This window comes from Micromys minutus, assembly GCF_963924665.1.
Source record: "Micromys minutus genome assembly, chromosome: 22".
In the NCBI taxonomy this organism is placed as follows: Eukaryota; Metazoa; Chordata; class Mammalia; order Rodentia; family Muridae; genus Micromys; species Micromys minutus.
The window spans coordinates 1,214,327-1,337,500 of record NC_137957.1 but is presented as its reverse complement, the minus strand read 5'-3'; the positions used below and the strand labels follow the sequence as shown (position 1 = coordinate 1,337,500).

The 123,174-nt window shown below is 54.1% G+C and overlaps 9 protein-coding genes across 35 annotated transcripts; 5 read left to right on the top strand and 4 right to left on the bottom strand.

The window, feature by feature from the left end:
* The first annotated feature begins 5,876 nt into the window (after positions 1 to 5,876).
* On the top strand, positions 5,877 to 44,482 carry DOT1L (DOT1 like histone lysine methyltransferase). 4 transcript variants are annotated; one of them, XM_080935405.1, is made up of 29 exons: positions 5,877 to 6,160; positions 16,109 to 16,152; positions 17,721 to 17,795; positions 19,407 to 19,470; positions 20,951 to 21,179; positions 22,882 to 22,976; positions 23,392 to 23,454; positions 27,073 to 27,128; positions 27,762 to 27,841; positions 30,257 to 30,325; positions 30,806 to 30,912; positions 31,535 to 31,576; positions 32,492 to 32,599; positions 32,710 to 32,941; positions 33,164 to 33,277; positions 33,658 to 33,749; positions 33,843 to 33,944; positions 34,148 to 34,285; positions 34,615 to 34,740; positions 34,897 to 35,381; positions 35,469 to 35,607; positions 36,114 to 36,260; positions 36,859 to 36,988; positions 37,533 to 38,116; positions 38,307 to 38,512; positions 39,189 to 39,253; positions 39,527 to 40,477; positions 41,094 to 41,724; positions 42,465 to 44,482. In XM_080935405.1, the coding sequence occupies exons 1-28, from the start codon at positions 6,080 to 6,082 to the stop codon at positions 41,687 to 41,689; spliced, it is 5,220 nt and encodes a 1,739-aa protein (XP_080791531.1). In that variant the 5' UTR covers positions 5,877 to 6,079; the 3' UTR covers positions 41,690 to 41,724; positions 42,465 to 44,482. The 4 variants fall into 4 exon arrangements, with proteins under 4 accessions (XP_080791531.1, XP_080791533.1, XP_080791530.1 ...); XM_080935407.1 differs by lacking the exon at positions 41,094 to 41,724; XM_080935404.1 differs by having other exon boundaries at positions 41,094 to 44,482.
* Positions 44,483 to 44,589: 107 nt separating this feature from the next.
* Positions 44,590 to 46,913, bottom strand: PLEKHJ1 (pleckstrin homology domain containing J1). 2 transcript variants are annotated; one of them, XM_080935500.1, is made up of 6 exons: positions 46,520 to 46,913; positions 46,350 to 46,417; positions 46,213 to 46,279; positions 45,203 to 45,293; positions 45,062 to 45,125; positions 44,590 to 44,993 (listed from the first exon to the last, which is right to left on the bottom strand). In XM_080935500.1, exons 1-6 carry the CDS (start codon positions 46,611 to 46,613, stop codon positions 44,856 to 44,858), a joined length of 522 nt encoding a protein of 173 aa, XP_080791626.1. In that variant the 5' UTR covers positions 46,614 to 46,913; the 3' UTR covers positions 44,590 to 44,855. The 2 variants fall into 2 exon arrangements, with proteins under 2 accessions (XP_080791626.1, XP_080791627.1); XM_080935501.1 differs by having other exon boundaries at positions 45,062 to 45,089.
* Positions 46,914 to 47,134: 221 nt separating this feature from the next.
* Positions 47,135 to 52,808, top strand: SF3A2 (splicing factor 3a subunit 2). Of its 3 annotated transcripts, XM_080935459.1 has the most exons (7): positions 47,135 to 47,250; positions 49,367 to 49,530; positions 49,666 to 49,737; positions 50,559 to 50,605; positions 50,952 to 51,061; positions 51,564 to 51,823; positions 51,905 to 52,808. In XM_080935459.1, the coding sequence occupies exons 2-7, from the start codon at positions 49,405 to 49,407 to the stop codon at positions 52,697 to 52,699; spliced, it is 1,410 nt and encodes a 469-aa protein (XP_080791585.1). In that variant the 5' UTR covers positions 47,135 to 47,250; positions 49,367 to 49,404; the 3' UTR covers positions 52,700 to 52,808. The 3 variants fall into 3 exon arrangements, with proteins under 3 accessions (XP_080791585.1, XP_080791584.1, XP_080791583.1); XM_080935458.1 differs by lacking the exons at positions 47,135 to 47,250; positions 49,367 to 49,530; positions 49,666 to 49,737; positions 50,559 to 50,605 and having other exon boundaries at positions 50,629 to 51,061; positions 51,917 to 52,808; XM_080935457.1 differs by lacking the exons at positions 47,135 to 47,250; positions 49,367 to 49,530; positions 49,666 to 49,737; positions 50,559 to 50,605 and having other exon boundaries at positions 50,635 to 51,061.
* Positions 52,809 to 53,136: 328 nt separating this feature from the next.
* Positions 53,137 to 55,537, top strand: AMH (anti-Mullerian hormone; the record flags this gene model as incomplete). The annotated part of the gene is made up of 5 exons (XM_080935443.1): positions 53,137 to 53,539; positions 53,904 to 54,046; positions 54,241 to 54,349; positions 54,437 to 54,596; positions 54,688 to 55,537. 5 exons carry the CDS (start codon positions 53,137 to 53,139, stop codon positions 55,535 to 55,537), a joined length of 1,665 nt encoding a protein of 554 aa, XP_080791569.1.
* A 758-nt stretch (positions 55,538 to 56,295) lies between these two features.
* On the bottom strand, positions 56,296 to 60,627 carry JSRP1 (junctional sarcoplasmic reticulum protein 1). Of its 8 annotated transcripts, none has more exons than XM_080935486.1 (7): positions 60,505 to 60,627; positions 59,313 to 59,435; positions 59,032 to 59,069; positions 57,981 to 58,086; positions 57,715 to 57,882; positions 56,927 to 57,021; positions 56,296 to 56,822 (listed from the first exon to the last, which is right to left on the bottom strand). In XM_080935486.1, the coding sequence occupies exons 2-7, from the start codon at positions 59,428 to 59,430 to the stop codon at positions 56,379 to 56,381; spliced, it is 969 nt and encodes a 322-aa protein (XP_080791612.1). In that variant the 5' UTR covers positions 59,431 to 59,435; positions 60,505 to 60,627; the 3' UTR covers positions 56,296 to 56,378. The 8 variants fall into 8 exon arrangements, with proteins under 8 accessions (XP_080791612.1, XP_080791610.1, XP_080791616.1 ...); XM_080935484.1 differs by having other exon boundaries at positions 59,313 to 59,473; positions 60,505 to 60,564; XM_080935490.1 differs by having other exon boundaries at positions 56,296 to 56,819; positions 59,313 to 59,473; positions 60,505 to 60,564.
* A 10,875-nt stretch (positions 60,628 to 71,502) lies between these two features.
* OAZ1 (ornithine decarboxylase antizyme 1) lies at positions 71,503 to 73,834 on the top strand. Its single transcript, XM_080935494.1, is given in 6 exon segments — positions 71,503 to 71,716; positions 72,791 to 72,848; positions 72,850 to 72,936; positions 73,017 to 73,189; positions 73,267 to 73,352; positions 73,424 to 73,834. Coding segments are annotated over 6 exon segments (684 nt in total). The 5' UTR covers positions 71,503 to 71,570; the 3' UTR covers positions 73,558 to 73,834.
* A 4,462-nt stretch (positions 73,835 to 78,296) lies between these two features.
* On the bottom strand, positions 78,297 to 80,083 carry LINGO3 (leucine rich repeat and Ig domain containing 3; the record flags this gene model as incomplete). The annotated part of the gene is made up of 1 exon (XM_080935470.1): positions 78,297 to 80,083. Exon 1 carries the CDS (start codon positions 80,064 to 80,066, stop codon positions 78,297 to 78,299), a length of 1,770 nt encoding a protein of 589 aa, XP_080791596.1. The 5' UTR covers positions 80,067 to 80,083.
* A 14,198-nt stretch (positions 80,084 to 94,281) lies between these two features.
* Positions 94,282 to 96,640, bottom strand: LSM7 (LSM7 homolog, U6 small nuclear RNA and mRNA degradation associated). 3 transcript variants are annotated; one of them, XM_080935509.1, is made up of 4 exons: positions 96,597 to 96,640; positions 95,982 to 96,072; positions 95,132 to 95,203; positions 94,282 to 94,546 (listed from the first exon to the last, which is right to left on the bottom strand). In XM_080935509.1, exons 1-4 carry the CDS (start codon positions 96,600 to 96,602, stop codon positions 94,404 to 94,406), a joined length of 312 nt encoding a protein of 103 aa, XP_080791635.1. In that variant the 5' UTR covers positions 96,603 to 96,640; the 3' UTR covers positions 94,282 to 94,403. The 3 variants fall into 3 exon arrangements, with proteins under 3 accessions (XP_080791635.1, XP_080791633.1, XP_080791634.1); XM_080935507.1 differs by having other exon boundaries at positions 95,982 to 96,090; positions 96,597 to 96,613; XM_080935508.1 differs by having other exon boundaries at positions 95,982 to 96,075; positions 96,597 to 96,610.
* A 49-nt stretch (positions 96,641 to 96,689) lies between these two features.
* On the top strand, positions 96,690 to 109,005 carry SPPL2B (signal peptide peptidase like 2B). Of its 12 annotated transcripts, none has more exons than XM_080935436.1 (15): positions 96,690 to 96,806; positions 102,139 to 102,258; positions 102,915 to 103,097; positions 103,443 to 103,532; positions 103,656 to 103,795; positions 103,880 to 104,019; positions 104,139 to 104,235; positions 104,634 to 104,750; positions 105,665 to 105,746; positions 105,906 to 105,980; positions 106,052 to 106,114; positions 106,205 to 106,304; positions 106,622 to 106,699; positions 106,921 to 107,081; positions 107,734 to 109,005. In XM_080935436.1, exons 1-15 carry the CDS (start codon positions 96,759 to 96,761, stop codon positions 107,992 to 107,994), a joined length of 1,755 nt encoding a protein of 584 aa, XP_080791562.1. In that variant the 5' UTR covers positions 96,690 to 96,758; the 3' UTR covers positions 107,995 to 109,005. The 12 variants fall into 12 exon arrangements, with proteins under 12 accessions (XP_080791562.1, XP_080791564.1, XP_080791563.1 ...); XM_080935438.1 differs by having other exon boundaries at positions 103,877 to 104,019; positions 106,971 to 107,122; positions 107,737 to 109,005; XM_080935437.1 differs by having other exon boundaries at positions 103,877 to 104,019; positions 106,971 to 107,122.
* The last annotated feature ends 14,169 nt before the right edge of the window (positions 109,006 to 123,174 follow it).

Genomic DNA, 123,174 nt, shown 5'->3' with positions numbered 1-123,174 from the left:
CACCAGAGCCATCTCCTTAGCCTTCTGGTATTTTATTTAAAAAATTTTTTTTTTTTAAATCCAGGAATAGTGAGTGTTATATGCCATTAATCCCAGTACTCCGAAGCCAGAGGCAAGCAGATCTCTGAGAGTTCAGGGTCAGCCTGATTTATGTACTGAGTTCAAGGACAACCAGGGCTACACAGATAAACCCAGACTCAAAATAAATACTTTGAAGCCACTGTTTATTACATTTATTTACGGTGTGTGTGTTGTGTGCATATGGAGGTCAGGGGGCGATTTGTAGATGTGGGTTCTCTCCTATCCATTGCTAGGGTCTCAAAGATTGGACTCCGGCTTGGCAGCAGATACTTTTATCTAGAGCATCTTCACAGCCTTGGGTGGTTTTCCCAGTCAAGGCCCTAACAGGATTGGCCTCTGGGCTGTTGTCTTGGTTGAGGACTGACTTGGGCGTCCCTCCACGGCTTTGGCTCCAGGCCTGAGCTCTCTAGGTGATGTGTTACACATGAGACGAGACAAGTCTTGTGCCCTAAGCCGATTGCCCAGTGTTTCAGCATGGATTTTCTACTAGGGTTATTTCAGTTTTCTTTCTTTTTTAAAAGATTTATTGAGATTGGGGGAAAGGGAATAACATCTAAAAGGTAAATATAGAGAATATCAAGTAAAAAAAAGAAAGATTTATTATATACATTGTAGCTGTCTTCAGACACCAGAAGAGGGAGGGCATAGATCCCATTACAGACGGTTGTGAGCCACCATGTAGGGAATTGAATTGAGCACTCAGTGCTCTTAACTGCTGAGCCATCTCTTAAGCCCTGTTTTAGTTTTTTAAATGTTTAAAGATTTATTTATTTAATTTAATTAATTAATTAATTTATTTTTTTTTACCAGACAGGATCTCATTGTGTAGTTTCAGCTGTCCCGGAACTAACTGCATAGATCAGTTTAGCCCAAAACTTATCGAATGATCTGTCTGTGTCTCCACCACCACTTCCAACTAATTATGTTATTATTTTATTATTTGCTTGTTGAGTTTCTGTGTAACCCTGGCTGTCTTAGAACTCGCTCTGTAGACCAGCCTGGCCTTGAACTCACAGAGACCTACCTGCCACTTCCAAGTGCTGGGACTAAAGGTGTGAGTCCCCATGCCCAGCTCTTTTCATATGTTCAAGTTCTTTGGGTGTATGTGAGAGCCTGAGGCCTGCCAAGGCAATTGCCAATGCTGGCCACCAGTGCTCTCCCACACAAGCCAAATACCCTTCTTTCCTAGCTGTCTCTGTCAGGAAGCCATCTCACCAAGGCCTCAAGTGACTGACATATAATCTTGCGCAGATAGACATGGCTGGGGGGATGTGGGGCCTGAGACAGCCACTGAAGTCAGCTGACCCTCAGGCATCTCTCAGCTTCCTGTGATGTTGAGTAAAAACTCAAAAAAAGACTTATCCTCCTTTTGTGTGTTTTGCCTTCATGCATGTCTGTGGACCACATGCATACAAGTCCCTGGAGAGTCCAGAAGGGAGCACGGGGCCCTCTGGAGCTAGAGTCGCAGGTGTTTGTGAGCCTCCATGTGGGCTGGGAACTGGACCCAGTCATTGTAAGAGCAGCCAGTGCCCATAACCACCAAGCCACCACTCTGATGCTCCCTTTTTTTATTTTTTTCTGTTTGTTTTTGTTTTTCAAGACAGAGTCTCTGTGTAGCCCTGGCAATCCTGGAGCATGCTCTGTAGACTAGGCTGGCCTATGAACTCAGAGATCAGCCTGCCTCTGTTTCTAGTATGCTGGGATTAAAGGCGTGCCCAATCACACCTGGCCTGATCTTTAAACAGTTTATGTATTACTCTGTGTTTGTGTGTTCGAGTGTGCCTGCAGGAGAATGTACGGGTGGGTCAGGGCATGGAGGTCAAAGGATAGCCTAGGTGTGAGCCTCAGGGGATAGCCTCAGGTATGATCCTCAGGAATGCTGCCCACTCCTTTTGAGCCGCAGTTTCTCCTAGCCTGGAATTCACCAATTAGACTAGGCTGGTTCCTGTCTCTGCTTTTTCTGGTTCGTGAATTCCAGGTGCTAGCCACCATCCCAGGCCTGGCATTGTGTGTGGGTTCTAGGACTAAAACAGGATTCTTGTCTTTTAAAAAAAGATTTATTTATTATATGCGAGTACACTGTCACTGTCTTCAGACACCAGAGAAGAAAGCATTGGATCCCCATTACAGATGGTTGTGAGCCACCATGTGGTTGCTAGGATTTGAACTCAGGACTTTCGGAAGAGCAGTTGGTGCTCTTGACCACTGAGCCATCTCTCCAGCCCAGGATTCTTGTCTTTGTAAGGCAAACTCTTCACCAACTGAGCCATTCCTCTGGCCATTCTCTTGTCTCGGTGTGTGGAGGTCTTCCTCCATTCATCTCCACATTAGACATGGACATGAGATCCCTTTTTTAAAGATTTAATATATATGTGTGCTCTATCTCCTGCATGACAGAAGAGGGCAGCAGATGCCCTTGTAGATGGTTGGGAGTCACTGTGTGGTTGTTGGGAATTGAACTCAGAACTGGAAGAGCAGCCAGTGCTCTTAACTGATCTTATTAGCCACCTCTCCAGCCCTATCTCCTCCTCTTTTTAAAAAAGCAGGGTCTCATGAAGTCCAGGATGATCACTGCATAACCGAGAGTAACCTTAAACTTCCAGCCGCTCTGCCTCCACCTTCTAGTGCCGAGGTGGGGGTGGGGTGACAGGCTAGCTCGCCTCATCCAGTTTATGATTGTGGATGATGCAATTTAGGATTTCCCACGTTCCTACTTATCCCCATGTCTGGTGTTGGTCTGGACCTTTTACCCCCTGCCCCGGCCTTGAGAGTACGTGGGAGTCCGGGCACAGTGCTGGCTGGGAGGGAGTGGCTGACGGCACAAATCCCCGGCTTCCTCGGCTATTACTCAGGTTTCCAGAAATAGAGCCGAGTGCGCACACATATAGATACGGAGGTTTATTTTAAGAAGTGACTCACAGGATCCTGTGGGCTCTTAGCCCAAAATTAGAACGGGCCAGCAGCCTTGAAATTAAGAAAGTGCAGGAAGCTGCAGAGGAACTTCAAAGACAGGCGGGGAGGGAGGATGAGGGGGGACTTCCCTCTCCCTCTGGACTCACTGTGGAAGAGGGATGACTTGCCGCTCCTTTCTTTTTTCTTGCTTCTTTCAGGTGATGAGCTGAGTTTGGTGACAAAAAGAATATATGGGCATGGGTGGGGCTCCCATGTAGAATCCCCCAGTGAGGGGCTGAGAGTGTGGACAGGGGTGGAACCCTACCTACAATCCTCCAATGAGAGCATGGCTAGGGTTGCGCCCTGCTTCCCCGGAAGCTAGGGGAGTGGTCAGGGGGTGGAGACTTGCCTAGAATCCTTAGAGAGGGTCAGGGGGCGTGGTCAGGGTGGAGCTCCGCCTAGAATCCTCAGTGAAGGACTTGGGGCGTGTTTGGTGATTAAGTACTGGCCCTGGCTTCTAGGAATACACCTTTGGCTCTGGCCATGAAAACACGAGGGGTCTGGGAAATTCTCTCCAGTACTACTGAAGTTGGCTTAGTGATGGGACACTGTCTTGTAGGGACAGATGAGCCAAGCTCTGGCCAACACAAGGAGAGGTAGAAAGTGAAAACCACAGTGCAGGAAGGGCCCTGTGCAGGAATCCCCTAGAGTAATGTCAAGTCAAATACGAACACTGACCAACAGGATAGGATGCCCTCTGAAGGGCCTGAGGAAAGAATGTTCACACCTGGCACTGTCGTCACGGCAGCAGGCTGGGGACCTGCCACTCAAGGGTTGGTCTTAGGCTGTCGCTTAGCAGGAGAGTATGTATCTGCTTGAGTTCATTTCCATAGCTGAATGGGAAATAAAGAGAAGAAAAGGAGTTCAAAGTCATTCTGGTCTAAGGAAGAGTGTCTCAAAAACACCACCACCAGCAGCAACGATAACAAATTAAAGCAGAAGAAACATGGCGGCGGCACGTGCCTTTATCCCAGCACTCAGGAGGCAGAGGTAGGCAGATCTCTGTGGGTTTAAAGCCAGCTTGGGCTACATATCAACTGTCAAGGCTACACAATGAACGCCTCTCAAAAGAAAAAACAAACAAACAGGATAACAAAATGAAACGTGTAAGCCAACTCAAGAGCCCTGTGGAGCATGTGTGTTACCAAGCCTGGCAAGTGCAATTTCTTGATGTGCTCTCCAAGCTACAGAGTCTTTTATCATATCATTTCAACTCTTGGAATGAGGACTCATTGAGCTGCCCAGGTTGACCTGGAATTTAGTTGGTAGCTCAGCATGGCTTCTAGCTATCCACAAGCAGCTGGTAAGCTGTCAGCAACTCCCCTGAAGGGAACTTATTTTCAGATGGTTCTGGGGGGAGGGAACTTTAATATTAGAAAAATCTTAAGAATAGCCTGAGAAGGAAATCAATTTGGCTCCTAGCTCTCTGTAGAGTTCTGGGAAGGTCAGAGAATAACTTTGTTTTGCATCTTAATTGAGAGCCTTTGAGCTACAGGGTCCAAATCGATTGATGATTTGGTAATTTATTTTTTAGCAGGGTCTTCTTATGTAGCCCTTGGTGGCTTGAAACTTGCTCCAAAGCCCAGGCTGGTCTCCAACTCACAGGGATCTCTGCTGACTGGGATCGGTGCTGTGGGCTTCCACACTTGGCTATTTTATGTGTACAAGGCTTTTTAAAAAATTATGAGTGTTTTGCTTGAATGTACGTTTATGCGCCATGTTTGCCTGGTTCATGCTGAGGCCAGAAGGGGGCGCTGGAACTCTGGGAATTCAGTTACAGATGGTTGTGAGCCACAGTGTGAGTGCTGAGGATTGAATTCAGGTTCTCTAAAAGAGCAGCCCTGTAGTCTTAGCTACCGAGCCATCTCTCTAGCCCATTTTATGTTTCCGTTTTTGTTGTTAGGAATGATTTCACTCTGTAGCTCAGGGTGGGCTTCGAGCCGCGATCCCTTGCCTCAGCTTCCCAAGAGTGTGAATTCCAGAACATAGATTTATGGTTTTGTTAGTGTGAAACTGCATAGGAAGTTGGAAAATATTTTCAAAAAGAATGAAAAGGAGTTGGGTACGGTGGTGTGCACCTTTAATCCCAGCAGGAGGAAGGCAGAGGCGGGTGGACTTCGGTGAGTCCACAGACTGAGTTCCAGGACAGCTAAGGTTACTCTGTCTCAAAAAAATACCCCAAATAAGTAAGTAGATAAACAATAAATAAGCAGATAAGATGGAAAAGTGAAATAGAAAAACGAAAAAAAAGGAAAACCCGGAAAAACAGAAAAAGAAAAGGGACGGGAAGGGAAGAGAAAGAAAAGGAAGGTGCTGGAGATGTGGTTAAGAGCACTGACTGCTCTTCCAGGGGTCCTGAGTTCAATTTCCAGCAACCACATGGTGGCTCACAACCATCTGTAATGGGATCTGATGCCCTCTTCTGGTGTGTCTGAAGACAGCTACAGTGTACTCACATATAATAAATAAATATTTTTAAGAAAGAAAAGAAAAAAGCAAAACAAAGCGAGTCTGCGCAATTGGGATTTGAACTTGACTCCCGCCTGGTCTCCCGTTTTTCTCTGCAGGGTTTCCCCGGGTCCCCGCTTCCGGCTGACTGCGGCGTCCGAGGGCAACCGAGGACGTGCGTGCGCCCCTGCGTGCGTACGTGCGTGCGTCGGCGGGAGGCGGGCGAGTCCAAGGGGGCGTGGCGTGCGAGGGGTGGTGCGCGCGGCGCGGCGGGCGGAGGCTCTAGGCGCGCACCGCCTCTTGGCGTCCGGCCTCCCCCCACGCGCGCGCCTAGTGGTTCTGCCCGACCCCCCGGCTCATTGTGCCTTCTCCTCACGCCGGCCCAAGATGGCGGCGGCGCTAGACGCTCCGGCGCTGTGACTCCTACAAAGAGGGGAGCTGGGGCCACACGGGAGCGGCGGCCGAGGCTCAGGCCAGGCCGTCTGTTCTCAGCCGTCCGCCTCGCGTCCGCCCGAGTCCGCCCGCCTGGCTTCCCGCCGGCGGCCCGCCCCTCCCCCAACCGCCCGCCTAGCATGGTGCGGCTGCCGCGCGCGCCGACATGGGCGAGAAGCTGGAGCTGAGACTCAAGTCGCCTGTGGGCGCCGAGCCCGCCGTCTACCCGTGGCCGCTGCCGGTTTATGTGAGTGTACTTGCGGAGAGCCCGGGGGTGGGAGTCTTGGGGCTCCGCGGCTCCGTGGCGGCGGCGGGTCCTTGGCCGTTCCCGGCCCGCGCCCGTGCCTGCCGTTGCCCGGACGCGGCCCGTCGCGCCGTCGCCGCCTCTGGCCGGGAGCCCCTTGTCTCAGGCCTTTGAGGACTTGAGTCTGGGCAGACGTTGTGGGCAGGGGTATAGGGACTGGGAAGTCGGGGACGCTTTGCTTTCGTGGCGACCTCTCATGTTGTCACCTCAAGTTGTCACCTCATGTCCCCTCATACTGTCTACTGTATCTTATCGTGCCTTGCCCTGTTATACCCTAGGCCCTTTTATGTTGTCACCTTCTGGTGTTGATGGACAAGTCCAAAAAGGAGCCCTAGGAAGTCAAGGAGGTTGGCCCTTAATGGCAGTTTAGGTTTGCCCCCCACGTTCGTGGCATGGTAGGAAGGCTCTGAGTAGTTATTCCTTCATGTTAGGGGGCCAGGCTGGAAGGACTTGAGAAGTTAGAGAGGTTGTCATCTCCGTTCGTACCTCATGTGTCGTCTGATGTTGGTGGGTTGGCTTGTAAGGTACCGTGAAAAGGTGGAGCAGTTGTCTCCTAATGGGGGCATGGCTAGAGGGGACTTCGGAAGTCTGGAGGCTGCCCTCTCATGGGCAGGGCTCGGTTCTGGAAAGTTGGGGGCGTTATCTCCTAATTCTAATGACCCTTAAAAAATGACAGGCAGAGAGGAAGTGCTAGAGGCAAATGGGGGTCTGGAGTCCAGGAAGGCCTGGAGGTCAGTGTCCTGGCCCCTGCTGGCCCTTTGTGGCTTTGAGTAGAGAATAAAATGTTAGGGTTCCCTGGGTGCTGCTGAGTTCACATCCTTACTGGGGTCCTGTGGAACATGGTACACTTCCTGGGATGCCCTTGCATCTGTCCTCTGCCTCTTACTATTGGACAGCCCTGTGTGTCACAACTCTCTGAGGTCAGCAAGATGGCTCAGCAGCAGAGCCCCCTATGATTTGAGTTCCATTTGGTAAATGGCAGAAGGGAGAGTACCAACTTCTACAAGTTCTCTGACCTCACTCTGCATAAGCACAACCACTCACAAATGTAATAGGATTTTTTCTTTTTAATCATACTGAATAGAGTTTATTCAGGGCATGGGGAGGGGAGTTAAGAGGGTAGTAGAGGCAGAGAGAGAGAGAGAGAAGAGGAAAAGTAGAGACTGGCCATGAGCACGTGGAGAGAGGGGGGAAGGGAATGAGGAGAGGAGGGGAAAGGGAGGGGCTAGAGGAAGGGCCAGAGACCTAGAGAGTAGGAGGGGGAGAGGCCAAGACCTAACAGTACCTTAAATACCTGTTTGTCTGCTTGCTGGGTGTGGTGGCTCACACTTTTAATCCTGGCAGGAGGCGGATGCAGGAGGATCTCTAGAGTAACAGACGTTGGTAGAGTCTCAAAGGGCCTTGGGAAGTCTGAGAACACACTCTTTACTATTTTTCCTCTTCAGACATGGCCATTCTGACTAGCCACCCTTTGCAGGGTAGTTGTGTGAGTTGTGGGCACTGTCACAGTTGAGGTGCAGCACACCTGAGCCACCCCATCCTCCCCTCCACTGTCCCTGTCATCTGCTTCCCACCTCCTTGGTTGTCACATTGTGTCCTTTGCTAGCAGTTTTCCCCAGAAAGCCCAGTGAATGATCAGCAACTCTGCAGTGTTCACTGGGTAGAATGTGTTTGAGGGCTTGAGACTACCCCTAGTTTTTCCTTTAGCTGGGCAGCATCCTTTGGACAGTGAGCCAAGTTTGGTGATGTTCATTCTGAGAGTCACAGAATGCCTATGCTGGACCAGCGCTTCTTTTTCTATTGTTTTTTTTTTTTTTTTTTTTTTATTGGTCTTGTTATATTGTGGCTGAACTCACTCTTTAGCTCAGGGTGGCCTTGAACTTGCAATGCCCAAGTAGTGAGTGGTTGGGATGATGAGCTTGTAACCCTCTGTGTGTGTGTGTGTGTGTTGAGTGTTGTGTTGTGTGTATTGGGGGGGGGATTAGACTCTTTGAGTTCCAGACGCCTGCATGTGGCCTTGCTCAAGCTGAAGCTGTCCCTGAGAATACCAAAAAATGGGCTGCTTCGTCTGCACTGAGTGGACAGTCACTAGGCCACATCCCCAAAGTTGTCATATATAAGTTTGGAGGGTTAAAAACACCTACCACAATCTTGGTGCCCAGTGGAATGTTGCTGCCTCTGCCCTGTCCCTGGTGATGAAGGCTGAGAGTTCACCCAGTGACTCTGGCCTAGTCACCTTCCCATGTGAATCAAGCCTTCCGTCGAGCCTGGTGGAAACTGGCTCTCCAGTGGTGGCAGGGAATGACCGCCCGGCACCTTCCCTTGCTGGCCCAGATCTCACTTGGCAAGGTTGGTTCTGCTGGCCCAGCCCTGCTCTTGACATCTGCAGGCCCTTTTCCAGCTGTGGCTGTCACACTGTTCTCTCTCCAGGAGCTTAGCGGGTGGGGGTTGGGGGTGGCTCTTACACAGCCTGAGTGGAGACAGCAGCTCCACAGTGCTCTTTTCTAGTACCATGTTCCATGGAAAGTTCTGCTTCCCAGGAAGCCAGGACCTGGCACACACCACACAGTATCAGGTCTGCCATGCTAGCTCCCAGGAAGTGGAGGCAGGAGGATCAGGAAGGAGTTCAAGACCAGCTTTGATTATACTGTGAGCTCCATGCCGGCCTGCTCCATGTACATCCGACTCTCGTTTCAGGTCCCTCCCAAGGTAATCAAGCAGACATAGAGAAATTTCTTGTTGTCCTGGATCCCATTACTGAGGCATTGGGAAAAGGCCAGGCAGGTGCTCCTGCCCCTGAGGACAGGAGCTCAAATCTCACTGTGTGCCCACCCACCTGCAGGCCTTCCCAGTCTGTTCTGTTGGTTTTGAGATGGGGTCTCAGGATAACTCAACTGGCACCTTCATTCTCCTGCTTCCCCTCAGAGTGCTGGGATGCTAAGTGTGTGCCTCTAGGTCTGGCTTTATAATCCTTTGTAAAAAGCACCTGTAAGCTACCTTTGGTGTCCCCAGGGCATAGAGGATAAAGACATTTATCACTGCAAGCTCTGGAACTGAGTGGGCTGGTGGCTTCTTAGAGGAAGTGAGCAGCCTTGCTGTTCACACTCAGAAATACCCAGTATGGGAACCAGGCTTGGACAGGTGGGAGGGGGACGCTATCCTCACAGCAGTTTAGGGCTCTGGGACCTCACAGAGTGACCCCTTTCGTAGAAGTGATACAGAGGTCGTTTTCAGCTGTTTGCTTGGCAGGCAGCTTAGGGGACAAACCTGAGAGGAGGGTTAGGGTGGCCTTCCTGTTGGTGACTCAGGCCATGTGTGGTAGTGTGTCCCTTCTGATGAGTTCAGAAGTCCCGTGGGTGGGTGACTGGGTGAGTCGTGCTGAGGGTAGAATGAGCCACCCCTAGCGTGAATCAGAAGGTATTTTCTCCTGCTGACCTCTCCGATAGGTGTCCAGGCTAATCCATGGTCACATGGCAGGGGGCAGGTTGACCTTTAGCCTGCTTGTGTGGGCCAGTGACCTGTTCCAGAAGGGCAGGGATGATAATGGTGGGCTTCCATGTTTGGCAGTGGAAGAATGCACTTGTCTTTCCAGCCACTTAACTGTGCTCATGATGAGAGTGGGAACTGCCAGGGAACCAGCAGCTGGGCCTCTGCATGGGAGCACTGCCGTTTTTCAAGATAGGCTTTTCTGAGATGGTCTGATTTTATACCCAGGGCCTTTTGGCACTCACCATGTAGTCCAGGCTAGGTTCAGACTTAGAGCAATCCTGTCTTCCTCTCTCAACTGCTGTGAATATGGTTATGAGCAGTCCTGCTGGCTTCAGGTTACATGTGAAGTAGATAAGTTAGTGAGGAAGACCCACCTCTCCACAGCATTCCCCGTGGGGTATGTGATACTCTGGCAGCTGTTATTACTTCTGCCATATTGAAAGGTTAGCCAGCCATTCTCATGGGGTGGGGTATGTCCTTAATTATACTTGGTGATGTCTAGTGACATTTGTGGTTGCCATAACTGGGAAGAGGAGAATCTTGGGCACTGGGCCCCTGCAGAATTGGATTCTGGGTATCAGAGACATAGGTCTGCCACCCCATATCTCAGCTTACATATGTTTGTGGGCAGACCTGTTCTCTTTCCCCAGTGTCCTCGTTATGCAAGCCAGGTTGGTTATCTTTCCAGAATATTGTCTGGCTGTGTTTAGTACAGGTGTCCACCCACCTGTGTGTTGGCCTGTTGCTAGCTTAACCCAAACACAGTTGTCCATTGTGTGTGGGCACCAGCTCTGGACCACCAATGGCTGCTCTGCTGGTGGTGTGGGTATGCCAGGGGGGCAGGCAGGGTAGAGCTGCTCAGGGAGGGAGCGTCATATAGCGCCTGCCTCCTCCACTTCTTCCCTCCCCTCTCTCTGTGTCTCTAGACTCCTGTCTGGGCTTTTACCTCCAGAGTCCTAGGAAGACACTGGCTCAGTTTACATGGTGCTGGGGATGGAGCCCAGGGCTTTGTGTACTCCAGGGAGTACTGGGCCCTCTGAGCTGTATTCCAGCTCAGACCGGGGGCACCTGCCCACTTGTGAGTGGTCCAAGTTTTGTCCAAAACCAGCACCCCAGACAGGTTACCTGACAGGGTCTGCAGAGTAGTCAGAGGTCAGGCAGCTGTTACAGCTCTAGTTCTAGAACAGTCCAGCACCCATGAGTAAAACTCTGTCTCCCGACATCTCCTACTGCAGTACTACACACTATGGTCCTGTCACTAATGTAGGACCCTGTGCCTCTGTCTTTGCCCCTGGCTTGTAGTATTTGAATATGGAGATGTCTAAGTCTTAGGCCTTAGAAGACCAACTTGTTTCACCTCAGTCCTAGGATGGAGTGACAGAATAGATTAGGGTGGCACCAAGATTGACAAGGGCGTTCATATACACCAGGCAACTGTTTTTTTAAAGATTGAATTTTGTTTACCGTGCACAGATACTTACTGCATGTGAGGGTGGAGGACAGAAGAGGATGCTGTGCCCTCTTATGTCACTATCTCTCCTTGAGGCAGGGGCCTTTGCTGGACCTGATGATTTTCCTTCTTAGGTAGATTGGGAGCCATCAGGTCTCCAGTCCCCACACCCCAGCTGGGATTACAGGCTCAGCCACTGCCTGATTTGCTACCTTCCCTTCTGACTACAGGGCAAGTGCTATACTCCTGGTCTCTTTGTGGTCCCTGCGCAGCTACCAGCAGTTGCCTCAGTGCCCTGGCGATATGCTATCTTGCTGCTATCTGGGCAGGGTTGCTTGTCCCTCCCTCAGGGCTTGTCCCAAGTCTTTTTGTTCTTTTTTTAAGATGTATTTATTTTATTTATATGAGTACAGATACAGTAGAAGAGGGCATCGGATCCCATCACAGATGGTTGTGAGTCACCATGTGGTTGCTGGGAATTGAACTCAGGACCTCTGGAAGAGCAGTCAGTGCTCTTAACCACTGAACCATCTCTCCAGCCCCTGTCCCAGCTCTTCTAAGACAAAAGTAACTAAGCCCCTGTCCTTTGTCCTCACACCCTGAGGTAGAAGTGGCCTATAAGGAGGACAGAATGTCCTGATGTTGAACATGCAGTCACTCTTATCTGTTGACTGACCTACATCACTTCATGGACCTGGGTAGGTGGTGTCAGTCTCCTTTGAAAACCCCAGAGACCAGCTTGTCATTGAATATTCAACAGAGAGACCCTGTAGCTACGGGCAGGCAGCTGCTACAGATAGACTGGTTCTGGCCTCATCCCTGACCTTGTAGCTGAGCAAGGACACTTGTCCTTCTGTAGACCTTTGAGTCCTCATCCCATACCCACCTCCTGCCTTCAGGAAGCTTGGTGTCCTCATGTGACCTGTGAATTAGTGCCTTGGAGCTGGGCCAGTCCCTGGGGCTCTCTGTGCACTTTTGAGTTCAGGGTCAAGTCTATAAAAAAGTTCTCTAGGCTAGGTGTGTCTGGCCCTAGCTGCTTGGGAGGCTGGGCAGGGAGATTGCTTAAGGCCAAAAGTTGGAGGCCAGCCTTGGTAGAATCGGGAGGCTCCACTATAATGCTTCCAGAAAGTTATGACTGTGCATTTCTCTTCCCTCCTCCTCCTCCTCCTCCTCCTCCTCCTCCTCCTCTTCCTCCTCCTCCTTGAGTATGTGTGAGCGGGCATGATGTACCCCATGCATTCTTAGGACAGCCCATGAGGTTGGGCCTGTGTATGTGATGTGATCATAGCCCTGTGTGGTCTTTTCTAAGGGTGAGTCCTTTCACAGGTGCAGTGTGCAGGGCCATGTGGAACACCAAAAGTGGTCAGTGCTATATGTCTGGCTGAGCTGCCCATCCAGAGCCAGGGTCCTTAGTCCCCTTTTGGGTGGGACTATGTTTGCTAATGACTGAGGTCCTGGTTTCACTCCTGTCTGAGACTTCTTCAGGTTTCTCTGCCAGATGCATGCCTTGGGGTCACCCACTGGGGAAGAAATCATGCTCTGTCTGCTATGGGTCTTTGGCACTGGGATAGAGATGTGGACTCCTTTGAGCTGATCCTCGATCAAGGATTCTGTGTGAGGCCTCTGCCTCTGCTGCCCATGTGCAGGCAGTGCTCTGTGTGGCTGTTGGTCACCCTGCATGTGATCTGAGCAGTTGATGGGCATTGGTTGGGGCAAGTCCAGGAGGGGTTGAAACAGCCTCCCACACCTTTCTTTGTAACTCTTGTTGAGATGGTATTTGGAAGCCACAGAACAGAGCATTTATTTTGTTTCTTCACACAGGGTCTTTCCATGTTGTCCTGACTCTCATGGAATTCACTTTGCAGACCAGACTGGCCTTGAACTCCTATCTCTGCCTCCTGAGTGCTTGGATTAAAGGGGTGCACCACCATGTCCAACCTGCCTGCTGTTGGCTTGCTTCCTCCTACCCCTTTCCTTAATAGGGTCTCTCTGTGTAGCCTTGGTTGGCCTTGAACTCACAGAGATCCACCTGCCTCTGTCTTTGCTGCTGTGACTAAATGCTAGCACTACTGCCCCTAACCACTGGGTGCTGTTGTGGAAGAAATGAGCTGCTGTGGTTTGGTGACAAGGGCTGGGTGCAGTGGCACATGTCTGTGACCTCAGTAGCCAGGAGGCCATTAAGCATTTCAGGTTAGCCTGGTCTACAGTGATGATCCTGCTCACAAATCCAAAAATGACTGAAGTTGCTCAGCAAGTGTTTGCAAGGTTTACTGCTCCATCCCTAGCACTGGGAAAGAAAAAAAGGCAAAATGTCTTAGGCACTCAGAAGTGGATTCCTGGTGCTGCACCATATGTGGGCTGTCCTTTTACAAAAAGACCAGCATTTTTCATGAACCCTGCTCCCGGGGGTTTTCCCAGCATAGTCCTTCTCTTTCCAGGTGCCTGCGTGCCTATCCCTTTCCTAGGAACCAGTGAACGCCCAGGGCATGGACACAGCTGAAAGAACCTGCTCCTCTTAGTCTGTAAGCTCAGGACTGAGTAGGCCCATACATAGTAGGCCCAACAAAACTCGAGTGTAGCCTGGTTGGTTCTCAGTAAGTTGGGAACCCTGAAAGTCCCAGCACTTGGGAGGTAGAGACAGGAGAGCCTTAGAAAGCCAAGGATTGGGGTTATTGTGTGGTTGTTGGAGGGCTTGCAGAGCATGGGGGAGGCCATGGGTTCTCTCCTGAGTGTACAGGCCCACACCAGCACACGTGTGTTGGTGTTTTTTGCTGACAGCACTAGGGCTGAAACCTCACCTTGTGCATGGCCAACAAGTGTCTGCTGAGTCGTGTACAAACCAGGCCCTCTGTAGAGGCCTCCGGCTGATACCATCCAGGGCTGCTCTAGGCCAAGTGGATTCTTTTGCTCTTCTCCCCTCTTCTCTCTCTTTTCTGTCCCCTGACAAACAAACAAAAACCCAGGGTTTGTCTGTGTAGTCCTGGAACTCACTCATAGACTAGGCTGGCCTTGAACTCACAGAGATCTTCCTGCTTCTGCCTCCTGAGTGCTAGGATTAAAGGTGTCTTTTTTTTTTTTTTTTAAAGATTTATTATATATAAGTACACCGTAGCTGTCTTCAGACACCAGAAGAGGGCATCAGATCTCATTCCAGATGGTTGTGAGCCACCATATGGTTGCTGGAATTTGAACTTAGGACCTCTGAAAGAGCAGTCAGTGCTCTTAACCACTGAGCCATCTCTCCAGACCCTTCTTTTTTCTTTATTAAAAATGTTCTTAATTTTCTGTGTATGGTTGTGTTACCTGCTTGTGTGACTGCACCATGTCTGTGCAATGCCTGTGGAGGCCAAAAGAGGGTATCTTATCCACTGAAGCTGGAGTGGCAGGCTGTTGTGAGCCACTGTGTGTGTGTGTGTGTTTTCTGGGAATTGAACCTGGGTCCTCTGCTAGCACAGCCAGTGCTCTAACCACCTAGCTGCCTCTCCAGCTGCAAAGCATTTCTAAGACCTTTCTGAGTCTAAGCTTGTGGTGACCCAGTGCTGTGCTTACTTGCGCCAGAGCTGTGACAGCCACCTGGGCTGAGCACCAGAGAGTGGCTCAGGCATGGAGTCACATGTCTAGGCCCTGCCTTTCCAGCAGCATTGAGTCAGTTCCTAGTCTCCAAAGCAAGCCAGGCCGCCATCTCACTCCCGGGTGCTCAGGAATGGCTTGGGTGACCTTGGGACGAGGGTGATCCTGAAGAAATGGTATACTAGGTATTCACAGCTGATGGAGCACATGGAAGTGTGTGTGTGGGTGTCTCTGTCTTTCTGCCTGCTTGCCTGTGCATGCATCCATACACAGGTTCTCTGGTGCCTTTGTTGTTACAGTGAGAAAGAAGAGTTGAAGCTTTGGGTGATAACGTGTCTGCCTCGCTGCTGTGTGTCGTCTCTGGGCAGATGTGTACAGTTTATTGCTTTATCCCAGACAGATAGGGCATCAGCCACAGATGACAGAATTGGTCCCATAGACCTTTGAGTTCACTAGGGTTACTTATTGAGTGTGGGTGACTCAAAGGCAGCTTGGGGCGCCCTCTGCTAGCAGCCTGGTTCAGTCTTCTTTCCCTAGCACTTGTGAGTCATGGAAATTTCATGCACCTCCTCAGCCACACAGACTTCATGAGCCTTCCTACCATGAACACCCCTTGACTCCCACCTATCTTAAGTGGGCTCATCTCCAGACAACCACAGCAGGAGATTGTCTAGAAACTTAGGGCTGTGAAGCACACTGGGAGCCCACATCAGCATTCAAGGGCTACTTGTCTGTTCCCTCTCATCTGTGTATAACCTGTGGCTGTGCTGGACACAGCACTGAGTCCACACTGGGCAGCAGAGGTGATGGCCAGGACTCAATAGAGAGGGGACCTGGCCATGGCTCTCATGAGGCAGACCTATAGCCTTTATCATTCTTCAGTTGCCTTCATTACCATGTAGTGCTCTTCTCCCTTGGAGCTGGGGCTGTGCAAAGTCAGTGTGCAGTGGATGTGAAGGGCAGGAAGCTCATAGGGTCACTGGCCAGCCCAGGAAGGTGGAACACTGTGCCTCCTGCTTCCTTGGCCTTCCTCCTCTCTCTGTTGCTTTCTGTATTTGGTATCCTTGTGTTTCATCTTATGGTGACAGATTTGAGAGCTGGTCCTGAGTAGTTGTGTTAGAGCTAGGCTTGATCTCAGGCACAGTACACATGCTGTCCAGCGGATGTGCTGTCGGTTTCTCATTTTGTAGGTGGGAATGCTGGCTCAGTGGGACTCTAGGATCTGCCTACACCCATCAGGTTTGCAGGGAGACAGAGCTCTGAGTCAGGCTCCAGCTCTGAGGAATGAGTTGAGTCAGCATCTCTGTGTGGTCCAGGTGCTGTGGGTGTACATCATAGAACAAGATGAGTTGGGACCAACTGTACAGCCTTTTCTCTTTCAGGACAAGCACCATGATGCTGCTCATGAGATTATCGAGACTATCCGGTGAGTACTGTGTGGGGTGAACACTGGGGTTAGGACCTGCTGCCTGAGGTTCCCAGCACTCCGAGTGTGCTGTCCTCACTGGGACCTCTCAGGAAGTGGCAGGAGCAGCTCTGGTCGAGGCATCAAGTTGCAGGGCAGCTCGCCGCATGTGTGTCTGGGAAAACCTCAGATGTTTGTCCCTTCCATAGTGGGGATGGGCCAGCATTCACATGTGCAGCCTTTGAGCTGCTGCCTCTTGTGAGATGGAACTTGGAAAGTCTCTGTGTCCCCTTTCTTCACTAGTTCCTACCTTTGGATTGTAAGGACCACTAAGGCCTGATGTTACTGAATAGGGCCTCCTTCCTGTGACACCTGCAGAGGCATGGTGGCAGGGCAGCTCCTGTTGGGATGGATCTGCGGCCTTCTCTCTGAGGCTTCTGCCCTCTGCAGCTCTTGTGATACTGGGCATGGGTTCCTGGGGAAGCCCTGGCAGACTGTGGAGACTGGACTTGTAGATTACCATTGAGTGTTGAGGTGGGAGGCCAGTGAATTGTGTATAGCGCTAGTGTGGAGACCTGAGCTTCATCTCTGGAAGCCATGAGTGGAGATGGAAGGAGGAGGGGCCAGCTGCACATGTTCTCTGACCCCTACGTGTTCTGTGATACATGTCACCCCATCTCGTACATGCACAAGTCAACATGTACCTAACCTCCACCCCTGTGTACAAATAGTAACTAAGAAGGCTCACCCACGCCCTTGCCAACCATCTGTCTAAGCTTCCAGGAAGCGCATTTGGTAGAAGAGTGTATCTGACTGGAAGAGCGAAGCTGGCTGGGCTTGTGCACTGGCACCCAGCAGAGAACTTGGGAGGCAGAGGCAGGAGCATCTCTGATTTTGAGGCCAGCCTGGTTTGCAGATTGGTCTCCATAGTTAGGACAGTCAAGGTTGTCTCTAGAGAAACTGTCTGGAGGGTGGGGAGTTGTATCCCAGGCTGGTTTTGGGTGGCCTTGAACTCCTGATCTTCCTGCCAAGGTTTGTCCCTTTCCTCAGAGTTTTTTTTAATAGTACTTGTGTGTGGTTGATTTGTCTATGTTCACACATACCGCACACATTGTGGGGGCAGAGGGTAGCTTTGTGGAATTGCTTCTTCTTGTGTAGGTTCCAGGATTGAACTTGGGTTGTTGGTTTTGTGCCGCAGTTGCTTTTTACCCACTGAGCCATTTTGCTACCCCCCACCCCCACCCCCCCTTTTTTTTTTTTTTTCTTGGAGAAAGGTCCCATTATGTAGCCCAGAATGGCCTCCAATTTGGAACCTTTATGCCTCAGCCCACCCAACAGTACTGGATTGGCTGGCTTGTACCACTGAACCTGGCTAATATTTTACTTTTTACCATAATACATGGATTTATTTCTTTTTCAAGTGCTGCCAACATTGACCTTGCCTCAAAATTTATGTGATTTCTCAATAGCTCCTCATGAAATTGCACAGTAACTCTCTCTCTCTCTCTCTCTCTCTCTCTCTCTCTCTCTCTCTCTCTCTCTCTCTCTCTCTCTGGCTGAGACTAACACACCTTTGTGTTCCTTTTCAGATGGGTCTGTGAAGAAATTCCAGATCTCAAACTGGCCATGGAGAACTATGTTCTGATCGACTACGACACCAAAAGGTGAGCAGGAGGGGTCAAGGTCAAGGGGGCTGCTGACTCCGCCCACATAGCTCACACCCCTGCCAGCAGGCTGTCTATGCTTCCCGGAAGCTCTCTGGGTGAGAGAGTGTATCTGGCAGGAGTATCCCTGGGAACTCCCACACTGTACAGTTGAATTGACATGTGGGAAATTACCAGGGCAGGTGAGGGGCTACTGGCCTTTGGATAGCAGCAGGTCCTGCCAGAATCTGTGTTGATGGCCTCCCCTTGCCTCTTTGGGTGTTGGGTAAGGCCAATTCTTGACCCACCCAGCACCTCTCCCCCTGAACAGAGAGTGGGTGGAGAAGCAAAGGCATCCCTGGAATGCTACCTGGAGCCAGGTTTGTTTTTCTTTGAGAAAGGATAGCCCAGGCTCCACCTCCTGCTCAGAGCCTGCTCATTCTTGACTCTGCCTGAAAAGATTTGGCCTGTAACCTCAGTATTAGAAAGGATTCTTGATGCTAGCCAGCCTTAGTGGCAATGGGACAGTCCACTGGCTGGGTTCCTACCCTGTGACTAGCTAGCATCTGGGTGTAAGTGGATTGGAGTGTACTCTTGCCCCAAGGCAGGAGCCTCTGTCCTTGTTGAGTTGAGATAATCTTAGCCTCCATTTCACTACCTCTGTAAAACTCCTACAGGGGAACCCCAGGCTTTTCTACCTTACCTAGCCTGTCCTCAGACTCCTGGGCTCACTCTCATGACCCAAATTCCAAGTAGCTGGGACTGCAGTTTGGAAAAGCCACGCTCTGTTGTATGGCTGCTGCTGCCCTGGGTTCCTTTTAAGAGAAAGAAAGCTGCAAGACACTGACAGGGCCATTCCAGGTTCATACTGGAACACAGTGCTGGAGCATCAGGTGCCATTCTGTGACTCCCTTGCATGGGGAGGAGGAGGCTGTCTGTGTATCTTAGTGTTCCAGAGCATCCTCTCCTCATCATGAGGCTGGGTTCTTTGGGCATTTAGGACCTCTCTGAACATATGTGGTGTAGAGTGATACCCCCGTCCCTAGAACTGTGCTTCTGCTGCCTGGTGTTGAGAATGCGTAGGGGTCTTCTCAGAGAAGTCAACTAATTGAGGTCCTGCCCCATGTATTCGAGGCTGGCTTGCAGGCTCAGTCCATTATCATTAAGGTGGGAACATGGCAGCGTCCAGGCAGGCATGGTGCAGAGGAGCTGAGAGTTCTACATCTTCATCTGAAGGCTGCTAGTGGAAGACTCATTGCCAGACAGCTAGGATGAGGGTCATAAGCCCACATCCACAGTGACACACCTACTCCAACAAGGCCATACCTCTAAACAGTGCCACTCCCTTGGCCAGGCATAGTCAAACCATGACACTAGGTTATCCACCTCATTTGAGAAGCTCTCATTTTCAGTGCTGCACGCGCCAACCCTGCCCCTTCTGCCTTAGAAGGATGGGGAGCTCAGGACCTCGTTAGGAGCTCATTAGCTTCTGAACCATCTCCCCAGCCCTAGCCCAGGTGTTCGTTATGACTTACTTGCTCTTTAAGTTCTTTATCTAAGTGACACAGTCTGTGGAATTGACATGTAAAGTGGAGCTACCTAATAACACACACTCTCTCCTTCCATTTTCAGTTTTGAAAGCATGCAGAGGCTGTGTGACAAATATAACCGGGCCATCGACAGCATCCACCAGCTGGTAAGTGGCTCCTCACTAGAGAGGTTGCCCACTCTCATTGGGTTTGCCTAGTTAGTGCTGACTCCTGGGCCTCCCAGGGCAGCCAAGTGCTAGGACCTCCTACCGTCTGTGAAAGAGTAGCAGAGAGAGCGGTTGGCATGGTGAGGCAGGGGAGGGGAGTCAAGTGGCAGGACATCAAGACCCGGCTGGCACTGGCTGGCTTCCTCAAGTAGCTTTTTGGGGTCATTGATGCTACACAGACAGATCCTTGACCTGTGCCTATCCCTATTTGCTGCCACGGTGGTGTGCTGCTCACAGCAGGTCTGCGTAAAGCTGTGCTGCCTGCCTCCATTGACAAGCTGAATGCAGGCAGCAGAGCTCGGCCACTGAGCATGCAGGGCAGGAGCTTTTTAGAAGGCACAGGTGTCTCTGCACTGGGGCTTTTAGCAGGCACCTGGCTGTTGTGGGGTTCTGTGGTATCGGGGAACACTTCTGTGAAGAACATAGCTGTCTAGAGAAGCTGGGGCTGGCACAGGGTGGCTTTTTGAGTCCTTGAGCTAAGATGGTGCAGCTCTGCCATCACCACTGCCACCTTACCATAGGACATGCCAGCTGAATCAGCTGCACTACAGTTCCTGCAGCAGGAGGGCTGGGACCTCAAGTGCTGTGGCTGGCAGAGTGTCCATATTCACAAGACCAGGGGTAAGGTGAGCTGTCTCAGGGCTTTACTGCTGTGAACAGACTCCACGATCAAGGCAAATCTTATAAGGACATCATTTAATTGGGGCTGGCTTACAGGTTCAGAGGCTCAGTTCACTATCATCAAGGCAGGAGCATGGCAGCATCCAGGCAGGCGTGGTGCAGGAGGAGCTGAGAGTTCTACATCTTCATCCATAGGCAGTCAGGAGCAGACTCTTTTCCAGGCAGCTAGGAGGAATGTCTTAAGCCCACCCTCACAGTAACACACTTCTAGACAAGGCCACACCTCCTAATAATGCCACCCCCTGGGCCAGATATCTTCACCCCACCACAGGAGCCCTTCTTTGATTTGGTGGCTCAGATCAGATAAGAGCCTGGGTGTGTCTGGGTGCACTTGCAGGGCCAGCCAGACTTGTGTTCAGGAGCCCTCCCTGTTTTCTTTTCCCTGTGACTACAGGGTCTGAGGTATACACTGGGAGAGGACATACCTGCCAGGGAGCCTGGAGTCAGGAGGCGCTTGGACAGGGTAGCCCTGGCTGTCCTGTAACTCAGTCTGTAGAACAGGCTGGCCTCAATTCAGAGATCCACCTGCCTCTGCCTCCTAAGTGCTAAGTTAAAAGCATTTGACTCCAGTTGCCTGGCAATCTTTTGGGTTTTTGTTTGATTCAGGATTTTACCATGTAGTCCGGGCTGGTCTTGAAGTAACAGTGTTCCTCCTGCCTCAGCCTCCTGAGCTTTGGGTGCCAGGCAGGTGCTGTTGGCTGCTGTTGATGTAATGGGTCATGTTCACTCTTGTCTCCAGTGGAAAGGCACCACACAGCCCATGAAGCTGAATACTCGGCCGTCCAATGGGCTCCTGCGGCACATCCTGCAGCAGGTATACAACCACTCTGTCACCGACCCAGAGAAGCTTAACAACTATGAGCCCTTCTCCCCTGAGGTATATGGGGAGACCTCCTTTGACCTGGTGGCCCAGATGATTGATGAGATCAAGATGACTGAAGATGACCTGTTTGTAGACCTGGGCAGTGGTGAGTGTCTCACATGGTCTTTGAGCAGGCCTTGGCTCCCTTAGTGTACCCGAGGCTGCGCATGAGTCCTGAAGGGTCTTTTCACAGAGGACACTGGCTGAGCTGAGGCTCCTGGCAGTGCCGGTGCTTCCTGCTCAGGCTACCCACCCAGAGCCCTCTGCCCTGCTGGCTCCGTTCCCTTGCACCAGCTTGTGGCCTAGTGGCTCTTGGGTCAGACCCTGACATGTGCTCACAGGCAGCAGTGAGGCTGGGCTGCCTGCGTGGTTGTGGTAATGATGATGTTCACTTTGGGGTCATGTCCTAGGGTTTACTGCTGCGATGAAGTGCCATGACCAAAAGCAAGCTGGGGAGGGAAGGGTTTGTTGGCTTACACTTCAGATCAGAGTTTATTACCGAAGGGCGTCAGGACAGGAACATGGAGGCAGGAGCTGGTGTGAGGCCATGGAAGGTGCTGCTTGCTGGCTTGCTCCCCATGGCTTTCTCAGTCAGCTTTCTGTCTTTATTCTTTCTTCCTCCCTCCCTCCATTTCTTGTTTTTTTTGTTTTTTTTTTTTAATATTTTTTCAAGATTGATTTATTTATTATGTACACTGTAGCTGTCTTCAGACACACCAGAAGAGGGCATCAGATCCCATTACAGATGATTGTGAGCCACCATGTGGTTGCTGGGATTGAACTCAGGACCCCTAGAAGAACAGTTAGTGCTCTTAACTACTGAGCCATCTCTTCAGCCCCTTTCTTGTTTTTTTTAAGTGTAGCCTTGGCTGTCATGGAACTCTGTTTGTAGACCAAGCTAGCTTCAGACTCAGATCTACCTGCCTCTGCCTCCGAGGACAGGCACTAAAGGTGTGCAGCATCACTCTCAGCCTGCATCTTTCCTATAGAGCCAGGGCCACCACAGTGGGCTGGGTCCTCCCCTATCAATCACTAATTGAGAAACAACCAGATCTATGGAGGCATTTTTTCAATTGAGAAGGTTCCTTCCTTCCAGGTGTCAAGTTGACATAAAACTGCCGCCGGCCATCTCTCTTGTACCTGATGGAGCAAGATAGAGAGGCTGGCAAAGACACAGTTGCTCTCTCCAGCTCTTTTAGAAGCTGCTAATCCAGCTAAGAGGGTTGAACCTCCTGGATCCCTAACCTTTCAGAGCCCCTCCTGAGGCACTGTGGCTTTGGAGCTCACTCTAATAACACTGTGGCAGGGATGCCTTCCAGTCAGGCCTGCGCTTGTGTGTCATATGTGACTTTTCTACCCTGTGGTTCCTAGCAGCATGCTATTTATTACTGAAAGAAAACACTGGCCAGGACAGTCAGGTGGCCCCTGTGTACTGCTGTGTACCTTCTCTGCTCAGGGCCAGCAGGTGCCAGTCACCAGCTATTGCAGCCGCTGAGGTTTCCCAACCGGAGGTGTTAGGTCAGGGCACCTGCCGACCTCAGTAGTTACAGCTGTGCAGGTGACTCAGGTGAAGAAGGGCCTTTCTGAGGGCCATCTCTATGTGGGAACAGCCAGGCTCTGCCAAACTGCTAAGGATTACAGCTTTACACATGGCATTGTGGGTACTTGAGCGGCCCAGGCATCCTCTGGTGGGAGGTCTGTGCCTTTGAATGGCTCTCTTTCTGACACCAAGGGACATTGTCATGTGGCTGAGGCCACTGGGTCTCTGGAGGTCACACAGACTCTGACGTGTGTCTCTCTGGCTGAAGGTGTGGGGCAGGTTGTCCTTCAGGTTGCTGCGGCCACCAACTGCAAACATCACTATGGAGTGGAGAAAGCGGACATCCCAGCCAAGTACGCGGAGGTGAGCAGTCACATGTGCTTGCCACTTTAGGGCTTCCCTGCAGGCTGCAGGATAAGCACACTGTGTAGTCCTAGTGGGAATGGCCACCTCCTCATGGAGAGAGGATGATCTCCTATGAGTTGTCAGGGCACATTCCTGTGGGTGTGCCCCAACCCCTGTTCCACCCAGGATGGGGTTCAGCCTTGCTAGGACTGAATGATCTAGGAGAGAATGATCTTGGGGCTCTATTGAAGGGTTGGGAACTTTGTGACTCTGCCATGGCCCTTCCTCTGGTTGCTCCCTCCATGTACCCTGCAGCAGAGTCACTGTAGATAGGTACCGTTATATTGTTCAGTATCATCTTGCGGAGCCTTTGGACCTTCCACTGTCTTGACTTCCCTTAGTTTGTAACACACTGTATGCTTTTTCCCCTCAGACCATGGACCGAGAGTTCAGGAAGTGGATGAAATGGTATGGAAAAAAGCATGCAGAATACACAGTGAGTGCCATCGCTCCATGCCCTCGGCCTCTGTCCAGCCCAGCCCCTTTCCCTTCCTGTCCTAACCACAATCAGTTTTGCCTAGTGATCGTATATGGCTCTCTGTGACAGCGAGTGCAGCTGCAGCAGCTGGCTGTAGAGCCTCAGCTGAGTCCTGTTCTTCCCTGCTTCCCTGGCCGGGGCACCTACCCTTAGACAGTACATGCTGACCATGGACCACGGCAGAAGATGCTTAGTTTGGTAGAGCTGAGACCCACCAGACTGGGCAAGCACTTCTCTGCTGAATGTACCCCGGTGTAGCCTGTGGTGTTAAGGGTCTAAGGGTTAGGACCCTTGGGATGCAGAGATCTGGTTAGGCCATCTTGTGGGCCCGCTGGGAGGGGCAACCTGCAGTGATTTTCTGTCATGTCTTTGCAGTGGGTGGCTGACACCCACTCTCTTCTGCTCTCCTTTGTCTGTTACCCTTCCTGGAATGTGACTTAAGAGCTGTGCAGTGAACCCAGCTCATCCACGCTTCTTGGTGAAAGTCAGAGTTCCTGAGACTGTGCTTTCTTCATGTGCCTTAACTGTGATGACATCTTGTACCTCTGGTGGGGGCCTGGCTGGAAGCAGGACTCAAGGAAAGGATGCTTCTTGAGGTCTTGGTGTCTATAAGGCACAGCCTGGCAGCAGGGATAGAGTGACTGTGGCTGGGCCTCTGCTTGTATCCACTCCTGTTCCCATGGAACCTCCAGAAGGCTGCATAGGCCCCTGCCTGCCTGTGCAGGGCTACGGCTTTGGTGTTGTGTCTGCTTGGCAAGCTGTGAGCGTTGCCTTTTGCTACTCAGAAGCAGGCAGGAGAAAAGCCAGGAGAGCCTAAAAATAGCTCAGAACTGCCTCATGCCAGAGATGCTGCCTCCCATCATGCAGTGCCTCATGCTGAGGCCATCTTGTCTGCTCACCTGCTCCCTCTAGTGGCTGAATGGAGCCTGGCTCTTCCCAACCCATACCAGCTTCCAGGCAGGGCTTCTGAGGCTTCCCTCTCTCATCCTCCAAGGGCCCTAATCCAGTTTGGGGCAGACATTGGACCATATTCAACTCTGCTGACTGTGCCTCTTCACATTCTTGGTCTTGATGACGTCAAGTGTTTAGAGTATACCTGACTTTGTGTCACCCTGGCAACCACTGTTGTACAGTATATAAGCAGTTCCTCTCAGAGGTGCTTCTGGACTGGGACTACTGGCCCTGGAGGATAGTGGAAAGTAGCACATGACTCCTGGGATGCTGGCCGCAGCTTGCCCTGTCATGGGAGTTGAGTGTGCCAAGGTGTCCCATAGGGAGTGTGTCTGGGACTGTATCTGGGTCTTAGCACCTCCCTTCATATGTGCTCCCAGCTAAGAGAGTGGGTTCTTGCAGTGGCTGAATCTATGTCTTGCATGGCAACTTTGGTCTCACCCACTGTAACCTTTCCTGGCCTTTTCCAGGCTTTTGTGTTTTCTGTCTTCACCCCCCCTCATTTCATAGATGCTGGCCTGATGTGCGCTCCTCCCCTCCCCTCCCTTCCCCTCCCCTCTTACCTTCTCTGTGCTGGTAGCCATGTGTATGATACTTCCTGGGGAAACATGTTTCCCAGATAGGGAACTAACAATGTCCAACTTGGTGAACTGTTTTATTGGGGTTACTTACAGGAGTATGGGTGAGGGGTTACATAGAGAAACAAATGACAGCTGCATCCCCAAGGCCCTCCAGCTGGGAACCTGGAGCACACCGCACAGCCTGCGGGCAGTGTGACAGGCTGGACAGTGTCCTTTCCAGGCGGCTCAGGTCTGAGTCTCTCCCTGGCAGCTCAGCAGGTTGACCGGTGTGACAGCGTCTTTTAGCGAGCCACCCTTCTTGCTTATATCTGCTTGGAGAGGCAGGGCACAGCACCCATGCTCAGTTTCAAGGATCTCTTGACTGAAGGGGCTTCCCCGCTAAGATTTCCCATTGAGCAGCATTTATTCAGGCCTGAGCTTTCATCCCTGGCCATAGATTAGCTGTCTGCCCAGGCTTCCTTGTCTGCCAGGACAGCACTAGGACCTGCAAGGGAAGAAATGCTGGCTTTACACTTGACATGGCGGCAGGGTGAGGTCTGTTCTGAACAGTGGCCTTCTAAAGCCATAGCAGGCACGCATCAGATTCCTGGAGTAGAATTAGCCTGATGCTATTCCTACAGCTGCAGCACCAGGACCCAGCTGTCAGCCACGGGTGAGGCCCACAGAGGAGCCAGGGAGACCATCAGGGCATGCAATACTCTCCCTGGAAGTCTCAAAACACACTGTAGGGTGTTCTCATCCAGAAACTCAAAAACCCAGCACCCAAGGTGTAAGTGAACATGCAGCTTAGCTCCATCAGCTTAGGCTGCATGCAGTGCAGCGATGGCGCAGGCCCTTGGTTTCTGGCTCTAGTAGTTTAGATTGGAAGCCTCCTCCTGTTGGGGAGTTGGGAGTCCCAGAGGCCAGATCCCCAAGGACCCAGAGATTGCCCTGCATTTTGGGGGCTGGATTTAAGCCTTCTTCCCCAATGCCTGGCTATGTACAACAGAGCAAAGAAGAGTCAGAAGGTCATTGAGGGGCACAGATGCAGGCCTGACCTGGGGATGTGCTCAGGCTGTTCAGCCCATAGGGCTGTGCTGTCCAGGCCTGTTCTGCACGTGGTTCCTCTCTGCTCAGAGGACAGAGGCCTTGCAGGTACTCCTGGGTAGGTTTAGCCTTGTCCTAGCAAGGTGGCTCTGAACCTGCACCTCTATGGGTACCCCATCACTCCACAGAACGTGGGGCCTCCATTGTGGGCTTTGGCCATGACCCCATGCATGGTTAACATGCCTGTCTCCCCTCAGCTCTTGATACTCTTAAGTCCCAAACTGTCCTGTAGTACCTCAGAGCCTCACTCTGATCATTGCCACATGTCCTCCTAGCACATGGACAGGCTATGCTCTATGTCCATCCTTCTGTCTGTCTATCCTTGCAACTCCTGTGACTGGTTTTTCTAGGGCTCATGCCTAGCACCTCAGCAGTGGTCTTCAGAACACAAAATCCGGATTGCTTGGATCCATGACTGTCATGGCTCTGGGCAGTTGGGGTCCCTTCAACACATTTGGGCCTGAAGGAGGTGGAATGACATCATTGCTGACGGACATGGGTGCAGGCAGCAGGCCCACTGCTGGGGACAGTTGTGTGGCAAACCCAAGCTATTCTGAGGCAACCTCATCCTCTACAGGCACAGCCCTGGTGGACAGTGGCAAGGGACAAGGATGGATAGACCAGTGGTTTCTTAGCCACATAGATACGTGTCACATATGTAGGGTCAGCCTGTGTGATGCTGTTCCTCTGGGGACATGGTCCAGGGTGCAGGGAGGGTTGGCTGGCCTCACACAGCACTATGCTTTCTCACCTGGACCCATGCCAGCCTCTTTCTGTCCCTGAGTGGATGCTACTTCCTGCTGGTGTTTAGTCCCTGCTTTCTGTAGAGCTGTCCACTGGCTGTCCACGGTCACCTTCCCACCCTGGACCCAGCTCATTCCATGTCTCTCACAGCAGTTTTGGGAACTGGGTTTGAACCAAGCAAGCCTGTGAGTAAACATGTTCCTTTCTTCCTTAGCTGGAACGAGGTGACTTCCTCTCAGAGGAATGGAGGGAGCGGATCGCCAACACGAGGTACGGCCGGCTGTGGGCTGTGCTGCTGGCTGTGCAGGGACCTCTGACTTGTCCAGATGTGGGCGGCTGCTGTGGAGGGCAGGGTGGGTCTGCTGCTTTAAGGGTGCCAGCCCCTCCTTGACGTTGACCTGGCTGTGGCTACTGTTCTGCCCTTGTCTGTTTGGTTCCACATGGGGTGCAGCAGCCCCCATGCTGGTCCCCTTAAGCATCTGTGCTGTCCTTTTATGGGGTTGGTCTGTCAGGGTTCCTGGTGATTTGGGGCCTCACCCCTGTTTTCTGTGGGGTAGTGCCTGCCTGTCAGTATCTCCCTTTGCTCACCCCCTGTGTCTGCCCCGTCTCTGTGGGCTGCTCTGTCCCTGAACTCTGTCGTAGGAGTGCTTCCAGGAGCTCTCTTTGTTTCAGAAGCACCAATATTCAAAACAGGCTGAGCTGAAGTTTTGGCTCAGGGCTTGCAGCCTCATCTATGGGGCAGTTTGTGCCTGTCTCCTGCCCCTGCTTTCCTGCTTATTCTGCTCAGCTCAGGTGGGTGGACGGGTGGGGCAGCGCCTGGCAGGGACCAGCGGCAGGCTGTGTCCAGGCTGGGACTTGCCATGCACAGCTTCATTTTTACTGAACTGGAACATTGTTTTGCAGTGTTATATTTGTGAATAACTTTGCCTTTGGTCCTGAGGTGGATCACCAGCTGAAGGAGCGATTTGCAAACATGAAGGAAGGTAACGAATCCACAGGCCTCATAGCACTGTCCTCTCCAGGGGGTATGCGGGCACATCAGTCTTCCCTGAGAGGTCCTCACAACCCTTCCTGAGCTCCTAGGCTAAATGGTAAAAGTGGGGCTTGGTGGCCAAAGGCACTTCTACCCCAATATATCCCAGACAGCCAGCAGAGGGTTAAAAGGCTAACCTCAGCGCCAAAGCAGGGCTCTTTGTGAGCTTATGGTATATCTGTACATGTTTGTACCTGACTGCTTCAGAATGAGGGGTTGCATAGAGCACACACTGCCCCTTGTGGAGGGCCAGGGCTGTCTGTACTGCACACTGTTGAGTGGCAGGGAGCAGGGATACCCACCCTTTACTTTATTTACAGCCTCTTAGTTGTCACAGATATGCCAACTTTCTCCTCTGGGATCTGTCCATAGCCTCCCCCAGGCTTTGAGAATTAGTTACTTTGGGTACTGGGAATGCACCTAGGGCCTTGCATGCTCAGCAGACACCCCCACTGAGCATCAGCCCTGCCTTATTTCCCTTCTGCATCGCTTCATTGGTGGTTTGAGACAGGATCCCACTCTAGGTAGGGTCTAGCTGAGGCGCAGGCCAGTGCTCAACTCGATCACTGCACCACCACATCAGCCTCTGTCTCAGTGCTGCCTGTGAGTTTGGGAGTCATCCGCCCTTGTCTACCACCTGTCTCCTAAGGGCCAGTGAGCCCAGTTGTCAGGTCAGCAGGCTCTGATGGCATAGCCAGCCCCAGCCTTCAGTGGCAGTGCTCTGACCTTTCCCATGCCTGAAGAAAGCCACGTTCCACTGGTGACCGCTGCTGTGATCTTCTTTCTCCCTGTGCTCTCTACTGTAAAATACCGTGGGCAAGAACAGCCCGTGGAGGGCAGCTGATGACAGTCCAGCATCACAGGGAGTCAGGGCATAAATTCAAAGTGGTAGTCATGGCGGAAGAGCTCAGGACCCTTGCCAGGCCCTCCCACGCCAACCCAGAAGGTGCCCCTTGCACTTGCACAGGCCGGTCTGATGGCCGCATTTTCTCAGTTGACGTCCTCTCTTCCTAGATGGCCCTAGTCTGTGTCAAGTTGACAAAACTATTCAGCACAGAGACCTAGCTGTGGGTGTTCCTGGGTCATTGCTTCACTGCTTAGGGAAGCCCAAGGTGTGCTGGCCAGCCTGGCCTGTGTCCTTTCTGCTTGATGCCATTAGTCATTGCTGTTTTCCCACACAGTGGAGACAATCCTGACCTTGTTCTGGCCTGGCTGGGCTTTTGTGCTGGTGGACAGCACTCAGAAAGCAGGACTTTGAGTGGAGCTAGAGGCCAGTGCACTACTATCATCAACTTTGTATATGTTTACACGTGCACACATGTGTTTATGTTGAGAGTCCAGGCTATTCCAGAACAGTGTTGCCTCAGCTTCCTGGAGTGACAGTGGCTCTTTGCTTGTGAGCTTATGGGATGTCAGTGCTGGGATGACAGATATGTACCACCATGCCAGCTAGAGTCTTTTGAATGTCTGGGTGTGTAGCTTAGGCCTGTTCTAGCGTTCTGGAGGCCAAGGCAGGAGGCTTAGAACTACTGAGCTGCCCTCACATGATGGTCTATCTCAATCTCCCCTGTCCACCACACGACTTTCTTATATATGGAAAAGAATCTGCTTCATTCATAAAAGTCAGGCTTGGTTTTGTTTTGAGATAGGGTGTCACTATACAGCTCTGATGGTGAGAGAACTCTATGTAGACCAGGCTAGACTACTCTTAGAGATCTGCCCACCTTTGTCTCGGGCTGAGAATAAACAGGCATGCACCTTCACACATAACTACCATGTTCTAAGGTTCTTTCTGTGTGGTTGTCACGAGTTTGAATATAAGTAAACTCTTTGTGGTTTGGTGTGGTTCTTTTTTGCCTCTTGGAACTCGTTTCTGATCCAGTCCCATGTCCTGGTTTCTTTCACATCCCTGGCCTCAAGGACTGCAGTAGCCAGTCAGATTCTCAACCCTGTTTTTAAAAGAGGGATGTTGCTCCTTAGCCTAGTTTTGTCTTCAGACTCTTGCAGTTCCCCACTCTTAGCTACCAGAGTGCTGGGAAAGCCACTGAGTAGCCATGCCTGTAGGTCTTTTCCCAGTGGGTTGTAAGGGAACTGCTGCAAGGCAGCCCCATTACCCAGCTCCTTTTCCTGGTAGCATGTGACTCACAGCAGTCTCCTCCTGGGTTCCACCATGACCCTGTGACCCAGGCACTCCACTGTTACAGTGCAGCAGCAGGTGAGCTTCAGTGGGGTTCATGAGAACTAGCATCTAGGCTGGGACTACTCACTTCTGCTCCAACACATGCCTGAGTTTGTAGTCTGCACTTGTGTGTGTGCATATGTGGGTTTTTCTTACACATGGCAGTGACAGGCTTCTGTGTTGCAGGCGGCAGAATCGTATCCTCAAAGCCCTTTGCCCCTCTGAACTTCAGGATCAACAGCAGGAACTTGAGTGGTAAGCTCTGGGCCCAGTGGTGCACAGGGTGTCCAGCTTCCTGTGCCCAGTCAGATGAGGCTGTGCCTTGCAAGGAGGGTATTCATCTAGTTGCTCCCCAGCCTCTGTCCACTGTATATCTATCATACATGCCCCCCTTTAATATGCTTCTTCAAGAGGAGGTGGTACTCCAAGAAAGGTCTTAGGGTGCAGAGTCCTGTGGCAGTAGCCAGCCTTCCTGTGGGCCTCCCTGGGTTAGGCGACTAGCTCACCTAGCTCAGGGTCTGCATGAATGCTTTGACTCTGTGTGCTCTCGCTTTAATTCTAGCTAATCTCAAAGCCTGACCCGATTTGTGTGGCTTGCTACCTTGTTCCTAAGGGGCCTTGGGTTTTTCCTGTCTCAGTGGCTGGGCAGGCTTTGGGGATGCTGCTCTACAGACTGCCTGTGGGGACATGGTTTGGGCCTCCTGCTGTAGTCCTGATCTGGTGCTCTTCCCATAGACATTGGCACCATCATGCGTGTGGTGGAGCTGTCGCCCCTGAAGGGCTCTGTGTCGTGGACTGGCAAGCCTGTCTCCTACTACCTGCACACCATTGACCGCACCATAGTGAGTCCACACTTGACACCCTACAGAGTGGGAGAGGGTCACAGGCCATGGACCCCGGCAGCTCTGGGTCTTGGTCCTTGGTTTTTCTGCCGAATAGATGTCATAGCAGTTCAAGCCTTGTTACCCGAAGGACTTGAGTCTGTTACCCATTCCCACCTTGTTCACACCAGCCTGCCCCAGGTGTGTACTGGCCTCTCCCTCATGGCTCTCCTTGTGGTCTCTCTTCTTCACCAGAGCTCTTTGTGCGCGACCCTGAATTCTGTTCTCCATGTGGCCTGGTGGCCTCTGGGTTCCTAGAAGCAGCATGCTGACAATTGTGCATTTTGTTGTCTATCCTCCCTCAGTGCTGTGGGAAAGAGGGAGGGCCATGCAAGGCTCCGAAGCTGAGGCACAAACGGTCCCCTTGTTGATAGTGGCATCACACATATGTCCCAGTGTGGTAGCTGTTGTTTCCCCTGGGAGGTCCTGGTCCCGGGTCCTTAGCAGTCATGGGGAGCCAAGGTTAGCTGCCTTGTGCCAGATGGTACTCCAGCAGCTCTGTGGGATGCATCATCTCTTTGTGGTCATTCTGTGTCCGTGCCTAGGGCTCACTTTTAACAAAGCCTTTTCTTTTTCTCTGTAGCTTGAAAACTATTTTTCTAGTCTGAAAAATCCAAAACTCAGGGTAAGTTTGCATCTCTCTTGATTCTGATCCTACACAAGAGTCATGGTGCCTAGTTGTGCCTGTGTAGTTGTGCACATGTATTGTGTATGCTTATAGCAAGTGTGGCCAGAGACCTCAGGTCCACTCAGGGCCCACGATTCTGTGAGTGATGGTTCTGCAGAGAGGCCAGCCAGGTGCCAGTACACAGTGTTGTGTGCCCCAAGTCAGGGGCGTGTGCTGTGTCTAGAACCCTGGGAGGCTGGGCGTTGTGCTCCATGGCAGGAACAGCCACATCTGCTGGGCGTGTGCCTGTCTGTCCCAGGGACACACAGAGGTGGGCTGTTTTGTGCCTTTCTCTGGGGAGATAAACAAAGATCTGTTCACTGCACATGGGCACTTAAAGCAGAGCCCAGCACTCTGCCAGCTGCTGTGTAAAGTGCAAGTTGTTGGCAGCACAGAAGCCTTACAGACAGCCACACACCAGGGAATGCGTCCCACCGGCAGCTGAGAGCTTGTACAGTGTTAAGTCCTCAGCAAGGATCTGAGCCTCAACCTATTCCACAAGGGACATGCACCTCATGAAGCACAGACTAGGAGTTCAAGTCAGCAGTGGCTGTGCTGTGCCAAGAGGACATAGGTCTTTAATGTGTGGTTTGGCTTTGTTTAGTTTTTGGGGGACCATATTTGTCCTGCTGAGCGGTGCAGTTGGGTCTCTCTATGTTGCCTGGTATGTCCCATGAGCTTTCATTGCTGTGGCCCTGCAGTTCAGTGCAAGGGGCAATCCTGGGCCACAACACTGTGTCTTTGCCAAAGAGGGGCTGGTGCCCATGTTGGGGTGTGTGTGTGTGTGTGTGTGTGTGTGTGTCTATTTCATTCATGCTGGAGCAGACTTGGATCCTCCAGCGTTCTGGACATTTACCCACCACTTCGCTTCAGGAGGAGCAGGAGGCAGCTAGGCGCAGGCAGCAGCGAGAGAACAAGAGCAATGCAACCACGCCCACCAAAGTCCCTGAGAGCAAAGCAGCTGCCTCGGAGGCTCCTGCGGTAGGTTAGATGCCTTGTCCAGCACAGGGCTGCTAGACACATGTGGGCCCAAGGATATACCTTGTGAGCACTCCTGCTGTGGCCCTTCACTGCCTGCCTGTGTCCTCTAGGATTCTGGTGCCGAGGAAGAAAAATCAGGTGCGGCCACTGTCAAAAAGCCATCTCCCTCTAAAGCCCGGAAGAAGAAACTGAACAAGAAAGGGAGAAAGATGGCTGGCCGGAAACGTGGACGGCCCAAGAAAATGAGTGCGGCCAGTGCCGAGCGCAAGTCCAAGAAGAGCCAAAGCGCACTGGATCTCCTGCACTCTCCACCCCCAGCCCCACCCTCAGCCTCACCCCAGGGTGAGCCTCTTTGTCTTCTGAATGCCAGAGTGGGTGTGAGTTCCCATTCCCGTGACTGTGGGACTCTGCTGTGTGCCGGGCCTGCAGCTACAAGCCGGGAGGAGCAACTCGGTGTGGATTTGGATCCCATAGCTGTTTCAAACCCCAGATCCGACAAATTTGTTGCCCACAGTAATGTGGGACCATGGCTGGTAGCTAACGGGACGCCTCTCTCTTCTGCAGATGCGTACAGGGCACCTCACAGCCCATTCTACCAGCTACCTCCCAGCACGCAGCTGCACTCTCCCAACCCACTGCTAGTGGCACCCACCCCGCCTGCGCTGCAGAAGCTTTTAGGTGGGTCCTCGTTCTGACCTTGAAGCAGTTCTATGGGGCTGTGCAAGTGGTGGGGCCCTAGTCAAGCCCACTTGCCGCATGGCCTGGCTTATGAGACTGACTCTCCTCAGGGTCCCTGAACCATATCTGGGGTCCTGTGTGACCCATCAGTACTTGGGGAGCTCTGTGCACAGTGAAGGCTGGCAAGTCCCTTAATTGAAGAGATCTACTCTCAGGGTTTAGGGCTATCTATTCTGCCAAGAGGGAACCTCCCACATTGTGAGAAAAGCTGAGATCATAGCAGGATGGTCCTGCAGCAGGCCAGGGCCCAGTTGCCTCCCTGTGTCTGCTGTCACCTCCTGCATCAGCTCTGCTTTACATGCTGTGCTGTGTGCCTCCAGAGTCCTTCAAAATCCAGTACCTGCAGTTCCTGGCTTACACGAAGACCCCACAGTACAAGGCCAATCTGCAGCAGCTTCTGGACCAGGAGAAGGTGTGTAGACTTTGCCTTAATGTCGTTGCTCAACTTAGGGCTGCCTAGGGGCGGGGGAGCTCTGTGGTCACCTTATTCTGCCCTCCTTTGCAGGAGAAGAACACACAGCTGTTGGGCACAGCCCAGCAGCTCTTCGGCCATTGCCAGGCCCAAAAGGAAGAGATCCGCAGGCTGTTCCAGCAGAAGCTAGATGAGGTGACTTGAGGCCACCTGTCCACATCAGCAGATCCCTGACCCAGGGTTTGGGGTAGCCACAGATAGCTTCTCTTGTCCTTATGGAAGTGCTGACATGGAATGGCCTTGGCTATACTCGGGTCAGAGCTGTAGGGTGGCTGTCAGCCATTTCGTTCCTGTGAACTGGAACCCAGCTCACCATGCTTTGTCCTCTGCATCCCCAGCTGGGTGTGAAGGCGTTGACCTACAATGACCTCATTCAGGCCCAGAAGGAAATCTCTGCCCACAACCAGCAGCTTAGGGAACAGTCGGAACAGCTGGAGAAGGAGAACAGTGAGCTCCGGAGCCAGAGCCTGCGGCTGGTGTGTGCAGGGGCCTGCCAATGCCTAGTGCGCATGCGTGGGGTGGAGGGCTGGATTGCCCACTCACTGGCCCAGGGGTATGCTCTGGTGCCGGACTTGTATCCACTCTTTTATGCTCTTGTTGGTCTCTGTAAGGATAAATCGGGCCAGGGACTCTTTTTCTCTTGTCAGGGTCCTGTACCGTGTTAAACTGACCTTTGTCACATTGCTTGTCTGTGGGTGGGTGCCGATGCTATGTGTTAGAACTGTAGGAGGGTCCATTGCACTGTACAGAGAGCCTAGCCCTTGTTCCCTTTGGCTGCTGAGACTTCCTGTCCATGTATCCATAGCTCAGGGCGCGGTGCGAGGAGCTAAGGCTTGACTGGTCCACACTGTCCCTGGAGAACCTTCGGAAAGAGAAGCAGGCCCTGCGGAGCCAGATCTCAGAGAAGCAACGGCATTGCCTGGAGCTGCAGGTGGGGCATAGGGTGATGTGTCAGACCCCATCTTCACCCTTAGAAGGGCGTCTATGATGATGGACAGCAGAAGTGTGCATGTCCGTGGGCCACCATGTGCCACCTACCCTGCTGGGTGGAGCCTGACTGCTCTGTGACACCCCTCCCACCCTATAGATCAGCATCGTGGAGCTGGAGAAGACCCAGCGCCAGCAGGAGCTCCTACAGTTGAAGTCCTGTGTACCGCCAGATGACGCTCTGTCCCTGCATCTGCGTGGCAAGGGTGCTCTGGGCCGCGAGATGGAGGCAGACGCTGGGCGCTTACGCCTTGAACTTGACTGTGCCAAGATCTCCCTGCCACACCTCAGTAGCATGAGCCCTGAGCTGTCCATGAATGGCCATGCTGCCAGCTACGAGCTCTGCAATGCAGCTAGTCGGCCCTCATCCAAGCAGAACACCCCCCAGTACCTGGCCTCCCCCTTGGACCAGGAAGTTGTGCCCTGCACCCCTAGCCACAGTAGCCGGCCTCGGCTAGAGAAGCTGTCTGGCCTGGCTTTGCCTGACTACACCCGGTTGTCTCCTGCCAAGATTGTGTTGAGGCGGCACCTGAGCCAGGATCACACTGGGGCTAGTAAAGCAGCTACCAGTGAGCCACACTCTCGGTGAGGACAAGGGCACGTAGTGGCTCTGCTGCCGTTGCTGTCGTTTGCCTGCTGGGCATGGGCAGAGTGACCGGCCTTTCATTGCAGGCCAGAGCATGCCAAGGAGAGCAGCCTTCCCTACCAGAGCCCTGGTTTGTCCAACAGCATGAAGCTCAGCCCCCAGGATCCACCACCACTGGCCTCGCCGGCAACCTCGCCCCTCACCTCTGAGAAGGGTAGTGAAAAGGTAAGGGCTGCCCTGAAGCGCCTGCCTGCTGTGAGGAGTAGATGGGCAACTGCAGCTTGCCCAAGTCGTGCTCCTCTATAGGATGTTGGACCTTAGTTTGGAGCCCTGGGGAAGAGATGGGGACTGGCATCCTAAGGCTTTGTGGTATGATTGCAGTTGAATGTGTCAGAGCCGCCCTTGGGGGGACTAAGATGCATAGATGTAGGGCAGGGTTTAGTTGTTGCTTGGGGATCTGGAGTGGGACCAAGGGGTTGGGGTCTCCACTATATTTATAGAGATGGAAGGAAGTTTGGGAGGAACGGCAGCGTCCTTGTGAGGCCAGCAGCCCACAGTGACAGGCGTAGAAAGAGGCGGGAAGTAGAATCTGTGGAGTGTGCACTGGTCTCAACTCCACACCAGGACCTTGCAGAAACCACCAGCCCATGACCTGAGGATATAGCTTGTGTGATGATTCTGTGGCTGAGCTACCATTCAGCCCTGGGTGACACATGACCGTCTGTTGGCAGGGTGTGAAGGAGCGTTCCTACAGCAGTCATGGGGAGACCATCACCAGCCTGCCTGTCAGCATTCCGCTCAGCACAGTACAGCCCAACAAGCTGCCTGTCAGCATCCCGCTGGCCAGTGTGGTGCTGCCCAGTCGTGCTGAGAGGGCGGTGAGTTGCCAGACCATGTGGTGGTGATAGTGGTGGTGACACTGGCTGAGGTTGGCTTGAGGAACAACCTTGGTCTTTATGACTGTTGGAGCTGTTGAGATGGAGCCCGGAGCTGCCAAGGGCTGAGCCATGTCCACAGCTAACTCTGCCATGGAGTCAGGTCCTAGGTGTAGGAAGCAGAAGCAGAGGAGAAATAGAAAAGCCCTCTTAGGAGGGTTTTAGCCCCTCAAGCAGCAGGGGCAGGTATGGCCCTGGGCTGCTGTTTCTGATAACAGGATGTTGGGAATGTAAGTGTGTCATTCACAGAGGGTGGGCTGGGCAGACAGTGCGGCCCTGCCTGCCTGCCTTTTGTTTTACTTGAGGCATTGTCTAGTCTGTCCCAGGTCAGATTGAACTGACCTCATAGTTGTGGCTGGCCTTGGCTTGGGACCATCTTATCCGTGTCCTGCTCCTTGTTAACTGAATGTGACCTGGCCATTGGGCTTGTACTCCTGAGCTTAGCACAGCTCTGGCCTGCCCTGCCCTTAGCCCTGTTGCCCCTTTGCCCCAGTCGGGCCACTCTCACCCCTGCTCTCACTAGGCTGGTTTTCTCTTGCAGAGGAGCACTCCCAGCCCTGTGCCCCAGCCCCGAGACTCGTCATCCACACTTGAGAAGCAGATTGGTGCTTCCGCCCATGGTGCAGGGGGTTCTACAGCAGGAAGCAGGAGCCTCGCTGTGGCACCCACAGGTGACCTTTGCACCACACCCCCGCCCCTGCCCCATTGGGGGCTTGTCCAGGCTAGCTGTCATGGTTCCTGGGGAGGAGATGCCATTGTGAGACAGAAATAGTGACTGAGGGAACACAGCAGGTAGCCCTGCGGTTCTGAGCCCTGGATCCTGTTTGGGGAAGATGGAGGACTAATATATGGCAGTCCTCTGCTTACTTGTTTTGGGCCAGGGCAGGCCAGGGCACCTTTTCCTGAGGGATGCTTAAATTCTGGACCAATTCCTAAAAGCTGTCCTGTGCTGGGGTCAGTTGGTCTTTGAAGATTCTGATGGCTCACAGCATGGGCTGTGTTGCCTGCTGTTTGGAGGTGACTGAAGTCAGGATGCTGCCTCCTCTTTGAGTCTGGCCCACCCACACCTGCTGGTGCTCAGAGGCCAGCCTCTGAGTCCTATAGCCTCCATATCTTCTAGAGAGCTGTCCTTTCCAGGATGAGGTGTCCTCCTCACCCCCACTGGTATACTTGGCTTTCTTGCTTTCCTTAAGAAACTGACCCCTTCTTTGATAGGTTTCTATGCTGGCTCGGTGGCCATCAGCGGAGCCCTGGCCAGCAGCCCAGCACCACTGGCCTCTGGAATGGAATCTGCTGTTTTTGATGAATCTTCTGGCTCCAGCAGCCTCTTTGCCACCATGGGGTCTCGCAGCACGCCACCACAACACCCACCTCTCCTGTCACAGTCCCGCAACTCAGGCCCTGCCTCTCCTGCCCATCAACTTGCAGACAGTCCCCGCCTGAGTGTAACCACCCAGGGCTCGCTGCCAGACACCAGCAAGGGGGAGCTGCCTTCTGATCCTGCCTTCTCAGACCCAGAAAGCGAAGCTAAGAGGAGGATTGTGTTCAGCATTTCAGCTGGTGCCAGCTCCAAGCAGTCGCCTTCCACTAGGCACAGCCCCTTGACCTCTGGCACCCGTGGGGACTGTGTGCAGAGCCACGGGCAGGACAGTCGCAAGCGCAGCAGAAGGAAGCGTGCGTCAGCTGGAACACCCAGCCTCAGCCTCAGCACGGGCGTGTCCCCCAAACGCCGGGCTCTGCCGACCGTCGCTGGCCTCTTTACGCAGCCCTCGGGGTCTCCTCTTAATCTCACCTCCATGGTAAGCACCGCTCAAGTGGGCTGTGGGTCTGCAGTCCAGCGGGACGGATGCAGAGACATGGCAGCTAGGGGGCAGGTGACAGGAACAGAGGCTGGTGTGCTGGCTCTCTCCTTTCCCTACTTACACTGTCATAAGGTCCCCAAGACCCTAGCCTGGGCACATGGCTCATCTGCCCTTCCTGACCCTACAGGTCAGCAACATCAACCAGCCCCTGGAGATCACAGCCATCTCATCCCCTGAGAGCTCCCTGAAGAGCTCCCCCACCCCCTACCAGGACCATGACCAGCCTCCGGTGCTCAGGAAGGAGCGGCCCCTGGGCCCAACTAATGGGGCCCACTACTCGCCACTGACCTCAGATGAGGAGCCAGGCTCTGAGGACGAGCCCAGCAGTGCCCGGTGAGCACTTAGTGGGCAGCTCTACAAGTTGATAGTCTTGTACCAGGCACTGGCTCTGTCACCTAGTCCTCTAGGTGTCCCTTTTCTGTCCTGACCTCCTCCCTGGTCCTTAGTGGTGTTCTTACTGGGTGTTACCTTTGCTTTCGGTGAATGGGAATGGGGCCTGCACTGAGACCTGTGTGTGGGTCTATGAAGCCAGGGTTCTCTGTGTCCCCTCTCTCCTCCTACACTGCTGCCGTGCAGGTCAGTTGAGGTCCTGACTGCATGCACCTTTTGACTGTCATGGTGAAGTTATTGCTGCATATGCGAAGTTTGATCGTGCTTTGACACCAGGGCTAAGATTGCCACCCAGTGTCATATTCCCAGGGCTCTGACATTCATACTGACCCACCAAGTACACTGTTGTAGACCATTGTGGAGCAGATGTGCTGCCTGCCTCTGTTGGTTGTCACCACGTACCTTGGTCTTCTGCTACAGCCCCAGCAGACCTGCTGGGGTCCTCAGCACGGTGGCCCATGCACAGGCTGTAGTACTGCCAGGTGCCTAGATTTACTCTGGCTCTGTTCAGGGGTCCTTCCATGTGAGTCCTGGGGACAGCCTTTGGACCCTCCAATTCCTGAGTTTTCAGATCCTCTCAGCACATAGACTCACCAAAATGACCATTTTCTTTGCACAGAATTGAGAGAAAAATTGCAACCATCTCTTTAGAAAGCAAATCTCCCCCAAAGACACTGGAAAATGGTGAGTTTTCTGCTCTGCCTGGAGCCTGAAAGTGGGGTAGCCCTGTGCTCAGGGCGGGCCAGCCTGGGACTGTATGTGTTACATGAAAGGTCTAGAGGGTACATGTCTTAAGCAACAGAAGTCTCATGCTGCATGAGCCTCTTAGACCTCCCCACCTCTCTCAGCATCTGCCGGCACCATGCATGTCAGCCCATGGGAGGCACAGCCTACTTCTGCACTCCAGGAAGCAGCAGGCCCTAGGCTCTGCTCATGGCCACTGACTTCTCCCATCAGGTGGTGGCTTGGTGGGAAGGAAGTCAGTCCCCTCGAGCGAGCCTATCAACAGCAGCAAGTGGAAGTCCACCTTCTCACCCATCTCTGACCTCGGCTTGGCCAAGGCCATGGACAGTCCGTTGCAGGCTGGCTCTGCACTGAGTCACAGCCCCCTCTTCTCTTTCCGGCCGTCCCTGGAGGAACCTGCTACTGAGGCCAAGCTTCCTACCCACCCAAGGAAAAGCTTCTCGAGCTCTCTGGGTGCAGCCGAGGGGCCAAGCCCTGGCACCAACCCTCCCAACAGCCTGGCCTTCAGCGGGGGCCTTGCTGCAGACCTCAGTTTACACAGCTTCACTGACGGTGCTTCTCTCTCCCACAAAGGCTCCGAGCTGGCCGGCCTGAGCGCCTCCCTGAGCTTTCCCTCCCAGAGGGGCAAGGACAATGCCACAGAGGCCAACCCCTTCCTCAGCAGGCGGCAGCCAGAGGGCCTGGGTGGCCTGAAGGGTGAGGGCAGTGGAAGCAAGGAGGCAGGAGACAGCCTGTCCCTTTGTGGGCCCTCGGACAAAGTCTCACTGCCACATGGCAGCAGGGCCAGTAAAGGCCGTGACCGCGAGCTGGACTTCAAGGGCGGCCACAACCTCTTCATCTCCGCTGCAGCCGTGCCTCCAGGTGGCCTCCTTGGTGGTCCTGGTCTTGTAACTGTGGCTTCATCTGCAGGCAGTGCAACACCCGCTGCCCAGGCTCCCCGGCCTTTCCTGAGCACCTTTGCCCCTGGGCCCCAGTTTACCCTGGGACCCATGTCCCTGCAGGCCAACCTGGGCTCCGTGGCCGGCTCCTCTGTGCTGCAGTCCTTGTTCAGCACTGTGCCAGCTGCTGCAGGCCTGGTGCATGTGTCATCCACTGCGACCCGACTGACCAACTCACACACCATGGGCAGCTTCTCCTCTGGGGTGGCCGGCGGAACCGTTGGAGGTAGGCAAGGAAGGGCCGACTTCTGAGGACTTCTGGCCCCAGTCCAGGAGCTCAGCCCCTCACCGACCACATAGAGGTCCCTTCCAAGCTCTCTAGAGGGCATAAGGGGAGTGTGACCTCACACCAGTGCAAGCGTTGGCAGCAGATGAGCCGCAGTGTGTGAGGAGGAGACTGCTGGCTAGCCTCATAACACATGCCTCTTGTTTTCAGAAGACCACGGTGCACTTAACTAGGGCAGTACTTTCTTCTGGGGCCTTCCCCGTTTGAGGTGACCACCCACATGTCTCATGGCTGGTCCGTGGAAGTGGGCCTGGTGCGAAATGAGTCCAGGAGGGCCTGCTCGGACTGCTCAGACACAGGGTGGAGCGGAGCCTGGGCCACAGGCCAGGCGTGGTGCGGTGCTGGCTGGGCAGGGGCGGGCAGGTGGGCCCGAGGGGCAGGGCCTCGGCCCAGCAGGTAAGTGTCCCACACTGAGCCCACTGCTTGCTGCTTGTGCCTGCGCTTGGACCGGAGTCACACTGTCCTCTGCTTCTCCCTGCTGGCGGCTGTGCTCCTCTTGCTTCGCCTGCCTGGACCGTGCCGCCTGTTGAAGCTGCTTTTTCTCTCCTGTTCACAGGTGTCTTTACCCACGCGGTGCCCTCCGCCTCTGCTCACCCGTTTGGAGCTGGTGTCGGCAGCGGGGCTGTGTGTAGCAGTGCCACGCTGGGCCTGAGCCCGCTGCAGGCAGCGGCCAGCACCTCGGCTTCTTCCTTTCAGGCTGCGGCTTCGGTCGAGACTCGGCCGCCCCCTCCACCTCCCCTACTTCCTCCTCAGCATCTCGGCCGGCCCCCTGCAGGGCCACCTGTCCTCCATGCACCCCCTCCTCCTAACGTTGCCTTGCCTCCTCCGCCTGCGCTGCTGGCTTCTAACCCTGAGCCGGTGCTTCTGCAGAGCCTGGCCTCCCTCCCGGCTAACAACGCTTTCTTACCTCCCTCTTCTGCCGCCTCTCTGCAGCCTGCTAATGCCTCTCTATCTGTCAAGCTCGCCTCCCTCCCACACAAGGTCTCCCGCCCCTCCTTCACGGTGCACCACCAGCCCCTGCCCCGGCTGGCCCTGGCGCAGGCCGCGCCCGCCGCCCCACAGGCCAGCACCTCGGGGCCATCTGCTGTGTGGGTTTCCCTTGGCATGCCGCCTCCTTATGCCGCGCACCTTACAGGGGTTAAGCCTCGATAAAGACCTTGCTTAGCTAGCAGTTCATGTTCTGTAAGGTAAGGCTAGAGCCAAACCGTCCTTCCTCTTGCCCAGAAGACGGCTGGCAGGGCTCTGCAGATGCCTGGGGTCCTGAGTGGTAGAGATGGGAGGCTAAGGGAGGTAGTCAGGGCCACCATTGTGCAAGACAGTACCTAGTCCTCAGCCAGCCGCTGGGAGGACAGACAAAGTGAAGAGATCGAAGTGTGACAGACCAGACCCAAGAGTAGCCACCACCCGCCATGGCTCCTGACCTGTATCGGCTCATAATGATGGGGTTGCCTTTTTAGATTTAGCCTCTACCCTCAGTCCACCTGTGCAGAGGAAACAACGGGTAGTCAGAGGGTGAGGTTCTAGGTGGCCCATCGGCAGAAAGCCGCTTGGGGTAGCATTGCATCCCTGAGCATAGAGTTGGGGCTGAAGGTCCAGGGAGGCCCACCTACCTCTCCCTGAACAGAGGCTGTGAAACCTTGCCTGTCTGTCAGCCCTGTAAGTGAAGAAGAGTCAGGTGGCAGCCCTCTGGCCTTCTGTGGTGCAGTAGCCAGGGCAGAGAGGGCAGCCTGGCCATCGCCATCTGGAGGTCCTAGGGTTAGGACCTCTCCAGCTGACACACTCTGGGTGCTCAGCAAGGCAGACCTGGAGGGGGCTGGGCCCAACAGTGCCTGGCAGGAATGCCCGGCCATGTCCTTGTGTCCCGTTGGGCAGCTCAGCTAAGGCAGGCATACTGAATGCACCTAACCCATGGCCCTCCTCCCTGCAGGTAATTAGGACTTCTACTACCTCAGCAACGACCTATGCAAGGACGGTGTGGACCAAGACTGCTGCCTGCCAGGCCGGCGGAGCCGGACAATGGAGCCACTGTGAATCGGCGGCACCGCAGGAGGTGCTGGACTGGTCCAGTTTGTACTGTCAATAGTTTTAGATAAAGTATTTATCTTTTTTTTTTTTTTTAAAGTATAAGCAATTCCTACTTTATTCCATCAAAGTCGTCCAAGGCAACCTCTTGAGACGTCTTAAGTGTCTGTGAGAGAGAATAATATAAAGACTTGGCCTGCTGGGCTGGCCACCACGAGGATTTCTGACTCCATCCTGGTGCTAACTCACCAGCAAGCCCATGCCTGCCCATCTCCACCTCTGCCCTGGGTGCTGCCCCAAGCGTGGACTGTGGCCAAACAGTTCTCAGATGCGCCCCCAACACCTTGCTCTGACATCAAAGGCATGCCCAGTGGGGTCTGACCTTCGGTCCCCCACCTTGGAACTTGCCTGCTGTCACTGTGAACACCCCACTGTTGATTCTGTGGCTTTGGGTGTGCCTTTGCATGGGTCTGGACTAGGCTGAGGCAGGGATGGGGGCTCCCAGCTGGGCTGAGTGGTGCTGACAGGTGAGGGCCACTACTGCAGGGCTGGTGGCTCCTGTGACAAGTGCATTTACTTTGTATTTCTTTGCTTTTCTGGCTCGGGGCATGCTGGTCAGGTGACGTGGGGCTGGCCCAATGTAGGTCCCCTGGCATCTGTGTATAAGAGAGTCACATGATCAGTGACAGTATTTTATAGATGGAGATTTATAAATTTCATAGACTTGACTGCATTTATTTTTAGATTGTATAATGCACAGTGAACTTTAAAGGAAAGAAAAGTGAGGAGGAAAAATACTTTTATTTATTCAGATGCACAAAAAAAGAAAAAGAAAAAAAAAAAAGGCACCGGCCAGAGCCCCTGCAGGAGTGTGGCCCAGATATGCTGGGCTGCCCAGGGCCTCTGGCCGCTATGGGCATGGCCAGCCTGTGTCGCTTCCTGGTCCTGGGGATAGGTGCACTGGGAGTGACTGTAGAGTCAGGGCTGATTGACTTTGAGATGGTCCTGACTGCCCTCAATGTTGCTCACTTCTACCTGTGGGTTGGTGGGCTATGAGGGGAGAGGCCCTGTTGCCCTGCCCCACCCCAACCTACTTCCCAAAGCAGTTGTGAAGATGGTGCTGGTGTCCTCTCCTACTCCTTCCCACCCCGCGATGGTGCTCATGGTCGGCAGGCCTGTGTTTCTGTGCACCACAGCTCACTAGGGTGCTGCAGAGCAGGGTAGCCGAAACAAAAGCTAGCAGATCCCAGGCCAGGAACAAAACCCTGAGTGAACACTGTATACACGGCCCGCCATCCTGGCAGCTGCTCCAGCGGTCCGCTGCCTCCACCTTCAGACACTGCATGTTCATGGCCCAGTGGGCCACAGGTGCTCCAGGCACAGCTGCAAGTCATAGTACAGGGTAAGGCCGCCTCAGTCGTCCTTGCCACTCCAACCCAAGGTCATTGCAGGGCTTTGAGCTCAGGAACTGATAGGAAGCCCTACAGACTGGGACCACCACCCCCCAGGCTAGGCCAGATGATACCTCCCAGTTCCCACCCTCAACCTACACAGCTTTTTTCAGACAGCCTGGCCTGTTTGTAACTTGATGCAGCATTGCTCTGTCTTGTAATGACCTCTGTACTTAACGGGTGCATTGTTCTCTTCCCTTGGTTTCCCCCAAGGCATCTCACACATTGTTGCTGCCTCTAGACAGTATGATAAATAAAGCTGTTTCACTTGAGCCAGTTCTCAGTGCCAGTCTTTCTTTGCCTGTTGTCATCAGACCTGGACATGTAGGCTGACATTGGGAAGCCAACATTGACACTTAAGGTTCCTTGACATTTAGAAAGCCAGTTGGCAGAACTGTTCTGCCCTTCCCTGTCAGGGCCACCTAGTACTCCAACTTATGTGTACCCTCTCCCCAACCCAGGGACAGTTCCATATCTCTAGTATCGGGCACATGTACTTCTGCATGTGCGGCCAGCCCAGCTTTCCTGGTGGTTTAGTTTTTCCAGACAGGGTTTCTCTGTGTCCCACTCACTCCAATGTGTCTCAAAAAAAGAGGTACCTTTATTAAAGAGTGGGCTCAGTACTGAAGGCCAGCACCCATGCATGGTCTGCTTTATCAGCAGGAGTGGGGTTCACAGCTTTAGCATTGTACATTCATCTGGCAATGGACCAGGGAGCTGTCCTCAGATGTGGACACTCAAGGGGTGCTGGTTAGGGAGACGGCATGGAGAACAAGGACCAAAGACCCTGCCCACCTTCTCTGGACCTTTGAACCTATTAAACCTATTAAAAAACAAAACGCCTCCTAGGGTAGCCAGGGGCCCAGAGAGGGTCCATCCAACACATGTAGCTGGGAGCCAGTACAAGCAGTCCGTCCATCCTCAGGCAGGCTATTCAACTGGAACCTGGCCTCCTCTGAGATGCCGAACTGCTCCAGAGGGTCCTGTGGAGTGCATGGTGGCTGTGAGCAAGGCCAGGGAAAGCTGCCCCACCCCCTCCAGCCCCACACACCTTGCCAGTCATCTTCCTGATCTCATTCCTGTAGAAGATGAGGCTCCGTCGCATGTATTCATAGCTGGAGAAAAGGGCTGGGCTCACTGGTCACATTCCCCCAAGTTTCCACCCACCTCCCAGCAGTCCCCAAAGCCCCACCTGGCCCGCTGCAGAGCCTCTATCCACTCCTGACACTGCTCTTGACTACAGCATTCAAAGTGATACTTCCTGCTGAGATCTTCCACAAAGCCTGCAAAGAGATAAAGGAAAGGAACCACCTCTGGTTGGTCTACATCCTGCTGGTCACAAGTCCCAGCTTCCTCTCAACCGTTTCAGACTGCACCTTCTCTTGTTCTAACACCAAGCCATCTTGTGCCTGTCACAGGCTGGCTTTGTCCTCCAGAATCCTGACCCCTGAACCCACAAATAGACCCACTGGGAAGTTGGGTTACTGCCCTAAACTGAATGGAAATAGGAGGGGTCAGATGGCTCAGTCCTTAAAGTGCCTGTCATGTAAGCATGAGGACCTGAAATCAAGCCCCAGTGCTGAAGAAAGGGATGGAAGGGTTCCTAGGGCTTGCTGGCTAGTCAGTATAGCTTAAAAGTCCCAGGGAGAAGGAAGTGGCCAAGCAGGCAAGAGCCTGCTCCAAGCCTAATGATCAGTGCAAGTTGAGAACCAACTACTCAAGTTTTCCTCTGGCCTTACTGGCATACTCATATCCCCAAACGTGTGTGCACACATGCAAGAAGCAGAAAATAAGGGTACAGATGGAGAACCACAGTGGATGATAGAGGTAGACATGATAACCAAATGTCTACAAGGTACTGTAAGATCTCGTCAGAGGAGAAGGCTGAGACAGGTGTAGCTTCAAGGCCTCAAAGCCCTGCCCCCGCCCTGCCTGCACCCTGCCCGTGGCAGAGACTGTTTCTGCTATACACACCAAGTCCATAGACTGCACCTCTCTCAGCCCAGAACCGGCAGAGAAGGTCGGGGAAGAAACTAAGACGAGAACCACACCCAGTAGGTTCAGAACCACTCTGAGTGACAGCTGGGACAGTCCTGGGCCACCAGCGATTTCCAGAACAAATAGAGACTCCTAAAAGAGTAAAAAGGATCGGGCGCGCGGAGCAGAGTCCGGGGTGGAATCAGTGGGGACCAGAACACTTACTGATGGAGAAGCCTCCCGGCTCTTCCTGTGCCACTCTGCAGCGCTCCAGCAACAGGGCTCCGAGGGGCTGCGCGAGACACGGCCATGAGCGCCAGCCTCCGGGCCGCGCGGGTCCCCCGCGCCCCCCACGCCCCTACCTCAGCCTCGTCCGGGCGGAAGTAAAAGAGGAAGTTGACCACCAGCTTCACCAGCCGCCTCTTGGCCACTGCAGGCACAGGGCGGTGTCAGCGCGGGACTGTTCTCATCCGCCCCCCGGGAACCGCGCCATCCCGCCCAAGTGCCCCAGCCGCGGCCCCGACCGGCTCACCGCTGCCCTTCTTAGGGCCCCGCATGCCCAACTCGGCCGCCATCTCTGCCGGCTGCCGGGACAGCGCCTGCAACTCTTTCTCGTTGTAACGCATCTCGCTGCCTGGATCCACGCGAACCAAAACGCGCCCTGCCTCTCGGCCGCCGTCCTCCTGAAGCCGCAAACAGCGCCACAAAAGTCCCAGGAAGCGACTTCGTAAGTCTCATCGGGGCTACTGCGCCTGCGCGTTGTGGGGCCCGTTGCGTGGCCCTAGTTTGTGGATTGGCGCAGTTGAAGACGGAATCGGACGGGAAGGAAATCTCCGGCCTTTACATAATCGTCAAACACACTAAACGTGAGGCGTAAAGTCAGACTCATAGCACCCCACAATAAGCGAAGCTCGTTCCCGGGTCGGTGAACCCTAAGACTTTCGTCCTGTCGCGATAGTCAGTTCCACTAGAGTTAAGGCGGTGCGAGATTTCGTGGACAATACAGTACGCACGCGCACTCCGTGTCCCAGCACTTTTTTTTTTTATGTTTCCGCCCCCCCAGGGAAAGTTCTTCCGCTGAGCATGCGCACACACGAAATTCCGCCTTATTTGCTCCCGGAAGAGATTGTTTAGTCGGTCATGCGCACGCGCACAGCTAAATCGCGGCCTTCGTGGAGGTAAAGCCTGGGTAGCGAGGCCTTGGTGTTGGTGAGGAGCTAAACGGTTTGTCGGTGGCGACTGCCCGGTCTGTGGGACTTGAAAGTAAGAGCGAGAGCGCGGGGGCGGGACGGGGCAGCGGCCGCCTTTTCCCCTCAGGCTTGGCCCGCGCCCACCCGGAGAGCGCGTTCTCGCGAGGCCCGGTGGGTCCTGGCATGATCACGGATTTCTGTGGCGCGTCCGTGGCCTCCAGGGTGGTTCGGGGTCTTGTAGTGTCTTTTGATCTCCTGGTTGCCTCAATTTCCCTCGTCGTTAGGGCCATGGCGATTACTGTCCACAGGAGTTAGGTCCATTGCTGGAATTAAAAGATATCGGTATATGCACTCAAAAGTGGTTTGTCTTGGGACAAAGATTACTCCCAAACTATAACCTTAACAGATACTACTTTTCTGTCCCTATTGATCGTTCATCGGTAATTGTACGGTAGTCCGGGAGGTCACACGTCTCCTGTCCATTCGTCCTGGCCTCTTGTCCCAAGCTTCACTTGTGAGCCCATGCAGTCATCAGCAGAACTTTTAATTTATTTCGAATAGGGTCTCACTGCATAACTAAGGCTGACCTGGAACCCTGTGTGGACTAGGCCGATTTCGAGCTCACATTGCTATGCTTCTGCCTTATGAGTACTGGGATTTATGGCCTGTGCCATCACACTTGGCTGTTTTGATTTGCTTTTAACCGCTGAGCCATCTCTCCATTCCCCTTTGTTTTAAGGAAGCAAGGGTTTACTTTGGCTGACAGGATGAAGGGGCAGTCCATTATCATGTTGGTGTTGCAGATAAATGCTGGTGTTCAAATCCCTTCCCTATGTTTTTAAAGATTATTTAGTGCATGTTTGTGAGTGTGGTGCCCATGAGTCCAGAAGAGGATGTCAGACTCCCTGGGGCTGGAGTTTCTGGTGGTTGGGATCTGCCACTAAGTCATCTTGCCGGCCTACCCAGCACCCTTTTATCTTTTGAGACAAGATCTCTGCACAGCCCAGTTTGGTCTCTAACTCTAACGCAACCATCTTCTTACCTTGGCTTCTAAGATAGATAAAGAGCTGGGATAAAATGTGTATACCACCATTCCCCACATTTTCTGTTTCCTGAAGTGAGGAACTTTTGGTGGGCTGAGGAGGTAGCTCATTGATGAGAGTTTGTAGAACTTTGTACTCCATCCCCAGAGCCAAGCAGTGCTTGCCCAGGCCAGTGGTGTAAAGCTGATGAATGCCCGTATACACCCAACCTCATGTATGCTGGACAAGCGCTCCACCCTTGAGCTGTACCCTCAAGTCTGTGGGGAGGCCAGCCACAGAGTCTTATGTTCTTGGACGTTCTCTTTGCCAGAGGTTGAAGTCATTTTCCATCCTGCTGCTGCTGCTGCGGGTGCCTTCTTACTCTGAGAAGCCAGTGTTGCCACCCTCAGCTCCTGCTTTTGTGTCTGGTCAACTCTGGGAGTGTGTCTTGGTAGCTTTCAAAGATGTTGACATTACTCCTTTCAGTCCTTTGTAGCTGAGTATGGGACATCTAACATTCTTGCCTGCCCCACCACTTCATGTACATCTCAGCCATCCCTCTCAGCATTTAGAGCATCCTGGATCCTTTGCCTTCTGGCTTCTTCCTCCTTTACAGCCAGTAATGTCAGTGTCCTGTCTGCCTCAGGCACTCTCTGGTGGTTGCTGATGTAGTAGCTAGGTACCTGGCCCTCGAGGTTCTTGGTCACATTTGCAAAGCCCCTTGTGCTGTAGGAAGTGCCAACCACGATGACAAGGACTGCCTCCACTTGTCTCCTGGGTGCTGGCTTTGGAGTTACCTGTTGGACTGAGTAGTCTAGAGTGTTCTGCCATCAGATCTGCCTGTCTAGAGGTTTTGGCTGAGCCTCAAAGGTGGGAGCCTTTGTAGCAGGCACTCCATATGACACATGTCAGGTAGAGGAAGGTGTGTCCTTTAATGCCCTCAAAGGGAGGCAGAGGCCAGTCTGATTTATGTAGAGTTCCAAGATAGCCATGGCTACATAGAGAAACCTCTCTCAATAATAATAAGGGAAAGGTAGTATCAGGGAAAGGTAGTCACAGCACTTGGGAAGATCAAGAGGTCAGAGAAGGGACGACCTTGCCTGCTGGGCCGCCCCGTGGTCCTAGCATCAGCAGTGTTCTGAGCTTTAGTCTTCCTTGCTCCCCCAGGTTTCTTCCTGTCCCCCTGAAACACTCAGACCTGCATCATGGACTTTCAGCACCGACCTGGAGGCAAAACTGGGAGTGGGGGCGTAGCCTCCTCCTCTGAGAGCAACCGGGACCGGAGAGAGCGCTTGCGGCAGCTGGCCCTGGAAACCATTGACATCAACAAGGTACATTGGGAGGGGGTGCCTGTAGTGGGTGTGGGGGGACAGAGTCCCTACATCCACAGAGCCCTCACCATGCCTCTGTCCCTGGTTCTCGGTACCAGGCTTTGAGGTCTTAAGGGTGCATTTGTTCACTTGCAGGACCCGTATTTTATGAAGAACCACTTGGGATCCTATGAGTGCAAACTCTGCCTGACTCTGCACAACAATGAGGTACCTGCCCCCCCAGACACCTTCCACCGCTCTACACTGGTGAGGTGACATTGGTAGGCCTTGGACTTGCCATCCAGAGCCAGCCGCTCACTCAGTATTAGTCTGGTTTCACTGAATTTCTTTTTTCTCAGCTCTGTGGATCAGAGCCTAACCTAGCTTAGCCGTGCTGGGTAAGCAGTGAACTTCGTCCCAGGTCAGTCCTTGAGGCAGGGTCTCACTGTGCAGCACTGACTAGCCTAGGGCTCACTATGTAGAGCTGGCTAGCCGTGTGTTCCTGATGCTCATGCCTCTGTCCCTGGCCAACCTCCTACTAAAACAGCACAAGCTGGCTTGACACCACTCCCTTTATCCTTTTCTTTGACTGTTTGCTCTGGGGATGTCCTTACTAATAGTAATGGATGCCAGCCAGCAGCAGAATTGCTTCTGCACTCTGAGAGTTCAGGGTGGTGGTGGCTATTGTCCCTTTTTCTGGGGAGAAAGGACTCTAGGACTCAAGTCCCCACCCCTCTCACTGGAGGACCAGACTGATCAGCAGTGGGTGGGACAATGTGGTGGTGCTGAGCAGTCTCCTAGGCCTCATGCCTCTGTTGGGAGCTCCTCCAGACCACTGCATCCCCGGTGGTGGACTCAGCATTGAAGACTTGTGTGGTGTTTGCTGCTCTAAATGACACAGGAGTCTCTGGGGAGGGATGGGTGCAGTGTGGAGTCACATCTCCCAAGTGCCGCCACAGCCACCGCGATGTCCCATCATTACAGTTAATCTGCCAGGTGCCAGTCCTGCCCTCCCTGCCTTCAACAGCTTATCTCCTTTCTCTTTGCAGGGGAGCTACCTGGCCCATACCCAAGGGAAGAAACATCAGACTAACTTGTGAGCTCCCACAGCCCTGGTACCCCGGGACCATAACACTGCTACTCAGGAGGGAAACCTTCACTTTGGCTGGGTGAATGGGGAGGGAAGGGGAAGGTCTGTGTCTGCATCTGCATTCTCAACCCCACACCCACCCCATGTTTCAGCCTGACTGTCTCAGTACAGAGCAGATGGCCAGCCAGGGGGCAAGGTGGTGCTGGGATTCTCACCTGTCCTGCCCTGCTTGGTGTACCCCAGGGCTGAGCCACCCAATCTTCTCCTTGAACTCCAAGGGCAGGGGCTCTGGCATCAGGGTGCTTGGCCTTGGTGGCTGGTGGAAGGGCCCAGCACCTGCATCTGTTCACAGGGCCCGGCGAGCTGCCAAGGAGGCCAAAGAAGCCCCCGCCCAGCCTGCACCGGAGAAGGTCAAAGTGGAGGTGAAGAAGTTTGTGAAGATTGGCCGCCCTGGCTACAAAGGTGTGTGTGTGTGTGTGTGTGTGTGTGTGTGTGTGTCGGTGTCGGGGGATGATGGCCTGCCCACTATTGTGGGCTGCTGCATGAATGAGCCCTGGGCCCCGGCACCAGACATACTCTTGTCCCCAGGACACAAGCGCCTTCTCTGTCCTCAAAGCAGTCATTCCCTTAATGTTGCCAAGGTGGTGATAAGCAGCATTTCCCACTGGTAACTTCCAAAAAGAGGAGGGGAGGCAGGTTGTTGCAGCCAGTGCTCCTGGAGCCCCTGGGTGACCAGTCATGGCCGTCAAGAACCCAGGGAGCCAAGTTCCCAAGAGTCCCATTTGGCAGGCAGGGTCTTGGTGAGGCTGTGACACAGGGTGAGGCTTCCACAGCTGTCCACATAGAATGCTGGGTATGGATGCCCTCACTTGAGGTCCCTGCCATGTGGCCTCAGGCCTTGTATTGAGGGACCCGCTCTGGTGTGTACCCAGCACATGACAGCCCCATTCCTTCTGTGTTGCAGTGACCAAGCAGAGGGACACAGAGATGGGCCAGCAGAGCTTGCTCTTCCAGATTGACTACCCTGAGGTTGCAGAGGGTATCATGCCACGCCACCGCTTCATGTCTGCCTATGAGCAGAGGATTGAGCCTCCGGACCGTCGCTGGCAGTACCTCCTCATGGCTGCCGAGCCCTATGAGACCATTGCCTTCAAGGTGCCAAGCCGGGAGATTGACAAGGCTGAGGGCAAGTTTTGGACCCACTGGAACCGAGAGACCAAGCAGGTGAGGTTCCACAGGCCTTGCATAGGTACTCTCCCCACCCCCCATGACCCTGCTCCAGTCACTGACCCCCAACCTCTACAGTTTTTTCTTCAGTTCCACTTTAAGATGGAGAAGCCCCCGGCCCCTCCCAGCCTCCCAGCAGGACCCCCAGGTGTCAAGCGGCCCCCACCCCCACTCATGAATGGACTGCCTCGCCCACCACTCCCTGATGCTTTGCCTCCACCTCCACCTGGTGGCCTGCCTCTTCCTCCGATGCCCCCCACTGGGCCTGCACCTTCTGGGCCCCCTGGGCCTCCCCAGATGCCCCCGCCAGCTCCTGGGGTGCATCCACCAGCCCCAGTAGTACACCCACCGACATCTGGAGTACACCCCCCAGCTCCTGGGGTACACCCCCCAGCACCAGTGGTCCATCCACCAACATCTGGGGTCCATCCCCCAGCACCTGGGGTCCATCCCCCAGCACCTGGGGTCCATCCCCCAGCCCCTGGAGTGCACCCACCAGCCCCTGGAGTGCACCCACCAGCCCCTGGAGTCCACCCTCCAGCCCCAGGGGTCCACCCTCCAGCCCCAGGGGTACACCCTCCAGCCCCAGGGGTACACCCTCCAGCCCCAGGGGTACACCCACCTGCTCCTGCAGTCCACCCTCCAGCCCCTGTCGTACACCCCCCAGCCCCTGGGATTCACCCTCAGGCACCAGGGGTGCACCCCCAGCCTCCTCCAGGAGTCCACCCTGCTGCCCCAGGGGTCCATCCTCAGCCTCCAGGGGTTCATCCCTCAAATCCTGGGGTGCACCCTACTCCTATGCCACCCATGCTAAGGCCCCCACTTCCCTCAGATGGCCCTGGGAACATGCCTCCCCCTCCCCCAGGCAACTGAGCAGTCCCCCATCGGCCTCTGTGGTCTGTGTGGTCTTTTTCCCATGGCCAGTCCTTGGAAGGTTTTCTATTTTGTCCTGTCCTGAGCCAATTAAACAGCCTCCCCCATGTCTCCCTGTCTGCAGTCTGTGTTTTTTTGGTAGTGGGGATGGGTGGGTTTACTGCTTGTCTCTGTTGAAGGCGTGGTGACCTAGGGGGTCCCCCAGGTGGGCACCCCAGGCAGATGGGAGTTACCCAAGGACAGCTCCAGCCTCTGCAGCCTGGCAGTGAGGACAGAAAGCCCTTTGAGACAGCCACCTCCCACCTGCTGAGCATGGAGAACTCTGGGCCAGGCACTGTCCCCCAAGGTTATCTCTGGAGTTGATAGAGGTGTCCCTCCCCAACACTCTGGCTCAGCCATACATATAAGCAGGACCACCTAGACCTTGTTGTGCCGCCATGCAGGGGTCACACCTCTCTCCGCTGGCACTTGCACTAGTGACTCTGGGGGCTGTGTTACAGGCTGGAATGCTTGAAGAGCTGGCCACCAATACCAGGGGCCTCATCTTCAAGGAAGATGAGGCCTGGCCTCCCCGCAGTCCCCCTGGGCCTTTGTGCCTGGTGACAGTGGGAGGGGAGGGGAACAGAAGCAGAGCTTCCCTGACGGTGGTTGGGGGCCTGGACAGCTATGAGCATGCCTTCCTGGAGGCTGTGCAGGAGTCTCGCTGGGGACCCCAAGACCTGGCCACCTTCGGAGTCTGCAGTACTGACTCCCAAACTACCCTGCCTACCCTGCAGCGCCTTGGGGCCTGGCTAGGGGAGACTGGGGAGCAGCAGTTGCTAGTCCTGCACCTGGCTGAAGGTATGTGATGGGTCTGACTCAACACCCTTACTACTGTGGGGCTGCCTGACCTCTGAGCTTTGGACAGAAGCTGTAGGGTGTGGGGCTATCCCTCGCTTAATTGCCAGGCAGAACCTTGTACACCCTTGCAGGAGCTGTAGTATGCAAGATGGCAGAACACACCCCAGTGGTCACACCTTCCCAGGCAGGCAGACCGCAAAGCAGAGTTGCCGTGTCCCTATAAGCAAGGTCTTCATACGTTGGATCAGAGTCCCTCAGGTCTACATGGCCCTAGAACATTCCCTAGTTAGAGTCCAGCTGAAGGACTGGAGGAACAGAAGCTGATGACCCCAGAGATTCAGTTGTCACCACTATTTGTCCGCAGTGATATGGGAGCCCAAGCTCTTGCTGAAATTCCAAGAGCCTCCGCCTGAGGGAGCCAGCCGCTGGGAGCAGGCCCTGTTAGTGTTATACCCTGGACACGGCCCCCACGTTACAGTCACAGGGACTGGACTGCAAGGCACACAGGTACCAGAGAATGGCATGGGCCCATCCCCAAACAGCTCTCTAGTTGAGGGTTGGGGAAGAGGTTGTACCAAATGGAAGGGTTTTGGGGTTAGGTGTACGTCTGGGAATATTAGTCTATTCCCAATATGGCAGGGGTGGTTCCCGGGGCCTGACCATCTTCCCCAGTCCAGTCGAGTGAGTCCCTGTGTCCACAGAACCTCTGCCCTACTCGGGACACTCGCTATTTGGTACTGGCTGTGGACTTCCCAGCGGGGGCCTGGAATGGCTCGGGCCTCACCCTAACCCTTCAACCAAGCAGAGAAGGTAGGTCCTAGCAGAGGGGAGGGGAGAGTGTGGAAGGAAGCTGTCCTTAGCCCTCGCTCACAGCCAGCACGCGCCTACTCTCTACAGATAGCACCCTGAGCATCGCTCAGCTGCAGGCCTTTCTGTTTGGCTCCGATTCCCGCTGTTTCACACGGATGACTCCAACCCTGATGCTGCTGCCATCCGCCGGGCCGGCACCTCAGCCAGCGCATGGCCAGCTGGACACCATGCCTTTCCCGAAGCCCGGGTGCGCACAGGGAGGAACTGGGAAGTTGGGGGGGGGCGGTGTCCACCACAGCCTCTGGTGCTCACAGCTGGACTACTTTGTTCTAATCCAGGCTGTCCCTGGAGCCTGAGGACCTGCCACACAGTGCCGACCCCTTCCTAGAGACCCTCACTCGCTTGGTTCGTGCTTTGCGGGGACCTCTGACCCGGGCCTCGAACACACGTCTGGCCCTGGACCCTGGTGCGCTGGCCAGCTTCCCACAGGGCCTGGTTAACCTGTCAGACCCCGCAGCGCTGGGACGCCTGCTCGATGGGGAGGAACCCCTGTTACTGCTGCTGTCACCCACTGCGGCCACCGTGGGGGAACCTATGAGGCTGCCTGGCCCCACTTCTGCTCCCTGGGCAGCGGGCCTGGCAAGCAGGGTAGCGGTGGAGCTGCAGGCAACGGCCTCGGAGCTGCGGGACCTCCCCAGCTTGCCACCCACAGTCCCCCCGCTGCTGTCGCGCTTGCTGGCGCTGTGCCCCAATGACTCCCGCGGCGCTGGGGACCCGCTGCGCTCGCTGCTGCTGCTGAAGGCACTGCAGGGCCTGCGTGCCGAGTGGCGTGGGCGGGAAGGGCGCGGGAGGACAGGGCGCAGCGCGGGGACAGGGACAGACGGGCCGTGCTCCCTGCGCGAGCTGAGCGTAGACCTTCGCGCAGAGCGCTCAGTGCTCATCCCAGAGACCTACCAAGCCAACAACTGCCAAGGCGCCTGCGCATGGCCGCAGTCAGACCGCAACCCGCGCTACGGGAACCACGTGGTGCTGCTGCTAAAAATGCAGGCACGCGGGGCTGCCCTGGGGCGTCTGCCCTGCTGTGTGCCCACTTCCTACACCGGCAAGCTGCTCATCAGCCTGTCGGAGGAGCGCATCAGCGCGCACCACGTGCCCAACATGGTGGCCACCGAGTGTGGCTGCCGGTGACGCCTGTCCTACTCCCCACCCCCAACCCCAATCAGTGCCTCAATAAAGGTCAGCAAACATTAGGCTGAGGTGTCTGTGGATGGAGGGAACTCCTGTCATCCTGGGTCCTTCCCATCCGCTCCCTACTCCCCCGTGGAGAGTTCTGTCCCTACCACTTTTCTGTTTTCGAGACAGGGTCTGTGTAGCCCTGGCTGTCCTGGGACTCTCTCTGTAGACCAGGCTGGCCTCGAACTCAGAGATCTTCTCGCCTCTCTCTGCTTCTCCAGTACTGGGATTAAACTCCTGGACACTGTCACTTTTAAAATTAGTTAATTAATTTGTATGTGTGGCAGGGAGAGAGAGAGATGTCTGGCCAGAAGGAAATTGAACCTGAAATGCTTCGAGTCAGCCTAAACTACAGAACAAAACTTTCAAAAAACAAAAACAAGAGAGTTGGAGAAATGGCCCAGCAGCAAAGGACACTTGCACATCACCACATACAGGCACTCAGATCTTTAAAAGCAAAACCAAAAAGCCAAGTGTGGTGCACACTTGTCATCCCAGAACTTTAGAGGTAGAGACAAGAGGGTCAGGACTTGAAGCCAGGCGTGGCTGCAGTACTCACACAGTCACACAGTGTACAGTTGGGGGGGCAGAGTAAGAGGAGGTTGTTCTCTCCTTCCACGGTGTGGCTCTCGTGATCAAACTCAGGCCACTATCTCACTGGCCCTATCCCCACTTCTCCGACCCTTAGGGTCCAGGCACAACGGAGCAGATGATGTGGCTGTCACAGCACGGCCTTTATTTGCTGGTGCTACAAGGAGATAAAGCTACAGGATCCACGCAGGGGGCACAGGCAGGATCAATCACGCCTCTTCCCTCCACGGGGCTTCTGTCTGGGCCAGTCATCACGATCATGCCGTCGCCGGGAAGCCCAGGCCTGCAGCTTCCCATGCTCGAGGACCCTGGAGTCCTTCCTCCAAGGCCGATGACCTCCTTCCCGTGCCTCCCAGCGCCGTGGCAGTGATTGGCGGGGCTCCCTAGTGACCTGTGGCTTCTCCCTCCTAGGCTTCTCCTTCAGTTTCTTCCCTTTCTTTGGCTTCTCTTTCCGTGGCTTCTCCTGGGATCCTTGGTCCTCAAGGGGTGCGCTCTCCTCCCCAGAGGCTTCAGGTTCTGCCTGGGTTTCTGTAGCCTCAGGGCTCCCTGGAAGTTCAGGCTCACCCTGAATCTGTATCTGGGATGCTCCGGGCTCAGGCTTCGGCTGAAGAGGTCCGGATGGGGGCACCAAACCCGGAGGCTTAGGCTGCTAAGAGACAAAAGTGGGGTCTTGGGGTCTGCGCACACAGGCCCGGCCTTCTTCTCCATTTGTGAGCAGCCCCACGAGGTGAAATCACTGGAAGGAGGGCTTACCGTGGGAGACAGCAACGGAGACACTAGCTTCTTTGGTGGAGAGCTGGGCGGGACCCAGTACTGAGTGGCAGCCAAGGCTTCCCCAGCCACTGCGTCTGAAAAGCAGGCAGTCTGGGCTCAGCCACCCACTTCTTCCTTCCCCTCATCCCCAGAACTCGGCTGGGATAACCCAACCTCCTCCTAGAGACCTTTCCTGTCTGGAGTGGCCATTTCCCCGCCCCCAGCTGCATGAGAGTGACTAGCATTAATATGGGGGCGGTCCTCTGCTCCAGGATGGGGTGTAAATCCCTTCTCTTCCGGAAGACCAGGCTCAGTCACGTATGTCTGTCATCCCCAAGGAATGCTGAAACACGAGGGTCGTCATGAGACCCAGGCTAGCTTGTGCCTTTGTAAAGTGAGCCCTGACTCAAAACAAAAAGCCATCCTACATCTTTGGAGGCCAAAGCAGAGAGGGTCAGGAGAGGAGCCTGAGCTACAGAGAGAGGTTGAGTTTCAGCCAGCTAGGGCTACATAGTGAGACTCTGTCTCAAAATTAGTGAGTGAATGAATGAAGGAATGAATGAATGACAAGCCCAGAACATCTGGAAACCAGGCCTGGTCGTGAAAATTTAAGGTAGACACCATAAAGCTAGGAGCTAGGTCTGTCTGGCCATGAGCCTCACCTGGTGAACAGCCTATTCAGGAATAGGGGAAGAGATAAGGTTTGTAGGAACAGTAGAGTCACAGCCTGGGTAAGGCTGGAGGGAACGCTCCTGATGCCTGTGGAGTCCCTGCCCTGTGCAGCTCACCCCGACACAGCTGGAGAGCAGATCCCAGCAGGGCCACCAGTGAAGCCAGCACCAGGCACTTGTTGAGTGTCAGATCGCCCCAGGGCAGGTCGTCTTCTGTTGGTGGTGGCGGAAGCTGCAGGGAAGGTGCCATCTGTGGCTTCCTATGCGCAGAATCGCTCCGGAGGCCTGAGGGACAAGCATTGGATCCCTGTCACTTGTGGTTCCTACCCCATCCAAGGGTGCAGACCATTCCCACCTCCTCACCCTCTCCTAGGCAAACCCACTTGTTCCAGCTTTGCCAGTTGGTGCACTCTCCTTGCCTGTAAGCTCTTTCTCCATCTTCTTGAGCCTGGCATTCCCAGCGCCAGCAGTAACTGAGTCCTGAAGCACCTGTGTGGCATCAGGGGACAGCCCACCAGTAGTGTCAGTCCAGATGTCTTGTGGGCCACCACATCTTACAAGTGAGTTATAGAGACAAAGCATGTGTGTGTGTATGTGTGTGTGTCTGTGTGTGTGTGTGTATATGTGTCTGTATGTGTGTGTCTGTGTGTGTATATGTGTCTGTATGTGTGTCTGTGTGTGTATATGTGTCTGTGTGTGTCTGTGTGTGTGTCTGTGTGTGTCTGTGTGTGTGTCTGTATGTGTGTGTCTGTGTGTGTGTCTCTGTGTGTATATGTGTCTGTGTGTGTCTGTGTGTGTGTGTCTGTGTGTGTGTCTGTGTGTGTGTGTCTGTGTGTGTATATGTGTCTCTGTGTGTGTCTGTGTGTGTGTGTCTGTGTGTGTATATGTGTCTGTGTGTGTGAACAAATAGAGGTTGGAGAGACAGCTCAGTGGTTACAGCACCAGTGCTCCAGAAGATGTCTCAGGTCTGATTCCCAGCACCCACATGAGGCTCACAACCACTTTTGACTCCAGCTGTAGACCAGATGTCCACTTGTGACCTCCTCGGGCATGAAGAACACATGTGTGCAAGCAAAACATGTAAGATAAAAAAATAAATAAAAAATAAACATCCATAAACATAGAATAAAAAGAGGGAGCAAACTTTTAAAGGAATGTGGAGTTACACAGACTGACCAGCATGCAGAAAGCCCAGGCTCCGCCCCCAGCATCACATAAACCAGGCCTGGTGGCCAGAACTATGACCCGACCCTCAGGAGGGAGAGGAAGGAGGCTCGGAGTTCAGGCTCATCCTTGAGGTTTGAATTTGAGGATAGCCTGGGCTTCATAAGACCCTAACTTAAGAAGGAAGAAAAGGAGAGAGAGAGGGGAGAACTGGAAAAAACCATTTTTTCACTCAGCCTGTCCCCACCTCCCAGGACCACAGCTACTCACATGGGTCCAGCTGCTGGAGTCGGCCAGCCTGGCTGTCCCTGGAGGTAAAACAGGAAGGCAAAAAACAGTGGGCTATTCACCACCCCAACAAACCCCATTCCAAGTCCTCCCCACTCCCCGCTGCAGGACGTGAGTGAGTGAGCACAGCCTCCACTCCAGATAACAGGGGTCTGGGGCTCAGAGACACCTTTGTCCAAAGACACACAGTAGGTCTCATCATGGATTCCAATCCAGATCTGGTCTCCAAAGCTGAGCTGCCGGGTTCTCCTCAGTCACCGTACCTCGAGCCTTGCTGTCTGGCCGCCGTCCGGAGGGTGGTTCCTCCAGGAACAGGAGGTCATCAGTGGGGAGGCAGCTGCCCAGGCCCCGATCCAGATCCTCCAAGTCTCTGGTTGTCATAGAGACTGGAAGATGGGGAGGGAGACAGGATGTGGTCTGTCTTCTGGAAGAAAGTTATACCTTACATGCTCTGGGCACAGCCTTGAGACCCCTTCCCCACAGCCTAGCCGCTGGAGAACCGCAGAATCCAGCAAGAAACAAAGCTGTGGCTCAGAGAGGCTCAGGGGCTACTCAAGGTCACACAGTAATAAATCCACGCTGGAACCCTGCTCCCAGAGCCAGGTCATGGTCTCTAAGACCATCAACTATTTTTATACAGAGTCTAAAGCCAGCAGGATGGGTGAGTCTGGCAGCCCAGCCCCTCCCTGGGGCCTTTACTCCCAATCCAACCCCAGCACTGTCTCACTGACCTAGGGCAGGGGGCTGGGGTGGGGGTGCTGAAGCCTGGCCCAACTGACCCTCACTGTGACAGTTGAGGAGCAGGACAAGGGACCTGAGGATTTTCCAGTCACAGTAGCCTTCCTGCCCTCTTTCCCATAGGGCACGTGGCGAAACACAGACTGTGCTCAAGACCTAGCTTATTAAGGGGATATCTCTCTTCTAGCTTGTTATGGTAAAAAGGGATCCCCCCCATGGCCTCTGGCTGTCAGTGTTAATGTACCCCCACGCCCAAACAGAAACACTTTAAACCAGAGAGAGAATGTGCTGGTGAGATGGCTCAGCCGGTAAAGAAGCTTGCAGCTCAGTCTGATGTTCTGATGAATTCAATCCTTCAATCCCCTTTCCCCACACCCCATAGCTGGAAGGAGAGATTAGACTCCTTAGGTTGTCTCCTGACGACCACACAGGTGCCGTAGCATTTTAGCCTTTAACTTAGCACCTAGTGCTTACATGTACACCCAAAAATAAAAAATTAAAATGTAATTTAAAAAAGAAATGAAAACAAAACCTTGGAGGGCTTTCAGCGTGGGGGAAGGGAGCCAGAACACAGGGGACGCAGAGTTGGGCCCCGACCTCTGTGTCTGTGTGCAGTGGTGGCCACAAGAACTGGGGAGCCTTCTGGACTTCAGAGACTCCCACAGCAAGCTCTAGGGACCCACACCTCTGTCCAGGTCTCCCCACAGCCCCTCTTACCCCACAGCCTCGGACCTGGGCTTGAGAGACACGACAGTGGATGGAGGGACGGCCTGTGATGGACGGGAACAGGTGGCCAGAGACAGCTGGGGACGCCAATTGGAAAGAGGCAGGGAGCCAGGAGGAGGGACTTCCATGGAATCACTGGCTGCAGGGTGACCCACCCCACTTCAGTACACAGCCTGCCCCTCCAGCAACGAGCCAGGAGACCTGTGTGCTGCTCTGGTGTCAGAAGGCTGCAGTCCAGGGGCCTAGGCAACGGTGACTGCAGTAGCCACATGTGAAGCTTCTGCTGTGTGCAGCCATTGTCCCTGACCTGCCTTCCAGGCCCACTCATAGCTGGGCCACGGCTTCATGCTCCTTTCCTTTCTCTCTCTCTTCTTTTCTTGCTGTCCTGGAACTTGCTCTGTAGGTAGACCAGGCTGGCCTCGAACTCACAGAGATTCACTTTCTGAGTGCTGGAATTAAAGGCATGAGCCATGACCACCCAGCAACAAGGAGTGTTTTACAATGGCCAAGCCTTTTAAAACATTTTCTAAAGAAGATTTATTTTATGTGTATGAGTGCACTGTAGCTGTCTTCAGACTCACCAGAAGAGGGCATCAGATCCAATTATTACAGATGGTTTTGAGCCACCATGTGGTTGCTGGGAACTGAACTCAGGACCTCTGGAAGAGCAGTCAGTGCTCTTAACCACTGAGCCATCTCTCCAGGCCCCGCCTTTCTTATTTTTTAATCTATTGATTTATTTGCCTTTTTTATTGTATATATATATATATATATATATATATATAGTAGAAGAGAATGTCAAATCTCTTTACAAAGGGTTGTGAGCCACCATGTGGTTGCTGGGAATTGAACTCGGGACCTTGGGAAGAGAAACCAGTGTTCTCAACCACTGAGCCATCTCTCCAGGCGAATTGGGGTTTCTTCTTATACTACTTGAGTTACTTCATGTACAGTAGGTTGAATTCAGAACCTCAGCCTTTCCCTGGGGACTCTAGGTGGGGCCCCCACCCCTGGCCACACTCCCAGCCTGGGAATATTAGGTCATGACAGAAAAGTGTCACAGTTGTGGAGTCACACTGTCTAGGTAAACAAGACTTCTCAGAAGCTCTGTGTCCTCCAGCAGGGCACTGCCTCCGCGCTGGGTGCTGGGACCCTGTGCTCTGCATCGCCGCAGGTTGCTAAGCTAAGGGCCTGACTGATGACATGGTTCATACATGACTTTATCATCTGCCTGTGGAGTTGCTTCATCAAGGAACAAACACAGCGCAGCCCAATTCAGCCATTTGGAAATTACTATTACTGTTGTCAATGGCAAAGGTATTACATTTTTAATGTGGTTTATTTTATTGTTTTTCTTTTTAAAATTATTTACTTACTTTATATCCCAGTATCAGCCACCGTTTCCTTCCAGTGCTAGGGTTCCCTCAGATTTAGCTGAAGCAGACACAGGAGAGAGGATGTTCTGCTGAAGCAGGCACGTGAGAGGACACGTGATGGAGGGTTCTTCACTCACAACACCAGGTATTGGTCCATTGTTTACATTGCATAGTTGAACTCCATTCTTAGGACTTCATAGAAAGAAATGCACCAAAGAACTTGTGGTGGTATGCTGCGGCTTCTCGATGCTTCCTTGGACTTGGACAGATTGGCAGAGTGATGTAGGACTCCACACAGTGCCGGGGGCTGAGCTTGGCTTGCTGGTACAGGGAGCTGTGTAACGCTTGTGGGCCTTGAGTCTTCGCTGATCTTCGTTAGAGGCACAGCTGAGAACGCCTGGCCCCTGCTGCGCCCTCCTGCTCACTCTAGCTGAGGCAGAGGCCTGGCTGCCTCTGCTGGGTCGAGCCACCGCTGCTGAATCATGTTTGCTATTCTGACTCTACCGAACTGGACGGCTGTGTATCCGTGAAGTGCTTGCGAGTGGATGGAGCTGCCGCTGCTGAGCTGTGAACTGCAGGTTTCCAGACAACACAGACGGGAGTTGCTCCAAAGAACCCCTTACAACAGGTCCATTTCCCCTGTATCATTTTTCCCCACTACCTTTGGTGGGTGCTGGGCTAGAGGGGAGGTTAAAGTGTTTAAGAACCACAGTTAAAAGTAGGCTTTGAAAACACTCAAGTTACACTCTCCCTGCCCTCCTCCCTGTCCTGCCCTTACAAACCCTCCTCTCTATTAACTCTAAGTGTCCCATCCCCATGCCTACCATTTGGCCACTGGCATCTTTATTGATAGATGAACAGCCAATTGGGGGCAAGGCCTTTCAACGTGTGGACACGCAGATTCAAAGTGCTAACACGTATCTCCAGCGTCCCACAGACAGTGGAGAGGAGCACTGCTTCGCCCGCATCACTATTCTTCACTAACAGTACACGGACTGGTTCACTTCACACAGCGTCGTTGAGCTCGGCTTGCAACACTGGCACTGAGAGAAAGTCAGCTATGAACGGCTCGTGAGGTTCCTGCAGCAGCCTCGGGCTGGTTGGTGAGCCTTGTGCTTTCTTCAGGGATGAACTACAGCTGCCGGTTCGTGCCTGGTGTCTGCCTGCCGAGAGGACGGGTCTGCAGCTGCTGTGTCATAGCTGGTGTTTGCTATGGGACTCAACTGCTGCCCAAGATCAAGTCTTCCCAAAGAAACATCGCTGAACAGGTCCATTTCCCCCACATCCTAATAACTTTTCTCTTTCACTACCTCTGCTGGGTGGTGGGCTAAAGGAGAGGGTGAAGTTGAAAAAATGTATACTACAATGGGCCTTCTTTCGGTGTCCTTGACCCCTCCGACTTGCCCACTTCTGTCCCTCACTCTCTTATTAGACTCCCCCAGGCTCCACCTGATGTTTGGCTGTGGAATCTGCTGGATGAAGCCTCTCAGGAGACAGTTGTGCTGGGCTCCTGTCTGCAAGCACAGCAGAGCATCATTAATGTCAGGGGTGAGTTCTCTCCCATGGGGTGCATCTCAAGATTGGCCAGTCATTGGTTAACTTTTCCCTCAGTCTTTGCTCCCTCTCTCTCTCCTGCTCTCTCTCCCTCTCTCTCTTCCTCTCTCTCTCCCTCTCTCTCTCTTCCTCTTTTTAGTGTAGAATAGAGTTTATTTAGGTCATGGGGGAGTTAAGAGGGTAGTAGAGGCAGGGGGGGAGAGCATGTGGAGGGGGGAAGGGAAGGTGAAGAGGAGGGTAAAGGGGGGAGAGCAAGAGAGAGCGAGCAAGAGAGAGAGAGAGAGCTCTCTGCTTCCTCTTTATCCCTGCACAACTTGTAGACAGGACAAATTTTAAGTTGAAGATTTTGTGAGTGGGTTCACGCTCCCTTCCTCCACTGGAAGTCCAGTGAAACAAATTCCTGAACAGAACACCAACAGCTCAGTCACTAAGATCAAAAGTAATAGATATCAAAATATGTAAATATTACAAAATAAAATACCAAACATAAATAAATTAATGAAATTGAAAAGCTTTTGCAAGTCTAAGGATAGAACATGTGGGAAAAGATCTTCACCAACCCTGTATCCTGCCGAGGACTAATATTCAAAATATATAAAGAACCTAAGAAATTAGACATCAACAAACCAAGTAACCCAATTAGAAACTGGGGTACAGAAATAAACAGAGTTCTCAACAGAGGAATCACAAATGGCTGAGAAGCACTTAAAGAAATGTTCAACATCCCTAGTCATGAGGGAAATGCAAATCAAAACAACCCTGAGATTCCACCTCACACCAGTCAGAATAGCTGAGATCAAAAACTCAGGTGACAGCAGATGCTGGCAAGGATGTGGAGAAAGAGGAGCACTCCTGCACTGCTGGTAGGGTTGCACGCTGGTACAACCACTCTGGAAATCAGTGTAGCTGTTCCTTGGAAAATTGGGAATAGTTCTACCAGAAGATCCAACTATACCACTCTTGGGTATAAACACAAAAGATGTCCCATTATGCCACAAGGACATGTGCTCAACTATGTTCATAGCATCCTTACTCATAATACCTAGAAACTGGAAACAACCCGGATGTCCCTCAACTGAAGAATGGATACAGAAAATGTGGTTCATTTACACATTAGAATACTACTCAGCTATTAAAAAGAAAGCCATCATAAAATCTGCAGACAAATGGCTGGAACTAGAAAATATCATCTGAGTAAGGTTACCCAGACCCAAAAGCACATTCATGGTATGTCGCCATTAATAAGTGAATATTAGCCATAAAATACAGGAACCATGTTACACTTTACAGACCCAAGGAAGCGAATAAGGAGGGCCCAAGGGAGAGGCATGCATTCCACTCAGAAGAAGAAATAAAACAGACCTTAGTGGTGGGTGGAGGGAGGGAGTTGGGTGGGAGATAGGGGTATGGGGAGGGTGGTCAGGTGTTGGGGGAGGGGAAGAGGGCTGGGAGTGAGAATGGAAATTGGTGGGGGGCAGGCACCAGCTGGAGGCTTGGGCAGGGAAGGATCCAGGGTGTCTATGGGAGTGGCCCTGGCTGAGATTCCTACCTGAGGGGAATAGAGACTGAAGTGACCACCTCCCGCTTCCAGACAGTTGCTGGTTTTTTCTTAACATTTATTTATTTAGTATAACTTCATGCTACAGCGCTTCTGTGGAGGTCAGAGGGTGGCTTGTAGGATCCAGCCCCCTGGCTTTAGCCTTCCAGCCTGTGAGTTCCAGGGTCTACCTCAGGTCACCGAGCTCACTGGGCACAGATGCTGGCCATCAGCCAGCTAGACAGAGTCTCGCTCCACAATTCTGGACGGCCTGGGAGCAGACTGGCCTCAAACCTACAGTGTCTGCCTCTCGATGACAGGCATTCATCTCATAGGCAGCAGAGGACAGTCTGGAACCTACTATGTAGCTGAGGATAGCCTTGAATACCTGATTCTTCTGTTTCCACCTCTCAAGAGAAAAAAAATGACAGGTGCACATGACCTTGAGCAGCCCTGGGTCCTTACGTCTTTGGCGCTTTGTTCACAGGGATCGCATCCTTGGGCCACACATCCTTTAAAAAGAATACTCGGATGTCACATGGCACCCACATGCTTTTTTATTTTGGTTTTGTTGTTTCGTTTTTTTTTTTTTTGTTTTTGAGATAGGGTTTCTCTGTGTAGCCCTGGCTGTCCTGGAACTCACTCTGTAGACCAGGCTGGTCTTAAACACAGAGATCCGCCTGTCTCTGCCTCTGATTGCTGAGATTAAAAGTATTTGCTACCACACCTGGATGCTTTTATTATTTTTTTAAGTTAAAACTTTTTTAAATTGTGTGTGTGTGAGAGAGAGATGATGCTGATGATGGTTTCGAAGACTCTGGATCTCCTAGAGCTGGTGTGGTTGTGAATCAGCTGACAGGGATGCTGGGAACCAAACCTGAGTCCTCAGCAGTGGTTTGGTAACAACTAAGAACAGAGCCAGCATGTCCTCTGACCTCCGCTGTTGCCTGGGACAGGTGCATGGTCCCAACCCCCCCTCAAGGCTTGAAATAAATGAATGTGATACTCAGATGAAGGGGTCCTTGCCTGGCACACAGAAAACTCTGGGTTCCTTCCGCAGACCCAGAGAAGCAGGGCCTGAGTTCGAAGCTAGTCTGGTGCAAATAGTGTAAATAAATAAGTATAAAAAAGCTAACCAAAATGATGGAATTCACAAGGTTGGTTTTGGTGAGGGAGGGGCGACTCCCACTTCTCTGTCTCCGCCCCGCTTCTGTTTCCACCCCCTCTGTCTCTGCCCCGCTTCTTTGTCTCCGCCCCACTTTTGTCTCCGCCCCGCTTCTGTCTCCACTCCCCTCTATTATATAGAGAAAAGCAATGCAAAATAAAATATTGTAAATATATAGATAGTAGCGGTTACTGGAAAATACCTCCATGCCCTAAGATCTGCCAGCTCACTTTGGGTCCCTCAGACCCATCCTCTGTCCTGTCGGAGATGCTCAGGCCTTCTCCCCATGCAGGGGCTGGGCTAGGCTTTATCACTGAGCAGAGTCTGGGATGGGTGGGGACAAGTGTTTCCACTTGCTGAGCCAGATCTGTTCCATGTTCAGGTGTGAACTCTTCAGTTCCCTCTCTAGTCCCGGTGTGAGCTTAGCCTTTACCGGCTGAATCATTTCTGCAGCCTTCCTTACCCCTCTTAAGAATTGTTACTAATTTTTTTGTTTGGTTTCGAAGCCTAGATCTCACTATGTAAACGGTATTGGCCTCAAACTCAAGGATCTGCCTGTGTCCCCTCCTGTGCGAGAAAGTAGACTAAAGGCCTGAGCTATCACGACCTGCCTTTTTGCTTTGTGTATCTCCCTTTCTTTTCTTATTTTCAGACAGAGTCCCACACTGTAGCTCAGGCTAGACTCCAACTTACAAGAATCCTCCTGTCTCAGCTTGTGCTGCCATGCTTACTTAATCTCAGTTTACTTAAGTTTGTTTAAATGACATTTGTTTATTTAGTGTGTGCTTGTTTGTAGAGGGGTCAAAGGACAATGTGAGTCCCAGGTCAGCAAGCTTGGCATTAAGCCCCTATGCCTCCACCCCCTGCCCTTTCTGTCTCCAGCCTGAACACACTGACACAGTGACCGGTCTCAGCAGGTCTGCAGACTGGATTCCGGGAGGCCTGCTGGATCCTGCGTCAGTCAGTCTTAGCCTTTGGAAAATGCTGAGGCAGAAAGAACATTAGGTTCAAACCATAGTGGGATCTGAAGCTTGACCACATTTTAAAACCCCAAATATGGACTGGAAAGACTGCTCGATGGGTAGAGATGCTATCTACTAAGTCTGTAGACCAGAGTTCAATCCCTAAGACCCATCTGCAGAAAGATCTGAAGCCAAGCTTCCCTCTGACCTCACACAGGCGGTGTGACACAGATGGACTTACGCAATAATTAAAAAGGCAAAACAAAACTCTTTGCCTTAGGTGCTTATTCGAGTAGGAAAACATCTGAAGCTCAGTGATAAGCCTGAAGATCAGGGGTGGGGCCCCTGCCTAAGGTCCCCAGTGAGGTGCTGGCCCATAAAAAACCCCAGGGATAGACCAAATAACATGTTAACTCTGAATTTTCTTAATGTTGATTAACAAACCCCAGGGATAGACCAAATAACATGTTAACTCTGAATTTTCTTAATGTTGATTAAAAAAAAAAAAAAGAACAACTGGATTTTCAAAAAACTGAACTAGGTCAACCAAAATACTATAAAGATGTATTGACATTAAAAATAGAAACCTATAGGGCTGGAGACATGGCTCAGTAGTTAAGAGCATTGACTGCTCTTCCAGAGGTCCTGACTCTTCCAGAGTGATTCACAGACTATTTCAGTTACTTCTCAAAATATGCATGCAAATCAACTTCAAAAGGGCACGCCCTAAGGACCAATCACACAGAGACTGCACAATAAATGCTAAATTAGTTCTGTTCGGATTAACCATTATTTTTCTTTGGGGCCCCAAAACAAAAATTCTTTGCCCCAATTCAACAAAAACCAAATATATATAAGAAGACCGTTGCCCCAGTGCCTTGCATTGGGGTGGATGCTTCTGGCCTCTTGGTGCACTACACTTTGTATTCATCCGTTGTTTTGCTGAATTATTATATATTATTCAAAATTAAAATTTTTGTTTAATTATTATATATTAACAGAAATGTAAGATTTATTATATATTAATAAAAATTAAAGTAATTTTGTTTAAATTATTATATATTAATAAAAACTGAAGGGTTTTATTTAATTATCATACATTAATAGGATTTAATATTTATTTAATTATTATATATTAATAATAATTTCAGATTGTTTTGTTAGACTATTATTTCATTATAATTCCATAATCTGCTTATTTAAAATGTGATGCTTCTTATTATTTTTTATTATATATAGATTATTAATATTAGAAAAAATATTCTTAAACAAAAAGGAAGATGGGGCCGGAGAGATGGCTCAGTGGTTAAGAGCACCGACTGCTCTTCCAGACGTCCTGAGTTCAAATCCCAGCAACCATATGGTGGCTCACAACCATCTGTAATGGGATCTGATGCCCTCTTCTGGTGTGTCTGAAGACAGTAATAGTGTACTTATAATAAATAAATAAATATTTTAAAAGTCAATTGTGTCAGTATTTTGCTGGAGCAGACATGTACGAGAGTATTTTCCACAGACACAGGTAAAAAGATGTTTTGCTAAAGCAAACACAGAGAAAGACACAGGATATTAAAAAAGACCCAGCATGTGGTAGACGATACTCAGCGGTGTTGGTACATCTCACTTAATGGTTATCACTTGTCATGGCTTCAAAACAAAAAACGTACCAAAATCTTCCGATGGTCTTCTGGAGGCTTCTTGTGGCTTCTGCAGATTCGGGTCCATCGGTAGAGTGACGTCCGCTGACACAGACTCACGTGACTAGGCAAGACCCGTGCAGACACGCGATGCTTGGAGGGCGTGTGAATAGGACTGCGGTCAGCGGCAGCAGGCTCGCATAGCTAGCTTTGCATCGCCTTGTTGATCTTCACTTTGCTGGAGAAGCATGGCAGGGACCTTCTGGCATCCCTGCTGGTCCTGGTGGCTCCTACTTACTCATCCCGATTTGTGGAGGCCTCGCTGTTTCTGCTGGGTCGAGCCACCGCTGCTGATTCGTGTTTGCTATCCTGACACCGCTGAACTGCTGTATACCCTGACAGTGCAGACTGGACTTGCCCCCCAAAATAGTTCTAAACCGGTTCACTTCCCTCGTGTCCTAATAACCTTTTCCACTGTGGTGGTGAAAGCGTGAAAGAACGCATCTAAGACAACAGTGGAGCCTCCACTTAAAATCCCCAGTGAGGCCCTGGTGAGCCCCGGGTTCCATGCCCAGCACCCCAGAAGAGCAAAACCAACAGCCTAGGACTGAGTGTGAGGACACAGACTCCCCGCAGCAGGAGAGCCTGCAAATGGGGCTCTGTGATTATGAAACACAAATCCTGGGGAGAAAGCCTCCCTGCTTCCGGCAAATGCTTCCTCTTTTCTCAACGTTCTGTTGCCAATTTTAGCAGAGGCTCCTGCCCCGACGCCAGCCAGAGCCTGGCCTGAAAGCACCTTCACCCACTCAGCCATCTCAGCAGCCCCAACACGGAAAGATCTAAGCTTGCTTCCCACTGTCCGGAACCAGGGTGTACTCTGACACACCTAGATTGGCTTCAAGCAGGCTCAGGCCCATTAAAAGCCTGCCTGGTGCCTGCAGAGGCCAGAAGAGGGTGTCGGATCCCTGGGGCTGCAGTTACAGGAGGCTGAGCTCTCCGAACATAGGCCTAGTCTCCACTCAGGATCTGTCTCCACTGAACAGGGAGAGCTCTCGATTTTGCTTCTCACACACAGATTCTATTCCAAAGATGAAACTATTTCAGATTTTACTCTGGTAATGAAAGATGATCAAACTGCTGTTCGAATAGGCAATATTTGACCAAGTTTAGTCTCAAAAGACACAGTTTTAACCTGGGTAGTGGTGGCTCATGCCCGTAATCCCAGCCCTTGGAAGGCAGATCTCTGTGAGTTTAAGGCTGGCCTGGTCTACAGAGTGAGTTTCAGGACAGCCAGGGCTACACAGAGAAACCTTGTTTCAAAAATAACTGGTCCCACAGAATTCGGAAGGAGTTTCTGACCCCCAGGTCTGGAGTTCTGGTGGATATGAATCATGTGGATAGGAACAGAATACAGGTCTTTTGAAAAAGCAGCAGTTTCATTTTGTTTGTTGTTGGTTTTGTTTTTTGAGATAGGTTTTCTCTGTAGAGCCCTGTCCTGGAACTCACCTTGAAGACCAGACTGACCTGGAACTCACAAGAGATCCACCTACCCCTGCTTCCAGAGTGCTGAGATTAAAGGCTTGTACCACCACAGGACCATCTGTTCATCAAGACAGTCCTTCTGCCTCAGCTTGGTTGAGTGGCTTTTACCACAACCATAGACTTTTACTGAATTCTGATCTTTGTATCACACTGTGGTTGGCTCACAAAAGAAGAGAATAAACAAAAGGTGGTGGCTGAGGCCTTTAAGCCCAACTCAGGAGGCAGAGGCAGGTGGGTCTCTGAGTTTGAGGGTAGCCTAGTTTATAGAGTAAGTTCCAAGATAGCCATGACCACACAGTGAAATGATGTCTCAAAAAACCAAAATGAGAAAGAGAATAAGAAATTCTATAAATAAGAAAAAGAGATGGAGGAAAATCTTCAAATTGGGTCTATGAGAAACATTGTTTAAATTCCAATTTGACATAAAATATTTCTCTAGATTGGAATATCTTAATTTTTGAAAGATTTAATTTTAAATCGCAAGTTGTTTTCAAAACAAAGAGGCCCAATCTAAAACGTAATTACCCATTATTACAAGGTCATTGCCGCGTGGGGGATGGGCATCAAGCGAAGGGCCTAGTTCAGCCTCAGATACCCTTGACAGTTATGTCCTGACAATCAGCCTTCCTGGGGCGGGGCGGGGCGGGGCGGGGCGTCCCATGGGTGGGATCATAATGGTGTAAGAAGGAGAAGGTGACAACAAAACTGGAAAGGCCACAGGTACAAGAGGAGGAGCCGAGTCCTAGCCTTGGGGAGTGGGCTAGACGGGGCTTTACGTCCTGTATGGCTACTTTACAGAGGCCCCGCCCCCTACTACAGACGCAAAGGCTCGAGGGCGGGCTCTCCAGAACTCCAACCAATCCTCAAAGGGGCAAAAAAAATCCGTCCATTTTTCTACATTGATCAATCAGAGGCTTGTAGGGGCGGGACGCGTTTGCTTTTCCTGTCTTCTCGTCCACAGAGAGACGCAAACGCTCGGGGACGGGATTCTCCTATCACCAACTAATCATCAACGAAAACCTTCCGTCTGTTATTTTTACTTTCGCCAATCAGAAGCCGGAGTAGGTGGGACGTATTTGTTTTTTCTGGGCCACTGTGGCCCCACCCCATTCCTCCGTCGCCTCACGCTACTGCGTTTACGCCTGCGTGTGGGGGCGTGGCCTGCGCAGACGACGCATATAAAAGTGGGCGTCGGCGCCGGCGCCATTTTGCGAACGGCGAGCAGCGGCGGCGGCGCGGGAAGTGCAGCGGAGGTTTTTGCTGGTTTCGGACCCCAGCGGCCGGATGGTGAAATCCTCCCTGCAGCGGATCCTCAACAGCCACTGCTTCGCCAGAGAGAAGGAAGGGGACAAACGCAGCGCCACGCTTCACGCCAGCCGCACCATGCCGCTTCTTAGTCAGCACAGCCGCGGCGGCTGCAGCAGCGAGAGGTGAGAACCTTGTCCCCGCCGCGAAGTTTCCAGAAACACTGTCCGCGTAGGCCCTGGAGGGAAGTCGAGTATGCGCAGGCCTGGAGCGGGGTCCGCCTCGGGGCGCCAGATAAGTCTCGGCAGCGCGAGATCCGCCCCTTTGTGGCGGCCACAATCGCGCCGGGGGCGGGGCGGGGCGGAGCTTGTGAAGCGGGTCGCCGACTCGGATTTAGGATTCGAGTGGAATTAGGGAGAAGCTGGTTGAGGAGTAGGGGTAGGTTTGATTGGAGGATGGGAAACATTTCACGAAAATGTAGAATCAGATTTGGGTTCGAGTCGGATTTGGGGGTTGCAAGTTGAACCTAAGATTTGGGGAGGAATCTGGAAAGAGATTGGAGACTCGAATTTGGGGTCGGCTTCAGGATCTGTGAACCAGTTCTAATGTCAGGTGGCGAAGTGTCTGAGGTTACATGGAGGGCTTGTCTCGAATTTAGGAGTTTTTTTGCAGAACACTCGAATTTGGGGTGCTGTTGGGGAGAGGCCCTATTATATACTAGGACTTGTTTATGGTGGGAGAGTATGGGATCGGATTTGGGGTGTTGAGAAAGAAACTTGTGTCTGTTTCCGAGTAAGTCTCAGATTGAGAGTTTGGGATTAGATTTAGGGTTTAGGTTGCATTTGGTGACTGCATGTTGAGGGCTCCAGCACTTTGGAGGGGCTTGGGTCGGAATTTCGAGGACCTTGAAAGTGGTCAGGTTTGGGGGGGGGGGCTTGCAGGATCCTATAGAGTAGCAGTAGGAAAGCGAGGTGATTTGGGGTTGTCTGGGTCCAGAGCATGAGTAGAAGTGAGTGAGGGAGAGTTTGGGAGTGAGAGGAATGGTTGGCAGCATGGAGAGTGGAGTAGCCCAGCTCCCTGCCATGGACCACAGTGCTGAGATGACATAGTTTGAAGCCCTGTTGGTGCCCTGCCTTGCTCCAAAAGGGACAAAGACACAGGTGAGGGGCAGTGACCTGGGTTGACTGTCCCCAGTGGTTCTTGAGTGGGAAGCCTATGGCTGCTGCCACCGCCGCTATGCTGAGCATTGTCTCTTGCAGTTCTAGGGTTGCCCTTCATTGCTGTAGTAACCTGGGTCCAGGGCCTCAGTGGTGCTCCTGATGTCCCTCACCCACCCCTGAAGATCCCAGGTGGGCGAGGGAACAGTCAGCGGGATCACAGTCTTTCAGCTAGCATCCTGTACTCCGTAAGTACCTGTGGAAAGCCTGGGGGTACCTGTCACTGGAACAGTGGAGCTTGGCCATCCTGACAGCCCTACTCCCCCAGGACGAGCGGCTGAATGTGACAGAGGAGCCGACGTCTAACGACAAGACCAGGGTCCTGAGCATCCAGTCCACGCTCACGGAGGCTAAGCAGGTCACCTGGAGGGCGGTGTGGAATGGTGGTGGCCTCTACATCGAGCTCCCAGCTGGGCCTCTGCCCGAGGGCAGCAAGGACAGGTAGGCCACTTCCCCTTGGGGCTGTAGAGGATCTGGAGCCTGGGCACAGGTGGCTAATAGCTCTGTGCTTCATTCAGTTTTGCAGCTCTCCTAGAGTTTGCAGAGGAGCAACTCCGGGCCGACCACGTTTTCATCTGCTTCCCCAAGAACCGTGAGGACAGAGGTGGGTATTTGCTGTAGGGTTCCGGGAGGGAAGCTCTGGCACTCCAAGCTCTGACCCTATGTCCCCCACAGCCGCCCTACTCCGAACCTTTAGCTTTCTTGGCTTTGAGATTGTGAGACCCGGGCATCCCCTCGTCCCCAAGAGACCCGACGCTTGCTTCATGGTCTACACGCTGGAGAGAGAAGACCCGGGTGAGGAGGACTAGTCCTGCCCAGTGTCCCTGCGCCCTCTCCCGGGTTTGTCCACATGTCGTGATTGTGCAGAATAAACGCTTACTCCATTAGCGGGGTGCTTCTTCAAGCTGAATGCTGTGTTTGTCACACTCGAGTGTTGGCTTTAATTCTAAATAAAGGTTTCTATTTTACTTTTTTATTGCTGTTTAAGATGGTCAGGTGACCTGTGTTAGAGCAGCCTCCTTTGAAGTCTGGAAAAAGTGTCACCTCCCCTGGCTCAAACCCAATAAAGTAATCTTGTTCATTGGCTGTGTCTGTGTCTTACTGTTGAGACTAGGTCAAATTCCTGTTAGCTGTGGCCCTGGGTCTCCACCAGGGAGGGTTCTGGGGCATCACCTTTAGGGTAGGTTAAACTACTGAGGTCCTACTGTGTGCAGGTCTCCTGTGATCAGGGAGCCCCCGACCTCAGGCACCAGTGTGGATAGACCTGAACTTTCTCACAAGAAGCATGTGAAAGCAGGGTATGCAGTGTTGGGATGGTGGGAAGGCTAAGGTTAGACCTTGGCAGTGGCCAGGCAGTCCTGAGAATATCTTCCTCTCCAGTGCACATAAGGTCACATAGCCTGTTCAATCACAAAAATGGCTGCCTACCTTCATAGAAACCTGAGCTGCTGGCCAATGACCCCTTTGTTCTGTTTTTATTTTCCCAGGTAGCCCCAGCTAGCCTGAAGTTTCCTTGTGGTCAAGAATGACCTAGAGTTCATGATCTTCCTGCTCCTAAGTGCCCAGGTGACCCCAACTAACTTTAACTTAGTAATGTATGGTTGCCTGGGGATCCTGATAGGTTTTAGCCAATGACAGTGAAGTGCCCTCCCTCACAGTGGCCCTAGGGGCCACATGGTCACACTGTAAAACCAAAAGTGGTTTCTTAAGCTTTGGTCTCAGGAACTCAGCTGTTGAGAGCCACCAGTCATATTGTATGTGTTGTGTTCCATCCAGATGGGTTGGGATATTACCAGTCAAGGATTACGGGATGGGTAGGCTCCGTGCTCCCTTTACTCAGTGGGGAGCTCTCCCTGACTGTAGCCTCCCTCAGAAATAGCAACAAGGCCATGCTTACCAGAGGTTGGGACAGGATGATTTAAGTTCCAAGCCTGGTTTACACCGCCAACCAAAATTAAAAAGACTTGAGAATAGTCTGAGGAACAGGAGTGCCATGTGAGCCTGACAACTCCTTGTTCATTCACAGGAACCTCAGACAAACTCAAGTTTCAGGGTACCATGCTCCCACAAAGGTGTGGTAGACACATACCCTGTAGCCTCACTAGGCAGACAGTTGACTCATACAGAGGTTCCTAGGAGGAGCCAAGAGGCTGCCAAGTGACCAGCCATGCTGCTGGCCTCCGGAACAAAAGCAAGACCATGCACTCCCTTTTTTTCCCTCTTCTCTCTTTAGTCTCATTCTGTGTAACTGGCTGGGGAGACCAGGATGGTCACAAAGACCCACTTGCCTCTGCCTCTGACGCACTGGGGTTACAGGTGAGCACCATGCCTGACTCTACTAATTGTATATGCAAGTACGTGTGTACCACATGTGTGGAGTTGACTGAGAAGACCGCGGTCAACAGACCATCGTAAGCCAGCCAACCTGTGTTGGGCCACAGTCAGACACCGCAAAGCCTGCTGCTGTACGTGCTCTTAACCACTGACCAGCTCTCCAGCTGGCAGAGGTGCTCTGAACCATGCACTTTGAGCTTTCTCCAGTCCCTATGCTTCACATGCTAGGCAACTAGTGACCACACCCCCCAAACCAACACCCTCAGTCCCTCACTGGGGATTCTAAGTGGGAGCTCCACCTCTGACCCCCCCCCCCCCATCCCCATCGCTGAGGAATTCTAGGTGGGGCTGCCTCAGTCTCCCAAATAGCTAGGATAAATGGCTTGGACCAGAAGTTGGGAATATGTTTTCTTGTTTGGATCATAAAGTGCCCCTATACAGGGCATCTGTCTTTGGACCGAGAACAGTGAGTATGCAGGCTTCTTCCTGGGCCAGCCAGACTCACAAGTGCTGCCCTCTGAGGGTTGGAGGAACTGGCCTGGCTGCAGGTGACTGGAGTTGCCCTTGCTGTCCTGGGAATATGGGGACACATGTACACAGTGCATGTACACAGGTTACCTTTAGAGGAGGTGACCCCTGGACTCTAGATTTATGACAGGACCTTGATGGTGTGTGGTCATGGGGGGCTGCTTGCCCTCTGTGATTCATTTCCTCACCTGTGGGACAGGAATGTCAGGCATCTTTCAGAATACTACGAAGCAACTCATCACAGTCTGGGATTGGGACAGAATATCTGGTCCAGAGGACACACATAGAGCTAGATGAACCACTGTATGCACACAGCCTAGTCCCAGAGAATTCGGCCCCCAAAGCTAGGCAGGTGCCTGTAGTAGTCTGCCCCCTCTATCTAGGGCCCCTTGAAAGAGGAGGTGTCAGACTTAGGCAGATGGGCCAGGCCCAGAATGCAGCTGGGTCCTTTCCAGGGCTACCCCCACCTCCAGCACCCTGGAGGATGGGACTCTGTGGGGACAGAAGCCAGGAGGTGAAACCCTGCAGTGAACAGACCTAGGGCAGGGCCAAGGGAAGCCATCCAGCACTCCAAATCGGGGAAACAGGAGAGTCCAGAGTTCAAAGTCAGCTCCAGCTATATAGTAAGTTTGACACCAGCCTGGGCTACATGAAGTTCTGTTTAAAAACAATGGCTCAAATAATAAGTTTTAAGAAGGCAGGCTAAGGTCTTTTAGCCAAGTGCTCCAGAGACTTCTATTTAGGGAGGAATGCAGCCTGGGGCCTTTGCTCCCCTGGGTACCTGTTAGCAGGCCACCTAGGAAGTCCCGGTGACTGTCTCCTACAGAGCACATACACTGTCCTCAGTGAGCTTTCCCAGCCCTGTCCTGCCCTGCTGTGTGGCGATGGGAAAAGTCACTGTCACACTCCTGCCAATGACACTAAGTGTCTGAGGTGTTGGGGATAGAGTTGGCTTCCTGCATGCAGGGTGAGCCCCAGCCTCAGCCCCAAGTCTGTAAACATTTCAGCTTCCAGTTAGTTACAAAGCTGAGGCTGCCCGCCTGCCCCTGCCTCCAGTGCTGGGTTGATTGTACATCACCATGAATGGCCCTGCCACCAGCAGGTCACCCTTGCAGTCAGAGCCACATAGCTTCCCAACCTCAAAGGAGGGACCCAGCCGCTCCACAGTCACCTCCAGCCCTCCTACGGGAATAATAGTATCTAAAAGTCTGACTTTTGTATTAAATCAGCTTGTTTAATTGGATTTCAGTCAAACACAGCAGATGAAGATAAAGGTTATTGGGACTGGGGAACCCCCAATGTAATGTACTGACACTGAACTCTAACCCTTTGGGGAGTGCACCCCTCCTGTCTTTTAATAACTCTAAAGGCACTTGGATTTCATTTGTTGTTTTGAGGGCCCTGGGGTTGCTATGGCAACAGGGGCTAAGAGGACACTCTAGGACCAAAGAGGTGGATCTTGTCAGGCTCAGGGATAGAGTCTGAAAATGCCAGTCACCCCTCCTGCCCGTCAGCTTCTATGTGATGGAAAGGTTGAGCTGGTCAGGACCAAAGGGTCCCCTTGTTCCCAGCCCAGTTCAGACTAGCCAAGCTTGATCTGGGTCTTTTGTTGCCTTAGGTTGCCTTTCTGTCTGGACACGATCATGAGGGCCTGCCTCGGCAAACAGGGCACCGGCAACAAGCTAGACTTGTGCTGTAAAGGAAGACACAGAGGGTCGCAGTGGACACAGGTGTTCTGGCTGCACAAGTGGGAGAGCGGCAGTCCAGCTGTGCTTTCCTGGTTCCTGGCCAAGTCCTACAAAGTGCTCTCTGTCCCTTTCAGCAGTGTCCTGATGGGCAGAGGTTACACTGGGGAGGAACTCAGTTGGGATAGGCTAGTGGGTCATAACCTGGCCCGGTGTAATGTCTGAGCATTCACAATCAACTGCCCCTGCAGCAGGTGACTTCTGCAGAGCTGCAAAGTGTCTGTGACTGGCCTTAGAGGCACTCCTTCTGCAAGTAGATGCCCAGCCTGGCATGGCAGGGTGAAGGGACCTCTAGGGGACATGGCTTCTCCTGGCAGGTGGCCCCCAGGGCCTGAAGTTCCTGGTAGGATGGAAAGTGGGGAAGGGCTCCCAAGGTGACTACGAGCCTCTCAGCAGGGTCTGGGGTAAACCTAGGTACCCGAGTGACAGTGGACAGGAGCTGGGCCAGAGCATTCCCAGGGTCCTGTGTGTGACACAGAACTGTGTGTGAGACATAGGTGTCACAATGAGCTGAGGAGAAACCCACTGCAAGCACTGTGTGTCCTGTGTCCCCAGAGCTCTCACTGTAGGCATCTGGGGGACATGACTGCTCAGTAGGGGCAGAGGGAGGACGCAGGACTTTGGGATCACAGCCCGCACCTGCATAAGAAACCTTGGACCCTGAGTGTCCCCAGTCACTTTGGGTCCCAGCACAGCAGCCACAGCAGAGGGTGGGAAAGACAGGTCGAAACCCTTAGAAAACACTTCAGGAACTGCAAAAGGTGTGATTTGCTCAAAAACAGTCCTGCAGATGTCTAAAAAAATGAGGAAGTTCTGTTTGTGAGCTGACTTGCAGCCGCCTCCATGCTTATCCCCTGGGGAAAATATGCATAGGTGGAAATTATCTGGGACTGGACAGAGGTTCGAGCGTTTCCGCTCCCACAGCTCACCGTGGGACCGGGTCAGATCATCTTCATGTTGAACTTGCGCGCACCACCCTGGCCAGTCGCAGCCGCCGGACCGTCCACCTTGCGGAAGGAATATTCCACGGAGAAGTTGTTCTTGTGCTGTCCGCGGCCGCGGCTCCATACAAAGAGCAGCAGAAAGCAGAAGAGGACCACGCCCAGGAAGGTGATGCACCCCATGGCGGTGGACACAAGAATGGTGGTGAGGTCCAGCGGGAACCGGACGCCCACCAGCGTCTCGTTGTGCCCATCGCCCTGGGTCCGGTTGGCGGCCGGCTGGATGGTCAAGCTAGCGAAATAAGTGTCGTTACCCCCGGCGTTGCTGGCCACACACGTGTAGGTGCCACTGTCCTGAGGCCGCGTGTCCGCGATGGCCAGGGTGCCTCCAGGCAGCACGCGTGCCCGGCCCCGGCTGGCAGCCGTAACCGAGTGGTGCTGGGGCGTCACCCAGGCCACGGTGGGCGCGGGCTCGCCCTCAGCTCGGCACAGAAAACGTACGTCGTCGCCCTCCGTGGCGGTCACGTGCTGCAGCCGCCTCTCCCGGATCTTGGGCTTGCGGCACACGAAGTACTCGAAGAGCACGGAGTCTGGGAGGTTGTGCAGGGCGTCCCCGCGCACCTCGGCTGGGGTGGCGCAGGCGGGGAGCCTGCCATCGAAGTTCAGGGTCTTCCGCCTCTGCACGATCCACAGCAGGCGACAGTCGCAGGCCAGCGGGTTGCCATCCACGCGCAGCGTCTCGAGCGTGTTCACCGAGTGGAACGTGTTCTCCTCCAGCGTGGACAGCAGGTTGTCCGAGAGGTTGAGCAAGCGGATCTGTCGCAGCCCCACGAAGGCCTGCGGCTCGATGACGGCCAGCAGAGCTCCTGCTAGGTGCAGCTCGCGCAAGCGCACCAGATCTCTGAAGGAGCCGCGTGGCACCATGCTGATGGGGTTGTGCGACAGGTTGAGGCACGTGAGATGGGCCTGCTGTCGCAGCGCAGCGGCCGGCACGGCCGTGATGTTGGTATGCGTGATGGACAGCGACGTGAGGTTCAGCCCACGCAGGCTGCCTGGGGCCACCTCCTCCAACAGCGGCCAGTTGTCGATCTCCAGATGCGAGAGTCCCGGAAGCTTCTGGAAATTCTGGTCCTCTAGGGCGGCGATGGCCAGGTGGCGCAGGCGCAGAGCGCCCAAGCCCCGCAGGTGACCTAGCGACTCCGGGGACAATGACGTGAGATTGCAGCGCTCCAGCGTGAGCTCGGCCAGCCCCAGCAGCCCAACGAAGGCCCTGCGGGAGATAAACACCAAGTCATTGTCGCCCACCTCCAGCCGCTGCAGGCTGCGCAGGTCCTGGAAGCTGAAATCCAGCAAGATGACCAGCTTGTTCTCGCTCAAGTCCAGCAGCGTGAGGCTGTCCAGATGCGTGAAAACGCCTGGCGGGATGAGCTTCAGCTGGTTGCCACGGAGACGCAGGATGCGCAGGCGGGGCAGGTTGGCGAAGGCCCCAGGTTCCACGTGGGCGATCACGTTATGATTGAGGTCCAGCTCCTCCAGGGTGGGCAGCGAGGCCAGGTCCCCGGGGTTTAGGCAGCGGATGCGGTTGCGGCTCAGCTCCAGCATCCGCGTCTCGGCCGGGATGCCGTCGGGGATGGCTGTCAGCCGGCGGCGCCCGCAGGCCACAGTGCGCGTGGACGGAGAGCACTCACAGCGTGCGGGACAGCCTGCAGCCAGGGGCGCTGTGGGCAGCAGCAGCAAGTGCAGGCCCAGCATGTGCAGCCAGCAGGTCATGGTGTAAGGTCTGGGCCTAGGGCCACGACAGCATAGTCCAGGACAGCTGGAATGGGAAGAGAGGTAGACTACATCAGTATCCATGGCGTCCAGCTAGACACAGGGGTGCTGACCCATAACAGAACGCCCGGCAAATCTCCACACGGATGCCCACAGTAACAGTATGATAGAAACCAGGGCCCAGGGACAGGCAGCAGAAACAGCGTGGGCCATCCACGTCGGAGTATTACTCAGCCATGAAAGGGGGCGAGGCTCTGACACTTCAGGGCCCTTGAGAATATTCTGCTCAGTGAGAGACTATGTCCCAGAAGACCACTTAGGGGACTCCATGAAACACCCAGAATTCTCCTGTAGCTCAGGGTGGCCTCAAACCAGCCAGTTAAGTAGCTGAGGCTACCCTTGAAGATGGGGGCAGAGCTAGGTAATGAAGCAAACTGCTCAGAGAAACAGGAAGATGCTTGCCCTGCGCCTCGAAGGTGCCAGGCCTAGTAAACTCTGTTGAGCTTGGCTGTCTTCAGTCTGGTGCTGTGGCAGAGGAAAAGTCCCCTTCTGCAGAGACCCAGTTGGTGAGTCGTGACGATCCTCAGTGGCTGTGAGATACATACGCTAGCTAGGATGGAGGAAAAGCCAGGAAACGCCCTAAGACTGGATTCAAGGCTAATGGAGCTACTGGTGGGGACGGAGGACCAGAGTGGGCAGGGGCTAGGATGCCAACAGATGCTGAGATATCTTGCAGTGCCTGCCTGACTAGGCTGGCCCAGGGCTTCTCTCAGGCAGCCTGACTGTAGCCCAGATCCAAGCAGGGGTCGAGGTGGCAGAGGGACAGCTGGACTGAGCTGCGTGGCCTCTTTTGCAACACAGATTCCCATCTGCCAGGCAGCTATTTATGGCATGTTAGCAGCTGAAGCCCCCAGGCAAGACTACCAGAACAGAGCAGACTGGCAGCCCTGGTGACTGAGTATGCCAGGCTTGTGTGAAGGAGCGCCCCTGCCAGGAATTCCCCTGTGAGGGGCTGGAAGAGTGGTCAGGGTGGAGCCCCTGCCTAGAATCCCCAGTGAGGGGGCTGAGGGTGTGGCCAAAGGTGGAGCTCCTGACTAGAATCTTCAGATAGGGGCTGGAGGGAGGCGTGGTCAGGGGTGGAGTCCCTACCTTGAATCCTGTCTTCCCCTTTTCTCTGTCTTTCCGTGCTGTGTTCACCAGTATGGACCCCAGAGGTGGAGTCCTCTGCAGTCATCCTCAACCTTGTCTTTTGAGACAAGCTCTCTCAGTGGAACCTGAAGTCTGATGTTTGACAAGCCAGGAGTCCCAGGGGTCCTCCTACTTCTTCAGCGTTGACATGCAGAAGTGTGCCCTTGTGCCAGCTTCTCGTGGGGACTTGAACTCGGATCTTCTGGTTGTGCAACAGCACCTCAGGACCGTCGCCATCACGTCTTTCCTCCCAGCCTCCAGCTAGCTATGCAGTGCTTAGTCCTTGAATCCCAGCCCCTCACGGACTCTGCTGCGTGTGTGGTTTTTTTGAACGGGACTTCAGGTAGCCAAGATTGGCGTGGAACCCGCTATGTGGGTGGTGGGAGACACCTGATCTTTGTTTCTGCCTCCAGAGTTGCTAGGCTCTGGAAAGAACCCCCAGTTCTGGCAGAGAGCACGTAGTACTGACAGGCCAAGTGTCTCATCTGTAGGTCCGGTGCTGCTGAGCCCCCACCTTCCGTGCGATCCCTGATGCTGATGGCTCCTGCACCCTCTCTGGCCCGGCTGCCTGTCAAACCTCAGCCACCAGATCCCTCCAGGGCGCCACCGGCAAGTGCTCTCTCTATAATTACTCCACCAGGCAGGGCAGCAGATCTCTTGAGCCAGCTCAGCAGGGGCCACTCAAAGGGTGACCTAGTTTTTCAACTCTAACCTCTCCTCACAGGCCTGGCCCTGTCATCTCCTCTGCAGGGTGATAGAAAAGCTGCAGGGGTGGGGTGGGGAGGGCAACTGTCTAAAGCAACTGCCAGCTTTCAGCTTGAACCCTGACCCTTCTTGCTGTGTGCCTGCAGGACCTCACCTGCCTTTTCGGGTGTTTGCTGATGGTGACATGTGAGGGTGGGGGCGTGGAATCACCTTCCCCATGTGATGCCCCTCAGTGAGAGGGACAGAGGATGTTCCTGCAGGAGCACCAGGAGTCTGAGCACTACTGTGGAGTTGAAGCAGTCGCTGGTCCCTCGTGTTGAAGAAGGTAGGCAGGGAGAGGGTGTCCAGAAAATTGGGGTGGCTGGATAGGCTGGTCTCTCTGTCCCCTCTCTTGCCCTGTGGCTTTGGGGGAGGGTTCCTCACAAAGCCATCTTTCCGGGTCCTGGCCCCTGCCAGAGTGTTTCCCCCACTGAGGACTGGACCTACTGTGTGACTTTTTTGTTCTTGCTGTAGATTTTGCCACACTGAAGCTCGGGCAGGTCTCAAACTGTCAGCAATCCTCCTGCCTCAGCCTCCCAAGGTCTGACAAAGGAAAGGCAGTAGAACTGGCTAGTCATCTCTTGTTGGCCTTGTGTCCTGTGTCGCCCGGGGCTCCTCTCAACCCACCTCCAGGGATGGGGAGCCAAGGAAAGAGAATGCTTTACTCCCACCGACCCCACCAGGCGCTGGCAACTCTGTCAAGCAAATAAAGAGATGCCCCAAATGTGCCACAGAAGCTCAGGCAGGAGGATTGTAAATTTCAGGACAACCTGCAACTTAATGAGACCCTTTCTCAAAATAAAGGTTAGGAGTCTGGAGAAGCAGCCTGGTGGCCAGAGTTCTGCCAGCTCTCCTGGGTTTGGTTCCCAGTGCCCATGTGGGAACCTGGAACTCTGTTTCCTGGGACACTGCACACGTGTGGTGCACAGACATGCAGGCAACATACTGTACATATAACATACATATATAAATCTGGGGAATAATTAGCCAGTCATGAGGGTTCACATCTTCTCTGTGGACCTAGTCTACAGAGTGAGTTCTAAGATAGCCAGGGCTACATAGAGAAACCCTGTTTCAAACAAACAAACAAACCAAAAACCCATATCCCCCCCAACCCAAGTGAGTTTAAACAAAAAAAAAAAAAAAAAAAAAAAAAAAAAAAAAAAAAAAAAAAAAAACAAAACAAAACAAAAACAAAAACCCAAAAAACCAGGAAAAAAAAACTGGAGCATGGTTCAGGAGTGATGCCCCCTTGGAATCCTCCAGTGAGGGTCTGGGAGTGTGGTCAAGGGCAGAGCACTGGTCTAGCCTGCCAGAGACCCAGGTTCTCATTCCTAACACTGTAAAAAAGTCTAAACTTTTGATTCAAAGGCCCCTCTGAGGCTGTGCACCTGAACATAGCATAGCTGCCTCATGTAACAGAATCTAGAACCTTCTGGCTTCTCTCTCACTCCATCCCACGGTGGAGCCCTTGATGCTGGGCTGCCTGGGCTGGCTCAGGAAGCCACCACAGAGACGGCCCTCGGTGGGCAAGCCCAGTGCACTCCACGGAAGAAAGAGCCAAGCCTAAGGCTTCAAGGGCATGACTCATTAATATGCATGAGAAGCCACCGCAGCCTTGGCAGGGCCTGATTGCAGGGTCCAGCCTGCCCAGTCACTGTCCTCCCAACCCTTGGCTCATGTCACCCTGGAATGGGGTCCCATGATTTCAAGGGGACCCCCAGGGCTTCTAAGTGCATTCTCATGTAACAAACGCCTCTAACTCGACCTCCGTCACCCGGCCCCTCTCCAGCCCCCAGCTACCTACAAATCCATGTCCAACTCTCAATTCTGGACATTTCCTATCATGTAGTTCTCCGAGGGTGAGCAGACATAAAACATGGACAAATACATGAACTGAAGGTTTGGAAAACCTTCCAGCGGAGGTTCAGGGGCACATGATGACGAAGGGCAGCACTGAGGGGTCGGGTCACCCTGCCGCATGCTGGATGGAAGGTATTCCCTCTCAGCCTGGGACATGGGGAGCCATGAGAGGAACCAAGCAGGAGAGCAGCCCATCAGATGCACTTTAGGAAGCACTGGCCGCCACCGCTGAGCTCCATCCCTGGAGCCACACGGTGTTAGAGGCGATCTGACTCCCACCCAGTCGTCCTCTGACCCCCACGGACCTGTTCGAATTTGCACAAAAATATCCAGACGCCCAGGGTGAGGGTCTGCTCGCCCATGACTTTGTGAGCAGAAAGACGTTCATCTCTCTCCAGCCTTGGCTTCCCATTTTGCAGAAGGCCAAACAGGACCCCAGGGCTGGGGCGCTGTCCTCTGACTGGCCCGCTTCTAGCCACTTCCACAAGGTGCTGCCTTGGTTAGGAGTAGGTGTCCAAATGACTCCCATTCTACAAGCATTTAGTAGACACCTGCTGTATGCCTGCCGCTGTTCTTTATGGAAATGGGACCATGGTGGTGGGGGGTGTTCCCTGGGCCAACCTGGGTCTTAGGAGGGAATGTGTGTATGTGAGTGTGAGTGAATGTGTGTGAGTGTGTGTGTGTGTGTGTGTGTGTGGCAGGTGGTAGCTTCTTCCAGCAGTCATGGGGACTCACACCAGGGTCACTGGTTTGGAGGAGAGAGTAGCATGTGGCCTCTGGCACCCAGGCACTGCTTTCTGTTGCTGAGAGGATAGATTTGCTTCCTGCTCTGAAGTCTGACACTTGCAGAAGCCACACTGTGGGTCTGCTAGAGCTTCCTAAGGCCTACAACCATGGAACAGTCTAGAAAACAGAGGCCTCTCCTCCTAGCCTCCTAACTCTCTGGCTACGGACAAAGAAGTGTTCAGCCCAAGGGAAGCCAGAGCATGGCAGAGGAATCCTGGGCTCCACTAGGCCACAAGGTACTGAGGCCCCAACCCACGTGCTAGGGGTGACAGGTTTCAGTGGCTACCTGTCCTTCACCCCTGGGACCCCCACCACAATGAGAGTGTAGGAATAAAGTGGTGTGCGGATGGGCCTGGCACACCCCCACACAGCACCCCCTCTAAGGGATACTTTTGGGGATGCTCTCCCAGCCCCCATCTCCAGTGCTGGTCCATTCTCCTGGCCTAGATCTCGGCCCTCCTGGGTCTTTAATCCATGACAATTCATTAAAGCCTAATTAGCCTCCCATCTGCTGTGGGGCCTGGACACTTTTGGGGGGGCTCCTGACCCAATTTCCTTAATAGCCTGAGGGGAGTGGTAGGCTCCCTACTGCCCACCACAGCAGTGAGAAAGAGGAAGTTCTAGACTGGCAAATACTGAACCCCCAATATATGTTGTGTCCTCTCACCCACAAGCCTTGAGAAAAGAAATGGCGGCATTTGTGGGCGGTGAGGAGACTGGGGGATTGGGGCTTGACACCCTGGTCCTGGTCCACTTCATGTGGGTGTCTGTGTGGAGGGGGGTCCAGCTCACTCACCTATGAGCATTGGACAGCAAGTCTCACACCAGCTGTTTTCACTGAATCCTAACTCCTCGTTGTTCTGAACTCAAGATTGACACGGGAGGTGGTGGGCGGCTCACCCAGCTGCCCACACTGGAGGAACAGTAGCTGGGAAAGCGTTCTCAAGGCTTCCTACCTGGTGAGCTGGGAGTGAGTCAGGAGCGCCCGGGGAAGAGGCACAAACCCTTGGCTTCCGGGACCTTGAATGCTCCTCCAAGCACAACCACGTGCCTGGCTGCAACTGGGGATGTTGCAACTGACAGCGCCCACCCCCACTCTACAGATGGAAACACTGAGGCAGGACCCGCATGCGTGCTGCTTGGGTTGGAGCTGACAAAGGGACTCTTTAACATCTTAGCTAGAGCAATATCAGGGCCCGGATGGATCAGGATTCGATACCCTGGTCCTGGGGGGAGGTGTTTGCCAGGATGGGGTGTCACTTGTAGGAAGGAGCCAGGGACAGAAGAGCAATTAGGAAGCTGAGGGCAACCCACTGAGACTCCCACCCCGTCCTGGGTGTCTGTGGAAGGGACACTCATGGGGTGAACTGACACCATTCTAAGCCTTCCCTGCAGCTCAGAAAAGGGACCAGGGCTGAGCTTGTTGACCCTCAGGTCTCAGAGGGTTGTTTCCTCTATGTCTCAAATCATTCACCTCTTAGCACCCTTCTTACAACCTTTCTAGCCTGGTGCCTCCTCCGGGGAGCCCACCCAGGTTACCCTCAGCCTGATAGTTCTTTATTTGCTAAAAATCTCCAAGTTCCAAACCCTAATAACCCCTCCTTGTTACCAAAGGCGGGCATCAGATGCCCCACCCACCCACCCACCAAGCCACCCGGAGCCACAGGATCTCAAGCCCTATCTGAGCTCTGGGTTCCCCTCCACATACACAAGAAGCCTCCCGGCACCGCACCGATACAGCTTTCCAAATGCATCAGGCCCCCAAGTTCTGAGTATTCCCCACTGGGAGGAGGGACACCTGTGTCTTGGGGACGCTGGTGTGGGAGCTCTTGATCGTAAGGTAGGGTGGGAACACGCACCATGTCCAACTGGAACCCAAGCTCTGAACCTCTCAACTTGTTGAATGGGGCCCAGTGGCCTCCCTAATCAGGCCCAGTACCCAGGGGACACCAGGCCTGGCCTGTGGGATGGGATAGACAGACACCCCCACCACCGTGGCCGCTCCTGGGACACAGACCTGCCCAGCGGGAGGCTCTGCCCAACACCCCAGTCCTTTCTCCCACGGGATCGAGACCCCCAAAATGTGTGAGTCCCGCGTGTAGACCCCCCCAATTCACCTCGAGCGCATTGCCCTGCACTGGCTGGCGGGGGACCTCCGGGCGCCCAGCCGCAGCTCCATCCCGGGTGTCCCCCTGCCGCAGTGCGCATCACCATTCCGCGTCCCCCAAGGTGCTCCCCAATGTGCGCCCCTCGATCCCCTAGGCTCTGCATCTCTGGAGGCGGGGTGGACCCTGAAGTTTCCCCGGGGGGTGCAGAAGGGTTGGAGAGGAGCGCGCGTGGGGGGCCTGGAGGGGTCCCCGACTGCAGCGCTGTCACTCACCTGGGCGGCTCCTCCTCGGACGGCGCGGGGGGCTGCTCGGAGCCGCCACCAGCCGCCGCCAGCCGCCGCCACCGCCAGCTCCCGGGCTCCGTCGTGCGCGTCCACGCCGCGCATCCCCGTGCGCATGGCCAGGGCGCGCGCGAGCTGCAAGGGGCGCGCGCGACAACACGTGTTGGAGCAGGTCGGGGCAGATGGGGACGTAGCACCAGGGTACCCCGCGTGCCTAGTACATCCCTGTCCTCGGGGCCTCCGCACACACTGAGTACTGAGAAATGCTTGGGGGCTCCCCAGATACGACAGGTTGTCCCGTTGGAACCTTCTGGAAATTGCCCACTCTCCGCTGTCCCCTCCCTCCCAGGACAGGCCTCCACCATCTGCATTGTACCGCACACCTGCCAGCTCCGCCAAGTCTCTGTCCCAGTGGCCTTTCTCCTCAGTGAGTTCCAGAGTCCTCCTTGGTTCTCCACTGCTCCCCCTGCCATCAGGGGCTGTGGCTGCCGCCGTCCCCTTCCCTACCATGTGTCTTTCCCTGCGCCTGGGACTGCACTGTGCACGTTGGCACATGCAGCCTAGTGTGGGTAGTAGGTAGATGGCTGCATACATTACATAGGCGAACATGGTGAGAACCCCGAGGTAAGAGGGGGAGCCAGAGAGAAGGCTCAGCAGCTACAGCACTGGCTGGTCTTGCTGAGGACCACAGTTTGGGTCCCAACACCCACATGGCAGCTCACAACCATCTGTCACTCCAGTGCCAGGGAACCTGAGGCCACCTTCTGGTTTGTGGGCTCCTGTATGCAATGCAGGGTCAAAAATAAGATCAATCTTAGCTCAAATCTCAGCACTCGGGAAGCAGAGGCAGGTGGATCTCTGGGTTCAAGGCCAGCCTGGTCTACAGAGTGAGTTCCAGGACAGCCAGGGTGACACTGAGAGGCCCTGCCTGGTGAGAGGCCACATTGCACTGAGGTCAGCCCTACCCCACCCCCTTCTGAGACTGGTAGGAGCCAGCCTAAGCAGAAAGGAAACGGGAGCTGGGATGTGAACCAACCAGACCAGCACCTCCCAAGCTGGAGGCTCAGCCTGGGGGTCCAGGGTGGACGGTATGAGAGGGAGAGGTGACAGTCACCTAGGTTGTCTGAGGTTCAGTGAGCAGCCATCCTGTGGAGCTGGCTGCATCTGGCTCTGTCTTCATTGTAGCAAACTGAGTGTGCTAGAGGCTCTGCTGCCTCTGTTCCTGGAGAGGGGTGACCTGTAGGCCTAGCTGCAGGGAGCTGGGCATGTCCTGTACCCCCCCACCATGTGCTCTCTCTGTCCCCCAGTAAGGTTTAGTGGCAGGCAGCTCTGCCACCTGTGACTCAGGCAGGCTCCTTTCCCAGACTGCCACACTGGCCAGGGGCCCAGAAACTGCATCCTGTGAGGCCACAGACCAGGTCCCTATACAAGCCAAGAGGCAAGGAGAGGTGCCCACCCCCAATATCCTTAGAGATAGACCCCCAGCTCCACACCAGGCTGGCCCTGTGTGTGTACTGCTATGCTGTGTGACCCCAGGCAGACTGCATCCCTTCTCTGAGTCTCTGAGGTTGTGACCCTGGCTCTGGGGACTCCTGGACAGGCATTTGCTGAGTGCCCACTGCACGCCAAGCTACATGGTACAGCAGACTTTCTGTGGATGGGACACAGCTACGACCAAAGCCAGAGGTGGATCCAGGGAGGCTCAGGGACTTTGACCACCTGCCTGGACCCCATTCTAGGTCCTGCCCATCCAACTACAAGGACCAAAGAGCTCCCATGCCTGGCAATGCAGACTACAGCTTTAATGACTGAGGGCACAAGGGCTCTGTCCACCTATCTCTCATTACACTGCAGACAAGAGCAACAGCAGGTGGGACCACAGCTGAAGGGCCTGGTTCCCACCGCAGGACCTTTGCACATGCTGTTCCCTTACAAAGCAGAAAGCCTTCCCCAGCGTCTGCCCCACCCGCCCCTGCTTCCTCCTGACTCACATCCCAACCCGGCTGCCTTCTGTCCCCTGTTCTCAGCCTCCCTGCAATTTCCTAAGATATCCTATAATTTACTCATTCATCCTATTTATGTTTGCCCTTCCCCCTTTCTCCTAAGCACGGCCTCCTTGCACGCGCTTGGCGTCCAATAAACTCCTGCTTGAACTAGCGTCATAAGTGATGGCAAACTGGACAGGGGTGGTCTGAGCAGGAGACTGTGAGCTTCCAAAGACCAAGGTATCCCCTGCCCTCTCCCCTCAGCCAGCTGTCACCCATGAGTCAGCTGAGGACAGAGATATGCTTGAGCCATGCATACAGCTGGCACTTAATAGACTTTCCACTTGTGTGTAAGGCCTGGATGAAGGTGGTGGGTGTAAAGTCCCCAGGCCCAGTTGCTGTGTGACCATTGCTGTCTCTTGCCCTCTCTGAACTCAGTGTTCCTGGCAGGTTCCCTCTCCCCATCCCCACCTCGCAGCTCTTCAGAGTCACACCAGTGGGGAGGCTGCGTGGGAGAGCTGCAGGAGGGTCACAGCCTTGCAGGCAGTGGAGCAGTTAGCACCTGGTTGCCAAGGTTACAACCACCTGTGGAGGTGACAGACGTTGCCACGGAGATATACCACCTGGGTGAAAAGGGTGGTTCCTGCTGACGGGGAAGCCTGGGTTTGGCTGAGGGGGCAGTGACTGCCTAGGAGACAGGCATGCTCATTATGGTCTGGGAACAGCGTGGGGGTCTCCACGCTGAACTTCAGTAGGGACCCGGATACACAGAACTGGGTTTTGAAATGAAAGGCCCTGTGTTTCTTCCCTTTTAGATTGTGGTCACCATAGTCGTGTGGCATCTTCCAAGCAGCGGAGGACAGCTTTCCCAGTGGCTGACCAGTGGCCTCCCCTACGTATCTAGAGGGTAGTGGTCAGATATCAAGGTGTGCAGCGACAGGTTCCAGGTGTCTTCAGCTTAGGCCCAGGTTGGCAGGCTCATTACTGTGCAAGCTCGGATCAGTGACAAACTTTGTGATCCCTAATAGCTCCATCTGTAAACTGAGAATCAGGTTAACCCCCTGTGGCTTTGAGCAGGTATGTGCTATCCCCAAGGCTGTCTGTGGCCAACAATAAATGTTTAGACAGTTACAGGGGTGATTTCATTGGAAAAGGTACAAACACTTTACCTGAAGGAAACCTGGGAGACACAGAGCTCTAGGTGGGGAGGGTTACGGCTGGCTTTGTGTTCCTGCACTCATGCCCGGAGGGAACGTGTAAAAATGGCCTCTTGTTCCGGGCCAGCCAGGACTATATAGATTCTGTCTCAAAACACAAACGAAAGGGAGAGAAGGAAGGGGGAGGAAGGGGGGGAGGGAAGGGGGAGGTAGGGGCGGAGGCTTGACTCTAGAGAGATTCCTCAGTGGTTAGAGCACTAGCTGTTCTCACAGAGGACCCGACTTAAGTCCTCTGTCCACATCTGAACAGGATCTAGCTTTGTAGCACTAACTGGCCTGCAGCTTGCCATCCTCCTGCTTCAGGATTCTTCAATTGGATGCCAGTATGGTCCATCAGAAACTGGGGAAGTCTAGTCGGTGGCACCACCCCTGACCACGCCCCTAGCCTTTCACTGGGCGGATTCTAGGTGGTGCTCTATCTTGACCACGCCCCTAACCTTTCACTGGGCGGATTCTAGGTGGGGCTCTATCTTGACCACGCCCTCTGCGGCCTCACAGGGGTTTCCATCTTGGGTCTATACTTCTGTAGGTGTAGACTGTGCATCTCTGAAGGATGGAGTGAGGGGATGAACGGTGTCAGGTGACCCATGGATATGGATGAATCACAAACATATTTTTGACAGCAGTAGCCAGAGAGGCACTAGGTAGAAGGGAGAGTGTGGGTGGATCCCCAAATGGTTTGGATCTGGTTTCTACCATCGAGTTCGTGTCCAGGACACAGGATACCTTGTGGAAGTTAGTCTTCTCCTCCACCATGTGGGTCCTGGGGATGGAAGTCAGGTTATCAGACTTGGTAGCAAGTGCCTTTAACCAGTGGGCAACCCTGCCAGCCTGTTTTTTGTTTTGGATACTAGGTCTGAATGTATAGCACAGACTGGCCTTGAACTGGTGATCCTCCTACCTCAGGGGCCCCATAGATGGGCTCACAGGCATGCACTACCCAGTCTGGCCCTCTCCACTTCCATCTCCTGCCTCTCCCGGTCACATTGCTGCCTAGCATGGGAATGTTGGTGGCTACAGCGTCCTGTGGTCTCTGCTGCTCAGGTTGAGCCCTGCTGGATACTGGGTGTGAGCTGTGAGGAGAGGGCACAAGCCTGCTGAGAGGATTAAAGCTCACCCACTAGAGTCTTTTATTGTGTGAAAGGCTTGTGTCCCCCCCACCCCCCAGACAGGGACAGCTGCAGAGCCCGTGGAAAGTGCTAAGGTAACTGGGCCCCTCTGGAAAAGCTTCAGAGAGATCCCAGAGCTTCAGGCTCTGAAGTGGGGCTGGATTCCCTGGTGGAGTCTAACTCGCTCCTCTGGCGAGGGAAGCGTTCCCCAGAAGCCAACAGCGCCTGGATTCTTTCTGGAGGAGCCTGGGTGAGGCCATGTGTCCAGTTCGCTGAGCAGAGACTTGTCTCCGTTGCAGGTGGGTTAGGGTTTAGGTGGCAGAAGGTCCTGTTCTACGAAGAGCTATCTGGGTCCTTCTGGGACTTTGCCAGGGCTGGAGCAAGGGCTCCCTTTGCTTGTCCAGGGTGCACCTGTATTGTGAGAGACGACGGGTCCTTTTTCCATTGTCCTGGCTAGACTCTTTGCCACTTGCTTTCTCTTCCCCTCCCCCATTCCTCATTCCCTTGTAGCCAAAGATGACCTTAAACTTGTAACCCTCCTGCCTCCAGTGCTGATGCACTGTCTTCAAGCTACTGACAGTTAGCCCCCACCTGCACCCCAATGTCCCCTCAGCATCCATGTCCCCAAGGCCTGTGTGGTTAGAGAAGGGCTTGATGCCACAGAGAAGAAGGAGGCAGCCCTGGAGAGGCACCGCCTGCGTTAGGTGGAGGCTGTGAGAGAGTAGGTGAAGTTTCTTACCATCTCTGGGCCTCAACTGCATTATCAAAACACAGAATGAGGACTATGCAAAGGTTTGGAGGAAGGCTAGGTGAGCCAGACAAGGCGGGTGGGGTGAGGCGAGGCAGAGCTGCAGTCATCAGTGCCCAGAGGATCTGGCCCACTTCCCGACATGTCTGGAAGCTGCTGCGACAGTGGCAGCTCCGGGGTGTCCTGCTGATCTGCAGTCAAGCTGCCGCATGGCTGTTGGTCCCCTCACAAGACCCGCAGCCTCTCTTCAGAGATCTGCAAGCCAAGGAAGGGCCTTGGTGGTGTGACGGGCTGATGGCAGGAACCCTCTGATGCAGCCCGAGGCCTGCGCTGGCCGTTGGGGAGCTGGAAGGTGGGATGTGAGTGGGAGTCAGGGACGGCCAGTTAGCAGGCGAGCAGGATGGAGGCTGGGTCCTGTGTGCTGCTGCCCTGGCCCCTCCCTGCTGCTCCGGCCCCTCTGCCTCTGATCTGTCTCCATAGTCTGCCCTTGCTTGTCTCCTTTCTCCACTCCGACTCCCAGTAAAATATTAAAACTTTAATGCAATATTAAGTAAAAACATTAAATATTAAATGTCTCCTTCTAAAAAATATTAAAACATTCAGCTGGATCAGGCTCCCCACAACCTTAGACCACTTTCTTCCATCCCAAAGGTGACATGGGACTCTTCAGAAACATTTAACCTTTTGTTGTTTTTGGCAGGACATCATTGTCTACAAAACCCAGGCACACACCTGTGAAACCTCAAGCTTAAAAATTAGGGGCCGGGCGTGGATGGGTCTACAATTCTGGCATCAGGAGGCAGAGGCAGGCAGACCTCTGCAAGTTCAAGGCCACCCTGGGCTACAGACATGATTCCAGGACAGCCAGGGTTACAGAAAAACCCCGTCTTGGAAAACCAGAGAGCTCACCACAAATGAGATTCTTCTGTATATGCTGTTTGTCTGCAGTTTGATCCTGGGCTGTGTCAGTCTCTTTGATGCCCCACTGTGTAACGAATATCCACACAGAAGCATGAAGCCTTCCTGTCTCATGTCTGGACAGCGTCACCCAGGCTGTCTGTCCCCTGTGGTTTCCATTTTATTTATTTCTGTGTGAATCTGTGTGTACAAGCACCAGGACATGTGTTCCGAAAACAACTTGCAATTATCTTTCCCTCCGTAGGTTCTGGGGACCACACCGAGGCTGTCAGGCTGTAAAGCAAACACCCCTACCTGGGCCCCCTCGCTAGCCTGTTTTCTGTAATGGCTGAGGGAGGTCTTGCTCTGTAGCCCAGGCTGTCCTGGAACTTGCCACCTTTCTGCTTCAGCCTCCCAAGTGCAGGACCAACAGACATTTCCTGGCCCCAACGAGAAAGGGTCTGCACTTGTGTCTCCAGACAACAGGTACTAGACTGGCTCCAAGCCTGCCACGACATGGTGTAGCCGTCAGATTTACAGCCTGCTGTCTTTGAGGAAAAGTACTCGGAACCTAGCAGGGGCCACCCTATTTTGTGTAGATCATCCATCCATGATGAGCAGACAGCTGTTAGCTTTTAGGAACTGGGTCAGTCACTCCTGGGTGAAGCGATTTCATGCCAGTTTCTGAGCTCTTAGCCTCCAGGGCCTGTACCATCACTGTGGTGGCAGAGTTGGGGTGTTCACACTCCAGGACTGTAGCTCAGCAAAAGTGGGACACTTCCCCTAAGTTCCACAGGAAGGAAGTTGGGGAGGGGGGCACAGATTTTCTCTCCTGTTCCCTGTTGGGCTCCCCAAACTTAGGAGTGGGTTGACTGTCCCTGAGGGTTGTACCTGTGCTCCATGAGCCAGAGGCTACAGGGCCAGGCAAGACTATGAGGGACACAAGTAATTTCCTAGTTCTCAGTTGTCTCACAGGGGCACAGCGCCCCAAGGCCCAGCCTGAGGAACCTCAGGGTTCAGGGTCCCTGTTAGTCCGTCCTCTTCTCAGGGCCTCCTAGTTCCCCTGGGCAGAGAAAACAGGCACTGGCCAGTGCTGAGGAGACACCACATGAAGAAAGGCCAGGTGAGGCTGGCCGGGCCTCGGGGTCTCAGGTGCCCAGTTTTCTCCTATCCCTGGGCCAGTCCCCTGCTGTACTGTGTTTGGCCCTGGACCATGGTGTCTGAGGAAGGGCTCCATCTTCTCCAAAGATCAAAGTGACAAAGCAGAAGGGGTGGGGAGGGGACCAGAATGCTCACATGGGCAATTTTATTAAAAAAAAAAAAACAAAACAAGAACAAAAGACCAAAACATCAAACAGAAGTTCACGCCATAGACGGAAGGTCCCTGGGGCCGGGCTGCCCTCCACTGCAGCTAAGTGTCCTGCTGCTGCACGAAGGGGTTAGGGATGGCCTCCATGCCATCCTGCGGGCAGATGAGCACCACCGAGGTGCCACGACACACTACGAGCCCCAGCTGCCGAGTGTCCTCTGTCAGCTTGTACTGGTCATCAGGGTCTGGGGGAATGACAGGCAAGAGGAATTAAGGACGGATCTTCCATTAGCATGCCACAGTCAGCTCTTCCGGGGACCGATGGATCCAGACGCTCTGGAGAACCATGAGGGTGGCTGAAGGAAGAGCTGGCAATCTCCAGGATGTGTCAAGGACCCTAAAGGGCCTATGCTGACCCCAGGAACTCTAAGAGGTATCTGTTGGGCAGCAGAGGCACTGGAGAGGGTGGATAGTGGGTGGAACTGGTAAGCAATTAGACCCAGTTGACAGGAGGGCCGGAGAGGGGTAAGCTGATGGTGGGGGATTTGCTCAGGGCATTACAGGGTGGGCCTGCTTACACAGAGCTGAGAGCCCATGAGCCTCAGAGCCCCTGATGCAGACAGACATTCCTGGCAGAGGACAGTGGCCACCACTCCTGCTGAGTCTCCTGAGGGCTGAGGAGAAAGCCAGCTAGCTACCTGAGGAGGAGCTGGAAGTTTCAAGCCTGGTAAGCTTGCCACATCCCTGCTGGTCAATGGTAATCAGGAAGTGACCTGCACCTGGTATAGTCTGACCCCACAGGCCCCCAGCATTGACAAATGGACACTCACCCCGCATGTACTCAATGGTTCCATCCAGCACCAGGTTGAGTAGTGGGTCAAACCCTTTCAGGATACCACTAGCTTGAGGAACACAGGGGGGAGAGAGATAGAGAAGGGTGTCAGTCCACCACACAACACACAGAACCCGGTACAGGGACCCATGGGGAAGGAAGTGTGGTGGCCTAGTCACTGTGACTCCAACCCTCTTCTTTCCAGTAAGGAAGGGGTTATAGATTGTGAGTGTCAATAAAACTTTATCATCACCCACACTGAATTCTACACAGCTTCCATGCAACACAAAACAGCCTTTTTCTTTCTTTCTTTTTTTGAGGGTCTCATTTGCCCAAGCTGGTCTCAGACTCACTAGGCAGCCTGGTCCTTCTGTCTTCAACTCCCTAGTGTTGGAATGCCAGGCTTAGACAACCATGCCAGGTTTACATGGGGTTGGAAATAGAACCCAGGGCTCCACAAATGCTAAACAAGCAATCTACCCAGAGATACAGCCCCACCCCTGTTTGAATTTTGGAGACAAGGTCTTGCTACATAAGTCAAAATGGCCTGCAACTTTCTATCCTCGTCTTGAGAAACCTTCTGGGTTCCTGCTATGGACACGTCTTCCTGTTGCCTCCTTCCACCTCCTCATGGACCCTGGCCCCTTCCTTCAGGATCCATCCACTGGTCTGGGTGCTAACCCCTTTCCTGGGACTCCACTTCCTCACCCACTATTGGGACATACCTTTCAATGGTGCATGGTAGCCCAAGCTTAGCCCTTGTTGGAATGCCTGTGCTGAGTGGCTTCCCTTGCTTGCTGTGACCTTGGCCAAGCTCTGTGTTAGGGGTCCCTGCCCTACCCACTCACCTTCCCGGCCACCCTGGAACTTCACTCGAATGGTCTTATCAATGTACTTAGACAGGTCCAAGATGCTTTCTTTCTTTTTTTTCTCTTTGTCCTGCTGAAGGGTGGGGCGCTGAGGAGAGAGGTCCAACCTTCCCACATCCCTCTTGCCTGGGCCAGGCACCCAGGGACTCCTTTCCACCTCAAACCCCCATAATCCTGTGTGCACCCTCATCTCCAGTGGCCTATAATTGAATTCTATGCCCTTGAGTCTGCATTTCTGTGTGCATGCCCATGTCCTCATCTGCATCCCTACATCCCCCAGCTGCACTATTTCCTGTGCACGCCTCCATGTTGCCTCGTCTGCAACCCCCATGTCCCGTGTCTACATCCTCACGTCCTATCTGCATTCCACGGCCCCTACGTCCCGCGTCTGCATCCCCATGTTCCATGTCTGCATCCCACGTCACCTGGTCTGTATCCCCAAGTCCCCTGTCTGCGGTCCCACATGGCTCCCATCCTCAGCACCCTGTATCTCTATCTTCGGGCGTCCTTCATTTCCTTTTAGTCTGCCTGTTTTCGCCTCCACTGTCCCTCGTGCCCGTAGCCCTGCTTCCCCCGCAACATAGCAATGCTCACCGCCATCTTGTCGCCGCGCGTCGGCCCGCGCAGGCGCCGCCCCGCCCCTTCCTAGCGAGAGGGCCTTCGCGCACACACGCAGATTCGCGCATGCGCGTCGCAGGGTCCCGAAGGCGTTGCCGGGGAAACCTTCCGCCTAGAGCTGCGGTGGGACCCGCGGACATGGCGGCGGCGCGGCTGGCCGCAGCCCTGCTGTTACTCGCGGCCCAGGTGAGCGCCACGGCGGGTTGACTCGGCCCCGTCACTCTTGACCGTGACCGTGACCTTGCGGTCCACTCGCTCTTGCCACCGCAGACTTCCGGCCAGGCTTAGCCCGCCCTGCGCCCCGGGGACCCAACCGTCGCCGCCGTTCCTGCCAGTCTCAGTTTCCCTTTATACAGAATGGGGCGAGTCCCCGGGCTCCATTCCCGGGGCTTCCAGCGCGGCTCCCGAGGTGCTTGCAGCCCCGCTCCCCGGCTTCTGCTCTGTGACCTTGGGCGGAAGGGGGTCTCCACCTCAGGGTCGAAGCAAAACGCTGGGGATGAGCTTCTGTTGTGGGCGCCTCATTTGTGCGCGGGATGTGCCTTGGCAGGAGGCTGGCTTTTGATGTGCTTTGCTTTCTGAGACAGGTAGCATGCATGCTGTCTTGAACTCACTGTGTAGTCCAGGCTAGCCTTGAACTCACTATGAAACCCATGCTGACTTCACACTCGCTCCGCAGCTCAGGCTGGTCTCTGGTTGGCCATGAACACCCTGTGAGGCTTGGCTACCCTGGAACTCAACGCAGAGCGTCTGCCTCTTTCTCTCACGTGCTGCATCGCAACTCCTGGCTTAGTTATTAGACTCCTTTGTTGTTTTGTATTTTGTGGCACCATCCTCCAGTTCCCGAGGATCCTGGAGTGCTGCAGCCTAGGGCTGCTGGGCAGGGTCAGAAAGATGGCCTGTGCGCCCTGTTGTGATTGTCACTATGTATGTTCTCTCTTGGACTCTGTTCACGGAACAAGAGCCCACGTCCCTTTTTAAAATATTTTTTCTTTTCCCTTTTGAGATTACAGACTTGTGACGGGGTCTCCCTGTATAGCTCAGGCTGGTAGTGAGCTTTCAGCTCAGCCTCAGCCTCCCCAGCAGCACAGCCGGATGGTATGTGCCTCCTGATTGGCTAAGCATTAAAGCAGTCATGGGGTTGCTGCGCTCTCCACCATGTGGCCAACATCTCTCTTTGGCCACTTTTATCCCCACATCCTGCTCTTGGCTGAGCATGAGCTTTTGAAAGTGTGTCAGGGCATCCTGCCCGTGGTAGCAGGCCACCTGCCTGTCTGAACTGCTTTTTGTGCAGGTGATATCCACCAAGGCTGTTCTGGTTTCTCCTTGTTTCTTTTTTCTTTTGATGGGGGAATTTTCCTGGCCATGCAGTCTCTCCTGGCTGGACCTGCCCTGGGACCAGTCTGTGCCTTTGTGTGTGTGTGTGGGGGGGGGGTGTCTCTTTTTGGTCTGATAGAGGGCTTTTCAGGGATAGTGATAATGACAGGTTCTGAAGGATGAATAGGAGTTTTCTGAGGATGGAAGAGGGAAGCACCTGTGAGGTCACCTCAGTGCTCCCCCTCCCCCCAGGTGTGAGAGATGGTGTTTGCATGTGGGGTCAGGGTCCTTGCAGCAGGGAGTGCTTGCTCTTGGGGAAGCTGTTTCCACAAAACGATGAGATTCCAGTTCTTCCTCTGGACTAGAGAGGCAGTGGGAGCAAAGGGTGGGCCTGGCTACACAGTAACTGTGTGGGTGGGGACTCAGCAGGCAGGTGATGGGTGTCACCTGGACTTTCTCCTGCATGGGTGTAGCTGTACTCACTGTCTATATCTGGGGGAACAGGCAGGGCACTATTCTTGGTCCCGATGGACAATATTGAGACGAACTCTGACAGCTGGCACCCTGTGGCTCTTTGTGATCCTGGCTCAGAGACTTGATCCCAAGTTGTACCTTTCTCCTTGTAAGCCAGGAAAGGAGTGTGTGTGTGTGTGGGGGGGTGCCTGAGTGGCACTGTGCAGGTGTCTTTCTGAGGGTCTCCACCTTCCTTCCCAGGCAGCCCACAGCCTGCTCCTGGTTCTGCTGTTTTGGTTTCTAGCCTCTTTGAAGTGGTGTTGGGGGCGGTGTCAAAGTGAGTGTGCAGTGGAGGGGGGGCTGGTCTCCAAGACTTCCAGGTGTGACCGGGACTGGTTCTTGGAAGAGCCTGACCTGTTAGGAGTGTCGCTGTGCTCTGCTTGGCAATGAGTAGAAAGATGATGAGACATGTGCGAGGTGGCGTGGGTGGCTGTGAATGTGCCTTTGTGTGGCCAGTGACCACAGCGAGGAGGACAGTTCTGCCCATTTGCGCTTGACACAGAAGTCACTTTCACAGAGCCCATCCTGATTGCAGAGCACGGCTGCTGTGCTCACAGGGAACTCTGCTCTCCAGGCCGGCACAGGAATGACTTTGTTTGCCAATAAAACTTTATAAACACAGAAGGCAGGCAAATTTGGGATGTGGACTCTGGCCCCTCTATGGCCCCCGAATCCCTCATGGAAGGAACTTTCTGGGAGGGGCACATGGCTGGTGGGTGTCTAGGGCCACACTGAGGGGTGCCTGGGGATGGGTTCTGGTTCTTCCCAGTGTGAAGGGAGGTTTTGGAGGAGGCCAGAATGGGAGGGTGGCTCTTAGACCAACTGCTCTGAGCCTGTGGTCTCAGTTGTCCTCTGCCTCCTCCTTCCCTGAACTGGTGATGGCTTCAGCCCAGGGCCTTCCGGGGCACATCCAGCCGCCTGGAGAGGGTGCCAGAGTTTCAGCTCTCTCTAGAGAGTAGAGCCAGAGCTGGGTCCCTGCAGGGGAAACTTGAAAATAAGGTCCCCAGCTGCTTGCACTGTGTGTGGTCAAGGTGTCCAGTGAGGTTTGGGGCACCCTGGGCCTTTCTCATGCTGCCCTCTTGAGGTCAGGGCCTCCTGCAGTCTTTCAGGCTGAGTTGGGATCCCTATCCCCCAAAACTGGTAAGTCAGGTCTGTGTGAGAAACCCAGGCATTCTGGCAGGGATCCTGCCACCGGCTAGCTGCAGGTTGGTGTCCTTCAGCGTCTCGAGCCCGTGCTCCTATGCTCCCTGCCTGTTTGTACAGCAGGTTCTCAGGTGACACCCAGTCTCTCCCTGGGGAGTTTGCAGCCAGAAGGAATGGGCTCTGAGAGCCCTGGTTTCAAGTATCTTCTGGGGAGATGTAAACAAAACTGTTTGCCCCAGATAGGTCACCCACATAACAGAAATGATTCCACCCATGCGGAGCTCAGGAGAGCAGTGAGCTTATGGGATGTCCTCACAGGATATGGGTGATTGTCACTGGAAAGCTGGCCCCACAAGTACTGAACGTGCATCCCTGGGGCTCCTGACAGGCTGGGCGGGCTGCCTCTGTGACCGCAGCAACAGGCTTTTCTGAGTTCAGGAGAGTTATAGTAGAGCCCTGAGCCTTGGGAGCTTGACGTAGATACAGTGATCCTTTCTCTGTGACTGGCCGGGCTGACGGTAGCCATGGTGTAGAGAACACAGCTGTGTAGAAGGTATCTTGACAGGCACATCTCAGACATTCACCACAACCACAGAGGTGCTGGCAGGGCTTTAACTTGTTGGTACAGTGTTTACCTAGCACAGCTGAAGCCCTGAATTGGATTCCATCCCTGCCATCACAGAACCAGGCACATGCCTGTCATCCTAGCACTCATGGGGTGGATATGGCAAGATCAGCTCAAGGTCATGCTCAGCTACAGAGAGTCAGGTGCCAGCCTGGGCTACATGAGACTCTGCCAACAATAGCAGCTACATTTCTGCTGTGGACTGTGATCTCCCCAGCTCAAAGCCTTTGCCCTGGCCCACGACACCACTGTGCACTGTGAGGCAGGCCTTAGAGCTGACCTGAAGCAAGCAGTTGGTTACAGCTGCAACAGTCATGCCAGCGAGCACATCCCGTGTTATGTGCTAGTGAGGGCACTGGCGTGTAGGTCCCTTATCCTAGCTGGCTATTGGTTCAGTGTCCCCAGCAACATGCACAGCGACCTCACCAGCTCACAGGGAGCAGGTGTCTGCTTAGTCCCAACCTGATCTATGTCCTCTGCAGCCAGTGTGCGGGGTCTTCAGCATCGGGGACCTGCTGTACTGTGACACCTTATGGTGTTGTTTACAAACCTGTGGGCTCTGTAAGGCTCAAGGATGGCATTGTGCAATGAGGGTACAATCCTGAAGGATAATTTTTGCTTGAATTTGGGTATTTGTATGCGTAAGCTACAATGCATCAGAGAACAGTGTGTGGGGGTCTCTCCTCCCACCCTCAAGTGACCTTTACCTGCTGGGCCACCTTGAGGGCCTGTACTGAAAACCTTTTTGTGGAGGCTGAGCAGTAAGGACTACCAAGGCTATCAGAAAGAGCACACTGCCCAGGCATGGAGCAATGGTCCAAGCTCAGCCTGTGGTGGTACTCCCCCTCGGCAGGGGCAGGCCGGGTGCAGCGGCATGGAGGAACACATGCCTCTGCTTTCTTCATTCTGGGTACTGCTGCCATTCTGGATGGGCTGAGCTTTGCCCATGCAGGCTCCGTGGTGGATTTCCTTATGTAGACCAGGCTGGCCTCTAACTGACAAGCCTTCTGCCAGCATGAAGCCACCATGCCTAGCTCCTTATTCTTCACTGAGGGTAGACCTGGGGTTGTCAGTGGGGGTGTCTCTTCCTAGCACCCTGCTTCTTTGCTGTCTGATTCCTCTCTTAGCTTGGAGTTCTGGAGCCCAGGAAGTGCTCATTAGCACTGGCTAACTCACTGTCTTAGCCGGTAGAGCTAGCCTGCACCTCCGTACCCGCCTCCCTCATCCCCATCTCCTGCCAGAGCAGAGGCCTACAGGAAGTCTAATGCCGTACCCACAGCTAAGCCTCGACTGTGTCTGGATATCTCTGTAGAAGCCACACAGCTGACTGCAGCCTGCTCTAAATCCACCCCATGTGCTGCTCTTATGGGTTGCACATGTCCCTCCTTAACTCCATGTATGGTTTTGGGGGTGGCCCCAGCTCAAGGCCACGGCTAGGGGTGCAGGGCATGCAAGCAGTCATCACTTCTGCCCCAGGATCCCTATCTCGACTGTAGCTCAGAGAGCTGGGCTGGCTTCCTTCAGGCCCTGTGCAGCTCCAGTGGCAAGGCAAAGCCGTCCTTATAGATGTGTCGAGAAGGGCTGCAGACACCTCATGACACCTGTGTAGCACTGGTTACACAGCAGGCTCTGGGAACCAGCCATGGGCCTCCGGCTCTTATAACCAGGCTCCGGGTATGGCAGCATCGGCTGTCCCAAAAGCTGATTAGAAGGAGGGTGCAAGGGACAGTAGTGAGGGAGACGACCTTTGGAACAAGGTCTTTGCAGCCTAGGCTAGCCTTAAACTCATGGCAATTCTCCTGCCTCCTGCCTCAACCTCTAGAGTGCAGGGATGACTGGCCTGTGCCACTGTGCCTTGTCTCTGTCTGCCCTCCTCTCTGGTGTCCTCACTAAGGTCCTAAAGTCCCTACTGTCTTGTTCCAGGCGGCCTGTGAGTTTGGCGTGCTGCGAGTGGTGTCCCAAAGCAGTGGGACCCGAGGCAGGGACTACTGCATCCTCTACAACCCACAGTGGGCCCACTTGCCACATGATCTCAACAAAGTGGTGAGTGTCACACTAGGTCACACTACCCGGGAGTCTGTGGGTGGCCCCTCCATCCCTCTGGGTCTGGGTTCTCATGCTCAGCAGCTGGCTGAGGGCTATGGGGAGGCTGGTCTCCACAGATAGACCAGGTCAGTATTACACTTCCATGCCCTCAGACTGTGGCTGACTGTTCATCTCTCTCCTCTGAGTACCCCATGTCTGCCTGTCCCCACATGCTGTTTCCAGGGAGGTGCCTGTCCTCGGAGTGGACCTCTCTACCCTTCCCATCCACATTTAATGGTGTATGCATGAGCTTCTGTGTACTCTGTGTGAGCGCATGTGTGAGTGACCCCAGCTTCCAGGCCCAAGGTCTCACAGTGGGGCAGCATTCTCATAGTAGGGCAGCATGTCTTTTTAGCCTTGAATGATGGTCATGCCACTGTAACCTGTACTGAGGCCTGGGACACTTGCTAGGCATTCATAGGACATGCAGTGCAGTTCGGGAGGGCTTTGTGAGTCGTGCTGCACCTGTTGTTACTCTACCATGTCCCACTGCAGCTGGGGACAGCCTGCCTGGCTGTCTTGGTGTGGGTACCGATAGGGATAGTTAGCATGGGCTGTTTGCTTTCTGACTTGTCTGTGGGACTTGGCGGCCCTGACCCCATTCACCTCTGCAGTCTCTCCTGAAGCTTCGAGACTTGAGCGTGACCCAGCTCTGTTCCTACCTTGATGTTCCTGCAGAAGACTTCACCAACCAAATTGCACTGGTGGCCCGGGGCAACTGTACCTTCTATGAGAAAGTGCGGCTGGCCCAGGGCAGTGGGGCACGTGGGCTGCTGATAGTCAGCAAGGAGAGGCTGGTAGGGCTCTTGGCTCTCCACTACCTTTGGGGTGGTGGGGAAACTGGGAAGCCCTGTCTTCCCCATGGCGAGGAATGCTGGTAATTAGCGGGGGGCACAGGTCTGTGAGGCCATAGCCCCCAGAGCTGGGGTTGATCAGTCACTGGGGGATAGAGACCCTGTGCCGGGCCAGTGCCAAGGAGCCCCAGGGCTTGGTGGCTGGCCCTGCCAGCATGAACCCTAGGCCTTTCTGCCCTTCTGCACACCAAGGTGTGGTGCAGAGCTGGGCACACAGGGTGCCTAAAAGAGGATTGGAGTTGCCTGGCCAGAGGGCTGGGTTGACCCTACACCTCCTGTCCACTGCAGGTCCCTCCAGGAGGCAACAAGACACAGTACGAGGAGATAAGCATCCCTGTGGCCCTGCTAAGCCACAGGGACCTTCGAGACATCTTCAGGGTAGACACCAGGGAGGGTGGGGGGGACCAGAGGCTGGGTCCTGGGTGCAGGTCCTGTGGGTTCTGGGCGAAGATGAGGCACAGGGATGCCCACCCTCTGAACCCACTCTCCTCTCGGGGACAGCGCTTTGGCCATGAGGTAATGGTGGCACTGTACGCTCCGAGCGAGCCGGTGATGGACTACAACATGGTCATCATCTTCATCATGGCGGTGGGCACCGTCGCGCTCGGCGGTTACTGGGCTGGCAGTCACGATGTGAAGAGGTGAGTGCAGCGTGACTCTGGGCACCGTGGGAGGGGCTGAGCCGCAGAGCTGTGGCCCTGGCGACCCTGATGTTTTCCAAGAAGGTACATGAAACATAAGCGAGACGACGGGCCCGAGAAGCAGGAGGATGAGGCGGTGGACGTGACGCCGGTCATGATCTGCATGTTTGTTGTCATGTGCTGCTTCATGCTTGTGCTCCTCTACTACTTCTATGACCGCCTGGGTATGTCACCTGTCACCTGCCCCACAGAGCCCCCCAGAGCCCAGGGGCCAGAGCTGTCTCCTGACTGCTTACCTTTTCTGCCCCTTGCTGTCCTGTGCCCCGCCTGCCTGGCCCCAAAGTCTATGTGATCATTGGGATCTTCTGTCTGGCCTCCTCCACTGGCCTCTACAGCTGTCTGGCACCCTGTGTGCGCAGGCTGCCCTTCTGCACGTGCAGGTGAGCCCCAGGCCTGACCAGGCCCCTCTGGCCTCCTCCTGAGTCTCTACCCTCCTGGTGCATTCCGGGAGCCGGCAGGTGCTTACTAAGTGCTGGCTGTGGGTTGGGTAGGCTTTGGGGCTCCAGTCGCCTGTGCACTGTACCCTTCCTGTGTAACTGAGCCACAGGGTATGACACAGGGGCCCTAAGGAGTGCAGCAAGGATGGTAGGCTGGGAAGGGAGTGGCAGTCATAGGCCTCCAGGGCTCAACTGCCCCTGGATGACACTGCTTCTCAGAGCCACCTGTGGAGAGGTGAGGGGAGCACCGGTTACTGCAGGCCAGCAGGCACAGGCGGGGTGGTGTGGAGGTGAGCTAGACATAGTGTAGGAAGAGGACGCTGATGGGTGGTCCCCTCCAGGGTCCCCGACAACAACCTGCCGTACTTCCACAAGCGCCCACAGGCCCGGATGCTGCTGCTGGCCCTGTTCTGTGTCACTGTCTCCGTAGTGTGGGGTGTCTTCCGAAATGAGGACCAGTAAGTGCTTCCATGTCCCGGTCCCTGCTGACAGCCGCCTTGTCGGCTTTCACTGCTGTCCTTGGGTGCCCCCGCTGCCCAGTGAGGCCTGGGGCTTCCCATCTGTAGGGCTACACATCACGGCTGCTGCTGCCCGTGTCTCCTTTCATTTAGGCCTGGCCAAGAGCCCATACCCTGATAGGAATCTAGATAAGGGTTCTGTCCATCCTTTGCCCAGCTCCTGGGCAGGGCAGGGGGACATGCTGGCCCAGAGCCACTATTTGTCACTGACATCTTGGCGTGGGCTCAGGCAGCATCTGATGCCCGGGTGCCACTTGCCATCCGCCCCCGTGGTGATAGGAAGCTCCATTTTCTCCTGCAGTGAATTCCCACGGGGTGTTTATGCATACACATCCCCCTTCCAGGCAGAGGCCTGGCGCCATGGCCCTGAGGACATGCCTGCCTGTCCCCACCTGGCTCCTGGTTGTCACTGACACCAGCTGGCGCAGCCCAAGCACTCCTGGCTTTCATGCTGACAGACATGCTGGGAGAAGGAGTGGGACAGGGCCAAGCTTCCGCCCAAGCTCGTCCCTTCTGTCCCCACATGTCCTCATGTCCTGTGGCTGCCACAGAAGTCTGCTTCTGCCCTTCAAGATGGGCTACAAGGCCCTGACCCAGGCCCTGGGCAGTCCTAAAGTCCTAAGTTCCACAGTTGTGTGTTCTGGGAATTAGAGGTGAGACAGAACCATCATGCTGGCATGTACCCCACACAGAGCCCCGCTCCACTCTGCCGTGCTCCTGCTTCTGGAGTCTGAGGCCTTGTGTGGGCAGGGTGGGTGGAGCTTGTAGCTTGGTGGCAGGTCTGTGGAGTCGACTTGGTGTAGGATGAGGCAGGGAGAGAGCTCTGAGTCGCTGAGTGAGCGTTTTCCTCCCAGGTGGGCATGGGTCCTGCAAGATACCCTGGGCATTGCCTTCTGCCTGTACATGCTGAAGACCATCCGCCTGCCCACCTTCAAGGTGAGGGCTGCCAGTGGGCGGGGCAGGCACAGTCCCTGGTGGAGGGCCGAGGATTTGGGCGCATATGGGTCCAGGGTGTTGGGGCCCTAAGCACAGGTCTCGAGGGCAGTGCTGGCTGTGGCCAGGGCCAGGCGGCCACTCAGGCCCTGGCTCTCACAGGCCTGCACGCTGCTGTTGCTGGTACTCTTCATCTATGACGTCTTCTTCGTCTTCATCACCCCCTTCCTGACCAAGGTAGGTCCTCCTCTGCCCTCCCAGCTGCCTGCCCCCCTCCCCCGCCCTGGCTGACAACATGTCTTGTGCAGAGTGGCAACAGCATCATGGTGGAGGTGGCCACCGGGCCCTCGAACTCATCCACCCATGAGAAGGTTAGCCACCCAGCCATGTGGGCTATGGGCTGTGGCCCCAGCAGGGTTGGTGGGTGTGGGCATCCAGGCTGAGCCCTGCTGTCTCCACAGCTGCCCATGGTGCTGAAGGTGCCCAGGCTGAACACCTCACCGCTCTCCCTGTGTGACCGGCCCTTCTCCCTCCTGGGCTTTGGAGACATCTTGGTGCCAGGTGTGGGCTGAGTGCACGGGGCGGGTGAGCAGGTGGGCTGTGGGGCATAATGCCCATGCTGGGAGTTCAGGAAGGGTCGGGTGGCGCATGGCTGTATGGCCACACCTGCCAGGTCTTCCAGGCTGCATAGATGATGTGCATGCTCACTGTCAGCATCCCCATGGCAGGACCCTTCCAGGCCCTGCTTCACCCCGTGGGACACTGATTACTGGTGCAGCCAGGGGACATGCTGAAGTGTGTGCCTGATCCTGCTGTCCTGTCTCACTGGTCACCCATGGCCATGCCATAGTCGTGGTGACTCTGTATCCTCCCCACAGGGCTGCTGGTGGCCTACTGTCACAGGTTTGATATCCAGGTGCAGTCCTCCAGGATTTACTTTGTGGCCTGTACCATTGGTAGGTGGTCACACTGCTGTCCCCTCTTCTCTGCCTTTTGTCTGTCATCTTCTGGTCCCCAAGTTGCACTTGTCCCGGGCTGGGCTTCAGTAGTTGGGTGCCTGGCCCAAGGCACCCGCAGTGCTTCCCATTCCGACTGCCGGGGCCGCCCACTGAGCTGCACAGCCCTGTGCGTGAAGCTTCTGTCCATTCTGCCTCGTCTGACGCTCTCTTCCCCGCAGCCTACGGCCTGGGCCTTCTGGTGACCTTCGTGGCTCTTGTCATCATGCAGCGCGGCCAGCCTGCACTACTGTACCTGGTCCCTTGTACACTGCTGACCAGCTGCACCGTGGCTCTGTGGCGCCGGGAGCTGGGCGCCTTCTGGACGGGCAGCGGTTTTGCGGTGAATACCGGTTTGCTTTGACTGCAGCGATAGCCCCTAAGGTCAAGTTGAGTTCAAGCTCCTCGTGTTCCCGCTGAGCCCCTGGCTGGAAGGTCGTGCTTTGGGCTTTCTGGTTTCCTGTGGGGACTCTTTGGGTGTGACCTAAGGCTGTGAATACTCCTGCCGAATTACCAAACCCTGCCCCCAGGCCCTGTATCAGCCAGAGAGGATGGGGTTATGGTGGAAGGCTGTGGGGAGATGGGGAATTGCCCACTTCAGGCAGTGGGTGCCACATGGCTCCCTGAGAGGAGCCTTGCTTCTTGGGTGTGTCTTCCTGGGGGCTCTGTGCTCATAGACTTGAGGGTTACTGCTCCCCACAGGATGAGTCTCACTGCAGGAGTGAGTAGGATTGCTCTGTGCTCTGAAGGAGACCAGTGGAGGCATGAGAGGGAGAGGGCAGCGCTCCCGTCCGTGCCTCTGCCTAGGACCTGCTGCGCTGGGGCTGGGTGCAGCTGAGGGGCCCTGGATGGTGCTGGCTGCTGGGGCTGGAATGTTCTGGCTCTGGGTGGTTGCTGCATGCCCTCTGCTCTAAGTATCCCGCACCTGTGTTGGTTCTGTCCCACTGGGGTCTGTTCTGACTGGTCCCAGACTCACAGCCCCCTCCTCTCTCCAGAAGGATGTACCTCAGTCCCCATGGGCCGCAACCCAGGGACCTGTGCCTCCGAAGGATGTGGATGCCTCTCTCTCCGAGCAACCTCCAAGTGAAGAGCTAGCCAAGAGCCCCCTGTCCACTGAGAAGGCAGCTCTGCCTGAGGAGGCAGGAGCTGCAGACCCTGCCAAGGATCCTGACAGCCCTGTGGCCAGTCCCCTCAGCCCCTCAAATGGGGACCAAGCCCAGCCTATACCCGTGGTGAAGCCAGGGACTTCAGACTAGGAAGAGAGGACGCGAGAGCTGGGCCCTCGCAGTCTTCCATGCCTCACAGATGCCGGCCACCTGGGACCTGCAGAGGACAGGGACAGCTGACACCCACCGGGGTGACAGACCTGCGCAGTATCCCCTACCATGGTGCTCAGCCCTCTGTGGCCTCCAGGCTGTCAGTCTGTCCTCCCACAGCTGCACTCCAGTGCCCAGCTCTGCTCTGCACCAGGCCATGAGCTTCACCCGCTGCCCACGCCATGCAAGGCACTGCCTTTGGTGCTTCGCTGATGCTCGCCCTGCGAATGCTCCTACGGCTGCGCCTCCCTCCATATGACAGGGCTCTCAGCCAGAGCAACAACCCCAACAAGCAGGTTTCTATGTTGGGAGCAGCCTCGAGGGGCCTATATATGGGCACCCTGCCCAAGGGGTACAGACCCCTTTAGGAAAGCCCACGCCAAGATGGAGTTGAGAATGCTGGCCACTGCTCCAAGCCGGCAAACGGTTCTGCAGTGCGGCACAGTGGGAGCCGGCGGGTGTAGCTGGGTCCATGTCCCCAGCAGATTGACCAGCTCAGACATGCAAGTCTTCCGTGCAGTGGCTCTGGACTGGCGTCTGTCCTCTACCTCACCAACCAGGCTCTGGACTCCATGACAGATCTGCAGGGAGCCCACCACACAAGCTGCATGTCACCAAGGCCATGGCCTTCACGCTGTGATGGAACCTGGGAGCCGTAGCCACCCACACTTGCATGGAAAAGGGTGTCTGCTGCAGGGCGACAGGCAGTGACAGCTGGGCAGTCCTCCTAGAGCTCTGGGGACGGTAGGGGGAAGACTTCCCTAGGCACCATCTGACTAGAATGGGTGAGCAGAGGAGCGTGGGGCTCAGCCCCCTGCTTTTGCCACTTGGACTTGAGCCATTTTGTACTGGGTGTCCAAGCTGTCCTACCCTCTGAGGTGGAGGTGCTCCTCGGTGCCCGGAGGGCCCTGGCTTTATGTTGTCAGGGGATTAAACAGCTTTTCATACTCACAGTGGTCTCCTTTCCTGTGAAGGTGGTGGGAAGCCTGGTCTGGCCTGGACACCTGAGGCATAACTAACTGTCAGTTCCCCAGTGCCCTTGGGTCTTGCAGATCCCTGACCTGGGCCCCTGCTGGTCTCACCACTGGTCCATGTGATGCACTGCTTTTGCCCTGCCAAAGGGAATCTCTTAGCTGTGTTAGGACCAGGGATGCGGATTGGCCCCAAGCCACCGCTGAGCTGCCCAGCCAGGCTGCACACTTCGAGGTAGGCGCATCTCAGTTCTTGGCCACCCATCTCTATATGGCACATTCCAGGCCAGGCAGGACTACGTAATAAGACCCTGTTTTCAAAAAATGAAAAGCCAGGTAGTGGTGGCAGCACCCTTTAATCCCAGCACTCACAAGGCAGAGGCAGCTAGAACTCTGAATTAAGTCCAGCCTGATCTACAGATGGAGTACCAGGACAACCAGGGCTATACCAAGAGACCCCATCTCAAAAAACAAAAAAGCAAAACAAAGCAAAAAAGGACAAAGGCCTAGGGACTGCAGTTAGGAAGTGCTCATGGGTCCCAGCATAATGTTAGTGGCTCATGAGCGCAGTAACTCCCTATTGGCTTGGAGCCATCCTCAACCCTAGAGGACCCTACCCCCCTTGTGTAGCCCTGGTCATCCTCGAGCTGGCTCTGTAGACCAGGCTAGCCTTCAGCTCACTGAGATCTGCTTGCCTCTGTCTCCCGAGTGCTGGGACTAAAGACATGTGTCACCACTGCCAGTCTGTCCCCATTTCCTACAGCCTAGTGCAGGGATGGCGGCTGTGTGCTACCACATCCCGTCCACTCAGGGCTGGCCATGGGACCCACCCGACTCAGCCCTCTCAAACCCCGCTATGACCCAGCCGCCCCAACCCAACTGTGTGCTCCTTGGATCCATCTATGAGCCTCATGCACCAAGCCCCACACTTGGCTGATTTTTCCCTCCATTTTTTTGTTTTAAAGATTTTTACTCATACCTGGGTATGGTGGCACACACCTTTAGTCTTAGCACTGGGAGGCAGAGACAGGTAGATCTCTTGAGTTCAAGGGCAGCCTGGTCTACAGAGTTAAGTTCCAGGACAGCCAGGAATACACAGGGAGAGCCTGTCTTGAAGAACCAAAAGAAAAGGAAAATCGCTTTAGGTCAGAGTAAACCCATCCATATACCCACCCCATACCCACCCACCCACCCATCTCTATGGACATGCAGCTGCTCCTGTCTCAGTTGCTCTGACCTGTGCAGCTGCGAATGTGCCTGAAACTGTTTGAGGCGTTCGTTGCTTTAAGTCCCTGTGGTTATAACCTGGAAGTAGCGCATGTTCTTACATTTTCCAGTACATGCCTCGGCTGCACTGTTTGTTAATTTACTGACAGAAGAGTGCTTCCCAATGGCAGCCTCCCTCCCGGTCCGAGGCTCTGTGGCCCCCGGTTCACTGTGGACTCATCCATCCACCCACTCACCCACTGCCTTATGTATTTATTCAAGCATCCAGCCACCCGTCCCTACTCACCCCTCCCCCAGTGAGCACCTGCGCCTGGGACACTCCTCCAGGGCTGCAGATGTATCCCAGGTAAATCCCAGAACTACCTCTGTCCCAGGCGGCTCAGTCTGGTGAAGTAGAATGAGGTCCTGGAGACTTGATCCCTGTCTTACTCGGGTTTCTATTCCTGCACAAACATGACCAAAAAGCAAGTTGGGGAGGAAGAGGCTTATTCAACTTACACTTCCATATCGCTGTTCATCACCAGAGAAAGTCAGGACTGGAACTCAAGCAGGTCAGGAAGCAGGAGTTGATGCAGAGGCCATGGAGGGATGTTACTTACTGTCTTGCTTCCTCTGACTTTCTCAGCTTTCTTTCTTATAGAACCCAGGCATTTCCTCAACTGAGGCTCCTTTCTCTGTGGTAACTCCAGGTTGTGTCAAAACTAGCTAGTACAATCCCCAAACAGGAGGTCCCCAGCTCTGAATTGAGGGGCTGCAGTTAGGTCAGCCTGCCTGGAGGACCCAGGAGAGTAAAGGCTGGGTGGATCCCAGCTAGAGAGGGATGGGAGTCTGCAGCCTCCAGGGTATCAGGACATGGGGACTTGTTCCTGTTGGCAGGGTGTAGTGGGCTCAGCATGGGTTGAAGTGACTAGAGAACAGTGTCCCTGTGAGCTGAGCTGACAACACCTGCCTGCAGGTGGCAGCCTTGGGGACAAAGGGGGAGCTCAGCTCTAACCCTGGGCTTTGGAGGGTCCCATCTGTTACGTCTCTGTTTCCATGCTGTGGTGTCACCCTGAACCCTGCCCGGTATACAGCACCTCACCTGTCAGTTGGACCTCTACAGGCATCTGGGGACATGGGACAGAAAGATGCCCACCCAGGTGAGGCTTCAGAAATGCCCCTGCTCCAGCCCTGTCCATGGTTCCAAATGGCTTGCAGCCATTTTCCCCAAATAAACAAGAAGGCAGAAACATGCTTGCACCAATCAGTGAAGGAAAAGGTCCTGCATGGGGAGACACTTGGTGAACATGCATGCACACCGTCAGCACAAAGAAGAGTTCACACCCCAGACCCCGTGCCAAAGCTGGGAGGACATGGCTGCTCTCCGTAATTTCAGCTGGGAAGGGAAATCCCAGAACAGACAGGCTGGGGAGAGACAGAACCCATGGTCTTGCTGCTCTTGCAGAGGACCTGAGTTCAGTTCCCAGCATCCATGTTGGTAAGCTCACAACGGCATGTAGCCTCAACTTCAGGGGAACTAGATGCCTCTGGCCCACTGTGAGCATGGACACACAAATAACCACACATGTACACACACACTTTTTAAAAATATATTTATTTATTTTATTTATATGAGTACACTGTAGCTGTCTTCAGACACACCAGAAGAGGGCATCAGATTCCATTACAGATGGTTGTGAGCCACCATGTGGTTGCTGGGATTTGAACTCAGGACCTCTGGAAGAGCAGTCAGTGTTCTTAACCGCTGAGCCATCTCTCCAGCCCCTGGGTTTTTGTTTTTTATAGATTAAAAAAAAAAAAATCTGTATGCCCTCTTCTGGTATGTTTGAAGACAGCTACAGTTTACTCATAAAATAAATAAGTCTTAAAAAAACAAAAACAAAAACAAACAAAGGGGTGTCCTGGAACATGCCTTTAATCCCAGCATTTAGGAGGCAGAGGCAGGAGAATTTCTTGTGATTTCCAGGCCAGCCTGGTCTACACAGGGAGCTCCAGGACAGCCTGGTCTACACAGGGAGCTCCAGGACAGCCTGGTCTACACAGGGAGCTCCAGGCCAGCCTGGTCTACACAGGGAGCTCCAGGACAGCCAGGACCACACCATGAAATCCTGCCTGAAACAAACAAAAGCAATTTAGGGTGCTCAGTTGGCAGCAAACTCACATGACGTGCGTGAACCTTGGGTCTGTCCTTGATACTGCGTGTGTCCAATGGCTGTTGCCCCAGCGATTGAAAGGTGAAGGCTTTGAGTTCAAAGTCACCCTTGGCTACAAAGACCCTTCTGGAAGAGATAGAGACACAGAGACAGAGGGAGAGAGAGATTGGGGGGTGCTAAATCACACATACTCAGCTCAATCCTGTTACCTAAAGAGGACCCTGAAGTCTCCAGCTTCGTCCTCTGCTTCACTTCCTTTGCCCAGGAGCCTCAGCTGCCCGCAGAGCCGTCCTCACAGGAAGTCCACCCAGCTGACCAGGGATCCACCATGGTGGGCAGACCCCGACTTGATCGCAGGTTCCCTTCCTACAGGTGTGGACATGGCCCACTCCCACCCCCAACCTTGGCTCCAATCAATGGGGCAGTCTCTGACCTGGAGAAAAGGGTTTTGGGGTGTGTGGCCACTTGAGAGGGTGGTACCCTGCCCAGGTTACTCCCACATGCGGGAAGCCCCGCCCCTCTCTCTAGCTGCAGCTCAGCTCGGGCGCGCAGGTGTCCCTGAATCTCTGCTCCGCTCTGCTGGAAGGCTGGAACTCGGTGAGCCCCGCATCCCCTCAGGGCTCAGATTTCCCTTGGGAAGATGGAGTATGCAGTTCGCAAAGATCTGGGGTGTGAGGGTGTACCGTCTGGAGATCAGATTGAGAGAAGGGCTGGAAAGCTGGGGTATCCTGGGAAGGCTTCCTTTGTTACAGTCAGGCCTGGCAGCTGTCCCCGGGGCAGAGTGGGAACAGCCAGGGCTGAGTAAAGGGATCGAGGACAGGTGTCTCAACTGTGGTGTACAGATATGACTCAGTAGAGGATCGAGGACCCTGCCCACCCAAACCTTCCTCATCCAGTCTCTTTCCCCACTATAGAGAATTACTGGGTGGCAGGGTGCAGGAAAACCGAGACCAGGACAGTGGAGGACGGAATGTATCTGTGCACACCTTTAATCCCAGCACTCTGGAGGCAGAGGCAGGAAGATCTCTGGTGGGGGATGAGGGTATTCAAGGAGGTGATGGTCACAGGGTGTGACATTAAGAGGGTCCTATGTGCTCTCAGAAGGGACGCTCATGAGTTTTTTGATGTGTGATGGGACTGTTTGTGGATGTTTGGGGTCAGTGGTTTACACTGGATCTGGTCAGAGCTTCCTAGTGGCACCCATGCGTGAGTCCTGACAGTGGGTGTGCTCTCGGGTCTCCGATGGCTGGACTCACATCCTTTCCCTCCATCCCTTACGCTGGAGCTCCTGGACCCTGTCCGGGCTGATCCATGCTTCATGGGTGGTCCAGCCTTGCAAGACTCCAAGGAAGGATGGCTGGGAGGACTCGGGCAAGGTGTTTGACAGGTGCTGGCCACTTCCTTGCTTCTCTCCCAGTGCCACAAGCCACCCCAGGCTGGAGCCTGCCCTCCTTCCGTGTCATGTGGCCCAGAGGCTAAAAGTGGCCGTGTGTGTTCCTGGGCGTGGTGCCTGTGTGGCTACTTGGCTGCATCCATGATCATGTGAGATCTGGGTGGTTGTATTGAAGCGGGGCTATGTGCGGTATTTCTCATGTGTCCGTGGGACTGCATCCGTGGTCCAGGACAGCAGGGCCCAGTGGTGTGGGTCTTCAGTGGCTGAGTGTCATGGGTGGAGTGTGATTGGGTCAGGGCTGGTGAGAGGCAGTGTACACGGACTGCCTCATCCTAGTCTCCCATGGTGTCCCCAATGAACTGAGCACTGGTGACCTGTGGAGGACAGTCTTGTGTCCGCAGCCACAGTGTGGGACTTGCCTGGTTCTGGCTGGGGAGGGACTGTGAGAATTTTCAATGGTGGACTCTGGGCTTCGGGTTTGTCTACGCCTGTCCCATCCGTTCCTCTCAGAGCCAGCGCAGAGGATACTGGTGTCCCATCAACTGTGATTCTGAAGCCAGGCGGGGTGCTGTGAACGTTAGTGTGTGGAGGGGAGCACACACATACAGAGAGACACGGAGAAATGCAGAAAGACATTGAGACAGATAGGGACAGACAGACAAAATTAGAGAGAAATAAGGCAGAGGTGACAGAGGGGGACAGGGAGGCTGATAGAGCTGGTGTAGGGGTTACAGTCACTGAGTCCCCGGTGCGTTTAGGCCCCTTGTGAGCACTCTCCCTGAGTTGTGGGTGTCTTCCATTTCTGAGTCTCTAGCTTTGACGCACCCTCCCCCCACCCCTGAGCGTTTCTCACTGTGTCTCCCACGCCATCGCTGGCCTCTCTTTCTTCCAGGCCCGTTACAGCCCTGACAGAACCCCAGAGGTCGAATCAATGGTTTTCTCCCAAACATCTCTTCCCTTGCACAGCAAACAAAAACCGCCAGAGACAAAAAGAGAGATAGAACAGGGGCACGCTTATTGAGTTTCTTTTACTCGCCGAGTGATTTGCTTCATGATTGGGGCCAGGATGGGGCGGGTGGGGTGGGGGGAGCCAAGGAGGGAGGACAGGGCAGGCTAGGAGTGCTGGTGCCCTGTCACCCCCGCCACTCAAGGAGCTGAGGTGAGAAACTGGGAGTTCAAGGCCCACCTGAGCTAGAGAGAGATTTTATCTCAAAGAACCTGCCTAGAATCCCCCAGCAAGGGGCTGGGAGCATGAATTAGGCCAGACCTCCACAGCCGCCATGACCCCAGTCTGCAGCCCAGTGGCCCTGACTAAGCTACTGCCTTCTACCTCCTCCCTCGCCCGCCTGGTGCTCCCTGTGCTCTGGGCAGAGCCGACGGTGCCAGCAGTGGGTGTGGCGTGGAGAGCAAGCTGGCCGGAAAGCCTGGAAACAGAAGTCACTGTGCCTCATTCACCAGCACCTTTCTCTCCACAGCCCCACAGCATCGTGAGTTTGAGGAAGCCCAGCCTGATTCATTCCTGAGCCTTGGTCACCAATACAGTCAGGGGAAGGAAAGTTTGAGCAGATATCCTGGCTCAGAGGTTCAGGCTGGGATGACTTGGATGACCCTGTCAGTGAACACTGTCACCTTGCTGGCCCTAACTGAAATCACAGTTGAGTCTCTTGTTTAACTCTTTCTTTTGAGAAGAAGGTCTCAGGCTTGAGCCCAGGCTGGCCTCCTGTAGCTGGCTGAGGAAGGACCACTTATTTAGCCTCTGCCTCTCTGCCTCCCAAGTGCTGAGAAGACAGGCATGTGCTACCACATGGTTTGTGTGTTGCTGGGAATGGAACCTAGGACTTCCTGCGTGCTACGCTAGCATAGTGCTGTGAGCCCTAGGGTTTTGTACAGTCCTGCTGTTCTCCAACTCATGAGACTCATGCCTCAGTCTCCCGAGCCTCTTCTGCTTCCCAGAGGATGCTGGGATACAGCGGAAAGTGTCCCCACTTCAGTCTGACCACTTGTAACTTAGCTCTGGTTAGCTGTGGTCTGGACCTCAGGGAACCTTCTCGAAGCTTTTTGTGGCCATCCTTGGGACTATCAGAGAACAGATATTTTTCTAGCTCCTGATTTATGGGATAATGTGTCTGGGATGTTCTCACATCTCTCTCAAGCAGTTGATACCCTAGCCTTTCTGTGGCTTTGTAAACGTGTGCCAAGGACAGTCTGGCTCGGGGTCACCTCTGAATAGCAATGGCATCCCTCATTTCTCTTAATCGGCCATCTTCCTGCCCACTCTGTCTCATTTGCTCCACTCCTGGTCCCGAAAAGCAATGAGACTAAAAACCCATTCTAGGAAATGTTTTGTAGCCTGAGATTATCAGCTTGGAGAATCTTCCAGCACCTTCTGTCTGGCACGGTTCTCCGAAGTCTAAATATCCACTTGTCAGAGAAGAGCTGTCTCCAAGTCACCAAAGACACAAAGTGGTGGTCTGGCCACAGGCAGGGGATGCTGGCAGCCCTCGGCTCTATCAGACCTGTTTACTGTGTGTGTGCGTGTGTGCGTGTGTGCGTGTGTAACCGTAAGCACGTGTGCAGGTCAGGCGTCAGCCTGGGCACTTGGCTGTCTCCTGGGGTGAACCCTGGACGTCAGGTCTTTTTGTCTCCTGAGGTGTCTCTGGCCCCAGTGTGTACTTATGTTTTAAGGGAAGGCCTCATTCTAACCGAGTCAGCCTACACTTGACTCACAGCAACCCTGCCTTCATCGTCCAAGTGCTGAGATGGCAGGTGTACCTGCTACCTTCAACTCTGTGTGTGTAATGTGTGTCCAGGCCCTGGCGCACAGGCGTGTGGAGGCCAGAGGTTGACTTCGAGTGTCTTCCTCAGTTGCTTGACACACTGTTTTATTAGAAAAAGTTTTATCTTAAGTCGAGTGTATTTTGGGGGTTGTGACTGTGGAGGTCACAGCAGATGTTGGGCCTTCTAGAGTGGGCTCACTGGCAGCTGTGAGCTGCCCATCTCGGACGCACAAGAACTAAAAGAAATTTCTTTGCTAGAGCAGCCATCATGCGGGCTTGGGGTGGGGCTGGAGAGGTGGCTCAGTGGTTAGAGCACTGACTGCTCTTCCAGAGGTCCTGAGTTCAATTCCCAACAATACACAAGGTGGCTCACAACCATCTGTGATGGGGTCCGATGCCCTCTTCTGGCACACAGGTGTTCGGTAGACAGAGCACTTGAAAATGTTAAATATCTCTTGACTCCCGTCTTCCACCCTTTGACTTTGATTTTTTTAAAGAATGTCTATTTATTTCATATATGTAAGTACACTGTATCTTCAGTGACACCAGAGAAGGGCATCAGATGTCGTTACAGATGGTTGTGAGCCACCATGTGGTTGCTGGGAATTGAACTCAGGACCCCTGGAAGAGCAGTCGGTGCTCTTAACCACTGAACCATCTCTCCAGTCCCATGAATTTGATTTTTAAGACTGGGTTCCCTCAGCCTGGTGGCAACAAGGTACACACCTTTAATCCCAGCCCTCAGGAGGCAGGGGCGGGGCAGGGCAAGTAGATACCTGAGTTTGAGGCTAGCCTGGTCTACAGATCAGGTTTCAGAGACAATCAAGGGCCTCACAGAGAAAGCCTGTCTCTACAACAACAAAAGCCACCTTAGGCCAAATGTGGTAGCAATACACCTGTGGCTACAGAAGTCCAGAGATCGAGGAAAGAGAATCACAAATTTCAGGCTGCTTTAGGCCACAGACCTACAGTCTGTAAAATAATAAATAAATAAATAATCAAACAAAAAAAGCTAAAAAGCCTCCAACTTGAACCAGGTCCTTCTGTGCCCGGTTCCCGCTGGGGTAGGGCTGTTTCCTCTCAGCCTCAGGAGGCACCAAATCCCATCTCAGTTGGCAAAGCCGCAGAGGCCTTGGCTTTGGCTCCTCGTCCTGAGCACAGCTCCCTTCTTCCGGCACTGGTGGCTCCAGGCTCAGACTTAGCCCAGGACCATGAGACGACACAATCAGATCCAGAGGTCATGGTTGTCCCCTACCCCAGATCCCTACAGAAATGTCATCAAGGGCCCACATGACAGGCTTCTGGCTCTCGGATCCTTGTTCAGAGAGGTGAGGCTGGCGGGGCTCCCTCAGTGCCAGAGCTCCCGCCTTCGGGGATGCCATTTCCATGTCCTCGGAGAACCCTGGCCAGCTTTGGTCAGAGCGGCCACATGCTGCTGGGTGTCCGTCAGAGCCTCACTGAGATCCTGAGGCCCAGGGTTACCTCAGGAGGGTGGCCGCTCCGGCTTGGCCATTGATACCACTCCTGGCCCTGTGTGAACAGGAATTTTCTGGATGAAACAAGCTGTGTGTCCTACTGTGTGTATGTCCCACGGTGTGTATGTGTGTCCCACTGTGTGTCCCACAATGTGTGTGTGTGTGTGTGTGTGTGTGTGTGTCCCAATGTGTATATGTGTGTGTGTCTCACTGTGTGTCCCATGGTGTGTATGTGTCCCACTGTGTGTCTCATGGTGTGTATATGTGTTCCACAGTGTGTGTATGTGTGTGTGTCTCACTGTGTGTCCCAGGGTGTGTGTGTGTCCCATGGTGTGTGTGTCCCACTGTGTGTGTGTCCCACTGTGTATGTGTCCCACTGTGTGTCCCACTGTGTGTGTGTCCCACAGTGTGTCCCACTGTGTGTGTCCCACAGTGTGTGTGTCCCACTGTGTATGTGTCCCACAGTGTGTGTCCCACTGTGTGTGTCTCCCACGGTGTGTGTGTCCCACTGTGTGTCCCACTGTGTGTCCCAATGTGTGTGTGTCCCACAGTGTGTCCCACTGTGTGTGTGTCCCACTGTGTGTGTGTCCCACTGTGTGTGTGTCCCACTGTGTGTCCCACCCTGGGTGGCTGCTGGCTGCATGGCTCCTGGACCTCGAGCCACCTTCTATGTTTCTTCATAGTTCAGCCTCTGGTACCTGGTAGTCTGACCCTGACCCCACTTTTCTCCCTCCTTCCCTCCCTCCCTCCTTCCCTCCCTCCTTCCTTCCCTCCCTCCCTCCTTCCCTGCCTCCCTCCTTCCCTCCCTCCCTTCTTCCCTCCCTCCCTCCTTCCCTCCCTCCTTCCTTCCCTCCCTCCTTCCCTCCCTCCCACCTTCCCTCCCACCCTCCTTCCCTCCCTCCTTCCCTCCCTCCCTCCTTCCCTCCCTCCCTCCTTCCCTCCCTCCTTCCCTCCCTCCCTCCTTCCCTCTCTCCCTCCTTCTCTCCCTCCTTCCTTCCCTGCCTCCTTCCTTCCCTCCCTCCTTCCTTCCCTCCCTCCCTCCTTCCCTCCCTCCTTCCCTCCCTCCCTCCTTCCCTCCCTCCCTCCTTTTTTCCCTCCCTCCCTCCTTCCCTCCCTCCCTCTTTTTTTCCCTCCCTTCTTCCTTCCCTCCCTTCTTCCTTCCCTCCCTCCTTCCTTCCCTCCCTCCTTCCTTCCCTCCCTCCCTCCTTCCCTGCCTACTTCCTTCCCTCCCTCCTTCCTTCCCTCCCTCCCTCCTTTTTTCCCTGCCTCCTTCCTTTTCTCCCTCCCTCCTTCCCTCCCTCCCTCCTTCCCTCTCTCCCTCCTTCCCTCCCTCCTTTCTTCCCTCCCTCCTTCCTTCCCTCCCTCCTTCCTTCCCTCCCTCCTTCCTTCCCTCCCTCCTTCCTTCCCTCCCTCCTTCCTTCCCTCCCTCCCTCCTTCCCTGCCTACTTCCTTCCCTCCCTCCTTCCTTCCCTCCCTCCCTCCTTTTTTCCCTGCCTCCTTCCTTTTCTCCCTCCCTCCTTCCCTCCCTCCCTCCTTCCCTCCCTCCCTCCTTCCCTGCCTCCTTCCTTCCCTGCCTCCCTCCTTCCCTCCCTCCTTCCCTCCCTCCCTTCTTCCCTCCCTCCCTCCTTCCCTCCCTCCTTCCTTCCCTCCCTCCTTCCTTCCCTCCCTTCTTCCTTCCCTTTCTCCTTCCTTCCCTCCCTCCTTCCTTCCTTCCCTCCTTCCTTCCCTCCCTCCCTCCTTCCCTCCCTCCCTCCTTTCCTGCCTCCTTCCTTCCCTCCCTCCCTCCTTCCCTCCCTCCCTCCTTCCCTCCCTCCCTTCTTCCCTCCCTCCCTCCTTCCTTCCCTCCCTCCTTCCCTCCCTCCCTCCTTCCCTCCCTCCCTCCCTCCTTCCTTCCCTCTCTCCCTCCTTCCCTCCCTCCCTCCTTCTCTCCCTCCTTCCTTTCCTGCCTCCTTCCTTCCCTCCCTTCTTCCTTCCCTCCCTCCTTCCTTCCCTCCCTCCTTCCTTCCCTCCCTCCTTCCTTCCCTCCCTCCTTCCTTCCCTGCCTCCTTTCTTCCCTTCCTCCTTCCTTTCCTGCCTCCTTTCTTCCCTCCCTCCTTCCTTCCCTCCCTCCTTCCTTCCTTCCCTCCTTCTTTCCCTCCCTCCTTCCTTCCCTCCCTCCTTCCTTCCCTCCCTCCTTTCTTCCCTGCCTCCTTTCTTCCCTTCCTCCTTCCTTCCCTGCCTCCCTCCTTCCCTCCCTCCTTCCTTCCCTCCCTCCTTCCTTCCCTCCCTCCCTCCTTCCCTTCTTCCTTCCCTCCCTCCCTCCTTCCTTCCCTCCCTCCCTCCTTCCCTCCCTCCCTCCTTCCCTGCCTCCCTCCTTCCCTCCCTCCCTTCTTCCCTCCCTCCCTCCTTCCCTCCCTCCTTGCTTCCCTCCCTCCTTCCCTCCCTCCCTCCTTCCCTCCCTCCCTCCTTCCCTCCCTCCTTCCTTCCCTCTCTCCCTCCTTCCCTCCCTCCCTCCTTCTCTCCCTCCTTCCTTCCCTCCCTCCTTCCTTCCCTCCCTCCCTCCTTCCCTCCCTCCCTCCTTTTTTCCCTCCCTCCCTCCTTCCCTCCATCCCTCCTTTTTCTCCTCCCTTCTTCCTTCCCTCCCTCCTTCCTTCCCTCCCTCCTTCCTTCCCTCCCTCCTTCCTTCCCTCCCTCCTTCCTTTTCTGCCTCCCTCCTTCCCTCCCTCCCTCCTTCCCTGCCTCCCTCCTTCCCTCCCTCCTTCCTTCCCTGCCTCCTTCCTTCCCTCCCTCCTTTCTAAAACTGCTTTATATTTTGAGATAAGGTCCATGTAGTCCAGGGTTAATCGAAACTTAATTTATAGCTGGGATAACTTCCAGTTCTCCCGCCTCCACTTCAGAAGTGCTGGGATTATGGGTACATGGGGCCATGCCTGGCTTTAATTTTTTTGTTTTCTTTGATTCTCTGTTTACCTGTTTGTGTGTATTTATGTGGATGTGTACCACTTACAGCAGCTGGATCTCCTGCCATGGGGTCCTGGGGATCAAACTCAGGCCACCAGGCTTGACAGCAAATTCCCTGCCCACTGAGCCTTCCTATCACCTAGGCTTGGTTTTGATTTTTCACTTTGATTTTTAATAATTTTAAGCTTTATTCATGTTTATGTATATTAATGTTTTGCCTGCATACATGTCTCTGTGCCATGTATGTGCCTGATGCCCAAAGGAGGACATCAGATGCCTTGGAACTGGAGTCGCAGGTGGTTGTTGGTGCTGGAACTGAGCCAGATCAGCTCCAAGAGCGGCTAGTGTCATCTCTGCAGTCTGTCCCTAACCACACCTTTTGTTGTTTTTTGTTTGTTTTGTGATTGTGTTTCTTTGTGTCATCCTGTAGACCAGGCCAGCCTTGAACTCAGAGATCTGCCTGCCTCTGTGGTGTGAGGCAGCACCGCCCGGCCCTAATAACTTTTAAATGTTGTGTCCATGGGCTTTTGCTCACCGGTCTGTGGCTCAGAACTCAGCCAACGGGCACGCCACATCAGGCAGAGAAAGTTTACGACTGGCTGCTGGTGGCTCCTTCAGTACCCCGCCTGCTTCCTCAGCTTTTCCGGGGAAGGTGTGTGCAGCTACGGCGTCGCCGGCCACTGTCCACAGAACGGATTCTATGGACTGAGCTTAGGTGACCTGTGAGATCACTGGGGTGACTCAAAGACAGTGGGGTTCCCTGCAAGACTTGGCCAGCTGCCTGGCTCAGCCCCTAGCACTCATGAATCATGGGCGTTTGAGGAAGTCTGTGAGTCTCAGGGAACCTCCCCCAGGAGGGAGTAGCCCCACTCATTGGACTGTACGACCCCTGTGCCACCCATAAACACAAGTGATCAGGTGACCTATTGCTGAACAGATGTCATGTTTACCCCAACGGGCCCTACTTACAGACCAAGTGTCAGGGTAGACCTGGCCTCCCAGAGCCAAGGTCCTGGTCCCCTGCCGTTGACCAGAGCTGGCCAGGAAGTGTTCTGTGTCTCATGCCCTGCAGCCACCCGCTCCTCATTTTTTGGTTACAACGGTTACAGCCCAGGCTTCCCTGGAGCTCATAGAAATCCCCCTGCCTCAGCTTCCTGGATACTGGGATGACAGGTATGTGCCACCATGCCTGGTTCTGATAAAGCAGTTCTTGGTGGCCTGGTCTCCGAGGCTCACAGAATTGGATCAGTTCCTTTTTTGCAGCCAGGGTGGCTCTGCAGTAATCCTGGTGGACTTGGAGAGAAGGTGCTGAATGGTGCTCAGGGCACAGTGTGTGTGTGTGTGTGTGTGTGTGTGTGTGCACATGTGTTTACACGTGTGTATGTCTGCGCACGTCTACTTATATGTGCATGCATGGCTGCGTGTGAGTGTGTTTACATGTGTGCAGTTGCCTGTGTGCATATGTGTGTATGTGTGTGACTGTCAGGGAGGTCTCACCTGCAGTCCCGAGGCTGAGACCTCATTGTTCAGAGCCTCTCTGTGGCTTCTGGCTCTCACTTCAATGAGTGATTCAGGGAGGTCAGAGTCTCTCCTCCAGAAGCTCTGCAATTCAAACGTAAGAATAAAGGCCAGTGCCCCGTCCCCTCTGCTCTGCGTGGTGGCCATTGCAGGCAGATGCAGGTCCCCTTAAGGATGGGACATTGGCTTGGCCTCAGCCTGGGGATACCAGGGTCAGCAAAGGGTGTGCTCATGTGGGGAATGGACTTCCCAAGAAGGCTGAGGGAAAGCCACGGGGCCCAGTGGGCAGAGGTCAGACCTGCAGAAGCCAGTTCTCTCCTTCCTGATGGGTGGGGTATCAAACTCATCTCATTAGACTTCTCAGCAAGCACCCTTACCCCGGAGCCATATTGCTGACCCTTTCTTAACTTTGGTACACTATTGAGGTGTTTATTTGTTTGTTTTATTAAGTTTTTTTTTTTGATGACTACAGACTTCTGCTGTATGAGACATCACATAAATGCACCTGGGCAGTCTCCTTTTTAGGAATATGTACTTAGTTTAATTATGTGCCTATGGGCACATGAGCGCACTATCCTCAGGGGTCAGGTGGGGCACCAGTTTCTCTGGAACGGACTTAGAGGTGACTGTGAGCCGCCGTGGGCGCTGGGAATCAAACCTGGCTCC

Coding starts and splice junctions, on each gene's coding strand:
- DOT1L (XM_080935405.1), top strand. CDS start 6,080: ATGGGCGAGAAGCTGGAGCTGAGACTCAAGTCGCCTGTGGGCGCCGAG. Junction 23,455..27,072: donor AAAAGCATGCAGAATACACA/GTGAGTGCCATC, acceptor TTTCTTCCTTAG/CTGGAACGAGGTGACTTCCT. Junction 34,741..34,896: donor GGCATTGCCTGGAGCTGCAG/GTGGGGCATAGG, acceptor CCCACCCTATAG/ATCAGCATCGTGGAGCTGGA.
- PLEKHJ1 (XM_080935500.1), bottom strand. CDS start 46,613: ATGCGTTACAACGAGAAAGAGTTGCAGGCGCTGTCCCGGCAGCCGGCA. Junction 46,418..46,519: donor GGGCCCTAAGAAGGGCAGCG/GTGAGCCGGTCG, acceptor CTGTGCCTGCAG/TGGCCAAGAGGCGGCTGGTG. Junction 45,294..46,212: donor GCCGGGAGGCTTCTCCATCA/GTAAGTGTTCTG, acceptor ATCTCTTTGCAG/GCTTTGTGGAAGATCTCAGC.
- SF3A2 (XM_080935457.1), top strand. CDS start 50,683: ATGGGGAGGGAAGGGGAAGGTCTGTGTCTGCATCTGCATTCTCAACCC. Junction 51,062..51,563: donor TGGCCGCCCTGGCTACAAAG/GTGTGTGTGTGT, acceptor TCTGTGTTGCAG/TGACCAAGCAGAGGGACACA. Junction 51,824..51,904: donor GGAACCGAGAGACCAAGCAG/GTGAGGTTCCAC, acceptor CAACCTCTACAG/TTTTTTCTTCAGTTCCACTT.
- JSRP1 (XM_080935486.1), bottom strand. CDS start 59,430: ATGACAACCAGAGACTTGGAGGATCTGGATCGGGGCCTGGGCAGCTGC. Junction 57,883..57,980: donor AACTGGCAAAGCTGGAACAA/GTGGGTTTGCCT, acceptor CTTGTCCCTCAG/GCCTCCGGAGCGATTCTGCG. Junction 57,022..57,714: donor TGCTCTCCAGCTGTGTCGGG/GTGAGCTGCACA, acceptor CCTGCTTTTCAG/ACGCAGTGGCTGGGGAAGCC.
- LSM7 (XM_080935507.1), bottom strand. Junction 95,204..95,981: donor GTTCCAGGGTGGCCGGGAAG/GTGAGTGGGTAG, acceptor GTGTTCCTCAAG/CTAGTGGTATCCTGAAAGGG. Junction 94,547..95,131: donor AACCATTGAGTACATGCGGG/GTGAGTGTCCAT, acceptor TCATTCCCCCAG/ACCCTGATGACCAGTACAAG.
- SPPL2B (XM_080935431.1), top strand. CDS start 96,759: ATGGCGGCGGCGCGGCTGGCCGCAGCCCTGCTGTTACTCGCGGCCCAG. Junction 103,098..103,442: donor TAGTCAGCAAGGAGAGGCTG/GTAGGGCTCTTG, acceptor TGTCCACTGCAG/GTCCCTCCAGGAGGCAACAA. Junction 105,747..105,905: donor TCCGCCTGCCCACCTTCAAG/GTGAGGGCTGCC, acceptor TGGCTCTCACAG/GCCTGCACGCTGCTGTTGCT.